Source organism: Peromyscus leucopus, chromosome 19 (assembly GCF_004664715.2).
Source record: "Peromyscus leucopus breed LL Stock chromosome 19, UCI_PerLeu_2.1, whole genome shotgun sequence".
Lineage (NCBI taxonomy): Eukaryota > Metazoa > Chordata > Mammalia > Rodentia > Cricetidae > Peromyscus > Peromyscus leucopus.
Window position 1 is genome coordinate 47,998,752 of NC_051079.1, and position 137,540 is coordinate 48,136,291.

General features: G+C 50.9%; 2 protein-coding genes across 8 annotated transcripts; one reads left to right on the forward strand and one right to left on the reverse strand.

Annotated features, from left to right (window-relative positions):
- Positions 1 to 21,858: 21,858 nt before the first annotated feature.
- On the reverse strand, positions 21,859 to 82,473 carry Ndst1 (N-deacetylase and N-sulfotransferase 1). Of its 7 annotated transcripts, none has more exons than XM_028890138.2 (15): positions 82,321 to 82,473; positions 49,241 to 50,142; positions 43,685 to 44,179; positions 40,743 to 40,830; positions 39,220 to 39,374; positions 38,281 to 38,466; positions 36,200 to 36,328; positions 35,345 to 35,527; positions 34,024 to 34,120; positions 32,630 to 32,753; positions 30,513 to 30,687; positions 27,510 to 27,680; positions 26,922 to 27,031; positions 25,703 to 25,805; positions 21,859 to 25,049 (listed from the first exon to the last, which is right to left on the reverse strand). In XM_028890138.2, exons 2-15 carry the CDS (start codon positions 49,751 to 49,753, stop codon positions 24,930 to 24,932), a joined length of 2,649 nt encoding a protein of 882 aa, XP_028745971.1. In that variant the 5' UTR covers positions 49,754 to 50,142; positions 82,321 to 82,473; the 3' UTR covers positions 21,859 to 24,929. The 7 variants fall into 7 exon arrangements, with proteins under 7 accessions (XP_028745971.1, XP_028745972.1, XP_028745973.1 ...); XM_028890139.2 differs by lacking the exon at positions 82,321 to 82,473 and adding an exon at positions 82,118 to 82,192; XM_028890140.2 differs by lacking the exon at positions 82,321 to 82,473 and adding an exon at positions 81,522 to 81,724.
- A 27,419-nt stretch (positions 82,474 to 109,892) lies between these two features.
- Rps14 (ribosomal protein S14) lies at positions 109,893 to 114,766 on the forward strand. The gene is made up of 5 exons (XM_028890107.2): positions 109,893 to 109,997; positions 111,951 to 112,101; positions 112,609 to 112,770; positions 114,001 to 114,077; positions 114,649 to 114,766. Exons 2-5 carry the CDS (start codon positions 111,953 to 111,955, stop codon positions 114,714 to 114,716), a joined length of 456 nt encoding a protein of 151 aa, XP_028745940.1. The 5' UTR covers positions 109,893 to 109,997; positions 111,951 to 111,952; the 3' UTR covers positions 114,717 to 114,766.
- The last annotated feature ends 22,774 nt before the right edge of the window (positions 114,767 to 137,540 follow it).

The following is a 137,540-nucleotide window of genomic DNA, read 5'->3' on the forward strand; positions in this document are numbered from 1 at the left end:
TTGAACCTAAGCCCTCAAAAATGCTAGGCACATTACTACTGAGCTACATCCTCAGCCATATGTGATAAGTCCAGGTGATGCTTAGTTCTTTTGCTCGCTCTCTCTCTCTCTCTCTCTCTCTCTCTGTGTGTGTGTGTGTGTCTCTCTCTGTCTGTCTCTCTGTCTCTCTCTCTCTGTGTCTCTCTGTCTCTCTCCATGTCTGTCTGTCTCTGTCTCTATGTCTATCTGTCTCTCTGTCTCTATGTCTATCCGTCAGTCTGTCTCTCTCTGTGTGTCTGTGTATTTGTGTATATACACATATGCTTTTTTCTAGTTATTGTTTGTTCAATACTAAAACCACAGAAAAGACCAGAGACGGATCTTGGTGCTTAAGACGAGGTTATGGAGCCATACACTCTGGTCTCCCATGGTACCGCTGAACATTCTGGAATCTGCCTTTAGATTTATAACAAACTAACAAATCCAGGGGTCTCAGCTGGGTCAGCCCATTCCCAAAAGTCTCAGGCCCTGATCATAGCTTCCCCCTGTGGCTCCGGCCAGAACAACTCAAGAATTTGGGGCCGTCAGATTCTCTCTGGTGCGGAGAGCTCTTTCCTGGGCAGCTATGTGCCTTGACCAGGACAGGGTGAGTAAGGACTACCCTCCCCAGGGTGACGTGGCCACTGACCAAAACCAGCCACAGAACCAAAGCTTTCCCTCAGCCCAAAAAAGACAGAGAAGCCCAACATCTGGGCAGCTGCCCTTCGGCTCACTGTTGGCCTGCCCTGCCCCCACCTTAGTTCCCCAAAGGCTGGGAACATCTGGCTGCTGGCCTTGCTCCAGGAGGGGTGAGCAAGGGGCTTCCTCCCACCAGGTCCGGAGGCTGCCGTGGTGTAAGACACATCAATCAAAGGCTGCAGCGCTAGCCGGTGCTGGAAGAGAAGCGGACTCCTTTCCCACCCCCTCCCTAGACATTCCTGTGTAATGGACTCTCCTTTCCTGTTCATTTATTATCAGCCCACAGAGCTCTGCCAAGCCCAGTCTACAGACTCAAGCTCTATCAGGCCTGCCTTCCCCCTGGGGAGCTGGAAGAGCATCGGACCCTAATGCTCCCTGTGTGTCCTGACCAGGCTTCCCTACCGTACCCACAGGTCTTCCCCAGGGGCCAGCTCTGTTAAACAGTTTACATAGGCATCTTGCAGGTCGCTGCTCATGAACGGAGTGTCCTCTCGCTGCCTGTGTGTTAACAGATGAGAAACTCAGCTTAGAGGCACTAGGTCACTGGTTTGGGAAGTATTGTCATTTTAACTGGGGTGATGTGTCTTCCAGCCCATGCACAGATGGCATTTTCCACCTACATATAGGTATTTCTTTCCAAAGCTTTATGGCTTTATAAGTTTTGAGCTTCTTCTGTTACGTTATGTCTATGTATTTTGTTCTTCTTTAATTTCACTGTGACTAATTGTTTTCTTAATCTTGGATTGTTCTTTGGGACCATGCAGAAAATACAACTCATTTTCTATGTTCATCTTGTACCATATTAAACTTACTCTTTTTTGTTTGTTTTTGGTTTTTCAAGACAGAGTTACTCTGAGTAGCCCTGGCTGTTCTGGACCTCGCTTTGGAGACCAGGCTGGCCTTGAACTCAGAGATCCACCTGCCTCTGCCTCCCAAATGCTGGGAATAAAGGTGTGCGCCACCACTGTTCAGCTTAAAACTTATTCTTTATAAGATTTATTTGTTTATGAGAGGGACAGACAGACAGACAGACTGTGGGTACATGGGTGCCATGACGTGTGTACAGGGATCAGAGGACAACTTTTGAGGCGTGAGTTCTCTCTTCCCACCTTGTTTTTGACGTGGGGTCTTTGGCTTCCACCACGGCACTGTGCATTTGCACTTTGGCCCACTTTCCTGTATCTGTCGCCCACTCACCATGGGAGGGCTGTGATTTCCGACTCAAGCCTCAGCATCCAGCCTTTTCACGTGGGTTCCAGGGATCCACCTCAGGTCATCGGGTTGGCTGCTCATCTCTCACCTGCTGATCCCCCTTAGTGCTCTCGTGGAACTCAACAGTTCCAGTCATTGTTTAGCGGCTGCCTTGGGACTTTCTGCAGATAAGATCAGGTCAGGCCAGGGATGCAGCTCAGTGGTTGAGCACTTGCTTAGCATGTACAAAATCTTGAGTTCAATCCTCAGCACTTCATAGAAAGTCTAAAGCACACACTTTTTAGATAAAGGTAGAGAGCCTTGAGCCAGGCGGTGGTGGCTGTGAGTTCGAGACCAGCCTGGTCTATAGATCGAGATCCAGGACCAAAAAAAAAAAAAAAAATGTAGAGCCTTTCCATCTGAATGCTTTTTTTTTTCTTCTCCTTGCTTAGTTGCCCTGAGTAGAATCACCTCTGGGATGTGATGGATAGAAGGGTTAAGAGTGGACATCTTTGTCTCCGCCCTTTGCTTCCTGCCCTACATCTTTCCCCTCGCTTTCTTATGCTTCCGATCTTTTTCCCCTGACCCTGCCCACCCAGGACAGGGGAAGGTGTTAGAATAGAGGAGTGCATTTTCACAGTGGGCGACAAAGAAAAGAAGAAACGCTGAATGCTGATGCATGCCTGTAATCCAAACACTTAGGAGGCAGAGGCAGGAGGATTCCCACAAGTTTTAAACCAGCCAGATCTCCACAGGGAATTCCAAGCCAACTGGGGCTACATAGGAAGACTTTTTCAAACAAACAAACAAACCATCAGGACTAGCGAGATGGTCCAGCCAGGAAGTGCTGGCCTTATAACCACAAAGACGTGAGTTGGATCCCCAGAGCCCATGGAGAAGCCAGGTGTGGTGGTATCTGGATACCCAGAGTCCATGGAAGAGACAGGTGTGTGTGGTGGTACCCACTTGTTATTCCAGCAATGGTGAGATGGGAGATGGAGACAGGCAGCTCCTCGGAGTCCACGGGTCAGATCCTTTCACTGGCTGCTCTTGGAGAGGACCTGCTTCTGTTCCCAGCACCCACAAGGTGGCACACAACCACCTGTAATTCCATTTCCAGGGGCCCTCTTCTGGCCCCTGGGAGCACCAGGCACGCATACACTACATATTTACACATGCAGGCAAACACTCACACATACAGAATAAAAACAATTTTTTGAAACATTAAAAATTAGTTTTAAGACACTCATAACATAGAAAGTGGAGGCCAAGGAAGAAAAACACAATGATTGATATCTGTCACATACCTACTCCCATGTACTGAGAATACAAAGATGAACCAGATATGCAAGAGTCAAAGCTGTGGGCTGGAGAGATGGCTCAGCAGTTAAAAGTGCAGAGGACCCAAGTTCAATTCAGTTCAGTTCCCAGAGCCTACATCAGGTGGCTCACGACTGTCTGTGACTCCTCCATCTCAGTTGTCTCTGGCCTGCTTGGCTGCTCGAACTAATGGGCAGGTACCCAAACACAGACAGATTCACATACATACATGTAATTAAAAATAAAAATCAAGGGCTGGAAAGATGGCTCAGGTTAAGAGCACTGACTGCTCTTCCAAAGGACCTGGGTTCAATTCCCAGCAACCACATGGTAGCTCACAACTATCTGTAATTCCAGTGCCAGGGGACCCAACACCCATGGCAAAACACCAATGTGCATAAAATAAAAATAAATAGATTTTTAAAAAATAGAAAAAATAAAAATAAAAAAATAAAAACCAAATCTTTCTAAAAGAGTCAAAGCTGGAATTCACACTGAGATCAAAGCTCAAGCAGACCCACATTCAATCTTTCCTTTTTTTATTACCACTACCAGGGCTTAAACCTAGGATCCTGTACACACTGGTCAAGCGCTCTACCACTGAGTTACACCCCTCAGTGAGTCAAACTTCATCTTGGGAAGAGGGAAAATCTAGACTGCATCCATCATGCCTCTCAAAACCCTGCCCCATTGTCTACAAGCAGCCGGCCCACAGTGGTGCAACCTGGTTCAGATGGAGTTCGCAGCATTCCACTTCCTAGTTGTGGGCTTCTGAGTTTCCCTGCTAACTTTGTCCTCCTTGGAAATAAGGGGAAAAAACGGTGGCAACCTCAGAGGGCTGTTGTGGGGACCAAGTTAGTTCATTGGTAGAAGGCTTGCATGCGATGGAGCTAGGTGAGTGGTTCCTCTTCTGCACACGTGGTACCCAGAGAAAGAAGCCTACCTGCCAGTAGTACATCTGGTTGTAGCATCTCAGAGGGGGCTAGCTGCCTGGACCCTTTTGGAGTTGTGGAAAACTTGCCATGACTTACGTTCCTTATAAGACAGGTCTCTTTGGTGTTTGCCAGTGGTGTGCTGTGTGCAGACTCATGGCTGGAAATTCACAACAATAATAATCTAAGCGATGGTCATTCTTACTTCACAGCTCACTATGTGCCAGTCAGAGCTCAGCCAGAGAAACCCGACCAGGAAGAGACATCTTCTTAATGCTAGGACGTGGCCTTCACAGTTGTAGGGGCTGGCTGGGTATCTTAGGGTCTCTATTGCTGAGATAAAACATCACGACCAAAAGCAACTCAGGGAGGAAAGGGTTTATTTTGCTTACACTTCCAAAGCACAGCCCATCATCAGAGGAAGTCAGGATAGGATCCTGGAGGCCATGGAGGAATGCTGCTTACTGGCTCGCTCACCCTACTTTCTGATACCATCCCTGACCACCTGCCCAGGGATGGCACAGCCCACAGCGGGTAGAGCTCATTCACATCAATCATTAATCAAAAAAATGACTTACAAGCTTGCCTATGGCCAATCTTATGGAGGCATTTTCTCAGTTATGAATTTCCTCTTTCCAGGTATATCTAAGTTCACAACAAGTTGACAAAACCAGCCATCACATAGGCAAGTCCGAAATCCACAAGTGTGATGGTTAATGTCGCCACACGTCAAAAGAATGATGCATGGTGAACAGTGCCTTGGGGAACTGTGAGCGCGCGGCTCCAGGAAAAAAAAAGGCAGAGGGCCTTTTACCTCAGGTGCATTTAGTTCCCTAGGTTGCTCTTGAATGTGATTTTGTGACAAACATTTACATTCAATTTATAAGACGTTTATTCTTGTTGGATGTCAGAACACAGCTATAGAACCTAATCAGATCAGTATACCCTGAACCTGGGTATGACCTTCTGCCTTGATTTCATGCTTTCCCAGATATAATCTATATATGTGCCAGGCAATGGTGTTTGTAAATTGGTCTGACCTGAGAAAGTTCTGGGAAAGGGCTGCTCTGTTAATATTTATTATGGGCTTACTGACCTTTATTTACATGTTTTTCTGATCATATTTTTCTGACCATGTTCTTGTGAACTCAAACAGCCTTCCTTGGATCATTGTTTTCTTTGTTACATTGATGTCTAAAAGTACACCAAAAAGAAAGTAAGGCTGTCTACAGCATTAGACTGTAGTCTGCCCTGTTCTTTCAGGTCCTCAGATCCCAGGTCCAGCAGGCAAGATCTATACAGGTCAGCTAAAAAATCCAGAGTTAATCTATAGGCCAACTTGACCAGGCTAAGGAGCACCTGGATGTTTTGTTAAATAATAGTCTTCTACAGGAGGCTGTTGTTGGATGGGATTGAATTTGAATCGATGAGATGACTAAAGCCTCACCACTGCAGGTGAGCGGGCTTCACTCATCCAGTCCGATACAAAAAGAGGAAAAAGACTCCCTCCCAGTAAGAGAGTAAGGGAACATTCTTCCTGCGCAGCTGCCTTGGAATTGTGTTATCTGCTTTTTCAGATTTGAGTCAAAATATTGTCTGTCTAGGTTTCCAGCTTGCTGATCTGGGGGCATGGTCAGCCTCCATAAGCATAAGAGCTGATTTCTTGTAAGAAATCCTTTCCTATGTATACAAATACACAAACGCACACACACAGACACTCACATGTGCACACACGGACACACTCACGTGTGTGCGGAAATGCTCATAGATTGTCTGCTGGTTCTGTCTCTGGGAAAGTCCACTGAACAGAGGAGCAGGCCCTGAGGACGGGCAGACTGTGACTGCTGGGAACAACATAGGCTGAAGCTGGCACACACAAGTCAACTGTCTTCTTGAAGGAAACCTCAGCTTTGCGGACAGATGAAGACAGCCCTGTGCCTATCATCTGGAATCACCTCTCTTACCTAACGCAAATACAACATTCTGGATTTTAACCCCATCCATGAAGTACCCTCACAGATCATCCGTATCCCTGTCTGACCCAACACCTGGGTCTACAACCTGGCCAGAAACATACCATCATAACACATAACATATGTGTGAGCACGGCGCCAAGCCTATGGCAACCGCTCTGCCTTTCCCAACAATCCCACAAGGAAGGTTTATCCGGCTCTTTGTTCTAGAAGACTCTGACTCATCCAGGGTCACGCTGCTATTGTGGAGAAGAGCTAGATAAGAACCCAGGTCCTCCAGGGCACCCACTTAAACCATAGCTGGCTCTCTGCCACTGACTCATTTTCCCATCACGCCACCCTCCGAGGCAGGATGCCCTTGATGGCTTTAGAGGATATGGAGTCTTGGGGAGGGTAGGTGGTCACCCCGGTTATTCAGCAGGGAGGAGTCCAGTCCACCCCTGTTCCTGCCTCCCCAGAGCCCTCTGCCTCCTACCTCACCTCATCAGTTCACCACACCGGCAAACACCACACAAGCTCTCTTCCCCTGCATGGCACGGCCCTGCCTTTCCTCCAGACTCAGCTTTGCCCTGTGTAAGGAAGGGCACCTCTCGGCTGGGTTTAACATTGAAGGGCCTGTCTGGCTTGGGAGCACAGTGTAGCATGCGGGATCCCTTGTCCCAGAGAGCTCCTGTTGTGGACCTAGTCCCCACCCACGGAAGGTGCTGATCCTGCTTGGTCAGGATCCAAAATCACTGTGTGCGCCTAGGCTCAGGCTGCGAGATCACTGAGAATAGGATCTGCATGCCTGAGAAACCAGGGCAATTTCTGGGGCTAAGCACTCAACTGGAAGGGTCTAGGTGCAGCCAGGCCTGTGGTCAGGGCAGGCTGTGGTCTGGCTTAACCACCCACCCCTTCCGGTGGGGGCCTCAGCACCAGGGAGGCAGCCCCGTGAACAAATGTCTCACTGTGTTCTTGGCTAATTCAGCTACACCTTACACCACTCCCTACCCACCCCCACAAATCACGTGGGCTCCCAAGCAACCTCTGAGCTCCCTGCCACAACGCAGAGGTCAGGACAGAGGGTCCTGAGCCTGGAGATGAGGGCTGGCGCGTCAGCAGAGCTGGCTGCAAGCATCCAGCTAACCTCCTTCTCAGCCAGTAGCGTTCCTTCCACCTTGGTTCAGCCACTTCGAACAGGCCCCGATCATGGTGTGGGGAATGATGAGAGAGGGCTCGGAGAAGATGAGCGGCTTGCCTTTTGTCAAACAGCCTGGGAGCAACCCAAGCAGAAACAAGGCCAGATCCGTGTGTACCCAAAGCCCACAGTATTACCCACGGCATCCGAATGCCCTTTAAAGTCCTGAAGAAATCATCAAGTCAAGGGCTCCTGAGGTGCTGTGTGGAGATCTCAACATACACATACACACCCATTCCTGGGAACCAGAGCCTGCCCACAGTCTGCCTTTTCCAGACAGCTTTGGAGAGGCCCCTGCACGGTCCCGAGGTATTCTAAGCCCAGGGCTCCACCTTCACCTGGAGAGGGCCCCTGTCTCCCACAACCCAGCCTGACCCCAAGCGCCCAGCTCAGGGTCCCATGGGTATGCGTCAGGGGGTAGGAGTTCCAGTCCTGTCCCAGTGCCTTCTCAGCCTGATAGGCCCCGTGCGTGGGTCACCAGCCCCTTCCCCCAGCCCCCAGAGCCCCAGGCCCCAGGCCAGGCCTGGTTTCCGGAGCTGCCGCCAGCCGGGCCAGCCACACCACACATGGTTTCAATCAGTAGCCTGCCTGAATGAATAGTGCCTTGTGCAAACGCCACAGGGCAGGGCAGGCCAGGTAGGCAGCCTCGGGGAGGAGGGTGGAGTGTGAGGAGACCTCAGCCGAGCAAGGGAGGGTGGCCTTGGAGGCAATGTTACGGTGGTGAGGCACAAGAGTTCCGAGCCCGAGCCTGGGTTCAGACAGAGGGGTGAAGTTCCGGCCCTGCCACCCACAGTCTGGGTCTAGGCAGCTCAGGAAACCTCTGAGCCTCGGCCCCACCCTGGCACCCAGGACTGAAGAGAGCGCCTGGCGGGGCTGTGAGACCTGTGAGAGGTGACACCTGGCACCGAGCAAGCACTTCACACCTGGAGTCCAGGCCAACATGTGGGGGGACAGGGGCCGGGGACTCACAGGCTTGCTTTACTACGGGAAGTGGTGCCTAGAGCAAGGTCAAGGAGGAAGAGCGGCATTTGTGAGCAGAGGGGCTCCAGCTACCTCTGGGGTTCCACTGCCCCCCACCCCCACCCCACCCCGCCCCTGAAGCTCCCTGCTCACTTCCACTAAGCCTGGTGAAAAGTGACCTCAGTCAGTGACAGGCCAGCTACCCTCCTCTGCTGCAGCCAGAGCTTAAGTGACAAGAGCTAAAGTCTGTGACTAAAGTCTGTGACTACTTCCTGGGTGCAGTATTTTCACTCATGCTATCCCGCTGGTTAGCCTTTGGTCAGCTTGACGCGGCTGCAGTTACCTAAGAAGAGAAACTTCAATTAAGAAAACACTTCCACCAGACTGGCCTATAAGCAAGCCTGTGCAGCATTTTCTTGATTAACGATTGATGTGCAAGGGCCTGGCCCACTGTGGGCGGTGCCACCCCTAGGCAGGTGGTCCTAGGTTACATAAAAAAAAGCAAACTGAGCAAACCACGGGGACCAAGCCAGCAATATTCCTTTGATCCTCCTATGTGGCATCTGTTTCGGTTCCTGCCTCCAGGTCCCTGCCTTGAGTTCCTGCCTTGGCGTCCCTCAGTGGACTGCGTGCAACCTGGGATATCTAAGTGAAATAAACCCTTTCTTCCCGGTGTCACGTTTGGTCATGACATTTTATCACACTAGAAAGCGAACTAAGACCCACGTTAGGCCCTTGTCTCGGGTCACCTTACATCTTTGACCATCGGCTCTTCTTGCATATGATAAAGCCGAAAAAGGTAAGCGACTTGGTCACAGCCTGCATGATAGCTCCAGAGCACCACCCACCCGTCAGGGAGCATCAAATCTGTACCCCACCCTCACACACACAGGGGAGTATAGAATGCCTTTTCTGTGGACCTCCAATGGCAGACTGTTTACTCACTGAGACCCCTGCCCAACCCCCTTTCTGTGCACAGGGCTTCCCATGGAAAGGCCAAGGGCCATGGATTTGTACCTTTCTTCCCATCTCACCCTAGCACCCCACAGCCTGGTAGAGAAGGGAGGCCTGGGCATTTAAAAAGGGAGTAGGGGAGTTGGGAGGGAAAGGCTCTGGAAGATTCAAACCTCACGGCATCACTCCTTACTGGGTCAGAGTTGGAAGAGGACGTACACAGGCTCTGTGCCCCCCACACCCCACAGGCTCAGCAAGTCCCCAGCTCCTCATGTCCCTCTCTGCCTTCCCATAGTTACCGCTGTGTGGCTAAGCCGTGATGCCGAGCTCACACCTCCAGCTTGGCTCAGTGGGTCCCACTAGCTCCCCCCCTTCCTAACTGTCCTTCAAGGCCCAGCCAAGCACCTCATGCAATGTGATTCCTGATGGTCAAGGCTGTGGAATACTGTTGTAGGATGTGCTACATTTGTTTATGTGGTGGAACATGTGCTTTAGTGATGCAAAGATGTGTTGAGTTCTTTTATGTTGCAATTGTTTAACTCTGCGAAGCTGTGTTACTTTGCCTGTCTAAAACACCTGATTGGTCTAATAAAGAGCTGAATGGCCAATAGCTAGGCGGGAGAAAGGACAGGCGGGGCTGGCAGGCGAAGAGAATAAATAGGAGAAAAAGGAGGCTCGAGGACCAACAGCCAGAGAAGGAAAGAGGACATCAGGGGTCAGCCACCCAGCTACACAGCAAGCCATGGAGTAAGAAGTAAAGAAAAGATTTACAGAAATAGAGAAAGTTAAAAGCCCAGAGGTAAAAGGTAGATGGGATAATTTAAGAAAAGCCGGCTAGAAATAAGGCAAGCTAAGGCCGGGCATTCGTAAGAATAAGCCTCTGTGTGTTTATTTGAGAGCTGGGTGGCAGGCCCCCAAAGAGTAAAGAGCAAAGAGTAAAATAAACAACCAACTACAATGTTCTGACTGGGTGAAGCCCCTCTGTGCTCCATAGGTTTCTCTTTCTGGGAGCAGAGCCTGAGGCTCCTAGGAGCTCCCCGAATTCAGAATCCATTTCTGCAGAAGCAGGAACTGTTCTTCCATCCAGCAGTGAAGAGATGCCACCTTTACAGACTGGCCTCTCTTGTACCTGTTCTGACCCAGCAGCAACCAAGCTGGGGGTGACATGCCCATGTCCCTTCCTTGAGTGTCAGCTAGGTCTTAGGCTCTCAGGGGTCTCCAAGCTCAGTGAGAAACTATTGAAAGAATAACGTGTGTCACTCTCTACTACATGACTTGGACATCCCTCTGGTCGTGGTGGCCCTGTAAGTATGGGGCACATACAGCTCTTCCGGGGCCCCAGAGTCACCCCCAAGTTGCCGGGCTCTTGATGCGATGGGTCGGTGAAAGCCAGGAAAGAAAGCATCTCTGGAAATAGCTGCAGACACACTCAAGGGCTTGACCACAAGAATGTTCAGCATGCCTTTGTTTACAATCCAGAAAAATCTAAATTCACCCACACAGTCAATGGTTAAAGTCTGGTGCCTTCACAAAACCTAATCCCACAAAGAGGGTGTTACATGACACCAAGAGATGGTCGCAATGTGTCCCCAAGTGTGTGTGGGGGGGCGGGGTTTAAGAATATAAAGTTCCTGGGAAAAGCTGACTCCAGGCGATTCTGTAAAGGAAGCAAAGGGTGAAGAGAGGGGTGAGAGGGGGTTGTGGGGGGGGGCAGGATGGAGGCCACAGGCAGATCCACCACCTCACAGCCAGGGACTCTGGGAGATCTACCAGATGCAGAAGTCCAGGGACCACCTGCAATATGGGGAGAGCGCAAATGCCTGGTTGGTGCGTGCACACCAGCCATAATGAGCAGCGTGGGCGGCGTGAACTAACCCAATTCGCACACCAACGTGAGCAGCTCTGATCCCACACGGTGGGTCATTTCTATCTCCTTATGTTTGTGTCCTTGGACTTCCAGGATTATCTGCAGTGAAGGTGTAGCACTTTTATATAAACTGTGTTTATGTATGTGCACATTTTGTGACTACGTGTGAACATGTGTGTACAGACTACAGGTTGGCAACAGGTGTCCTCCTCAATCACTCTCCACCTTTTGTTTTTGTTTGTTTGTTTTTTGAAACACTGTCTCTAACTGATACTGGGATTCACCAGTTCCAGCAAGCCCCGGGAATCCATCTGCTTTCTCTGGGATTCCGGGTGCACACGGCCATGCCTAGCTTTTACATTGGTGGTCATGGGTGGTGGGGATCCAAGCCGGTCTTCATGCTCTGTCATGCCGCAAGCGCTTTTCCCACCGAGACATCCCTCCAACCCTCTCATACTTGAGATCTAGAACTGACTTAGTTCTTTCACAAGCTTGTATTACAATGAAATGGGAATAACATCATTTGATGAGGTAGGAAAAAAAATATTTAATGTCACGTAAAGACTTAGACGAGTATTCTGATTAAAGGGAAGCTTGCAAAACACCGTGGATGGGCCAGTGAGAAGGCGGCTCAGCAGGTAAGTAAAGGCACCTGAGTTCCGTCCCTGGAACCTACATGATGGAAGGTAGAACCAGCTCCTGCAAGCTGCCCTATGACCTCCACTTGCACACGACAGCACACTCATTCACACACAAAAAATAAAAGTGAATAAACGTGTTATCTTAAAAACTTCATTTAGGGGCTAGAGAGATGGCTCAGTGGTTAAGGACCTGAGTTTAAGTTCCCAGTGCCCATGTCAGATGGCTTACAACCACCCACCTGTAACTCCAGTCCAGCTCCAGCTCCAATCCCTTTTTCTGGCCTCCTCGGGCCCCAGCACACATGTGGGCATAGGCACACACAGAGAAATGAATAATGATAAACAATGTTTTTAAAAAGCTTTATTTAAAAAAAAAAAAAAAAACACACAGTGTATGTTCTCTTCCAGAAACAAATCTCTCTGCCTACGAGCAAAAGGCAGAGAACAGCGGTCATCCCAGGGCAGTAGGATCTGGACATTAACGTGGTCTTATTTGTCTGAATGTTTTATGTTTTCTACGATGGATATTTATAACTTTGGGGATTAACATGTACATGTGTGAGCATGTATATTCTTGAAAGGAAGGAGTTGGCTCAAGTTTTTGCCTGGGCTAAAAGCGCCTCAGTTATGGCAGACTGCATTTCCAGGTTCCTCCTTGCCTCCACGCTCTCGCTCACATATGCTCACACCTGCTTTCAATTTACGCCATCTTGCTGTCCTTCCCAAGTCCTTATAAAAGATCTGAGGTCCGGGTTGGAACCAGACTAACAGGGCTTGGGCCCAATCCACCCGTTCCTATCCAGTGGGCGCCCACCACCCCACATGGCCTCCTGGGATTCTGTTCCAATTACTGGAGACTCAAAGCAGATCCAACGACAGAACTATAAACACACAGGCAGAGGCCCATAAACATCTGGGTAAGTGACTCCAGCTGTGCAGATGGGCCCTGGCCCTCATTCACACTGGGACCAGAGGGAACTGGCTGGTCATGACAAATGCCCTTTGCCTCCTGCTTAGACCATGAACTACCAAGAGTCACGGACTTGGAGGCTAAACTAGGTGAAATCACATCCAAAGGAGCAGAAGTATGGAGACCATAATCTGAGCTGCATTACCTAGGTACTGGGGTCACAATTTACCTGTCAATAAAATGGGGAAGCAAGGACGTAACAGACTAGACAGTCATGAGCTCTAGTAACATTATGAATAATTCCTAAGTCAATGACCTAGGCATAAATGCTCACAATCTCTTTGTCCATACTATATTAAGTGTATATGAGAATTTGGCAAAATAAACATATGCTATCTGTTTAAAATAAATTATTTTAAAAAATTTTTGAGACAGCATCTTTGCCTCCCAAGTGCTGCAATTATGGGCATGCAGCATCACAGCCTGGCTTACTCTTATTATTATTTTTCTATGTTGATATAATAAGCATCTCCAGGTATGTGATGGGAGGGTATATACAGACAAGCCAGGAGGACTTCCTGTAGGAAGGGAGATATAAGACCTATAAGTGACAGGCAGATAAAACCTCCAAAAGCTCCTAGTGTCAGGTAACAGAGATCTGAGGGTTAGAGTGTTCCTACTACTGTTTGGGAGAGATTCACCAAGCACCCTGGACTAAAATGACTATGACTCACCAGCCCTGGGAGCTCCTAATCCTGCCTACACAACAGAACCCTTGGGGAGTGAGGTAAAAACCCAACTCACTGCAGGCAACCTGGAACATCTGAGCCCAGCCAGCAGGACCTGAATTTCTGACTGTGTAGCAGTCACCTGCTGGGTTCGGAGGAGAGATGTCTGGCATGGTGGGCATTTGGGAACCTCTGATCTCTGGATGGCTTGTGGAGTAGAGGGCTACCCACGATTCCTGCCCAAGTCAGATCCTCTGACCTCAGGGAACCGCGAATGCCAGGCAGCTGGAAACTGTCCCATGTTCAGGGCCTGATGGAGCAGGGAGCCTCTGGGAAGCTCACTGGGTAACCAGGGTTCCAGGACAGCCTTCTGAGTTCAGTGCTAGAGGCTGGAAGTTTCTCAGCCGTGCAGCCCAAGAGTGGGTACAAGGGACCTCAGAGCAATGGAATAGCAGCTGCGGGCCCAGGCAGAGCTCACAGATTCAGTGTTCGCCTAGAAGCACGAGGCCCTGCATTCCATCCTCAAATAGCATCAGCCAGGCAGTGGCGGTGCACACCTTAAATCCCAGCACTCGGGAGGCAGAAGCAAAAGGATCTCTGTGAGTTTGAGGCCAGCCTCGTCTACAGAGTGTGTTCCAGGACTGGCTCCAAAGCTACACAGAGAAATTCTGTTTCAAAAAGATCAAAAACAAACAAAACCAAAACAAACAAACAAACAAAAAAGTTGGGGGGTTTCTACTGTCTCTGGCTTCCAAGTGCTGGGATTAAAGATATGCATGACCATGTCTGGCAAAAAAAAAACAAAACTTTATTTTAAAAACTATATTAAAATGAGATTTTGGTAGATGCTACAGAATAAATGAACTTTAAAAACACCATGGGTGTTTGCCATGCAAGCCTGATGACTTCAGTTCGATCCGTGGAACCTAAAGGAGAGGAACAACTTCACAAAGTTGTACCGTGATCACCACATACATGTGGTGGCATGCCTGTGCCTGCACTTAAGCATACATCATGCACACACAAAGTAAGTTTAAAAACTAAAAACTTAAAAAAAAAAACCTTAAAAAAATATGCTAAGTGAAAGAAACTAGGCACAAAAGCCACATCAGAGAGAATTCCACTCATGTGAAATGTCCAGTGTCAACAACCCCACACACAGCAAGTGCTGGCTGGCCATGGCGGTACACTCCTGCCTCAGTTCTCTGGAGGCAGAAGAATCCCAAGTTCAAAGTCCACCTGGGCTCCATGGACAGACCCTGTCTCCAGAAGGAAGAAAAAGAGGAAGGAAAGAGGGGGGAGGGTGTGTGTGGGGGGGAGTTGTGGAAGGCAGGGCAGAGGGAAGGAATAGTTTCATGTTGGGAGGAGAGAACAGACATGGAATTAGAGATGATGGGACGCGGCTCTTAGCACATGCTGGACAAGCACACTAATAACTGTGCTCCATTCCCAGCCCCACGAGTTTCTGTCTGGCCTTACTATTAAATGATGCTGACCTCAGGGCATGAGTCTGTTCGTGTTCCTACCGCTTCCATCTTTTTCTAAGTGTCTGTCAGGGATCGGTACTGCTGCTTCCTCGGATGCTGGGGAGAATCCAAGGTGATGCGTTACCTTATCACTCAGCGTCTCTCTGCTGGGAGGTTTTAGGATGTTTTGATTTGCTGGGTTGGAGTGTGACCTGGGGATGGAACTCCGCTGGTAGAGCCCTCTGGAGCATGAAGCCCTGGGTTCAATTCCTTAGCACAGCAAAATCCAAGTGAGATGGGACACACCGGCAATCCCAGAGGTGGAGGTAGGTAGATCAGAGGGACGAGGTCCTCCTAGGATAGACGTCTCAAGGACAGCGAGAATCGTTGAGACTCTATCTAAAAGAAAAATGAAACAATCTCTTCTCCGCCTTCTGGCTAAGACCAAGTGTTTGGTTGGTTGGTCAGCTGGTCAGCCAGATGGATGGCAGATTTAGGGGGAGAGGGAGAAGGTTTTGCCATCTAGCCCAAGTGGGCCTCAAACTCACGGGAATTTTCCTGCCTCTGTTTCCGGGGTATATGCCAGCGTGCCTGGCTCCGGCTGGGAGTATTTTGATCTCTGGTTCTCTTTACTGGCTCTGTCTACTGGCTGATCCACTGCTTTTGGGCATCTCTAGGAATCTGTCCCCTTCACCTGAGTCCTCCAGTGCATTGGTGAGCAGCTGCCGCGTTCCTGCAGACTCCCAAGCTCCTTTTCGGTGTGTGTGCTGGTCAGCAGCTGCATCTGTATCTTAAGGATTATTCTCAGAGGCCCAGATCACCAAACCCTTCCATTCCAAGGGCCCTGGGGAAAAGCAGTCAAATGTGGTGTTCCTGTGCAGGGTGGGCTCTCGGGACAAAAGTGGCCATCTGCTTCAGGCTCGGAAGCCTCCATGGGGCTGTGTGAACTGGACACCAAGAACTAGACAAGGCTGGCTGGCACACTTCCTACACAGCAGGCTTCTACGAGTCCTTCAGGTTCAGAAGCCTCACCCCTCCCAGAAGGCTATTTCAGCTTCTCTTACCCAAGACACATTTTACAAATGGGGGGCCAAGTCACCTGCCCTAAGCCACATCTGCCAACATCTGCCCAGATTTGAGATCAGATCTACCCTCCTGGAATGTTTGGATGGTTACGCTAGAAGCTTACCCTCCACAGGATTGAGTAGCATCCCCTAAACGGGGCAAAGGCTCGGGAGGGCAGGTTCCAGCTTCCCCATGCTCCTAAAGGTGGAGAGAGCAGGGCCTTCCTGGGTACCTACAGCACAGGAGCCCCTCCACCTGCCTCCATGCCCGGCAGCAGACTGCCCTGCACTCCTGCCCAGGGGCTCTGTGAAAAAGAACGGAAAATAGCACGAAGAACACAAACCAGTGGGGGATGTCTGTTTACTTAGCTCTTCCCACATGCCAAAGAATTCTGGAAAGATCTACAAAAGCCAGGAGTGGTGGGCCTGCACTGAAGCAGGAGTCTGGGGATGAGGGTTAGTACATCCTGCTAAGCTTTTGGTGGTTTTATTTTAGGCTCCAGAATGTATATACTTTTAAAGGGCCCAAGGTGGCTGGCCCATCCTAGGACTGCCTGGCCAGCCCTGGGAGGAACAGAGAGAGCCAAGCACAGGGAATTGTTCCACTCTGTCCCAAGGACACTGCACAGCACTGTTTACCAGCCTCAGCCCCAGGAGGCAGGGCCAGAGGGGACTTGGGGCTTGGGGACCAGGGACTCCGTCCTGTTAGCCATCCTTGCAGTTACCAAACCTTAAATTTTGGATCTACCATAGAAAGATGAGAACACCCTCCTCAAGGCCTCGTTACTGAGAGGATAGCTCCAAGGAGCAGAGTGCCTGGCCAGCAATCGGGAAGCACCTTTTATTATTTTCCTACTTGCTTAATGTCATGTCGGCCTTAGGGTCAGGCTGCTTCGCCTCATCTTAACCACAAGCCCCATCTGGTGAGGAGCGCACAACAGTCTCCAAGAAACTGAGCTGAGACTGCCCCCTGGTGGGTATATTGTAGACTGCACCCTACGTGTATCAAAATTCAGCCTGCTTTCTTCCTGTTACTCCTAAATGCGAAATATTTCAGTGTGTATTTACTATGTAGCCCAGGCTGGCTCAAACTCACGACAATCCTCCTGCCTCATCTCCCAGGTGCAGGTGTGACAGATATGAGTCACCACGCCCTGCTTCGGTGTGTACTCTTAACAATGACCAACTCCCGAATACCACCAGTAAAATAGCCAAACTCAAGAGAGCTTAACTTTGAGAGAACACTATTCCCTTGAGTGCCCAGTCCAGACTCACAAATTCTCCTTCATAGCTAAGTATCTAATGGTCCAGGTTCATCTCTGGGGTCGTCTGCGGCACCTGAATGCCAGGTAAGTATCCCTGAGTCCCCGAGCCTTGCCATGATTAGAGTTTCAGATAGTTACTTGGCAAATGTCTTGATAAGGACCTCTCTCTGGTTTCCTCTTGGAATCCACCATGCTGACTTCACAGGTGGAAAGTCAGGTCCCCAGGGCAGCTCACCAGGAGCCACACAATGTCAGCCTTGTCAGTGTTGGTGACTCTAACGCCCCTGTGTGAGCAGGGCCAACACTAAGGGGAGCTGGCTTGCCTGCACTCAGTCAGGCTGTTAGCCTAGGGGTCTCGGCAGGTGTTCGAGACAAATGATTTAAATCCTCCACCAGCACCCTGGGCCTGCTCAGAACCTTCCTAGAAGGGCCTGAGGGTCCGGGGAGAGCAGACACACCATCCCCAGTCAAGCTGTCTCGAGCCCCCTTTCCTGCTTCGGCGGGAGTTTTGATTCTGCAAGTGACATCTCGACAGAAGCTAAAGTTGCCTTAGAAAATGCTCCTCTCCCAGGTTTAGTCTCCCTCCTCCAGAAGCAGCCACTGTGGTTGTCTTGGTCGGGGGCACATTTAATATTCCCAGGAAAAACACTCTTAACACAAACGGTCGCAAAGAAATTGCCCAAGACTTGGAGGCTGGGATTAGGGTGCACACGGCTAGAAAACACTTAACAAATGTCGCAAAGAATTGCCAAGACTTGAGGCAGTTAGTGTGCACGTGCCAGTGTGTATGCAGATGCGTGTGTATGGTGACCAGACACAATACGGGTGTTCTTCAGCTGCTAGCCACCCTGTCTTTGGGGCGGGGGGGGGGGGGGGGGGGGGTGGTCTCTCATTAGTCTCATGGCCAAAGAGGCGAGAACGGCTGGTCGGCAAGCCCCTGGGACCCGCCCGCCTGTGTCCCACCACTGGGGCCGCAAGCATATGCCACCACGAGCAGGTCTTCTTGTTGTTTTGTTCGCTCTAAATCATGGGTTCTGAGGATCAACCTCGGGTCCCAGCGCTTGCCTGTCACATCATACGGATCCTCTATCAAAGACTGTTCCTGATAAGCTCTTATAAAACACACTACCTGTGCTGTTGGTTTTTTGAGTTATCTAAGGACAGGGAAGGGAACCTTTTTTTTTTTTTTTTTTTTTTTTTTTTTTTTTTTTTTGAGAGACTTTGGGTCTTTTAAAGACTGAACTTTTAAAGACTCTGGGACTTTTAAACGTTGAAACGTTTTTTATACCGTGGTATTAATATTAACATGACATCTTCGGGACAAGAAAGGAAAGGCTATGACTGAACAGGGATGTGTCTGTGTGTCAAGTTGTCAAGGGGTCAGCTGTGTTGGTTGCCTAGTTCTTTTGCCAACTGGACACAAACTGGAATCATCTGAGAAAAGGGAACCGAACTGAGAAAGAGCCCCTCTCAGCCTGGCCTGTGGGCCAGCCTGTGAGACGTTTTCTTCACTGATGTTCGATGTGGAAGGGCCTAGCCTGCTGTAGGTACTGCCCTTGGCCAGTGGTCCTGGGGCATGTGCGTAGACCGAGCAAGCCTGGAAGACCACTCCTCTATCATCTCCACTGTTACTTCTTGCTCTGCTTCCCTCAGTGATGGACTATAAGGTGTGCTGACATGAACCCTTCCCTTCAAAGTTGCTTTTGGTCATGGTGTTTATCGAAGCAAAAGAAACCAAACTAGAAGGCTTTTTTATTTTCTTTTTTTTTTTTTTTTTTTTTTTTTTTTTTTTTTTTTTTTTTTTTGGTTTTCTGTTCTTTGTGCTTTTTGCTTTGAAGTGCTGTCAGAGATCCATGCTCTGCTAATTGATTGCTCGCACCGCTCCAATTTTCTAATGTGTCTGTGTTCCTGTTTTTGATGATGTCCAGTCAGTAGATCTGTTTCTCTTGTTTTTTCTCTTGTTATTTGGGTTTTTTTTTTTTGTTCGTCAGGGAAGAGAGCGAGTCTCAGTCCCTCCCCCCCCCCTTCACCCCCCCCCATTTCTGGTGTGTTGTGGTGCTGTTCCGAGAGGGTATGGGGTGTGTGCGGCAAAGAGTAGGCTGGAGTTCTGTTCTGGAACTGGGCAGTGTGAGCATGTTCAAGGTGTGGGGAGAGGGGGGGGGGGCGCGCTCTGGCATACACTTGAGAGCTTGACTTAATGTTCCCAAAGCTTTCTGAGCATCAGAGAGTTTCTTGAATACACACTGCTTGATCTTACTCCTGGAAGTTCTGGGTGAGTGGTTTGGACAAGGCACCTGGAATGCCCACTTCCCACAAGGATTCTGGGATTGGGCCTAGACTTCTGCCTTGCAGACATCAAGACAAAATCTCTGTGCTAGTTAGACTCCGGTCCTCACTAGGATGTTCTCAAGGCATGTCCTTAGTAAGCTGGTAGGGGTTACATGGTGGTGGGGGTGGGGGTGGGGTGCTTGACAGTTTGACAATCAGTCACTCATCTTACCTAGGGTTTTCTTGGATAGTGAGAAACTTATGAAACCTGTCTGAGCCTGAATCCCTAGAAGAGTTTGCTCAAAATGCCCTGTCCATACCTGTTGGAGGTCAATCTCTAAAGCCAGAGCCTGGGAATCTGCATTCCAAGCATGTTCTCTAGGTAAGGCCATTGAGTCCAACTCATTTCACATCCTAAAAGACAAGGGAACTGCCAATCAAAACGTCAAAGTGGCGCATCCCCAGTCAGGAAGGCAATGAATGGCAGAATCATCTCTAGCCTCTGAGGGTCCTCTGTGGACAGTAGCCACACCTAGCACTGACAACCCTGTGCCTACAGGCTCGGGATCATCTGAGACAGCCCAGGGCTGCCCTGGGGCAGGCCTCCACAGCACTGAAAAGGCTTCAATCTAGAATGCCAGGGAAATGGTGTGTCTTGACCAAACCAGGATGCAAACTGAGCAAATTTGGGCCATGATGAAGACCTATCTCCACGTTCCCTAGCAGGCAGAAGTCAGACAGACACAGGACCAATAAGTACAAACAGAATCCCATTTTATTAGCAGTTAGTTCAAGATTGTACATTAATGGAGGAAAGTTCCCACATTTAACACAACCCAAAACGGCTGGTTCAAGAGCCCTCTTCAGGTGAGCTGGGTAGCATGCCCTCTGCACCCCCTTCCCACCCCCGCCGGGAAGGAAACCTCTGCCTGCTTCCCAAATGTGCCCCCCACCCCACTCAGTTGGCCCTCTTCTCTCCCCGGGAAATAACATGAATTTCATGCACAAATTACAAAAGAGCCCTCTCGCCCGTAAGAAAAGCTAGCTCAGTCATAGAAAACCCCTTCCTCCGGCGGCCTCCTCCGGGCCAGGGAGAGAAGAGGGAGGAGAGGTGAACTTCTTCCGCAGAAACACTGTGGGGAGTCTCCCCTGGCCTTCACACTGGCCCTCAGCAGAGTCGACACACACAGTCAGTAGCCAGCCTGCTCAGCGCTGGCAAAGGCCAAGCCCAGAGCCAGACAACCTTGACCCCAGCACTGCATGGAAGGCCTGGGGGTGAGGGGTGAGGCACAAACTCCTCACCTCATTTCACACAGGGTACGGCTGACGCTTGCGTGGACATGAGGAAGCCCCTGCTGTGGCCTCCATCTCCCCATGTTATGGAAGGGGAAGCCGAGGCCTCGGGAGGAAGACTGTCACATGACCACCCACTGTACCCCGTGCTCCTCACACCGCGGCCTAGAGGAGGCACTTCTCCGTCTTCCCGTCACAGCCTGAGGTCTTATTTCTGCACCAGTGCACACGGACCATCTAAAAAGTGAAGAGCCCAGAACCACAGAACAGAAGCATCCGGGAAGCCAGAACGAAGACAGAGAAGGAAAGAGATGGAGAAACATGGATGCTGTGTTTGGCATGGGGCAGCCTAGCTCCTCGAAGCTGTATACACTCATTCTGACAACTCCATGCCCAGCTGGCCTCCCTGGGGCAGTTCAACGGTCCACTCCACCCCGTAGTGCCCTCAGCCCCTCCCAGTGTGATGCTGCCTCTCCAGGGAGCCCTCTCCCTCCTCCAGGCTGGTCTGGCCCTTGCTGCAGGTGGCAGTGGAAGGAGCCACACCTTAGGCAGAGGGAAATGCCACATTAGCACAAAAAGCAAAATCACCCTTGAGGAAACAATTGGATCTGGAATGTGGGACTTCTATATGACAACAGACCCTCTGGCCTTAAAAATAATACCTTTTGGGGGCTGGGAGTGGTGGCGCACACCTCTAATCCCAGCACTTGGGAGGCAGAGCCAGGTGGATCTCTGAGTTCAAAGCCAGGCTGGTTCATACAGCAATTTCCAGAACAGCCAGAGTTACATGGTGAGACTCTGTCTCAATAAAACAAACAAAATACTATTTTGGACTGGACCTGGTAAGTGCACACATTTAATCTCAGCTCTTGAGAGTCAAGTGGATCTCTATGAGTTCCAGGGCTAGCCTGGGCTACACAGAAAATTCCAGGCTAGCCGAGACTACATAATGAGACCTTGTCTCAAACAAACAAAAACCAAACATTAAAAAAAAAAAAAAAAAAAAAAAAAAAATGGGCAAAGGGAAACCTTTTTAGCATTCAAAGGAACTTTGTAATAAAATACAATGTTCTTGCCCTGACTGGGTCCAATACTAAAAGCGGGTATAATTGCCAGGAGGTGGGGTGGGGGGTGGGGACCTTTGGGTACAGACCAGACAGCAGCTGTTAGTGGCTGCGTCGCCTGTGCGCTGGCTGGTCTGGCAGAGGGCCGCTACCTTTCAGGGCAACAGCAGGGATCCACGGTCTCGTGATACCTGCAACTTACAGGTTTACAACACGTCCACGCACAGAGAACGAAGACAAGCTGGCAGATGCTGACCTCCTTCAGTCCAGATGGAGGGCGGCTGGCGCTCACAGGCCAGCGCTGGGTGAGACGGTTCTGAACCCGCCCTTCCCACTGACATACCCCTGGGGCTCCAGGGTGGGACATCAGCAGACTCAGAAGCATTCACTGCTCATCCATTAGGCTGTGAAAAGGTCCGTTTTAACCTCATGCTCTCAGAGGTGCCTGCCCCATAGAAAGCTCTAGAACCAGGAATGACTGAGACAGTTGTAGATGATCTGCACCCATAAGGCAAAGGCTTCTGGTAGAGACTGCAGAAGGGACAGGGGAGCGGCCTAAACAATTGAAGTGAATTTCCTCAACCTTCTTTTGATTTTCCAAATGCTTCCAGTCATTCTGGTTGAGAGATCCTAGGACAAACTTAGCTACATTCCAAGACCCAGTATCTGCAAGCTGGGCCAGAGTCTGGGTCCAGTAGCAAGAAGGGACAGAGTAGCAGCAATAACCTACAGGCTTAGAACAGATGGCAGCCCCCGGGGTCTTAGAAGGAAACAGACCCCAGAGTATCTCCTGTCTGCTAGGGTCTCTAACCTGCCTACTTCCACCCGAGGCCAGAGGCAGAGGCTAACGGAGCTGCATGCTATACAGGGGCCACTCCAACCCCCCTAACTCAGCTCTCACAGGGTCTCATAGAGGAAGCAACTTTCAGAATACAAGAGCCACCCTCATGACAGGTGGGAAGTGAGGCGAAGGACACACTCTGACCAACTCTGAGTCTGGCTCCAGCTTGCTGGCAAGACGTTTGAGCATACCCAACCCACCCTGTCCTCAGGTACTCCACAGGCTCCAAGACCCCAATGAGAAACATGACACGACATGGCTCTGCACACCGAAACCACGCATGCAGGGCCCCTGAGCACCCAACACTCTCCGCCACAGTGGACAACTCGAGGAGAGGCCAGCTCAGCATGAAGACAGCCCTGGCCACCAGGATGAAGCAAGAGGACACAGCAGGGAAAGCGGCGTGCGGGTCTCGGGAGGGGAAGGCTCAAAGGCACCTGGCTGGGAAAGAGTGGTTTGTCCCCGTGTCCTGGAATGACCACAGCTGTGACTGAGGGAAAGACAGGAACCTGAAACACTGGGGGGTCCCGAGGACGGGCTCCGAGGCAGTGTGGTACTGGAAGAGCACAGGGTTCAGGATCAGGGGCCTGAACTTAGCTCTCGGTACTGTTTCCAATTGGCTCGGTGACACTGACCAAGGCCACCTCCCATTCCTGGACCCACTTGGTGCCCATCTTGGGACCCTTCCAAGCCCAGAATGCCAGAATGTCCTGGACGCCTGGTGGACACTGAATTGGCAGTTGGGGGGCGAGGCAGAGAAGGGCAACCCAACCTCGGTCACTTCACATTGTGGAAAGAATGGGGGGCAGGAACAGAAACCAAGCAGAAAACAGCCAGAGACCCTGTGTCTGCAGGGACTGGAGACAGTTCTGTGGGTCCCTGTGGGCGCCCCACTCCAAGGCAGCTCCCAACCTAGCACCATGTGACGGGGGAGGGCAGCCCAGGCGTCTCCCACCCCAGCCCAGCTTTTCCCTGTGGCCCAAACACCCCAGGGCCACTAGGCTTGTAAACCCAGACTTCCTGGAGAGAGTTGGTCTTCCTTCCCATCTTACCGTCTCTGTTCCCTCTGTGGGACAAGCCAGCTCCCTGAGGCCTAGACTCTTACCGGAAACACTTGCCTTTCCTCCCAACTCATTCTCTAGCATTAAGATATGACACCCTTTGAGGTTAGGGCTTGCCACCATTGTGTATGACTGAATTAAAAACAAACCCAACCAAAAAAAATATAATATATATATACACATTATATATATATATATATAAAACACAGTGCGACCCCAGCACCCAGGGTATAAACTCTGGCACCAAGAAAAAAAACACAAAATATTAAAATACTTTAGCTTCTTAGTATTTGGGAGGTTAAGGGGTCTCTGGGGACCCTCGGCCACAGGTTGCTGGGCAAAGCAGTGGACAGCAGTCTTGCTAACTCTGCCATGTCTGCTGGGCCGAGGCGGTGGCTGCAAAACGATGTATGTACACGGAGCATGGACCCCGGCCGACTCCTGACTCGCCTCAGCCGTTACCACAGGAAACACCACAGTCACATCCAGGTGAATAGGACAGGCCTGAGGCCCATATCTCTAGGCCCAGTGGCATGGCAGTGGCCCAGGGCCTACAAGAGACCATGAGCACTAGGTGGTTACTATAGGGACCAGAGAGTCTCTCCCCCAAAGGAGAGATGAGATGTGATAATATTAACCCAAATACAGAGGTCCTAAGTTCTCTCCAGATGGCCTCCCTCACATCCAATCCAATGAGTGCATCCGGGTGCCCAGCTAAACCCTGGCAGAGCCCAGCTCAAAACCCTCACGGACATGCCCAGTCTTTCTCCCTAGTTGGGCGAAAAGGCCCAGCTGCACTCTTCTCCCTTACTGTCTGGAGGACAGGGAAATATGGCAGCTAATACTGAGGGGACGCCCTGCTGGAGCAGGGGGCAGCGGTGTGACAGAGGGAAGGGCAGGAGTGGGCAGAACACAGTGAGGGACAGAGAGTCTCCAGGACTCCTCCCACCGGGGAATGACCCTCCACCAACAGGAAGTGGTCTCCCCAGGCAGGGAAGCTGCGAACGGAACGGACCTCCGGTATCAGAGAGGCCCCATAGGCCACACATCCAGCGGCGGATGCTCTGAGGCGCTTGCAGACCTGCCTGGGCTTCCGGCCCCACGGGCCTTCGCAGAGTATTGCTCGTTGCTTTTGGCTGGCCGGGCCCAGCACCCTTCTCGGCAGGTCAGTCTGGCTCAGTGTGAGGCAGGACACCCCTGCTAACACAAGCGTTCTGTCTGGCTGTGGTGGCCGAGGCTACCTGGTGTTCTGGAGGTCCTCCCGCAGCCAGGTGGGCAGTGTCTGGCCCATCTTATACAGCAGCTTCGAGAGCTCGATGTTGTGGTCCCGGTAGTAATCCTTTAGGAAGGCTCGGGACTGCAATGGCAAGAAAGCTCAGGTCAGGGGTGACGTGCCAGCATGAGCGTGACCCCCTCCATAACACCGGACTCTTTCTTATCCCAATGATCTTCTAACAAGAAGCCTCCAGAGAAAATGCTCCCGGAGGAGGAGCACCAAAGCACAGTACCCAGGGTCAAAACCCATGAGAGAGAAGAGAGCATTCATCAAAACTAAAGGTCAAAAGGAAGCGGAAGACAAGGACATGCCAGCTGCGGCCGTCCCGAACTTGCTCTCGTACAGTGTTCTCCCTGCAGGGTGGCCTACTTCTCCCTTTCACAGGTTCGGATCCTGGGGCATGGCCCCCAACTCCACGCCCTCTGTCCCACAACCACACCCTTGGGTCAGCACCCCTGCCTTGGACTCTGCTTCCCGTGTGTGGAGGCCATGCACAGCGCCGGCTTTCCCCACGGAACCCATACTGCGACCCTTGCTAAAAGGTGATAAACACTTACTTGACTAAAGCGATGCTGACCTCCAGGCCCAACCTCCATTTTCCTCTCTAGAGAACAACTACTGTGCAAGAGGGTCCCAAGACCAGTGCCATCGTCAAGGGGAAAGGTTTGAGGGCCTCCCCCGAGAGGGACCCCTCCCACTCAGCCCACTCTCATGGGGACAGATCCCCCACTTACATCCAAGTCCATCTCTGGGTATTTCCGTCCCTTGCTTTTGCCCAGACACTTGGTTTTTCCGCCTTCAAGCAGTTGGCACCAAAATCCTTTCTTTGGGTCAAACCTGAAGAGGTTGGAAGGCCGTGGGTGAGTGGTCTGGCCTCCTTCCTCAAGGTCATGTCCTTGTCCTAGTGTGCAGGGAGTCTCCTCCACTCACACAGTGAGTGTGAGTGCATGCTGACACTTGCCACCTTTAGCTCAAGTGTTGCCTTGGGTACACTGCCTCTCTCCCAGAAGAGGCACCTCCATGTTCTTAGTCTCTGGTCTAGCCTGAGTAGCTCCAGTTCCTCCCAAAATCCCTGTGGACTCTTTCCAGTCCCACATAATCCTGCAAGACATTTTCTGAGCAATCCCTAATGATGTAGAATAGGGTTTTCTGTTTTGTTTTGTGTTGAACCCAAGATTTCTTTAACCCCCAAATTTCAAGATGGTAGCAGCCACACAGAAAACACAGGCTCCATTCCAAGAATGGAGCCCAGAGCACCACACGTAGTTTCTCATTCAATCCGTCAATCTTAGGAGGCAGGAGTAATCCTCCTTATCTCCACCCCTAGAATTACAAGTGGAGGTTCCAAGACCCAGAGGACTTATCGAGTCACAGAACTCAGAGATGGAGAAAACAAAACAAGATGGTCCTACTTGGTCCTAAGCCAACACCAGTGATAGGAGCAGCCTACGCTCAGGGGTGTTGTGGTTTCCTGCTCCACAAGAGGCACCGCCTTCTGCTCCATCTCCAATATCCTTGACAGTGAGGAGGGAATACTCCCCAGAAAACAGCCAGTGAGGATACGTTTATTCCTCCTACTCTCAGGACTCTGGGGCTGAACCTGCCACCTGTGTGTGTCACAGCGCTGGAAGGCAGCCTCTCCAGTCCCAAGTCCCCGCAACCCAGGCTGGCGCCTACTGTGGGCGCTCCCTCAGTAGACAAGAGCCAAGACTGCACTGAGGAGAATCCTCCAAGGCGGGCTGCGCAGAGGAGATCCATCACTCCCTTCTCCTAAGGCCAAAGCGTTCTGATAGGACTGGAACCCTTTTAACCTTTGCTTTCTGCCCAAGAGTCACCGTCAGGGAAGAGCTGCATGCTTTCTTACTAACTTCAATCAACCCTAGGTCTGTCCTAGCTATTCAAGCCTTTGTTGCCCCGGCCCAGAATCTGGCCAAAGACCAAGACAATACTTACGCCAAGGTTTTGTGGTAGTCAACAGTGCTGGTCACCCCGAGGAATTTCTGCACCGTGTCCATCACTTTGGCAGGTTCTGTTCGCAGCAGTTTGCCATCCAAGACCAGGATCTGGAGACAGGAAAGGAAAAAAAAAAGCTGTCTGGACTTGCTTTCATCCCAGTGGCCAACTGTCCATGCCCACTGCAGCAGGAATGGCCTGGCTGTAAACACAGGGCCCTGAGCACCCAGAGTTAACCCCCTACTCCTCTACCAAAGGTATCTATCCCTGCTCAATCCCTGTTCACGGCCAGCTCCCCATCTTACTCTCTCCCAGAGTTTAAGCTACCAGAAAGCTGACATCCCTGCTCCTCACATCCCCACAGTGCACCTACTGCAGCCTCCCGCAAAGCCTCCAGCCCACACTGTTCTGCTCCAGTCAAGGCTTCTCTAAAAGATGTCCTGTGATCTAACCCTGCTGACCCTCCATGCAGGCTTCCTCTCCACGACCACACCCTGGCTCCCCCTCCTTCCTCATCCCTCCCATGACTTCCCAGGTCCCCTTAAACTACAGCCACTCCTTTCTCCAAGAAGCAGGGCGGATAGCTACCTGGTTGGCATGGAAGGCGCTGAGCCAGCGTTCAATATGAGTGGCGTACCAGCCAGGGACCAGGCAACGGTTCTGCAGGGCACGCAGCTTCGAGGACGCATCAGGGCCAGCTGTGATCACCTCATGGAAGGTGTACTTTAGGGCCACTGGGTCATCGTGGGCTCGCTGGTGCTGTGGCGAGGAAGAGGATGGGTACATCACAGGGGAAGAGAAGCGAGTGGGGGGCCTAGGCTGATGTCCTGCTTCTGCCTCATCGCTTTAGCCCCAAAGAGGCATCAACTCCAGAGCCCCGGCTTCCACATCTCTGCAAGGTAGGGTACACTACACCAGCTTTCAAATGCTCTTCACTGGCACGGTCTCTGAGACTCCTGACACTCCAGGGACCTGCTAGCCAGCAAGTGCCAACACCCATGTGGCTTTCTTCACACTGACTCCCATTTCTTGAGACATAGTCTCATATAATCCAGGCTGGCCTCAAATTCACTATGTACAGTGGAGGATGGCCTCGTGACCTTGAACTTCTGATTCTCCTATCTCTACATTCTAAGCACTATGATTACAGGCATGTGTCACCACATCTAGATTTGTGCAGTGCAGAGATCAAACCCAGAGCCTTGTGCATGCTAGGCAAGCATTCTACAACTGAGCTCGACCCCAGCCCTCATTTTTTTTCCTTTTTACAACAATTTCCAAAAACCCAAACAACAAGAACACCAATTATATCACCTTTATAAAATGGAAAACCAGAATCAGCTACTACATAGAGAAAATGGCTATTGATAAATAAAAATGCAACCATATTCTCAAATGCCAGCTGGATGGAAACACCTGCTCCAAGCCCTGCAATTCAAAGCCCCTGTCCTTGCTGAAAGAGTGTTACCTACTAGAAAGGACATGAGCATCTCTTCTACCAAAAGCAACACTGTCCTCGATAGACACTAGATAGACTGACAGAAGTCACAGAAGGAGGAAATGTCAGGTTGACCAACCTATAATGCCATAAGCCACCAGCAGATCTCAGAGGTCAGAGGCCAGGGACTTGCCCATGCTAACTGACCCTGCTCATCGCTGAGGATCATGCATCACCCAGTCCAGGGCAGGCAGGACAGTAATGTATATAAATGTATAGGACAATCTCTGCTCCTCCTGACTTTCTGAAGACAGCCCAGCTCCCTTCTTCTCTTCCCAGTACCTTCTTAAATCCTCCTGGAATAAAGCAGCCTTTCTCCTTATGGCACCGACTCCCCTGATCATGGACAGGACAAAGAATAAGGCCTTAGGTTTGTAAGACCTGCATTCAAATGTCACGTGTGTTGGTGAGCCTTGGCTGTCAACTTGACTGTAATCTGTAATCAACTAACACGCAAGGCACAAGGAATACCCAAGAGGGATCTTCTTGATCAGGTTATCTGAAGCGGGGAGACCCACCCTAAAAGTGGACAGCACCCCCCAGTGGTAGCTTTGATAAAAAGAGGTGGAAGAACCAAGCTTGGCTTTTGCCTATCTGTTTTTTACTCTTATTTCCAAGTTCATCTACGCTGCTGCTGCTGCTGCTGCTGCTGCTGCTGCTGCTGCATTCCTTCCCTTAGATCAGAATTAACTTCTTCTGGCTTCCAAATGTGAACTGAACCCTAGCAGCTCTCCAGGAACCTGCAGGCCTTCAGGGAGAGACTGGGACTGCAAGAGCTCTCAGCCTCTCCAGTGTGCAACAGTCATTATTAGACTGCTCAGACTCTACCGTGTAGCCAATCCAATAAACCCTGTATATGCATATTCATTCTATAGGTTCTGTCCCTTTAGAGAACTCCATTACACCACATGAAACCTGTGTAAAGGAGACACACATGCACACACACACACACACACACACACACACACACACCCTTGTCTACTAGAAAACTGCTGTGCAGTTCAAGAGATGACTACCAGACAGGACTGACTGGACTCCCAAGAGCATCCTCAGCCCCTGCATGTCTCCACATGAGAGCAGCCCTCTGGCCATCCATGCTTTGCTGGAGCCAGTGTACCCAGAGGAGAGAGACGCTGCCTGCTGCACTCTAGGCTTCCCATAAAGATGGAGCCCCTGGGACGGCAAGACAAGGTATAAACCAGCATCCTACAGAACAAGAGAAAGGGCTCCTTCCACTGCAGGCAGGTGAGAGTCCTAAGGGACCAGAGAAAGGAGGAACCCTGCACACTACACAAGACTCAGCGAGGCCCCAGGAAGCAGCCACCACAGCATTAAGTGAGGAGGTTCAGAAGGTGGCAAAGAGCCACTCAAAGTGGCTAGGCCTCCCAGGCTGGGACAGTGTATACTTCTCAGGTAACCTAAGGCTGAGGCCTAGCTGTCCCACGGCATGAAGGTCAGATCCAGTCTGATGGCTTGATGCAAGCAGCCAGAAAAGTAGCCTCATGCACCAAGGCCACGCAGACACAGTGCTTGCAGCATGGCATACTCCCAAGGAAGACCAGAAGACAGGAGAGGAAACCCCTCCTAGCCCAGGCCAGGGTGAGCAGCATTCCCATGAGCACAGACACACAGAAGTCAAGTCAGGCACAGAAACCCAGGAAGCCCTGGAGCACTGTACAGCTGCAACCGCAACACGGAGGTCTCTAGTTGCAGCTCTTGCTGCAGTCGGGTGGGGGCTGCCTTCTTAGATCCTTGCAGGAGGATCTCCTCCTGCCCAAGTCCCTGCTGCCAGCTACCCCTCACAGGGAGGAAACCATAGCAAGATAACCCAGATGGCTGCTTTGGGAATCGAGGCTCTCTCTAAGTCCACTCCGAGTCTGCCTCTTACGGCTATCGGAGTCCAAGGCAGGCCCCATGTGAAGCCTGGAGTGGGCAGGTACACAGACAATGACAGTCTGCCTGTCACCACCACCATGCCAGAAGTGCCACAGGGCCAAGACTACTCTCAGCCATCACACACCAGGCGACGGGCCCAGGGCCAAACACAGTGGTGCTTGGTCAGTAAATGTCGTACAGATCCACACCCTACTCACCTGGTACCAGGAGTACGCTCGGTCGGCTGGATTGATGAGGATGGTGAGGATCTTGGCCTTGGGCAACAGGGTAGCTGCCCGCCGCGGTGCCACTTCTGAATCAAAGTAGTTGGCACTTTTCTCAAAGTAGAAGTCAGAGGTGGTGTTGGAGGGAATAGGGAAGAACTCCATGTACCTGTAGGAAGCCCAAAGGCAGGGCTCAAGGCCAAATCTCCTAAGCCAGAGGCCCCAGGAATGCAGTGTGACAGGCTGGGGGGTCCCTGGAGGTGGAATTTCCTAAAAAAACGAAGCAAGGTGTACTGCCCCAACCAGCAAGGACTCGCCTCCGACGGGGATTCGGGGAGGAACTGCCACCTGGCAGGCTCCTATTCCAAATTCCTCTTTCCTGGTGGGCACCATAGAATCAAAAACCTGGAGAGTCCTAGGAGTGTGCTGTAGGTTGTGGGGCCTGGGGAGGGGACTGCGTGGCTCCACAGATAACCTGCTGGCCCTGACCTCTGTCTCTGGGGACAAGCCAGGCTCAGAGTGACTCCCAGCCAAAAAAAGACAAGTGCAAGGAGATGGATGTCCACTGCCACCTCTGGACCTGGGGTAAGTGTTCTCCAGTCACCTTCTGCCACTCAGACCCTCTCCCTAGACAGCTGTGGATGGCCCTGCCCCACCTCCCACCCAGCAGAACAGATCCCCTTAGAGACAGTGAAAGGAAACAAAGTACACCCTAACTCAAAGTTTCTTCAGTGGTCCCAATGACCTTTAAACAGAATCCCCTAGGACCTATCAAACCTTCACACCCCACCTCAGACCTACCTATAAAACCAAAGCCACGCCAGGAGGTGGTGGCGCAGGAGGTGGTGGTGCACGCCTTTAATCCCAGCACTCGGGAGGCAGAGGCAGACGGATCTCTGTGAGTTCAAGGCCAGCCTGGTCTACAGAGTGAGTTCCAGGAAAGGCGCAAAGCTACACAGAGAAACCCTGTCTCGAAAAAAACAAAAAAGGGCTGAAGAGATGGCTCAGAGGTTAAGAGCACCGGCTGTTCTTCCAGAGGTCCTGAGTTCAATTCCCAACAACCACATGGCAGCCCTCAACCACCTAGTGAGATCTGGCTCCCTCTTCTGGTGTGTAGGCAGAACAATGGATATATAATAAATGAATAAAATAAAAGAGTGTTTGTTACTTAAAAAAAAAAAAAAGTCTTGGGAATGGGGCCAAGAAATCAGCCTCTCTCATTTGAGACAGACATCTGCAATACCTGAGCTGAGGAAGCTCAGAAAACCTGTTTCCTAAGCTTGTAGTGTCCAGCAACCAATTCCTTAACCTTCCTGGCAAAAGCATCCCCACAGCTGCCCGCTATCCACATGTGCGGCGGGGCACCCTGAAATCCAGGCAGAGGGGGGTGTATTGCTACAGGAACAGCTCGTCCACATTTCCTTTCTAGAATCCCAAACACCCTGGCTTGACTAAGACATCCGGCCACAAGGGGCTTTGGGTAAGAGGGTACAGACGGCACGATGGAGAGGCGTGGACAGATGATATACGGCAAGTGAAAGAAAACAATGTGAAGACGGCCATCGGCAAACACAGAGGCCCATAATCTCTGCACCCGGGGAACCCACTAGTGAACAGTGCAGAATGGTAGAACATGCTCACACAGGCTTATAAAGGTAGGAAAGATACAAATGGAAAAACTGGCGGCAACAGCAGCCCAGGCTAGCCCCCTATACGGTGCCCTCCTGGGAAAGTATGATTCTACCGCCCCCCAGAGAGCTCTCAGAGACCCACAGGAACCCCTCTCCCTGCAGTTGGCCGTGGGCGGAGGAAAAGCCACTCAGAGCATGCTGCTGCCACTGGCGACTTGTCACAGGGTGCAACCCTCGCTCCTTGAGGACTCTATGATTCTGTGGAGTGAGGGAGGGGCTGGGCAAAGGGCTTCCTCATCCAGTGTCCTGTTTGTCACAGCACTGTTGCGACATGACTCAACAGTCACTGCGCCTTGTCCCTGGTTGCAGGAATTTCAGCTGCGTGTGAGCAACCAGCTGCTTCCTGCTGTGGCCACAATGGCCACCCCAGCTGGCTCCACACTGGCCTTCCTGCCCTGCTGGAGACAGAAGGCCACTTACCAGTCGATGCCTTTGTGATAGTTGTGACCATTAAAAAACTGGATCTCCTCAAAGGTCTCGGAGCTGGGGTAGTTGCTGCTGAGGTCCGGGTGCATGCCCAGGAACAGGTAGAGGGCCGTGGTGCCTATGAGAGTGGGAGCAGCTGAGATCTCAGCCCAGCCCCCAACAACAAGACAAAGAATACATCCTGGGCCTGTCTTCCCTAGTCATTGGGAGGGGCTGGGAAAATCCCTTCCCTTCTGGAGTCTTAGTTCCCTCGTGAGTATAATAAAAGATGCACTAAATGCAGACCGTAAGGTCCACACACGACCATTGGTTCCTGTAACCCTTCCAGATACCGTGTATCTTATCACAGCCTTCTTCATGACTAGACAAGGACTCGACCTCAGGATTCCTTGCCACCACACTGCCAGTCCAGTTACCTGCTGTCTCCTCAGAGTCTCTGAACTAGGCGCTTCCTGCCCCCTTTTCTAGCTCTGGGCCTCTGTCCAAATGGGAACCTGGGAACGGCCCAGGGATACGGAAGTGCGGACCCTCCAGGTCCGTTCATGGGAAAGGGAAATTCTCGTTCTCTTCGCGTCTTTTTACTGCTGTTCTGTGCTGGATCGCTTTGCTTTTTGACAGTGTCCTGACATGGACCGCAGGCTACTTCAAACTCTTCCTGAGTGCTGGGATTTATAGGCATGTAGCATGGGCAGCCCGCATGAAACTCTCCAGGAACCAGGAAGCCCAGGCCCACCCGCTCTCCTTGCTGGTGCCTCCCTGTCTTGGTCCTTCCTCCTCTTTGAGAGGATCTTTTGTTCATTCTCGAGTGCTCTCTGTATAACAGCACACCCAGGGAGACTGTAACATCTGGTGACTGTGAGGCTCCAGGGTCGCAGATCAGGTCTCCAGACCTGGAACTATCGCTTCCCAACTGTGTTACAGAAAGTCACAACTCCCCTGACCCTCTGTTCTTGGCTATAAAAAGGAACACCTACCTATCCTTATAGAACTGAGTGGATGGCAAATGTTCAGCAATCCTGCCAGTGCATCTTCCTGACAGACATGACTAATTGATCACAGTCCTCTTTGTGCTGATCCACTCACTTTTGCCTGGCTCTGTTCAAATTTTCCAAGTAAGTGATCTAGACATCCTTCCTGCCTTGTCTCGGAGACTCCTAGGAGGGTGTCGGGGTGTTCTCTGAGGCTATGGTTCAAAATAAATGCCACATCTCCCTCTGCTTTCCACCCCCACAATGACAGGCAATTCCTATTGGTCCCTAGGTTGCTCCCATTTCTGGTAAAAGGAGATAGAATATTTAAGACTGAGACCTGATCAAGATGGTCCCCAGAATTCTGTGGCTGAGATAACAGGCAGTGGGGGAAGCTGGGTCAAGGGTCAAGAGACCTGCCTGTTTTCTGGGGGCCAATGATGAGAAGCTTTGGAAAGCGGTCACATGTCTTCTCCTTAGACCAGATGTCTTTGTGGCGTTTGTCCTCACAAGGATCCTAAAACAGCAATGGAAAGGATGTGAAGGAGGTCTAAGATGCATGAGTGAACTCCCTCCATATGGGTTTGCTAGTTAGTTAGTTTGTTTGTTTGAAACCGGGGTCTCACTGGCTGGCCTGAAAGTCACTATGTAAACTGGGCTGGCGTCAAACTCACAGAGATCTACCTGACTCTGCTCCCAGGTATTGAGCTAAAGGCATGCGCCACCACGCCCCATAGTTACATGGCTCTTAACCACTCTGTGCTCTTGCTGCATCCTCACCTCCCAACACCACTCTGTGACAGCTCGGGACCATTTCCGGTTAGTGTTAAGATCCCATCGAGCCTGGCAAATGGCCAGCTCTGTGCTCATCACTGACAGGAACTCACAAGGACTTGCTGACTTTAACTGCACAAGCTAAGGCCTGAATCCAGAGTTCAGCAAACTTCCCCTGGGGAGCAAGAGAAACCGCCTGGGAAATGTTAGTAAACATTGTAGGCTTACAGTACTCTTTGCTCGCTGCTGCAGTCACTCCAAAGTGGCCCAGACAGGCGCACAAGAAGCGTGGCTGGGTGCCCACAAAACTTTCTTTACAAAGACAGACCACATGCCAGACTTGGCCCAGGAGCAAGTGTGTGGATCTCTGGCCTGAGTCTAGCTTCTACCTCCTGTTTTTAGTAGTCCTGGTATAGATTTTCCCAAAGACTGCCCTAGACCTCCCCTCAGCCCCTTTGCCAGTAGCTCAGAGCCTGCTGCAGGTGAAGGAAAAGGCATGAGCGGCCACTAGGCAGGGCAGACACTCTCTATACTTTGCCTACACTAGTTTTACCCCAAGTTTTTTGTTTAGTTTTTTTTTTTTTAATTTGTATTGGTGTTCTGCCAGTATATATATAATCTATATGAGGGTGCCAGGTTCTCTGGAACTGGAGTCACAGACAGTTGTGAGCTGCCATGTGGATACTGAGAATTGAACCCGGGTCCTCTGGAAGAGTAGCCAGTGCTCTTAACCACTGAGCCATCTCTCCAGCCTTACCCACAGATTCCAAAGGCTCTTTTCCAAGGCTGTGTATGAGTGTGCATGCACACAAGTTTATGGGGAGGGGTAGGGGCATATACAGCGTACACATATACTGCACCTATGCATGCCCAGGAGTGTGCCCATACTGGTGAGGGAATGCGACATGTAACGGCTGAGCCTGGAGCCCATGCCTGAGAAGAGAAAGCACCGTGGCACTCTGCCCACCTGCCAAAGTGGGTCCTTCTCCTCAGAGAAGATCTGGAAGTACTTCTGGGCCAACTGCACAGGAGGCAGTGTCTGCAGCCTCAGGTTGGTCCAAGAGTGCAGAAAGCGCACCAGGTGCTTGAAGGTGTACAGCCCCAGGCGGTCATTTCCATAGTTGGACAAGTGCGTCATGAAGATGCTGATCTGTTCCAGGGAAGGGAGAGGGAGGTGAGGCTGGGTCAGCTTCTGAGTCACCGGATCCCCACCTGATACTGGCCGCTGACACCCAGGGCAAGGTACACTGGGACTATCAACAAACTGGGTGACCTTGGCTGTGTTCAGCCAAGGGAAACCCAGGTCTCACTGACTGCTAATATTACAGGCCTAGCGTAGGAAGCTGGCCTGAGCAGAAGCTGTTTGCATTGTTTTATAAATCAGGACAGGGAGTGTACACAGAATATGAGGAGTATGCAGTTCACAAGGTTGAGAATAACAATCACCTTGCTCATTTTATAATGTTAGAATAGCTAGTTCCACCTTACAAACAAGAAAAGAGAGACCCAGAAAGGTTCAAGTGAAATGTGTGTGGTGCACACGTGAATGTGCACGTATATACACATGAAGACTAGAAAGAGAACATAAACAAGAAGTGCTAACATGTCTATATAAAAGTGCACAATTACAAAGAGAAAATACCACTGCTTTTGTCTGGGTCCCACAGCCCAGGAGGCCAGTGCCACAAGTGGACAGTGGGCCTCCCAGGTTCCAGGTCCCCACGCCAACCTGTCCACTCCTCCCCAGCTCAGGAAGCCCCTCGGTTACGGACAGGCTGTCAGCACCCCTCCTCACACCAGCCCTGGGATGCAGAGCACTCACAGGATTGAGGAGCACGGTGAGGAAGAGCTCTCCCCCATTGATGATCTTGTCCAGCTCACTGGAGCCTCCAGGGTATTCGTTGTAGAAGATGGTGTGTGTGAAGAGGCCACAGGTCTGCCGAGGGAGGACCTGGGAGGGAGCAGGAGAGGGGCCATGGCATCTCCAGCCGTGGTCCAGAAAGGAAGGCTGCTTCCTCAGGAGAAGGGCTGGGACCTCCTCGGAAAGACGCTCCCCTAGGAGGTCACACAGCCCCCACTCCTGGGAGGCCTTCCCAAGGGCTCTGCAGCCACAGTGCTCCCCAGGGGGACCACCGCCCTTGTCTTACACTTCACTGCTGTTCCCTACACAAACTAAACAGGTCCAAAAGTAGCATGGGAGTTTCTAGACACGTGCGCCATTTGCAGTGAGGGTGTCTGGCCCTCTAACACAGCACTGCAGTGTCAGCCTCAGCTCGTCGTACTGGTAGTCATGAACCCCTGGACTGCATATTGTCTGTCTTCCTTCTGGAAACCAGGCTCTAAGAACAGGGAATGAGCATGTCTCATGACTACCTCATGCCCAGAGTTAACATGAATCCCAGGGCCAGCCTGGGCTATGAGACCCTGAATAAATAAATAAATAAATGGAGGGAGGGGAAGAGAGGAAGGGGAGAGGGGGAGGGAGGGAGGGAGAGAAAGGGGGGAGAGGGGGAAGGGGGAGAGGGAGAGAGAGAGAGAGAGAGAGAGAGAGGAGAGAGAGGGAGAGAGAGGGAGAGAGGGAGGAGGCAGCAAGAAGCCTCAGCAGGTAAGGTACTGGTCACCAACCTGATGACTTCAGTTCAGTCCTCCTGGTGGAGGGAGAGAAGTAACTCTTACAAGTTGTCCTCTGATCTACACACACACACACCACACACACACACACACAACACACCACACACACCACACACACACACACACACACCACACACCACACACACACACACACACACACACACACACACCACACACACCACACACACCACACACACACCACACACACCACACACACACACACACACACACACACACACACACACACACGAATAAAAATAAATAAATAAATAAATGTAAACAAACATAATGAAAAAGAGTCCCCGGTACTAAAGAGGCAGGTAGGGAAGTGAAGTGTGTGGGTAGGCAAATGGCTGGGCAGAAGGACGGACAGTAAAGTGCAACCTTGCCTGTACCAATCACAGCTGGTGATAACACATCCTTCTAGGGCCTCAAGCCATGAAGCCGCATCACCCCCGACCTCTCTCCTTTCTCCTAGACGCTGTATCTAATTCAGCTCGACCTTCTGAGTCCAGCATGTGACCATGTGCTAGCCTTGTGCTGTGACGAAGGTACCCCCTCTCTCATGTGGAGACCTGCCATCCGTCCCTTGCTGGTCTGCCTGCTTCCACTTTTGGACCCTACACTCTGCCCACACCACAGGCAGAATGAACGGACTAGATCGTGCCCACCCAAAGCCTTTCCATCTCTGCTTAAAGCTCCAGGCCGTCACGGCCAGTCTCCCACCTGGCCATTACCTCTTTGACACCCACTGCCATCTGCCCCTGCTGGGTCCTCAATCACACCCCACCTTCGGGCCTTCGCACCCACTGCTTTCTCAGCCTCGGAAGACTATTACTGACCGCACCCCTTTCCTGCTGGGTTCTCTCCAGGGTGCTCTCACCATCTTTCCACTGTAAGCTTCACATACTTGTGACCACCTTGTCCGTCTCTCCCTACAGAATGTCAGGTCCCCAAGGTCAGGGACTTGTCTGGGTTTTTCACTTCTGAGTCTCCTGCACCCTTGGGGGCGCACGCACACGCACACACACACACACACACACATGCATACACAAAGCAAAAGTCCATTTTAAAAAAGAAAGAAAGCAAGCTTTCCTGATCCTGTCACCAAAGCTAAGAAGGACGGCCAATCTGCCCTCCCTATGATGCAGTCTCTGAGGCAGAACAGCGGCAGAAACTGGCCAACCCCTCAGTCGGCCACCTGCAGCCAGGCCTCCGAGCAGAGTGTGCAGCTCCATGACAACGCCCACCATGCCCCTCGAAGCCACTTGCCATAATGCCGTTGTGGATGAAGCCACGGCGGTAGCGGGCAGGCTTCAGATGGGGGTACTCCTCTGTGCTGGTCACACGGATGTTCCACACCTGCTTCCAGGCCTCGTACAGCTGCACATGCACAGGGTACACACCAGAGTGGTGGGGCGCCACTGCGTACCCCATGTCTGTGGGAATGCCGTGCTCCTGGGGAGAAGATGACCCAGGCAGGATAAGAATGGAGTCTTTCCTTTTGGACCCTGTTTCTCTTTTTTAGAACACAAGACAAAAAACAAAGACTAGAATGGTAGGGCATGTGGTCTAAGCCCATAGGTGCAGATGGGGAAACTGAGGCCTGGAACAGAAAAGGAGGGGCTCAGAATCTCAAAGCAAGTGACTAGCAGAAACAAGCCTAGAACTAGTCTCCCAACTCTCCTTCGGTCCACATGCCTGGCACCGAGCTCAGAGGACTCACCTCCCTGCTCTCTTTGCTTGGCCAGTGTGTCCACACTGGGCTTCTGCGTATCTCTCTCTTTGCTTAAGTACCTCTGCCAGCTCTCCAGAGGTTCTACCCTGCCTGAAGGTAAGAGTTTGGGTCCAGGAAATGAACAGACCTCAGCGTGAGTCCTTAGGTGACCTCCTGAGCCTCAGTTTCTTTAATTTGGGGGTTTTGGTTTTTGTTGTTTTGAGACAGGGTCTCATGTAGCCCAGGCTGGCTGCAACTGATCCTCCCAAAGGCTGGAATTCCAGGCATGTACCACCAGGTCCAGTGAGCTTTAGTTCTTGTCTATACAGAGGGACCGCCCTCTTGAGGAGACAGCGGCTATCAGGGCAGCTCACCCCAGGCCCTAGCCCAGAAACGGATCTATCAGATGAAGCCCATCTATCAGATGAAGCCCAGCCCAGCCCCTGACCCCTCCCCCCGCCCCCCAGTTCTGTCCCATGGGGAATCTTACTCACGACAGCGAACTTCTTGTTCAGGGCCATCTGCTCAGCCAGCACAGACTGGTTGTGGAAGAGGTGGGGCTGCATGTGGCTCCACATGTGGGGGAACCACCAGAACTCCTTCACGTAGGACAGCAGCAGGTCATCCCCAGCATCCTCAGCGTCGGTACCTACGGCAGCGGCAGAGAGAGTTCGGCCCAGCTGGCTGGCCACACAGCCCTCCTTCCAACCTGGCCCGACTACAGACGGAATATTCAGGCACGGGCCACATAGCTGCGTGGAAGAGTCAACCGAGCTTTGGCCCAGAGAGACCCAAGTCTAGTCTGGACTGCCCCTGCCTCAATAAGTGGCTTGGCCACACCATTTCCTCTGTGGGCTCTCGGTGTTTGAAGTCAACAACCCCAAGTGTTTCTGCCACCTCTCACATGCTTGCTCTTGTCCTATTCCACTGATCCAAACTGGGTCATATGCCTTTTGCCCACTAGCCTGCAGAGGAAGTTCTGGGTGGGTTCAGGGCACTCAAACCTGTCTCGGAGGTACAACGAGAGCCACCTCCGAGCTGCTAAGGGCGAAGGACACACAATGCAGACACCATCACTAGCACTCTCGGGTACCTTTGGGCCATCTGGCACATTCTCAACCTATTGCTGACACGGTGGCCCTGCCTAGAACTCCAGAAGCCATCCTCACCGAGGACTGTGACCCCCAGCTCAGGGCTGGTTCCCTTTCACTTGCCCAGCATGTGAGGAACGTGGAAGAACGCTCAAGCTCACGCCTGCTACTACAGACAAAACACAGGACAGTGGTGGCCGTGGCGGGGAGGGACAGTCATTTGTGCTGTCACTTTCTACGCTGTGTACTTCTGTAACAGTCTTAAAACTCAGCCCATTTCTGAAACAGCTCAGTAACAAAATGGCCAAGCCTGAGAACCTGAGTTCAATCCCCGGGACCCACACAGGGGAAGCAGAAAACCACCCCCAAGTTGTCCTCTGACCTCCACACACACATTATGGCATAGGAACACAAACATGTATACACACAGTAATAAAAATGTAATAAAAGCCCTCTTTGTTGTTGTTGTTTTTCGAGACAGGATTTCTCTGTGTAGCTCTGGCTGTCCTGGAACTCACTCTGTAGACCAGGCTGGCCTGGAACTCACAGAGATCTGCCTGCCTCTGTCTCCTGAGTGCTGGGATTAAGGCATGAGCCACCACCATCTGGCTAAGCATTTTTTTAATTCAACTAACAGCTTTTGTAAGTGGAACTCACTTTGAAAGTGATTTTGAAAAGTAAGAGTGAGGAGGAGATAGGAGAAGAACATAACCTAGGACCACATAGGCTGCCAGGCACATGGAAACCTTGTTGCTGTTGTCCCCAAATGCCCTCTGCTGGGATGTCCCTTGTGGACCATGAACTCTGGAGTCACTCCCCACCCCCACCCAGCATATACATCTGGTGCCCTCATAACAGCAATCTGGGGGGCAGGCTGGGAGAAGCCCAAGAGATTGTGCAGAGGGCAAGGGCAAACCACCACCTACCTGTGTGGAAGAATTTCCCTGAGTAGCCCAGGTTGAAGGTGAAGTTTGGGATGTGTGTGCGAAGTTCATTCTGTGTATCAAACAGGGCCTAGGACAGGCAGAGGAGAGGCAGCGTGAGGGGAGGTCAGGTCAGACTCCTCCCACTGAGCATCTGAGCGGGTGTCCTGCTATAACAGGACCAGCTACAAAACGCTCAGGACCCGATACAAGGCTGGCAGCGTGGCTCTGGGATGAAGCGTCTGCCGCACACCTGAGGCCCGGTTCCATCTCCAGCACAGCGCCCCAAGATGCAGATGTTGGGCCCTTGCTCCAATGCCAGCAACATCCAGCAGGTGCCAGCAGGGCTCGGCCACATAGGGACTACCTCAGCATAAGGTCTGGGAGGCTGCCCAGGCCGCACACCCAAGAAGCCAGCCCCCTGCCACCTCCTACACCAGATTCCCTCTGGCTTGAAAAGCCCTGAGCTCCAGCTCAGCTCAGCAGTGCATGCCTGAGAAGCTTCCGAATTTCTCTAGGCCTTAACTGCAAAAGGGGACCAGAAGATCTCTGTCCTCGTGGAGCTCTTCAGACAAGTGAGACTCGCTGTAAAACGACCTGACTGTGATAGAAGAGTGACGAAGAATGGGATCTATAGTCACGTCGCAGTCACTGACACCACAAGCATCAATGTCTTCCCGTGGAGGATTTTTCCTCCTGGGGAATGCAAGACTAGATCAAAGGATCCTGGCCCGGCCAAGGACGTCCTCTGTGCTCTTCGTGCCAGTGTTGCTGTGTGAACACATCTAGCACCCATGGAAGTCCAGGGAAGGGGCTGACCCCTGGGTTAGGACTGCACTGCTCACAAGGCTTTGAGGAAAGATCCAGGAGCCCCCCTTCCAGGCAGTCTGTTACCTCGGCACCTAAGCAAATCTAATCACTGCCTGACAGACACATGATCCAGCCATGTGGCCTCAGGCAAGCTGTTCCGTCTCTCTGGGCCACAGCGGCCTCCTCTGTACAAGAGGACTCCTACCTCTTCACGAGCTGCTGTGAAGACCAGGGAGATAACACACAGAGATGGCTGAGCACAGAGCCTAGCACTCACCCACCCCAGATGTGCAGACTCTGTTGGACGACAGGAAGTATACTGCATGACCAGAATGACACATGCCAACGAGGTGACAGTCACGGCTCTGAAGGCCGGTCAGTTGACACCAGCCTCGTACTAAAGCGGAAACTGCTTCCCCTTTCCCCCGGCTCAGGAAGGAGGACGGCCAGAGAAGCACCTGCACTCTGGCCTGAGCTGGTGCATGGAAGACAGGGGTCTTGATTTGTCTCCCACAGGCAGGGCTCTTTGCGGCTGCACTGCCTCCTCTTCAGAAATAGGGAAGAGGAGTCAGGCCTGGTAACACATGTCTATAACCCCAGTATTCAGGAAGAAAGGGATGGAGGATCAAGAGTTCAAGGCCAACCTGGGCTACATGAGACTGTATCCAAAAGAAAACAACAAGGGTGGGATGGTAAAAGCTAGGCAGAGTATTCAGGAAGCTGAGGATAATGAAGTTCAGACTAGCCTGGGCTACAGTATGCAACCCTGGATCAATGGCTCACAAAGGACATGGTGAGCCTGGGTAGCTAGAGGCCTCGCCCTGGACCAGTCTCTCGGGTATTCCCTTGCTCATGCAGTGAGGACCTAGACTGCAAAGGACAGAAGCTTGAGCCACCGGAAGAGTGACCAAGCAAGCAGCAGGGTCATCTGTTCTGCTGGGGTGGGTCACAGCACTGCAGGAAGATGTTGGCGGGAAGGCTCAACTTGGAGTGGGCTTAAAATCTCCAACAGAGGAACGTTTGAAAACTCAAGTGTCAGGAGTAGCACTGTGCATAAAAGCGGATCAACACTGCCTAGGTCTGCTGTGGCAAGCAGGGGAGGGAGGAGCCTGACCATGTGGACATGCGCTTCCCACCCCAGGCAGGCACCACTGTGTATGCCTAGCAAACAGCCTGAGCCCCTCCCTGGCACTCCCCCTCCCTTCAGTGATGGGATGAGACTTCCCAAGTCACCTAGTCAGAGCCACCAATCCCCATGCTCCTCTCTGCAGAGTTCACTTCTGAGCAGGACAAGGCCACAACCCCGTGGAACCTTCCTTCTAGACCGTGGGCCAGCCCTGTCAGAGGTTTCAAGTTCAGGAAGACAACGCCAATGTGTCTGCACCGCTCAGGGAAGAGCGCCTGCCACAGCCCAAAGCCTCTTGCGGCATCAAAGAGGTCTGTGTCTGGTGCTAATACATCTCTAGCCCTGTTAATCTCCGGAGAGGGGACACCCCGTCAGCAGGCAGCAGCTCTGGGGACTTAATCCCCTGTTTTGTCTCCATCTGCTTTATTGTTGTGCTGGCCCTCTGTGGTGGCAACCCACACTGATGCCCTCGTTCCAGCACGCTGGCTCCTCCGCAGAGGCTCCAGTGACCGATGACTAACGGACGGACAACTGCATCGTAAGCCTGTCCTCGGGCAGGCTTCTTTCTTGACAGCTCACGTGTGGATGCAACCCCGTGTTTGCAAGAAGCTTCCACAAACAATTCGGTAAATGGTTCCAGAATTCAACGTGAGCATCCCATTATCCATCCACAGCTGTTAAAACATGCTGTGCATGTGACTTGGGATCTTATTCCGAAGAATCTTTGGGAGCTCTGATAATGACATTTTCAAAGAGTTAAAATCACATCTAGGTTAAGAGACAGATTACAACCCTGGCCAGATCCTTTTTATTTCTGCCTGGGTCTCTTCCTCCTGAGCTCCAGAACACACATGCAAAATCTCTCCGTATTTAACACTTCATAGATGCCTCTTGCACAGAGCAAGACAGCAAATGGCTGAAGGGGGGGGGGGGCAATGGGTCTGCAGATACCATCTAAGGAGACACAGATGGGGTGTGGCCCGATGAGGTATCCCGAGACTCTCCTTACCTTCACATCCTCCACCTTCATGCGTGTGCCCTCCTTGCCCACAAAGATGTCATCGATATCCACCAGGATGTATCGGTCCAAAGGCAGTGAGAGGCGCTTCCCTGTGAGGAAGGACACAGCATCCACGAAGACCAGCTTATGCAGCCAAAAGTTGAGGTTGTTGCCAAACAGCACACGCTGGATGCCGTCGTGGAGGCCCAGGTCCTGCACCACGGTAGCATGCAGGGCGGCATGCAGGCCCGCATCTGCACCCAGGTGCGGGATGGACTCGGAGGAGCGCGTCTTGGCCAGCAGCACTGGCTCATAGGTAGAGTGGTTGGACTGGAAGACCGTCCAGTCCTCTCCGGGCAGCACGCCTTTCTCCACCTCACTGGGCCGCGTCACATAGAGCAGTGGGGACTTGGGGTTGATGCTGCAGTCCTTCAGGCCCAGGTTCGAATGCAGGAAAAGAGGGAAGCCTTTGAGCTGTGCACTCAGCAGGCTGTTCTCATTGGCCTACAGCAGTTGGGGTAGGAGAACAGCTGTCAGGCACAGTGGAGATCAGTAACGCCAACAACATTTACCGCTTCACCAGAGCTACTGTATCCCTCACTGAATACACACACACACACAGCACATGTGTGTACACACGCAACTATACACAGGCACAGATCCACATAGACACAGACAAACACATGCTCACAAACATGCACATACAGACATATACAGATAGTCGCACACATGCATACAGACAGATACACAGAGACACAGACAGACACACGTACATACACACAGAGAGACAGACAGACAGACACACGTACATACACACAGAGAGACAGACAGACAACACACACACACACACACCACCCTCCTACACAGAAAGGCAGCCCTCTTGCCCACTAGCCACCACTGACAGGGATACAATCTTTACCTCCCCCCCACTTGCTGCTGCCCCCATTCCCTGCACTCATCTCCTCCTCCCTGGTCTCCCCACTCTGCCATGTCCCCTCCTCCCTGGTCTCCCCACTCTGCCATGTCCCCTCACACTTCCAGACATCTGGCTCTAGATAGAGTACATTGGTCCTTGTTCCTACACTGGCTCTATCATCTCTTCCGGGACTGGGAAACTCCTGTTCATCCTTCAAAACCAAACACATACACCTGCTTCTTGCAATGGCCTCCCTGGGGTCCTGGCAAAGCCTCGGCCACTGCACTGGGTTCAGAGCCTCCCTCCTACCAGCCTGGGCCTACTTGAAAGCAAGGCTCTATTTCTTACTTTGGATCCCGGACACCCAGCAGGGACACACAGTCATTTGATGAGTAACTATTTTTAAGAATGAAAGAGGGACAGATGGCTGTTGGTACCTAGCACCTGATAGCTGTGGGTCCCAGGGCTAATTTATCAGTCTGCAGCGACTCACTGTACCAGACATTGTAGTAAGTATTTAATGAGATAGAGTGAGAAAAAGACAGACAGGAAACTGTGTAAAGTGAGAAAAGCAGATGTGACCCTCCCCTTGAGTCAAGCAGGAAGGAGAGACAGCCATCAAAACCACATAAGAACAAAACATGGTATACCTACATGGGAAAGGTCACAGCTGCAGACCAGCACATGCTGGGCAGTCAGCTGCCTCGGGAGGCTCCTGGAGAAAGGGCCTTTGGAGCTTGTTACAGAATGAGTGATCAACTAGGAGGAGGCAGAGGTCAAGTCCTAAGAATAGCCAGTGAAAAGGCCCTGAGGCAGGAGAGAGCACAGCATGACCAAGAAACAGCAAGGAGCCAGAGAATGATCAAGAAAGGACAAGAGCAGAAAGGCCACTGGGGGCCAGCCCCACAGGTCCCTGGAGCTGTCAAAGACTCTACCCAAGGATTCGGAATGAGGGCACAGGTTCCCGTTTGCATCTGGAGAAGCAAGGCGGGTCACCCACAGGATACCTGTGGGGCTGCCCTGGGGAGCACCATGCCTGGGCCCGTGCTGAACAGAAAGCAGATGGTAGGTTTTAGTCCAAGCCCTGCCGGGTGCAGAGCTGAGCCGGCCCGGAGGAAGCTGTTTACTAATCTTAACAGCCGGGCCTTTTCTCCTTCCCACAAGCCTCTGCAGGGGCCTGGCTTTGTAAACTGGGATAAGGAGCCACTCTGGATCTCCAAATGCAGGGAGCGCCTGCCAAGTCCCCATCCTGAGCCAGCCTCGATGCTGAGGTGCAAGAGACTGAGAACCATCTTCAGAGACACCCTCCTCCGGCTCCCTGCTCCCCACCACCCTAAGCCAGCACTGACACAGAGTGTGACCTATGAAGGGGCCCACGACACATCAGGCCCTGTCTACCACTGCTGAGGCCTGGGAACCCGCTAGGCACTGGAGCTCAGGGATCCCATTTCAAAGTCCTGGCCCTGAGCTTGCTGTGAGGAAGACGTCAGGCCAGGATAGCTGCTATCATAGGCAGCCATGACAGGATTTAGCCAGGGAAGAGAACAGAGGGCCCAGGCACTGGAGAGGCTAGCCCTGCCACAGGGTCCTTCTTACTCCTCAGCACCAAGGAGACAGGGGTCACCCTGACTTAAGGAAGAGCCTGAGCAGGGACTGGGATATGGAGGCCTAGCACAGACTTCCTTATGAACGGTCAAGCCGCCCGGAGGAGCCCCACATCCCTTCTGTGGGGCTCTGGTCAGTTTGTTCCTGTGCGGTCTTCAGAGGTCACCCAGTTAGAAGCAATACGCCGGGTTGTCAAATCTTGGCTGGGTGGCATACGATGTCACTCTGGTAAAGCCACTTGATTTTTGAGTCACGTTATCTGAAAACAAAGTGCCTCCTCTATGTGTCAGAGCATGCAGGGCAGCATGCTGGGCACTGGAAAGTCGGGTGGCCTTCGCCGGCCCTCCGAGTGCATTCAGACGCGGACTCTGCGAGGCTGAGGTGGGACGGTGTTAGGAACGGCACAGGTGAGGACCCGACCCCACCTCAAGGACTTCTCAGGGCCACAGCGTCAGAGCCACGGACCAAGTACAACTGCTGTGTTTGCTGAACTTGGAGTGGACCCGGCACCCCAGCTGCCACTGATGGAGTGACTCCAGGTGCGGGCCCGGTCCTCGGACATCCCTCAACTCTCACACTTCTAGCATGGTCTAGAGGCAGGAACTGTAACTAGTCTCACTGGTTGAACATCCTGGCCCAGGTCACATTGCTTCTAAGTTTCATAAAGATTTGACCCAGGGTCTGGACTTTTCAGCTCGTGACCTCACCCTGCCTTGACAGTCTGAAAGGGGCGGAACTTGAGCCCTGGCACGGCACTTGAGTCGACCAAGTCCAAGGCACGGCACGGAAGGCAGCCTTTGCAGAAGAGCAGTGGCGTGCCTCGACCACCAGGGGGCGGCATTCTAACCGAACAGTCACAAGCCTCAGCTCAGATCCAGGAGTCCTGACTTAGCGTAGGGAGGGCTGTGTTCGCCACTGACCGCCGTGAGGCCACTGACCCCAGTGAGACCGTAAGCATGTCCCTGCTCTTAATGGGCCTCATGGTCACTGTACGCAAGGAGTTGAGGTTACACAGGATCCGAGCTCTGATGTTTTAACTAAGCTTAATGTCCACGCCCCCCCAGGCCTAGAGGAGTCGGACACTGACGTCCATTAAGTAAAGAACAGTCAGCTCCGAGACTCCTCAAACCTTAGAAAGACCAGGCCTATGGCTCAGGGCTTCTGGACTTGAATCCCAGATGATGCTTGGTAGGGGTGTGAGCTTGGAAACATTTCTTTTTGTTGTTGTTGCTGTCTTGGTTTTTGTTTGTTTGTTTGTTTGTTTGTTTGTTTTTCAAGAAGGAGTTTCTCTGTATAGCCCAGGCTGTCCTTGAACTCAGAGATCCACCTGGTTTTGACTTCCGAGTGCCGAGATTAAAGGCGTGCGCCACTACCACCAAGCACTGGATAGACTTCTTAACCTCTCTCGGCCTCAGTTTCCCCTCTCTTAAATCGCCATACCCTCTGCCTGCCTTGGAAAATGACTTATTAGTGTGAAGTAAGTTAATTTGTGAAGCAGGCGAGCAGCACCCGCACTGAAGGAGCTCTCAATAAACGTCCACCGTTCCGATGATTCTCAGGCCTGAGGCTCTGAATCTACCTCCTTAATGAAGTGCATGCCAGGAAAGGGTAGAGAGTAGAGGAGAAAAGAAAAAAGCACAGAGACAATGGAGCCAGCCTAACTTTCTGCTGCTGTGAAGCCATAAACCAGGCCAGTGTTCCCCAGAGGGTGCTCTGTGAAAGAGATCAAGCTGGCTGAGAGACAAATCACACCGGCCGCCCCACCGCAGGATTTCTAAGGGCCTTTGGTTTTTTGACTCGCTCTCCCTTTCCAGTGGCAGAGCCTCCCTCCTGCTGTATTAGCGCCGTGAAAGAGCAGCCTGTGGGAAGCCGGGGCTAAAGAGCCCCTCCCAGCACGGAACAAAGGAACAATGTGCGCGGAGGAGGCTTGGGACCCGGCACCTTCTTGCTCTATGCAGTAGCCCTGTGCCCTCCTCAGCCCCCTCACAGGCGAAAACTTTCCCGGCTGACCACAGAGTCCAGGACTGGCCCCCCACCCACTCTCGAACAGCTGTCTCTGCTCCCCTTCATTTTACATCTCTCACAGCGGCCACTGGCCCTGTTTCCAGTGGCCCACTCCATCCCCACTCTGCTAAAACGTCAGCTCTGTGAGAGCAGGGGATTGTGCGCTGGTACTTAGCAAGGGCCCAGCACACTGGAAGCATCCAGGAAACAAATAGCCCCAGGCCCCCAAGTCAAGTCCCCAGCTGGGGCCTGCATTCACCTTTCATGACCACATATCCACTGTCCCTGCCCCCTCAAGGGCAGACCTTCCATAACAAGCTTTAAGCAATGACGACTCCCCACCCCCATCCCAGGGGTGGTTCTGGGAACGCCACAAAGCCCAGAGCAGCTCCCCACCTGCAAACTGGGATTTCTTTCTCCTTTCTTCTATCGCAAAATGGCTCTGGTTTGGGAAGCCAAACTTCACCCCACCCCCACTATCGATCTCCAGGAGGAAGACAATGGAAAGCCAACCTGCTTCAGATGAGTAACAACCCTCTTGGTTTGGTTTGGTTTTGCTTTTTTGGTTTTTTGAGACAGGGTTTCTCTGTGTAGCTTTGGTGCCTGTCCTGGATCTCACTCTGTAGACCAGGCTGGCCTCGAACTCACAGAGATCCGCCTGGCTCTGCCTCCCCAGTGCTGGGATTAAAAGCGTGCGCCACCACCGCCCGGCCTAACCCTCTTGCGCCTGCACTTGCTCATCTGAGATGACTGCCGGGGCAGGGTTCAGAGTCCCTAGCTCTTTTCCTACCTTGCACCCAACCCCAAGGCTCCTTCAGGCAAGTGCCTGCTGTGCCCTGAGCCCATGTGGAGTAGACAACACCTCCAAATACTTATTAAGCATTCGCCAGCAAGAAGCAGGGGACCCACTTGACCTTCATTGGAAGCCTGGGAGCCTAGCGCTACCACTGCCCTCATTTTACAATGCCAGCTGGAAGGTGCTTGGCTAACAAGTATAGAGACAGTGCCGGGAACCGCTCAGAAACCTGCTCCCTGAATACCTTGAAGAAGCCAATGATGCCCACGCCGTAGGCCACACAGTACTTGTCCAGCAGCTCCCGGTTCCAGGCATCCAGGTTGACATACTTGAGGATGTTCTCATAGATGATGAGGGCAAAGCGGCCACGGCCCTTGTCAGTGAGTGTGGGCATGTCCCCCTTTCCGGGGGCAATCTCTGTTCGGTACTTGAAGCGGCTAGATTCCAGGATTGCCACTACCTCCTGGCCCAGCTGCGAATAGAGGCTCTCCACAAAGACCAGCACCAGGGGGTCTGTTCGGGAAGGGGCAACCGCCTGCACAGGCTTGATGGGCAGGAGACGGCTGGGGGCCACGGGTGGAGGGTCCCCACAGTCAGACTCCGAGGCATCTGCCGAGGGCTCAAGGCTCCGCTTCCAACCGTATAGGTAGTAGGCAGAGACAAAGACGCTGAACAGGCAGAAGGCAAACAGCAGGAAAAGGACAGCCTGTGGGGACATGTGCCGACACAGCCTTCGGAGGCACGCCAGGGCAGGCATCCTGGCCCCCAAGACCTCAACCCGCAGAGGCCCAGCCTGGCCTGGCCCCCGCAAGGCCTCACACAGGAGGCCCAAGAGCTGTCCACTGACCGAGAAATTCAGACACTTAGAAGTAAGACGTTCAAAGGGCAGCGGAGAGAAGGATGGGGGCCCCTGGCCCTGTCTCCCAGCCAGGGGCACAGTCTACAGGCTGGTCTTGCTCCTTCCTTCCTCTATACCCCTTTATGTCACCATGGCAAACCCCAGCGTGGTCCTGTGCAGAGCGGAAGTGCCCCAGGGCGTCAGGGCCTCCTGGGGGTGGTCAACAGCAGGTCAGAAGACGGTGGGCCAGCCAGGGGGTGCCGCATGCCGCTCTCTTGAGTTGTACCCGCAGGGTGAAGGCTGGGGAGCTGGGGAGAAAAGCAGAGAGTCAGAGGAGGGCTTTGAGAGCCAGCTGCCACAGCGACACGGGTCCTGACAAGGTGGGTTCATGTTCAAGAGCTGCCTCCCAACCTGACACTCTTTCATCTCTGTGAGCCTCAGTCTCCCCGTGTGTGAAAAGACGCAAACAGCAAAGGTAACCATACCGTCAGGAGCTGGAAAATGAGGGCCAACAACGTACAGAAATCACTAGGAGTGTACTTAAAGAAGCCTCCACCAATGGCAGCTGCTGGTTTTCATTATTATTAGGCCAAGCTAGGCCAAGAAAAATCCAGAAGCAGAGCTGGAGAGATGGCTCAGAATAACTTCAGTACTCAGGTTAAAAGTACTGGCTGTTCTTGCAGAGGACCCGGATTCAGTCCCCACCACCTACATGGAGGCTCACCATTACCTGCAGCTGCTCCAGTTCCAGGGAATTCAATGACTTCCACAGGCACCGGGCATGTTCACAGTACACATACATACATGCAGGCAAAACACACACACACACACACACACACACACACACACACACACACACACACACAGTATCTTTAAAAAAAAAAAAATCCAGAAACAAAATGTGACAGAGAACAGTGGCAAGGCCTGGGAGGAGAGAGAGTATCTGCATCAGGACCAAACAGCACATCCTCCTGTCCACTCGCCTCCTGCTTCCTACCTTCTGTTTTTCCTTCCCTCTGCCGACCTTTCCTCTAAGTGACCCCAGCAATCTCAGTCACCAACAGAAGCAGCCAGAGCAGGACTCCAACCCAGAGCTGTGTACAGAAGCCTGTGGGTAGTCACCACCGCTGAAGCATCAGGGAACTCACCCTGTGAGGTTCCTTCCACGCTGGGCTGCGGTGAGGATTGACGGAACAAATGTGTCGGAGGGGTATGATGCAGGGACACTCAGAAACAGGGGTGGTGAGCATCTCCCCAGATGCAACCACGAATCTCACTTCCTCGGGTACATGCTTGGCGACCTCGGGTACCAGGTGACCAAATGGGGCAGGTAAGGACTTCCTCTACACTGAGCCTTATCCACCCAGACAGACAGAACTCTAGATTCTAGCTCTTTCCCGCCTGAGCCCCACCAAGGGGCCCAAGCCAGAATACCCATCTCTGTCTGGAAAGAGTAAGCAGAGACCACACATACAGTATAAAGGCTCCAATTCCCATGTAACCAACAGCGGCCTACACACCACCCTCCAGCCCCCAGTACATGAAAACCACCAAACCAAGAAGCACCTTCCCACAGGGCACCCTGCAGACTAGAAAGCTCTCCATGTGGGTCAGCCGTCTCGGAAGTGAGACAGACTGGGCTGAGGCACCAGATGGAGAACTGGGAATCTGGGGGTTGGCCTTATGGGTAAAGATCGCTAATCTCCTCCTAGGCCCAAGACTCTCTGATGTGCTCAGCATGGGGACCATATGACAGACAGCAAGATGTGATCACTGCAGAAGCATTACAGATGTCCCCATGGAAGAAGCAAGATGGAGTGGGGGATGGGGGAAGGAAAAAGAGGACAAATAAAATAAGTACCAGGGCTGGAGAGACGGCTCGGTGCACTGGCCGCTCTCCCAGAGGACCAGTGTTCGAGTCCCAGCACCCACACGGCGGCTCACAACCATCTGTAACTTCAGTTCCAGGGGTCCAATGCCCTTTTCTGGCCTCTCTGTGGGCACCAGGTAGGCATGTGGTACAAAGGCATACATACAGGCAAAATGCCCACATGCATAATAAATTTAAAAATTAAATAAATCATGTACAATTTTTTTCAAGAACAGAATCGAATATACAGGTATATGAAGCCCGTATTTTGTATACACACTTAAAAGTCCATGAGGGGGCTGGGGAAATGGCTCAGCAGGTCAAAGTGCTTGGTAATCGAGCCTCATCCCAGCACTCGTGCGGTGAGGGAGGGGGTGCGGCAGCAGGGGCCCCAAGAAGCCGGGTGCCAGCTAGCCAAGAGCATGCTGCGAAGCCACAGCAACAACCAGACACCTGCCTCAAGGAAGGAAAGCAAGATGGAAGATGAGAACCAGCTCCAGAAAGTTCTCTGACCTCCACAACCATGCTCTGGCATGCACAAGCCTGCTTTCCCACACACTAGCATACACACACACCATTATACAAACACAGAACGGCTTTTTTTAATTTTGTTTTGTTTTGTTTTTGGAGACAGGGTTCCTCTATGTATCCTTGGCTGTCCTCATACTCACAGAAATCCGCCTGCCTCTGCCTCCCAAGTGCTAGGATTAAAGGTGTGAGCCACCACTGATGAGCTAAATAAATATTTTTTTTTAAAAAAGATTTCTCTATAAGAATCCAAATCCCAGTGCAGCTTAAAAAGGCAAGTGTCCTACATGGGGATATTCTTTTTTTTTTATTTATTTAATTAATTTTTTTTTTAATTTTCCAGAGCTGAGGACCGAACCCAGGGCCTTGTACTTGCTAGGCAAGCACTCTACCACTGAGCTAAATCCCCAACCCCGGGGGGTATTCTCTAGAAATCGTGATGCAAGCCAGGCATGGTGGCACATGCTGTCTTAGCACCCAAGAGAATGGGGCAGGATGACCACAAGTTTGAGACCAACTTTCTGGGTGTAGTGAGGTCAGGGCAGGCAGAGCTACACAGCTTGGCCCTGTCTCCAAACAAACCAGAACGCCTAACGTGATGAAGGATATTGACAACATCTGCCAGTGTGTGTGTGTGTAAGTGTGTAAAAGCCAGCGGACCTCAGGTGTCATTCCCAGATACTGTCTACCTTTTTCTGAGATAAAGATCTCATACTGGGCTGGAACTCACCAAGCAGTCTATGCTGTCTGGCCAGTGAACCCAAGGACGTACCTGTTTCCACCTCCCCAGTGCTGGGATTTCAAACACACACACACACACACACACACACACACACACACGCACGCACACACGCACACACACACGTGTGTGTGCACACGCGTGCACACACCGCCCCTCCCCATGTATCGTTCGTTAGGAGGGAACTCAGATACTCACGCTCACAAGGCTTACTTCACTGGCTGAGCTATCTCCCCAGCCCCTGACCACATATACTACTGAGACAATCTGAATGAATGTCTTTATTTTTGCTAAATATTTTTATGTACAGAACAGAAACTGATACTAAACACACACACACACACACACACACACACACACACACACACTGGTATCGCTGGTGATTTTCATGTTCTGCTCTTCTGTCATGAATAGAGGAGTTGGTCCCCTCTGTGCTATGATGCACCGTGATCCTGAGCGTACACCTTGTCCCTCTCTGGGTTTCCTGCCTGTTAGAGGAGGCTTGGGGGCTCTTCTATCTCTGGCATTCTGCACTACCTGCAGCTGGGAAAGAGGCTGCCTATCCAAAGCAGACCTCTGAATGCCAGGGAGTAAGCAAGCGTGGGTGGTGGAAAAGGAACATGGTATCTGGAAGAGGTTAGAGGCATTTAACCTCTGTAGACAGACTGGGAGGATGGAGGAAGGCTTCCTGGGGCTAGTGGTACTTGAGCAGGCTAGAGCAAGGACTAACCAAGAATGGGAGAAAGAACGGCATGTGCAGCCACCTGGAGATAAGAAGTGTGTGATGCTTTCCAAGACTCCCTGAGTCCTAGAGAGCAGAACGAGAAAGGGCAGGTGTCCTGGCAGAGGCAGGAAGGCTAGAGTGCCCAGCATCTCACTTACCAGTGATAGGCGCTATCTACAGCCACAGCCATGGCCAGGCCTGACCCCACACCAAGCCAACAGGAGCACAAAGCTGGGGAGTGGAGTTTGCCCTGATGGTCCCTGCCCATACCATCCATCTGGCCCCACAGAAGGGGAAGTGGTGAGATCAGGTGTGTGGCACTGGCCTCTATCTATCCCAGTAACAGCCTTTCTGCTTGTTAATAATGCAGTTCATGGTCTCAAGCATCTCAGGGCCAAGGGACCTGGTGAGACTCTGACAACATTTTTCAGATATAAAAACCACACACTTTAAATCAGGGCTCTGCACGGGCTCCTCAGCTGTAACACCGCACTACTCTAGCAGGGGTCATCGGTAATGGGGGAGACTGTGTGTACAGTAGGGAACACTATTTTCCTATCAGTTTTACTGTGAAAGCAAAAAATGTCCTTTAAATAAAGGAGAGCCAGTTCGGCAGTTAAAAGCTCTTCCAGAGGACCTGATTCCAGTCCCTTCCCATGTTAGGTAGCTCACAACATCCTGTAACTCCAGCTCCTGGGAATCCAACACTCTCTTCTAGACCCCAGTGGCACTCCCACACACTCAAATACAAAATAAAAATAATTTTAACTTTGAAAAATACATACATGTACATCTATCGTAAATGTAATAGTTCCAGAGAACTCAGACCAGGTGCCCAAGTCCAAGCAAGGACCCAGAGTCCTACATCAAGGAACTTCCTGATTATACACACCACTGTAGCCAGGTGGCATCATATACAATCGAGCCCCACCATCTAGGAGCTGGGGGTCTTGGACAATTAACTACTCGGGCCTCAGTTACCTCATCTGTAAGCCAAGCGAGCGCTTCCATACCATGTCTCGGGTTGTGGAAATGGTGGAGCTCTGACGCACGCTTGGCATGCCGCGCTGAGCTGTCCGCTGCTGTTAGTGCTTGCTCTTGCTGCCTCTTAACATGCTCACAACGATCCCTCACAGCATGGACAACAGCTTAGTTCACACAGCACTGCAGACCTCATCTCTCTGGCAGCCCTGGAATCTAGCCGGGGCGAGCCCTGATTTCACAGAGGGAGAGCAAGTGCAGAAGTGGGGTGCCTGTTCCATGCAGTAGGGGGCCTGGCCTAGTCCAGTGGCGGCCCCCCCCCTCCTCCTCCTCCTCCTCCTCCTCCTCCTCCTCCTCCTCCTCCTCCTCCTCTGAGAATTCCCATCTGTGGAGTCTGTGGCTTTTCCCAGGCCAGAGAGAGCAAAATACCCGGCTCCCTTGTAAACAAAGCACTGACTTCCCGGCACCCTGGAAGGGAGCGTCTGCACAGACTACCCAGTCACCCACCAGTACCTATTGAAAGTCCTTCTCACCTTCTGCATGAGAGGGCACCAGGGGCCCAAGGGACAAAGAACTGGGGAACATGCACTCTCTCTGGACTCACCAAGGCTTCAGGACAGCTGAGGCAATCCGGGCTCTCTTTCCCATAAACCACAGCCTTGCCCAGCCAGTCACTCTATTAGTCAGGTAGCTCATGATGTTCCCATCCACAGAAATGCCTCCCCCAACCTCTTGAGACACTTACTCATCCTTCACATCCCAATTCCAATGTCATGGCCTCTCTGAAGTCATTTCCAACCACCCCATTCTCACCCCAGGCCTATCCCTTAAACATTCCCACCCCTTGCTGGAGGGTGGGAAATACAGCTCTGGAACCAGAGAGTAGATGTGTGTTCTCTGGTTTTTCTTTCATTAGGAGATTTCCTTGAATGGTCGGAACCTTCATAACTTCTCTTTTAAAAGGGTACACCCAGAATAGGAATATGGATCAGGGGTAAGGCACTTGTTACGTGAGCATGACATAAGCGCCTGCACAAATGTCAGGTGGCCGTGGCAGCCCACCTGTAATCCCAGTGCCCGGGAGGCAAAGATGGTAGATCCCCCAGAAGTCTTTCTAGTTTGACTAGCCAACTAGGGAGTTCTGGGTTCAGGGGAGAGACCTTGCTTCAGTATGGAAGGTAGAAAGTTACCTAGGAAAGAAACCAGACTTCAGCCTCTGGCCTGCACACCCAACATGTGCACTCACCCGTATGTGCCCACCCACATGCCTACATATCTATACCCACACCACAACATGGGGGCGGGGAGAAGAGGAGAGAGAGCATATTCTAGTAACAATTAGGTGCATATCCCTACATCTGCCATTCATCTGCCGAAACCCGGTCCACCTGGCTGGCTTCTAAGAACCCTAGAAAATAAATTTTGCTTCCTTTCGTCTCCCCAAGCCATGGGTGTCACATAAAGGTGAGGACCAGGTACTAGCCATCATGAAAGCTCCCAGTTCTCAGATCCTGATGTTTCCAGATACAATAAATAGCTCCCAGGCAAGGTTCTTTAACAGTCACATGAAAATCACCAAATCTTGATTCAAAACTGCTTCTTCCTGACTTTGAGTTTGTCTTTCATTCCTTCAGAAGCCCAGAGGTTCCCCTCATAAAATCATAACAGTTACAATTATAATCATCACCCCAACTGGTACTGACACTACTCGTGAAGTGTTTACTATGAGCATCACACAGTGCTTAGCACCTTTTATACCTTATCTCATGTAATCCTTACATTCTATGTCAATATCCTCATTTACAGTTGAGAAAAATGAGGCTTTCATTTTCCAAAAATCACACGGCTAGTCCATTGCACAGCTGAGATTTGAACCCAGACCCCATGAAAAGGAGTGTTCCAGAGCCACAGGAGATACTTAGCTGTGGAGCTGAGAAGGACCACAGCCACAGAAGCCTCTAGTCCTTAGCCTGACTTCCACTGCACTCTCCCAGTCCCAGCCTTAGCTTTCCCTGCCAAGGTGCTGGAGATAATGAATGAGATGCTCTGGTCGTCATAGAGACACCATGGCAACCCAGCACTTTCGGGAAATACCACGGTAACTGTGGCCACTGCTCTAGAGTTGAAAGTCACTCTCTACCCTACATCCCTACCTCAAAGTGCTTCTCCTCCACAACCCTGGGACCCATAGGAAGTGGAAGATTTCTTACAGAGCAAGCTGTTCAGAGCATGGAAGCAGGAGACGGGGCTAGCAACTTGGCTTGGATGAAAGGGTGGGCTCTAGGACGGAGACCGAGAGCTTCCAGAACAAACGAGGACCGGGTGAGCTATACATGGCGGGTGAGGTGTGTCACTGTGTGCCAGCAGGTCCTGAAAAGCACGATGTGCTCATCTTCCTCTACCCAAACACCATCCGAAACAGAAGCGAACCAAGTGGCTGCTCGCCGCAGTCAAGGCTCAGGCTGAAGGCAGTTTGCCAAGCTGGAGTCTTGGCTTCATTGTCTACCAGCCTGTGACCTTTATACAAATCTCTCAACTTCTCTGAACCTCAGTTTCCCTTCCTCTGCCGAGGGGGGGGGGAAGTAGTTGTGTTATATTCTTCTCTATGATATGGATGCCTGGGTGGAGTGACTTTGATTTATAGCTGTGATTTCAGCACACAAGAGACTGAAGCAGGAGGATTGCTGAGAGTTTGAGGCTAGCTTGAGCTACAGAGAGACTTGTTTTGTTCTGTTTTGTTTTTTTTTCAAGACAAGGTTTCTCTGTGTAATGGTGCGTGGCTGTCCTGGAACTCACTCTGTAGACCAGACTGGCCTTGAACTTCGAGACCCACCTGCCTCTGCCTCTCAAGTGCTGGGATTAAACTCTTGAGTGCTGTTATTAAAGGGGTGCACCACCACCACCTGGCTCAAGACTTTTTTTTTAAGTTGCACTAGCACGCACGTGTGTGTGTGTGTGTGTGTGTGTGTGTGTGTGTGTGTACAGGTGTGTGTTTTGTATAGTTTATGGGTATGTGCACATGTCAATGCTCACAATCAAGATGTGAAAAGAACAGAAGATGCTGGCTATCCTCCTCTGTAACGCTCCACCTTATTCCCTTGAGACAGTCCCCCACTGAACCGGAAATCTGCCATTTTTCAACTAGGCTGACAGGCAGCAAGCCCCAGCTCGCCTCCTGTTTCTACCCTCACTCACTCTCCAACACACGCAGCTACGCCTGGCTACTGGCCATGCCCACCTTTCGACATGGGTGCCGGGGCTCCAAATTCTCTCACCCTGCTGAGCCATCTCTCCAGCCCCAGACCTTATCTTAAAAATAAAGAGCAAAATAAATAAATAAATAAATAAACAAACAAACAAATGGGGGGAAAAAAACCTCTCACAAGCAAGATTATGAACCATATCACAGTCATCAAAACATACGTCTTAACTTTCCTGTGAACTTTGCAAAGGATTCTTTTGATTGATCTTTTTAACCTATGTTTTTTAATATTAGCCTATAAACCAACACATTTCAAAAAAAGGGGGGGGGCTGGAAAGATGGCTCAACAATTAAGAGCACTGGCTGCTCTTCCAGAAGATTCGGGTTCAGGTCCCAGCAACCACCTGGCAGCTCACAGCTGTCTGTTACTTAGTTCCAGAGCCTCTGATGCCCTCTCTGGACTCCACAGACACCAGGCATGTACTTGGTGCACAGACATTCATGCAGCAGAACACTCATCCACATAAATTTAAAAATTAATAATAGAATTATCAAAAATTAATTGATTAATTAAATTTTAAAATAACTCCAAATGAGCTTTAAAAAAAAAAAAGAAGAAGAAGCCAGGCACAGTGGCACACACCTTTAATCCTAACATTCAGGAGGCAGAGGCAGAGGCAGGTGGATCTCTGTAAATTCCAGGCCAGACTGATCTATAATAAACTTCAAGCTAGCAAGGGCAACACACTGACACTTTGTCTCAAAATAAAACAAATCAGGATCTGTGGTCTGGAAGATGGGGACAAGAGAATGAAGCCAGAAAGGAAAAGCAGGGACAGAGCTTTCAGGAAAGAGTAGCAGTGTGACATCACCCTCGGAGCTGGAAGCGTGCAGATGACCTGTCTTCTCCCTCCGTCTGTCTGTCACATACCATGAGGTGCCAGGCACAGCACCAGGCACGGATGAGGCAGTGGTGACCCAGAGCTTCAATGAAGGTTTCTGGGAGCTTCAGAAATCATGGTTTTTAGTCTCCAGTGTAATGTCACTTCAGGGTGAGAAAGGGAAGGTCCACACAGCCCAGCACATATTTTATTTCCCATCTGAGACATTCCTGCTAACGCTGGGACACCCACCTTCCGATACACACACCTGAGCTCCCGTGTACCTGGATGCATCGGCACACTCACACACACAGGCATGCTAACAGGAGCACTGTGGGCATCCAGGCCACACAGACACTGAGAGCTGAGGAGGAGGCCTGCATGGTATCACTTAGCCAAGGACTGCGGAGGGCAGGGTGGTGGCAGCTGTAGGCCTAGACACTAGTCCCACATGCATCCAGGGCCATGCCCCACAGCTGGCCCAGCTCCTCCTCCCAGCCCTACACCCTCAACCCAGTCACTCTACCACCCACCACCCAGACACACCCTGCAGCTGAGACACACCCCACCGCCGCCACCCAGCCTGGCCTGCCCCACCCTCCAGAGCCAGAGCAGAAGGAAAGTCCTCACATTTGCTTTCCAGCTGTGGGGAGCCTTGGTCCACATTCTAAGTCCTCCCCAAGACAGGAGCAATCCCTTCCTGGTGGAATCTGCAGCACTCCCATCCCCCAGAATCCCACAGTGCTGACTGGCCTGTGGCCAAGCTGCTGCCGATCAGTCACCTCACCATTATCACAGTCACTGCTAACCAGAGACTGCGTGGTTGGACTCACAGGGCCAGGAGGGCAGAGTCCACCTGCAGTGAGTACACCAGGCACCGAGGACCAGAGGGGGGGGGGGAGAGGCATTCTTTGAACTGTACCAACCAGGAGTGCCCTGCCCCCACCTACTCTGACCCCTTTTCTCATCCTGCCCACCCTCCTGCAAAGCCAGGTCCTGCTAGGGGTCCGACTCAGCTGCTGCGGGGTTTGCAAGCACTCGATGGGTGCTGCTCTCCTCCTCCACAGCCTCCCCAGGCACAGAGGTCTCCCGTCTCCAGCGGGCACTCACAGCAAGGAAGCCTTGGCTTCCTCTTCAGTCGGTGGCAGGCGTCTCAAGCCAGCTACATCCATTATAGCCACTTCCCTTTCCTGGACACCACATGGTGAGATTACCCCACGGCAACTGTACTGGTGGCCTCTCTCCCCGAGACGCCCAGATGAGGAGCTGAAGCCCCAGAGGCTCTCAGTCCGTGGAGGCGGCTGGGAATGTCAGCACCGAGCCTAGGCAGCTTAATTCACCGGGGGACGCTGGTGTCTGCCCAGTGCCCATCTCAGCGTGCATCTCCACTCTTTCTGCTGCGCTAACCACTGTGTCTCACATGCAGGGACCCCCCTCTCTAGAAGGAGCCCCACAAACCCTCCCTCCATCAGCAAGCACACCACACAGCCCTGCTCACCCTGCTTCTTAAGTCTGGGAACTTGTTCTAGGTCCCCTCCTGGCAGGCAAAGGCAGGCCCAAGACTGTGGGTGGCTAAGGCCTTACTTCCAGCCGGGCCTGAGTTGAAAATTTATCTCTGTACCAGCTCTGAAAAAAAGGTTTACCAAGCAAACAAACAGCAGGTGGGGGATGGGCACTGGATAACAAGCCAAGGCAGGACCAGCTATGCAGGACTAGGGCTCCCTTCCCCAAAACAGGGCTCTCTGCTCACCCCAACATTCCTAAGGCCATCAAAGCCATCGCAGTTATTTTCCTTAGGCTCTGATCACAGACACTCGAAGGACAAGGACATTTCCGCACAAGAACAGCCTCCCCTGCAGACATCCACTAACCCAGAGGGGGCTCCTGGAAGCTCACTGGAGCTGTGCTGAACACCCCTGCTGTGTCCCCACACTGGGTAGGGTCACCGGGGTGCACTTCCCAGAAAGGAAGTGCAGATTCGGAGAAGGCAAGTGACCGAGTGGACATGGAGCTAGAATGACCCTTCCCAGCCCGCTATGGCGTCCACTCATAAGCTCCTTAGAGGGCCCTGCTCAGCATTCCATACCATTCCTCAGTCAGGTCCACAGCCAGAGGAACCTTCTTCCCCCATCCCCAGAGGAGCCCTACTAAGAAACAGGAAATTCGCAGGGCAGGCGTGGTGGCCCATGCCTTTAATCCCAGCACTTGGGAGGCAGAGGCTGGAGAATCTCTGAGTTTGAGGCCAGCCTGGGCTACAGAGTGAGTTCCAGGACAGCCAGGGCTACGCAGAGAAACCCTGTCTCGGGAAAAAAAAAAAAAAAAAGGAGGAGGAGGAGAAAAAGAAGAGGAAGAAAGGAAGAAGCAAGGAATCCATGCACACCCTAGTCCGAGGCCTCCTGATAAAGAACAAAGAGGGAAGAAGGGTTCAGGTCAAAGCAGGCCATCCTGTCACTTGTTCCCAGTGGAAGTCAGCCTGTGCCTTGAACTCCTCGGGTCTGCCTTCCTTTTGGGAAAGAAGGAAGTGCCAGCCCCTTCTACATTTCCACTCCAGGCTGCTAAACATTGCCCTATGGTTTTGAGACAGAGGCTCACACACTGGTGTGTGAGCCACATCAGCACCCAGCCCTCCCCAGGTGTTAAACTTGGGGGATAAGAGGGCAGGGTCCCCTCCACCAACTAGAAGGTCAGAGACAACGACAGCAAAGCAGGAAGAGATCTGGACAGTCCCCCTGCTGAGCCCGCTGCCCCAGCTGCACACATGACGTGGTGTGTGCACCAGAGCAGAAGCAGTCTGCTAATGACAGGCGCTGGCAGACTCTCACCAGATCCTCAAGTCCACGGGGGTCACGACCAGTGCCCACCAAAAGCCACGTTAAGAGCTTGGAGCTCCAGAGGCCTTGTCTTTGTCATGCCCCAGTGTGGTGGACTAGATAAGAATGTCCCCCATAGGCTCACATACTCGTTAGTTACCAGGCTGTGGACCTGTTTGAGAGGATTAGAAGGATGAGGAGGTGTGGCCTTGCTGGAGGAGGTGTGGCCTTGCTGGAGGAAGTGTCACTAGGCATAGGCTTTGAGGTTTCAAAAGCCCACACCAGGACCTGTGTGTGTCTGTCTGTCTGTCTGTCTGCCTGCTATCCATGGATCAGGATCTAAAGTTCTCACCTACTTCTCCGGAGTCATGCATGCCACCACGCTCCCCACCATAATAATAATGGACTAAGCTCCGAACTGAAAGCCAACCAATTAAATGTTTTCCTTTACTGATCACAGTGTTTCTTCCCAGCAACAGAACAGTGACTAAGTCACCTAGCTCTTACGGTTTGACAGAATCAAAGCCACATATCCAACAACTGAGTGACCTTAGAGATCACCATTCCAGGGTCCCCGCTCCCCTGAAGGAAACCTTCAGCTCCTCAGTCTCCCTGCCTCAGGTGTTGCCTCCCCCAGCTATTCCAGGAAGCTGAAGGAGAACTAAACCCTTCCCCCTCATACCACCATCTCCTCCCACTCCTCTCTCTCCTCCACCTCAACAATCCACCGGGACAGTCCTGACCATGTTGCCAGGACACCCATGGAACCTGCTTCTCTCCTGACTGTTGACAGACAGAACCCCATCTCAGGAGCCTGCTGCACACCCAGGCCCCAGCTGTGTGGCTCTACACACAGACAGACAGACAGACAGACACACACACACACACACACACACTGCACATTAACACACATTCAGACTGGACAGGGCAGGGGACTGAGGACAATAGCCAAGAGGACCATGAAGGCCAGCACAGACAGGGGAACCAGGGCAGGAATGACAGGACCCACCACAGCTTCAGGAGTCCAGTCAGCGGCTGCTCTGAAGCCCGGCATCTGGCTGCACCTCTCGAGGGTGCCACACTCACTTCACACGGCTGCACCTAACCCCAGAGCCAGGACAAATGGCATTCCTGTCTGCCTAGTTCCCTTCTGGAGAGGAGGGAAGGAACGAGGGAGGGAGATGGCCCTGGGGCACCCAGGGCCAACAACCCTGTTCCAGGAAGCCTCCTGCTCTCACTACCTCCCTCACAAGGCAGCCAGCCTGGACTCCCGGACCTCCCAGGTCCAGCAAGGCTCATGGGCACGCACAGCAAGCAGAAGCTACCTGGAAGTACCCTCCATACGAGAAGAAAAGCACGTCCCCAACTCTAGGAGAGTCTGGCTTCTCTGGTCCCTCTCAGAGGGTGGCAGTGAGCAGTGGAAAGAACCCTTACAAGCAACAAGTGTAAAACGGGTCCCAGCTGTCCTTGACTTCCCGTGTGACCTCCCCAACCAGCCTCAGTTTTCTTACCTGTCCTGAGAAAAGGAGGAAAGACTGATATTTCCTCTTGGTACCATCTGGAAGTCAAAGTATCCATGACGTTGGCTTTTGGCTCCGGACCCCGCCCTAGCTGAGCTGACAGGCCCTTCCCATTGTCCCGCCCACAGAGGAGGAAGAAAGGTGACTGGGGGAAGTATGGAGGGTGAGGGACTCCCTGTGAGTGTCCCCATGCCGGAGCAGCAAAGCTTGCACACAGCCACGGCCCAGAGAGAAGCAGCAACTTGGCTCTGGTCACACAGGAAGCTGGGAAAGGTCAGGCCAGCTGGGGATGGCTTCGTGGCAGGCAACACTCAGAAGTGTCCACCAGAAAAGGGACTTGGATTTGGCTTCTGAAAGGACACCAAAAAAGTACAAAGCACTTCACTAATGGCAGAAGCTCAGGCCCAAGAGCATCAGTGGAACCAAAAAGATGGTGTGCTCATACTTGTGGGATGGACACTGGGCTAACCTTCCCGCCTCTCGGGTCACAGCACAGGACAACAGGGGTCCTGCCAGCTACAGGTAAATCCTAGAAACCCTACAAGGGATGAACAGCCTTAGCCACCTCTTAAGAAGGGAGGACGAGGGAAGAGGATGGAGAGCTGGATTTCAGCGTGAGTTACAGACACACACCTGGGCAGCAATGACAGAATTGCCAGAGGAATCTCCTAAAACCAGCCAGCCCAAAGGACGTCAACGCCCTGGCTGGGGATGCTAAAAGCCTGCGGGCCCTAAAACCAGCACAGAGGAGAACCAGTGGCTAGGAGACGGGAGCCACAGAAGCCCCTAATCTCCCAAAGGCCTGGTGGGCACACCCCAGGCCTGCTGAGACAAAGGATGCTTCCTGAAGGCCCACATGAAAGCAGTCTGTCCCTTCAGACTTGCTGGAGCTTGTCACCATGACAAGAGCCTGCTGCCAAGACACCTGGGGCCTGAGGGGGCTCAGTGCAGGCCCCAGGAGACAAAGCTGGCCAGAGGGTGGGGAGGGGCTGGCGAAAGAGGACATGGCTTCTCTGGAGAGCAGAGACCAGAGCAAAGGGTACACCCAACCTACTTCAGACAGGATCCATTTGAAGGGGTTTGAGGGCACTCTAGATGGGGTCACCAGGTACCCCAAAAGGCTCCTGATAAATACACCACACACTACTCCCAGGGCTCTGCTCAGGGCAGCAGGCAAGGTGTGAGGACAGCTGAGAGACAGCATGGGCGTGGGTGAGGGCGCTCCTCAGTGCCTCACTGGAGGCCCAGCTTCAGAATAACCAGCCTGGGACCCCAGGCAAGCACCTCCTCTTCCTACGCTTTCTCTTCCATCTGTAAAGGAAATGTTACTAGATGGTCTCAGGGACTCTCTTGACCCTTGACTGTGAGGTTCAAGAGGCACCACTGACATCCACCTCATCTCCCTAAAGGCACAATGACCCAGCTCACCACAGCCCAGAATCCCCCTGCCTCCCCTACGCCAACGGCTGAGCCTCTGCATCTTCAGGGCCTGACTTGGCAAACGAGGAAACTTTGGTTCATGAAGGTTAAGCTAACTGCTCAAACTCCCCGTGGGGAAATACTTAGCTGACATTCAAACCAGTTCCTGTCTTGGCTCTTAATTCCTGACGCTGAGGCACTGGCCCCAGGTAACCCCAACCCCACACAGTCCTGGGAAACGCTGTGGGATCTTCGCGCCTCCCGTTTCCTGGTACACAACGCTGAAACCAAAGTGCAAGGTGGCTGGGAACAGGCAGGTGGAGAGGGGGGATCCATGTGGGCACTGGAAACTCAGCAGACTGGCCAGCCTGCCACTCAGCCAGCTGCCCACCACTATAGCTGACGTCCTCCTTGCCACCAGCCAACACCGGCCAGTTTTTGAACCATACACACACAGGCAACCCTTCCTCACACCATTGCTTTAGTATCACATGACAGCTTTGGGAAAATACAATAGAGGGTTTTTCCTCCATCCCCAGAAGAAGGAAACTGGACTCCCAAGGACAATCAACTTCCCCTAAAGGCACACAGGAGATGGCCAACTCAAAGCCCGAGCCTCGTGCAGAGTTGAATCCACCACACACCCAACTTGCCAAGCCAACCAGCCAACCGGCCTGGCCTTCGTGATAGCCATGAACACATGTGAGAGCTGAAGCCTTGCCGGCACGCCACCTGTTGTCTCGGCTGCCCATCCCCCAACAGCCCTGCACACTAAGGCCTCTGCTGATCTTACTGTGTAGACAGAATGCCGAGGCTTCCGGGGGGCCATTATGCCCGCTATCCTGATGCTACATACAGAGAAAAGAGCTGAATGGCTCAATCCCAGGCTGCACGGCTCGAGAGCCTGAGGCCTGGAGCTCACAGCTCTGCACAGCTCTGCACAGCTCTGCACAGCTCTGTCTAGGAGGCTCCATCACAAGCAGACATGAGAAGGGAACAAGGAAGGGGTCAGACGTATCAAGCAGGGTGAGTGCCTGGCAGGGCATGGCAAAATTATGATAACAGGACAAACAAAGCTCGTGGGGAGCTACACGAGGGAGGCAGAAATAAACGTCGGTCTGGGCACGAGGCCAGGAGTCTGAGCAAGGGACACAGGACAGAAGGAGGTGACAGACATGAGGGGAGGCCATGTGAGGTCTTGGTCAAGTGTCTTGCTTTCTCTGGACTCCAATCTACCCAGATGCTAAGGAAAGTTGCTGGAGTATCTCCAGACCCTTTTCCACAGACCTAAAGACCCTTGGACCCTGAGAAAACAAGCACTGCCCAGTGTCGCCCCAGGGACTTTGAAATGTCCTTGGCTGTCCTGGCACAACCCAACTGCTGGAAAAGGCCTACAGAGCAAAGGGCTTGACTAGCATGCCTGGGCCAGTGAAGTGTGTGTGGGTCCTTGGGGGGCCGCATTCCATTCATTATCAACCTCTCCACGGCTCCACTGAAGCAGGCACCACCCTGCCTGGACCCAGACCAGGAGCTAAGGCCACATCCAAGTGCACAGAGGAATGCCACTCCAGCCCAGCCTGCCCCACAGCCAGGCCTGTTTACAGCCCTAACTGGTTGGTTTGTTTGAGTCAAGGTCTTATTATGTAGCCCAGGTGGGCCTCAAATGCTGTGGTGCCCACACTTGGACTCCTGGGATCAAGTGATCCTCCTGCCTCAACCTCTAGACTACTTAGCACGGCAGGTATGCACCGCCACGCCTAACTCAATGTCTGGAATGTCCCTTAAGGCCCCGCAATGTCACCTGCTCTTCAAGCCTCTCACTCACACTTCCCTAAGGCTGACCACTCGGTAGAGACAAGGAGCTCCCAGGAAAAGGAAAAAGTACCACCCTCCTCCCTGAGACCTGCGCTGCCGTGACCAGCAACAAAGACCCTCAGCTAGGGAAGGAACAGAGCTAAGGACCTTAGCCTGGGCCAGGCCTCTTCTCACTCTGCAGCAGACGTTAGCTAAGATTCTGAGCGAGACACTTGGGAACAAAAGGAGGTGGCACATACCCTTCCAAGACTCTGCTCGAGCATCTTGCCTCCCCATACCACCATTCACTCGGCTACAAAGGGAGTCCCTGGAACCATCCAGAGCCCCGCTCTCCCAAACCTCAACAACTACAGCTGCCCCCCACCAAACCACACGTACATGTGTCCTTGCTCGAAAACCCAACACGGCTCTCATAACCTCCTAGGCAAAATCTCTTTCTTATCCTGATGGATCACGCAGGTCACTGCTACCAACAGCTTCTTCTAAATAGTGTACGTCAGATCCTGGCTTAGTGTTTTCTGCATCTCTCTCGTTAACTTTCAAAGAAACGCTGTGAGGCAGGTGTTAGGATTGGCCTGTTTTACGTGGACGACAAAATAGAGGATCAGAGATGTTCTTTCATTTGCCCGAATCTCACAGCCAGGCAGCAGAGGGAGGACTCACTGTCCACCTGCCTGAGTCTAAGCCCAGATTCTTAATCACCGTACTGGGCTCTCTCCTCCAGTGCTCCTGCTGATACCCTGGGAACTCAAACCAAAACAGAGCTGTCGAGCAGAGTCAGAGCCTGAGCCTCCTCCTAGCTCCCCTAGGCTCCCCAAAACCCAAACTCCTTCCCGGGAGGCATGCCACACAAAGGGTCTGGGACCTCCCCGGGACCTACTGTCCTCTCGGTCAGGAGGAAGGGGAAGGCAGGTTGGCAGACAGAACTGAGGGAGGAGCTAAGGCATTTGTCTCAGGGCAGACTCTTGGAGCAGGGGAGGACAAGGCACCCCTCACATCCCGACAGCACTCAGGCCCCCAGGTACTTTCCATCAGTGTGTGCCACACCCCAACACAACTGACCAGAAATCACCATTTCTCTCTCCCAGCCGGCTTGTCCTCAGCCTTCCCCGTCTGTGAGTGTCAACAATGTCCTTCCTGGTTCCTCCAGCCAGCAACCCTCTCCTCTCACACCCACATCTAATCCCTCAGCAAATCTGTCAGCTCATCTACAAGATAAATCCCAGAGGCCACTCCTGGTCCCCTACCCTCCTTGCCACTGGGCCACCTTGCTACGGTCACCTCCTGACATCATCTTGCACACCCCTGGCCTCCGTTTCCTCTCCAGGAGGCAGCCACGTGATCCCTCTGCAGGAAGGGTCAAACAGGCCAGTCCTCTGCCCCAAGCCTTCCAGCAGCTTCCCTTTACTCAGACCTAAACAGCCAAGTCCTCCCTCCTAAGGGACAAGAAGCCCTTCCCCACCCATCCTCCCCCCTTCTGCCTGCCCAGGCACCTGGCTGCTCCTCGTATGTGCCCAAGCCTAACCCCCAGACTTGGCTTGGTGCTCCCTCTGCCAGGCATGCTCCTCTCCAAACTTGTACCAGCATCCTGCCTCCCTCCTGAGACACCCTCCTGCCATGGCAGAGCCAGGTCCTTCAGTCACACCTGCTATCCCCAGGCCAGCTTGACTCCTCTCCTAGGGACCTCTTACCACTTGGCACAAACGACGTTTGTATCGATTTGCTGGCTCTGCCCACTGGTGGCGTGATAGGAAAACAGAGTCCTGGCCTATTCTGGGCCCTGTTGTATCAGTTCCTAGAAAAGGGCCCACATGAAGCAGGTGCTTTGTAAAAATGTGTTGACTGTGACTACTACCTCCCTCAGAGACCTGAGGGGTGGTACCACACCTGGGCCTTAACGAAACCTCGAGGGTTTCATGTGACCGGTTCTGGCCAAATTACCAATGGCGACCACTGGATACGACATTCCGTTTCTCTCTGCCTACTGCCTTTTGGCCCCTGGGGAGAAGCTCTAGGTCCTGACACTTGGGGTACCAGAAGCAGCCTTGACATGGGCTACCGCTGCCCTTCCCAACAGCCCACAAATGCTCTCAGCAGGTGGAGGGGGAAGCCAGGGCCTCGCCTGCCTGTCTCTGTCAGCAGGAAGACGGTCAGAAATTAGCTTTGTTCTCAGAAGAAAGAGCACCAAGCCAGCCCAGCCAGGCAGAAGTGGGCACAGAGACAGCTGGCCCATCGAAGACAGTGCGACGGAAAACCGAGCAACAGGATGCAGGATGTGTAAGGGGGCACTCACACACCCAGCCTATCTCAGGCCTCCAGGGTGCTGCTCAGGCTGCAGGCCGCAACCTCCTTCCCCGCAGACAGTCCGTTGATTGTCCCCATGGATGATCTGCCACTGGCTGTACAGAGGGGGCTGAGGACAGAGAAGCAAAGCCCAGCCTGGAGTGCGAAGATCTGAGGCTGCAGCCCCACGCCTGAATACTCACGGCTAACACCAGAGAGCCTCCTCCCTTCAGAACCTCAGTTCACTCGGCCGGAAATGGCTTGTTCAGTCCTGTCCTTAATGCCTCAGCCTATGTGCCACAGGCCCTCAGCAGACCAGTCATTTCTTCTAAGGCCTGAGAGCAGGGGCCTAGCACCTACCTGCTAAGGGCCAGGCTTCCAGCTTCTTTCGCTTCTGGATCAGACAGAACACACCTCTCTCAGCGAGCTTCCTTCTCCTGAGCTGCCAGCCCGTGTGAAGTGAAAGCCTCTGGACCTGGCCAAGGCAGGAACGGGACTCTACCCCACCCCACAAAGCTGCCTAATGTGCTATCCTCGAAGACTTGCTCAAGAAGCATGAAAAGCCATGACAAGAGGGAGGAGCCCTGAGTGCTGGCCCGGAGGGTGAAAGAGAAGCCAGGGTGAGGCAGGGAGGTGTTCCTGTTAAAGTCACTCTGGGGTCCTCTGCTAGCCCTGGACCCTAAGGCATAGCATAGTGCTCAAAGTGTGGCCTGAAGCTCTCGTGTCCGGATATTTTAGAGAGGAAAAGCCTAGAACAGAGGCACGGGACAGAAATCTACAGGTAATTTTTCTAAGTTTCCCAGAGTTTTCTTGCCTACAGGATAATTGTGATCTATCAGGTGCCATATTCATTGGCATGGAAGTCCACGTCTTTAATCCCACTTCTCAGGAGCAGAGACAAGTGGATTTCTGTGAGTTTGAGGCCAGCTTGATCTACATAACAAGTCCCAGGCCATCCAGGGCTAACCAATAAGAACTTTTCTCCAAAAAAAAAAAAAAATCAAGGGGCTGGAGAGATGGCTCAATGGTTAAGAGCACTGACTGCTCTTCTAGAGGACCTGGGTTCAGTTCCCAGCACCCACATGGCAGCTCACAACTGTCTGTAATTCCAAGATTTGACACCCTCACACAGACACACACGCAGGCAAAACACCAATGCACATCAAATAAAAAGTATTAAAAAAAAATCATAAAACAAGTCCAATAAACCTTGAATGGACAGACAGCTGGACAAGGGGCTGCAGGCTCAATAAAACAGCATACTCAGCCAGAGCCCGGGGCGACCAGGAGAGCCTAGCATAATAGATACCAGAACTGTGCACACTGGCTTCCACCCTCCCCTTTGCCCCAGGATGCATAGGGACAGACCTATACCTGGAACTGCTGAGAACTGCTGAGCCCCACAGGCTTCCGTGGGCATGTGATGGACCACTGTTAGGAAAAGGCACCCACTGTGGGCTGTGACAGGTGAAGTAGCACTCTCAGAGGCTGCTCCCTGCGTCAGAAAGCCAGACACGGTGGTTCATGCTTATAACCGGCACTGAGAAGGCCTGTCAAGAAGCCTGAGTTCCAGGACAGCCTGGTTATCGAAAACAAGCATCAGCTGCAGCCTGTCTGGAGGGAGGACCCCAGGGCCCAGGGCAGGCTGACTCACAGCTGGCAAAAGGATAGCGTCTACCACTCCTTCAGTCCCACTGGGTATGTTTATTATGCTCCTGCTGTATGCACAGTCCTGAGCCTAAGCTCATTTCCAGGACACAGATATGAACAGATAATACACCCTCACTGCCCATAAAGAGCCACAGGGGACAGGCCGGCAGCACTCTGGCAAGCAGGAGAGAAAGCAGCCCCCGCCTTAAGGACAGGGTGGCAAGATTAGGAGGCATACGAAATGACAGGCAGGGTCAGTGAAGAGCACAGGCCTCCTCCCCAGCCTGAGCCACTGGAGAATGCAGGCCTGAGGTTTTCAATCTTCTAATGGGGACCAGGGGAAGCTGTGAGACAGAGTCTCATATAACCAAGGCGGGCTCAACTCCTGATCCTCCTACCTCTACCTCCCAAATCCCGGGACTAATAGCATATATCACCATGCCCAGCCTGCTGTTCCAGTTTTTGCAGTAAAGCAAGAAGTATGATTTTTTTTTTTAAATGTAAAATGTCCTATTGACTACCGGCTCAATATTTGGCATGGACCAAACAAAATCTGCCCATAGGGCATATGTGGCCTGCCAGCTTATAACCTCTGTTCTCTTAAAAAGGACAGAAAACACAATGTTGAGTTCACTGTAGAGTTCAGCAAAGGAGTTGTGACTAGCACTGTGGAGGCCAGTCAGAAAGGCCAATTCTCTGTACCAGGAAGGCTGCCTGGGAGAGGTGTTGGGCTGAAAAGTGAGGTGGGGGATGTTTGGAGAGGGAATGCACACAGAACTGGGACCACAGGAAACATGAGCCTTTGGCCTTAGGGACTGGCAAGTCACACCTGGGGCCCATGCCACCTAGGAGCCAACGTTTCCTCCAAAATCCAAGATGCCTGCCAGTCTCCAAAGCAAGCACAGGCTCTGGACAGTGAGAGGAGAGGCTGGCAGCCTCACAAACCTGCAGACGAAATCAATCAGACGAAATCAATTGGTAAAAGAATAGCAGGGGTCGGATTTCAGACCTGCAGCTTGAGGAAGCCGGCTAACAACAGCTCCGTGGGGGAAGGGAGAGGAAGAGACAATGGAGGGACAAAATGAGGTTGAGAATCATGTCCTGCCAGGCCAGGCCAGGTTGTTACATAAGCCTGCCTCAGGACAAAGTGTGGGAGCGCCTGGGCTGGGAGTCCCAGAATGCAGAGGCAGCGGCTACCCTCACTGACTACCCCTGGAACTCTACAGCCCTGCCCTGTGGCCCAGGTGCCAGGTGAGCCCAGGATAGGAAGGAGACCCAGACCTGGGGCAGGCATTTAGAAGGCCAAACCACAGACCTGCAGCAAGGACAGCCAGGTACCAAAGTCTTCTCAAATGACAGCTCTGTACCAGGCACTGGGGGAGTCGCCCCCAATGCACATTCTGATTAAACAGATAAGCATCCTTGTATTGTCATTTTATATATGTGGAAACTGAAACACCAAGTCACCAAGGTCATACAGATCCTGACTGGAGATGCTGGCTTCAGACCTGACAGTGACCTCTGTGACCACACTTGAAACATCAGGGTGACATGTCTGTCCCCTTCACTCCAGCCTATAGTGCATGTGGCCCTTGCTCATCACAGGAATACCTTATCCCTCTGCCAATCTGCCAAAACTGACAGGACTCTTTCTTAAACACAGTACAGAGGGCTGGAGAGATGGCTCAGCACTTAAGAGCACTTGGCCAGACTTTCAGAAGTCTTGAGTTCAATTCCCAGCACTCACATGGTGGCTCAAAACCACTTGTAACTGTAGTATCATGGGATGAGATGACCTCTTCTGATGTACAGATAGATGTACATGCAGACAAAACATCCATATAAAGTAAATAAATCTTTTTTTTTTTTTTTAAAAAAAAAAAAAAACAGTACATGGGCTAGAGAGAAGCTTAGAGGTTAAAAGCACTTGCTTAAGAGGACCCAAATTCAGTTCCTAGCACCCACATGGTGGCTCACAACTATCCCTAACTTCAGTTCCAGGGAACCTGACACCCTCTTCTGCATTCCACAAATACCAGGCATGCATGTGGTGCTTAGACATACGTTCAAGCAAAACACCCATACACATAAAATAGGTTTAAAAAATTTATGTTAAAAAAAAAGATAAAAACAGTATACAGAAATGCTTCAAAATGCCACATCAGATTTCAGGGACTCACAAACCCCTGTACTGGGGAGAACAGGTGGGTCATGCCCACAGAGTGCCCTGCAGACAGGAGACCAGTAGCAGAAGGAAAGGATGCTCACAGCAATTTGAGGTCTCTCATATCTGTAGGCACTGAGATAATAATAATCCCCTTCACCCACAGTTATTGGCACAATCAGGGCCAGGGAGGGCCTAGTCATTCCTGAAGAACTGGGAGATGAGAATAAATCAGGGTACACAATGGCCTGTGACTCTGTACCCCACTGTGACTCGGAGTCCCTAGCTGCTGGGTAGGCAGTGTACAGCTAGGCCCAGCATCTGGACAGGGTGGTCTCAGCCAGTCCTCCATCCAGCCTTCTGCCCACCACCTCGCTGCAGACCAACCTGGCCTTATCCAACCCCAGTAGCGATGAGTTCCCAAAGCCCACCCCCCATGTCCTTTGCCATGGCCAACAAATCAGAGATCTGAGGGTGGCAAGGCCAAGACCCCATTCTGGCCCAAGTTCTTTGCTGCCTCCCGCTGGGCGACTTCCGGAAGCCCCTCCCACCTCTCAATCTGCTAGTCAGATGGGAAGGCTCTCTAATGGAAGTCTTGCCCAGCTCCAAAAGCCCTGAATCTATAAACAACAGGCCTGACAACTTCACAGAGCTCTGGATCTTGCCTTCGGGAAATTACATAAACATCCTTCAGAGAAACAAAAGTCAAACCTACAGACTCAACTTTTTTTTTTAAGGATATTAAGAAACCTTTTTCCAGTCCAGCCTCCCCCATCCTACCGCCATTGTTCCAAATATCCTCTCAGGACCTAGAAAATACATTTGGTTTCCGCCTGGGGTTTGGGCTTCTTGGTGATCTTCCTCATGGAAACTGCCCCACCCCTTCTTGGCAGCTGTCTTCCAGGGCACCCCCATCTCTCTTCCCAGAATTGCCCTAGGCCACCCTGAGGATATGGCCACATAGCCTGCCAAAGACTAGACGGTGGGACTGTGTAAAGGAGAAACCCTTCCTTCCCTGGTGAGGAAGGACAGCGACAGTTCTGAGCTCTGGTCCTCACAGTGACTCTGACATCTTACGCAGCCCCAGCGAGCCCCCTGCCCTGGTTGAGCCTTACTTAGCCTTAGTCCTTCAACTGAGAGACCAAAGGTTCCTGCGCCTTCAGGGAGATCCTGGGGCTCCTAGAAAGTGCATTGGGGACACAGGCAGGGAAAAACAGGGTAGATGGTAGTCAGAGTTTTAAATTTTATTGTGTGTGTGTGTGTGTGTGTGTGTGTGTGTGTGTGTGTGTGTGTGTGTGTATGCGCGCACATGTCTGTTCCCTTGCAGAGACCAGAGGCAGACTTCAGACCCTTTGGAGCTCAAGTTACAGGTGTTTGCAAGGGTGCTGAGATCTGGTCCTCTAATAGAACAGTCTCTCCAGCCCCTAGCAGACTGCTCTGATCCCTTCCACTTCTCCAATCAAAACCGAAGGAAACCCACTAAAGCCCTCAAATTTCACCTCCCGCCCTACTCTGGGGCCTTGAGTTCAGGCAGCTAGCTCATGGACAGATCACAGCAACAGTGTCTGTAGTAGAGGGCCCTGCTTGGGGGCAGAGGCAGGAGGATCTCTGTGAGTTCCAGGCAGGCCAGGGCTACACAGTGAGACTCTGTTTCAATGAATAAACAAACAAACATTTCTAAATATAATCCTCCTGGCTAGGCACGGCCTAGGTACTTCCATCTGTAAAACACAAGTGACTATAGCACCTAATTTAGAGGGATATTCTGAAGATTCCTTCTGAGATGACATGGAAATGTCTAGCAAGCATTGATAAACTGTCAATAGATGTGAGCAGCGATTATGATCATCATCAGAATTATTGAAATGCTGAAAACCACGGACTGGTGACAGCTAAGGCTTCTCAGATCCGTATCTGGCCACTGAATCACACATAGGACATGCCCACACATCCCTAACACACACCCTTCTCTAAAGCAGAACCCACACTTTCTGACCCCGGGCACAGAACACAGCTGGCTTCTTCCTGACACCCATTTGTTTGTTTGTTTGCTGAGACAGGGTCTCTCTGTGTCATTCTAGTGGTCCTGGAACTCGCTCTGTAGACCAGGCTGGCCTCAAACTCACAGAGATCCTCCTGCCTCTGCCTCCCGAGTGCTGGGATTAAAGGCATGCCACGCTCGCTGCCCAGCCTCCTGACACCCACTCCAGTCAACACAGTCTCCCTCACTCTTCCTACTCCCACCTCTGTCTTCCTCAAACTCTCCCAATATTCCTTCTTATACTCACAGGGTTCCGCTGTACCCCAATGGTCTTACGAGATTGTTTCTTGGGGTAAGAGGCACTCGTCCAAAATGGTAGCTCCTTCAAAACATGGTAGACAGTGGGCACAGTAGTGCACGCCTTTAATCACAGCACTCAGGAGGCAAGAAGGGTGGATCTCTGTACATTCAAGGTCAGCCTGGTCTACAGTTATCAGACTAGCCAGGGTTACACAGTGAAGTGAGACATCCTCCCCCAAAGAAGAAAAGAAAGAGAAAGAGAGAAAGTGAGTAAGTGAAGAGAGACTAGGCCCCCCACAGTTGTTCCATGTCCAAGGAAAGAAGCATTTGTTGTTTTAAATGGCCTAGCCCAGTGGTCACTGAAAACACAGAAAGGAACTGAGCTTTCCTGGGTTCCTCCGGGTGTTGGGAAGCTGAGTAAGCTGAAAACAGAAAAGAGGCACTGATCTCTGTGTGACCTAATCAGTGGTTCTTGAACATCAGAACCTGGAGAGCAACTGAACACAGACTGCCGGGCCCCAACCACCCCAGCATCTGACTCAGTAGGTCTGGACAGGGAGCCATCACCGGCACATTTCACGAGTCCCCACGGGACACAGATGCCAATGGCCCAACTTGGAGAACCGCTGGCTGAAACCTGCAGGGAAGGCAGGGAGAGCACCTACGGCTTCCACTCCTGTAACAGCACGAGCAGGACGCCACAAGGGTCAGGAGGAAGGGCATGCAGGCAGAGGGACACAACCCGAGTACAGGGCCTGCTACGACAACATTCACTTCTCACGGGCATCTGCCCGGGCAGGTAGCTATGTGCAAGCAAAGAAGAGGGTACGAACCAGAGGTGTCTGCCACCGAGCAGGGACTACGACAGAGCTCCACCCTCCGCCACCTGGAGACCTGTCCAGACAAGCCAGTCCTTGGCCAGCCTGAGGGTGCTGAGAACCCAGGCTTTTCCTCACGGAGCCAAACCTCAGGCCTGAAAGACCAGAATCCCCACCATATTTTAATCACATGAGCTCTGGGTTGTTTTTGTTTTGTTTTGTTTTAAGATTTTACCTATTTTTATTTTATGTGCATGAGTAGGTCTGTATACTACTTATGCACAATGCCCATGAAGGCTAGGAGATGGCATCAGATCCCCTGGGACTGCAATTATAGTTGTGAGCCATCATGTGGATGCTGGAGATTGAACCTGGGTCCTCTGGAAGAGCAGCCAGTGCTCTTAGCTGCTGAGCCAGCTCTCCAGCCCTGAGCCGCACTCCCAGAAATATGGAGCTTTCTCCCTCCAGAAACAAATACCGCCATCTCGGCCTGCTGTGGTGTGTTGCTTTCTTATTAGATAGTTGAGATCAGTCCCCTCTGGTATATCTACCCGCCAACCTATCAGTGCTTCACAAGGAGCTAGCCAGAGGAGCCCTTCAGAAATCGGCAAGCACTGCCTGTGGTCCTGAGTCTAAGCTCCAGGTGGAGCCACTGGTCCCTCTAAACCTTGGCTGCCCTATCTGCTTAAAGAAGGCGATACTAGCCAGGTGGCGGTGGCACACACCTTTAATCCCAGCACTCGGGCGGCAGAGGCAGGCGGATCTCTGTGAGTTCAAGGCCAGCCTGGTCTACAGAGGGAGTTCCAGGAAAGGCACAAAGCTACACAGAGAAACCATGTCTCGAAAAACCAAAGAAGAGGAGGAGGAGGAGGAGGAGAGGAGAAGTGATACTAGCCAGGTGGCGGTGGCACACAGCACTCGGAAGGCAGAGCCAGGTTGGGGTCCAGCAGTTCGAGGCCAGCCTGGTCTACAGAGCAAGATCCAGGACAGGCACCAAAACTATACGAAGAAACCCTGTCTTGAAAACCCCCCCCAAAAAAAGGGTGATACTAACTCCACTCCCCACTGCTGTCATAAGAATGAAGGGAGCACTCAGTCAAGAATAAGCATCGAGCTAGGCTTGGCGGTGCACATCTTTAATCCAGCACGTGGGAGGCAGAGCGGGAAGCCAGCATGGCCTATATAATGAGTTATAAGCCAGCCAGGCAACACAGTAAGACCCTGTCTCACCAATAACAATAACTACCACCAGGCAGTGGTGGCGCACACCTTTAATCCCAGCACTCGAGGCAGAGGCAGGCAGATCTCTGAGTTTGAAGCCAGCCTGGTCTACAGAGTGAGTTCCAGGACAGCCAGGGCTACACAGAGAAACACTGTCTCAAAAAGGTAAAAAATCAGTGGTGGTGGTGGTGGTGGCGGCGGCGGCGGCGGCGGCGGCGGCGTAAGTCTTTAATTCCATCACATAGAAGGCAGAAGCAGATGGATCTATGTGAGCTGGAGGCCAGCCTGGTCTACAGAGTGAGTTCCAGAACAGCCAGGACTATTACACAGAGAAACAGTCTCAAAAAATCCAAAAAATAAATAAATGGATGAATGAATAAATAAATAGATAAATAACAACGCCAGTCTCAATAATCATAAGTAACCAAAACTGACCCCGCACTGTCTGAATTAAAATGCTTCAAGGTAAGGACAATTGCAGTCCCTTTGCATAGATGAAGAACTAAACCCCTTGCCCAGGTTCCATAAACAGAAGTGACAGCAGGGACCTCCTGTCTGCCACCCAGTCTTGCTTTTAGCCTTGACTTGATCTGGACCTCATGACTCCCTTAAGGTTAAGTCCCCTTAAGGTGTTCCCATCACCTCTCCCTGGCACCATCCATTCCTCCGTCCCTCCTGGAAGCTCCAAGCCCACAGCCCGGGTCATAAGAGATGGGTCATGAAAGTAGCCGTCGGGCCACCTGCCCAAGCCACCCAGAGCAAGCTTTAGACACTACTCAGTATGGTCACCAGGGACTGGGCCTGTGGGACTTGAGTCCCTTAACCTGGATGACAGGAAGGAAGGCAGAAAGCAGAGGTATAAACAACGGGAGGAAATCCTGTCCAGTTTTCAAGATACAGCCACAGATACCCCAGGCCATGAACTGTCCCACCGCCCTAGGACTCTGTCTCCTCCTCAGCCTGCTACTTTGAACGGGCTCCTGCCTGCTGGGTTCTAGAAGCCTGCTGGGTGCTGTGTACCAACCATCTTTTCCAAAATAGAAGTCTGGGGTTTGTTTGTTTGTTTTTACATGTAGAATGTGTGAGATCTCAGTGTGAGAGTGAGTGTGTTTGTGGGCATGCGTGCAGGTCAGGGACAACTTGAAGGACTTAGTTCTGGAACTCACCATAAAAACCAGGTTGACCTTGAACTCACAGAGACACCCAGCTTTACCTACTGTGTGCTAGAAGAAGAAGAGAACCAACTCCTGCAGGCCAGGCTCTGGTTTGCTCCAGAGGTAACGGTCTGCAACTCTCATCCCAGAAGATCCAACACACACATGATGTACAGTCATACATGCAGGCAGAACACTCAGACACATAAAATAAAAACAAAGATCAGAAAACATTTTTTAAAAGAAAGAAAGAAAAGAAAATCAGTATTACTGGCAGGAGGCTGTGCTGGGAGGAGGTGTCCTCAGAGCTCAGGGACTCGAGGAGGAGCCGGGCAGGCCACTGGGTATTAGGACTTCCTGAGGCCCACAGGAAACACCACTTCAAGAGCTATGAGAACATTGGGGCTGGAAGTGGACTGAGCGCTACCCCACTTCTGAGTTCTCAGGCAAAAAGGGAACTGAGAGCAGTCACCCAAACCTGACCCTGTGGTTACATTCTCCCGCAACCTCACCAGACTCTTCCTGCACTTAGCAAGGAGGTCCTCCCCTTGTCCTCAGGCAGTTTCTTCCCTGGTTAAATGCCCAGGGTCTACTGCTGTCTTTGACCTCAAAAAAACCCTACGGGACCAGCCTATGGCATCTGCCCCTGGGGAGCTTTCCCAGGATTCAAAAGCAGCGATTTTGCTGAGGTCCTTCCCCAAACCTGGGCCAATCCCCAAGGCAGCTACAAGATCCTGCAGCTCCTCTCCGGCCATCAGCCTCAGCCTGAGTCTGCCTGAGCTGACCAGGTCGGCTCCGCTGGGTCATGATCAATGAGTTTTCTAGTCTCAACCCCGTCACTCCAGCCCACCATCTTTGGCCAAAACGACCCTGAGCACAACAACTTGGTGGTGGCACACACACAGATCAAACCCTGGCACTGTTAAGTGACTCTACCCCTCTGGGCCTCCATTTCCCCCACCCAGAAATAGGGCAGGGTGGGGTGGCCAGCAGCGGCGTCTCTGCGGGGTATTGTGAGAAGTCAATGGGTGTCTGTGAGGAGGCTGGCACAAAGCACAGTCACAGGCACCGTCTCAACAAGCTGCTTACAGCCTTCTGTCTTCCTGGCTACCGCATAAAACCCTAACTCCTCAGGAGCAGGGTGCTGGGAGCCCCCACAATGCCGTCTGCTGCCCACCGTCCCATCTGATGGCCTGAACCCTCACTTACTTCTCGCGCTAGGAACCCTCGCTGACCTTACCAACCAGGGAGCTCTTCCTTCCGCTGTCCTTAGGGCATCCTCTACCGCTGGTCACCCTATCACACCCTGCTTCACCGCCATCCCTGCTCTGGTCCCGGTCTGCCCTCTCTAGTCAAAGCCCAGCAGGCGCTTCGGCCCACTTCGTGTCCCCTGCCACCCCCTTGGCCACAGAAATTTTCCATATGAATTTGAAAAATTACCCAACTTCACATCTCAAGCAAGGAATGTCCTCCAAATAGGCCTGTTATTTCAAGCCGTACTCAAAACAAATTCCAACCTCGTAGAAGTCTGCGCAAGCCCTAGAGAGTTCTAAGTCTGGCGCTGGTTCTGAAGTACAGACACACGGGCCCAGGATACAGGCAAAGCGGGTCCCGAAGGCCAGGGAAGAGAGCTTTGGGCTGCTGAGACCATCCCTCACATTCTCTGTTGGCTCCTGTCCCTCTTCCCCCTGACCACATCTCTCAAGCTGAAGATTCTCCCTTGCACACCCCCTGTGACAGGAGGCTCTCCCTCTCCATCTCTCTCGCTGACTTTCTTCCTCTACCTGTTGACTTTCCCAGAGGCCTCTCTGTTCTGATCACAAGGGCAAACAAGAGAGTGTGACCACACAACAAGAGACATTCCCCCAGCCCCCAGGACCCTTTCCAGGCCTTCCAACCCTCCACTTAATCCCTCGCTTTTCAGGGCTAAGTGCTGGAATTTCCACTCTTGTTCCTACAAGCTGACAGTGATGTCAGCCCGGGAGAGCTCTCTATTCCCAGGGCCCAAGGAAAGCCTACAAATCCTTGGGAATCCCACAGTCTGTGCTAGAGGGCCTTGGAGCAGTTGGAGCTGTATGCACAAAGCTCCCTCCCCCGAGAGCCCACCACACCCTCCACACCAGCCTTCAGTCCAAGGTTTTAAGATGTCATTAATTAGCAATTTGTATTCCATCTTTTAAGTAATTGCTCAAAACCCCCAATCAGAGCTTGATTGGTAATCATATCTCTCCCCACCCTACCCCCACACACAACCCAAAAGATCGGGCCCACCTAGCACATGAAAACACCAGTGGGTGCCGGGCGGTGGTGGCGCACGCCTTTAATCCCAGCACTCAGGAGGCAGAGCTAGGTGGATCTCTGCGAGTTCGAGGCCAGCCTGGGCTACCAAGTGAGTTCCAGGAAAGGCACAAAACTACACAGAGAAACCCTGTCTCGAAAAACAAAAACAAACAAAAAAAAAAAAAAAAAAAAAAAAAACAGTGGGACTCTGAGCCACTCTTCATTGTCACTGGTGGGGTCTTTCCTGGGGGACGACAAGGTGCCCTGTAGGGGGCTTGCTGCTGGACTCCAGAACACACCAAGACAGGCATCTCCATGAGGATTCTGCAATCTTGCTGGCTCAAAGTTCATCCTTCATACTAGCTCCAAGGACCTTTCGGGCTAGGGTGTCAAGGCCTGACCCTTAGTTTGGCAATGCCGACCCTGTGGCTGAGACACTTGGGACATACATAAATCCTTGGCCTTAGGTCCCTGATCTGCCCAAGGGGTCTACTCTTGAACCCAACCTCCGACGCCCTGTTGACCTGAAAGTGACAGGTCTAAAGGTAGACAGAAAGCTCTGCAGGTCTCCTGGGTGCTGGGGAAAGAAGAGTCTGTTGACAAAGCCACCAGCTGTCCCCAGTTGGAGCCAGGGAGACAGACTCCTCCCTGAACCACCACCCACACTGGGAGAGCGTTCCTAGCCGGACCCAGCCAGCAACGGACGGAACTTGGACCATCACGAAGCTCCTCCGATCACAGGCTCCAACTGACCTCCCCCCTCCAGCACCAGCTGCCACACTCACGAGGGCAAGGGCACAAGACCTCACCCAGGCAAGTGCCAGGTGGAAGGGTGTCTCACCTGGGGAAGGGTGACGGGGCAGGGAGGCAGTCCGCACGATTCAACTGAAAATGAAACTACAAACCCAGTCGCATCAAAAGGCCTAGCAGGGATATGTAGTTGATAATACAGGGCTGAGAGAGGGGGCAAATCCCAGCTCCCACTTCCTACCTTCATGTCCTTTTCCATTCTGTGCCTCAGTTTCCCCTCTGTAAAAATGTGCCTAACAGTCATGCGGGAGTATTTTTGTCAACGAATCCGTGGAAGGCAGGGAGTGAGCCCAGTGCCTGGCACACAGCAACACGCACTGAACACTTGTTGAATATAAGCATGCCAACATTGTCCGAGGTCCCACACCCTGGCTCCAGACACCCATTTCACAGGTGAGGAAACAGAGGCTAGGGAAGGTAAAGAACCCGCTCAAGGTCACACAGCTGGGAAGTGACAAACACCCGGGTCTGCCTAACCCTCAGTCCAGAGGGTACTACTGCCCCATATTGTCCCCCAAGCAAGGAGGGAGGACCAACCGTGGGATGCAGGGTCCGTAGGGATCCTGGCACATACAAGCCAGGTGATGGATGAGTCCTCGGATTCCCGGCAGCTCCCAGACCCCCGCGTCCTACAGGCGTCCCCTCCTCAGGCTGGTCAAATGCTAAGGAGTCCCAGCTCCCGAGAACCTGAGGGAGGAGGGGAGTTAGGGACCAGGCCTCTCAGGGCCCCGGAGAAAACCGGTCCGGCCGCCTTTCCCCCCACCACCACCACCCGTTCCCGAAGCTGGGACCCAGCCTCTAGCCCCTCCCAGGCTAGACAAAAGTTTCCCCTGTTCGGGAGCCGGGGAGGGGGGAGGGGGCATTCCTCGGGGGTGACATTATCCGTGACCTACAGCTGCCGCGCTGCCCGGCCCGCACCCCGGCCCGCCCGGCCCCGCGAGGCCCCCCAACCCTTTGTCCTCCCACCGCCCGCCCGGCGCCCGCGCGCACCAAACTTGCGCCGGGGCCGCTCCGGGAGGGGGGGCCCCGGTGCGGCCTGCACGCCGTGCCGGGGCTTCCGTACGCTCGGCCCGGGACGCCGGCCGAGCCGCCCAGGCCGCCCGGGCCACCCAGCCCTCCGGCCGGCCTCTTACCTGCCTCGGCCGGGGCGCCGGAGCGCGGGGGGAAGGAAAGCGGCGCGGGTGGCCGCGCGGCCGCCGGTCCCGGGCGTGCGCGAGGCGGGCTGCGGGCCCGGCTTAACCCTTGCTGGCCGCGCTGCGCCCGCGCCCGCGCCCCGCCCGTGGGGAGCGCGCACAGGGCCGCCGGGCCGCCCTCCTCCTCCTCGGCCCGCGCCTACCTCTCCAAGCCGCGGCCGTGCGCGGGCTCGATCCGGCGGCGCGGGGCGCGCACGCTGCGGGGGCCCGGCCAGGCGCCGGGGCGGGGACCGGGCGCCGCGAGCCGGGCTGGATTTCTCGCTTCCACCCCGATTCTCCCTCGGCTCTCCCGGCCGATTCGGTGCTGCTCGGCGACCACGTGACGCGGGCTGCCTTTGACCCCGGTCTCGGAGCGGGTAGGGGGCGGGGGCCCGGGCCCGAGGCGGGGGGTGTCAGACGCCGGACCCGCGGAGGGGCGATGCGTCCCCGGCCAGGGTCCCGGAGCCGATGACCCCCGAGCAGACAAAGCCCTGGGGAAAACCAACAAGTGATTTGGGGTCAGAGAGGGACCTGGCGCTGGGGGTCGGTAGAGGCGGCCGAGGGAAGGAGGGGGGACAAAGAGGCGCCCTCGCCGACTTCGGAGGCCTGGAATCGCTGGCTGGGCCCCGGGGCTGCGGGTTCTGCTCCCCCCACCCCACCCCCGCTGGCCTGTGACAACCCTCCAGGGCCTCCTCAGACAGGTTCTCGACAACAGGTACCTGTCAGTGTGACCCCTCCAGGGCAGGACTTCACACCTAAACCCACCCGCCCTCTCTCTGACCGAAACACACTTGTAATTCCCCTTACTGGGAGGATCTGATTCATGGACTGATTTCATTGTTTACTAGAGTGTCATCAACCTCAACAAGTTGTTCCCAGCTTCATCAGTCAGGCAGTCCTCTCTCTGTGGCTTACTTATAGCAGGCCGACTAAGAGGTACGGGGCCACGCGCGCCAAAGTTTCTCCCTCCTGGCCTGTCCTCTACCCTCAGCGGTTCCCACCCATCTCAAAGACCCTGCAGGTTGGACCAGGTTCCTCCCGTTAAGCAGATGGAAACACTGAGTCTCCTGTCCTCTACTGAGAGCCCTGAACAGCTGGTGGTAACATTTATTCTCAGCCCAAAGAGATCAGCCATCCCTCAGCCAGCCAGTAAACCTGCAAGGGAGAGGAAAGTGGGGTCAGGTGGAAGGGTAGGTATTAACAACCCTTAAAGGGTCCTTGCAGATTACCAGGCAGACAGACTGAGGCCACTGCAAACACACGGGGCAACAGCCTGGAGTCTCAAGCATGATCAGAGGTTCGGGACTGTTAACTGCAGGAACAGAACTGAACTGAAAATAAATAAATAAATAACAAAAAACGTGAGAACAATTGGAGCAGAGTGGAAAGTTCAGAGAAGGCAGCTGGCACTGGGAGGCAGGACAGGCCCACAGGATTTCCCCAATGGGATCAGGTGTCCTGGATGGTCAGCAGCCTACCTGTGTCTCCCCACGTAGGGGGTGGGGATATTGAGGCCTAAACACAGAGAGATGCTGGTCTGGAGCCGAGAAACTACCAGGCTTCTGCTTCCTGTAGGTGCCCAGGTTAACACCTTTGGAAGGAGCGTAGTCAAACAGGACCCGACCCGAAGATAGGGCCACAGCCCACAACTGCTGGCCACGTGTGGACAGGATGTGACTTCCGAGTACATACTGCAGCGGCCACCAGTTGGATGGGGGAAAACAGCATAGACCAGCAAATTCTTGGCAATCTGAGTTTCCACACTGGGCAGTGTAAAGTCCTTGAAAAAAAAATGGGCGGCTGAGGCTTGAGCAGGTCAAGACCCCGGACGGCAGTTTAGAAGGTCCATTCCGTCAGCCTTGTGGACAGAATCTGTATTCTAGACACTGTGGGAGGGGCGGAGTTGAAAAGGACAGGAGTCCATGCTCAAGCTATGAGCCGAGGATGTCGCCCAATTGGTGGAGGGCTTGCCTAGCATGCAGGATGCCCTGGGTTTAATCCCCACAGCACTGCATAGATGGTGCATGCCTATAATTCCACAGCACAGCGCTCAGGAGGCGGAGGCCGTAGGAACAAGGTGTTTAAAGAGTTCAAGTGGGCATGAGTCCCCCTCCCATCCCTTTATTCTGGCCAAAGTGAGCCAGGGAGAGGTAAGGGGGCAAGGCGGCTCTCGAGATTGAAGGAGCAAAGGGAGGGAGGGGTTCCAGGGAGTCAGCTGGTAAGCTGGATCGAATGAACAGCTAGGGTGGGTTTGGGAAAGGAAGATGGACTTTTCTGGTACAAGGAACAATCCACCAGGACCATGTGGAAGTGGTTCTGGAAAAGCTGCGTGGAGCATGGCAGAGGAAGCAGGAAGGAAAGGCTGAGTCAGAAAAGACTGAAGGGTGTCAGGCGCTGAGGCTAGCCTCCGGAGCAGCTGAATCCAGCCTGGACCGAACCTAATCCTGAGGGGCCTCCTGGAGAGAGACGTCTTCTCCTGGGTAGCGAGATGGCAGGTCAAGGGCATGTCCAACGCAGACTCAGAGGGTCAGCCTGGGAGTTAGGTAACCAACCCCATGTCTATGACAGCATTTTCTACCTCGGAGTCTTCAAAACCGGCTTCAGAAGCCAGGCCTTGCAGCTTGTGAGGGTCTGTGTGGCTGGCGGGCGGGGAGCCCCAGCCTATGTTCTGTCCCTCCTCCCTCCCCTCATGACCACTCCCCAGGCCCCTTCCTGGGGCCCAGTGACCTCTTGAGACCATCGTGAGACTTCCTTGCTATCCCACCATCTCATCTGCTGCGTCTTAGCGAGGCAGAGGCTGAGCTCATCACTCCTCATCTTCCTGTGAGCTCAAGCCCACATGGTCCAGTCTCTGTGTCCCATATGTCATCCATGAGCCCTCCCATCACTCCTGCCTCAAGCTGTTTTCTTTCTCTCCCAACTCCGTTTCTCCTTCATCAGTGCTGATGCATAGCCTCTCGGCTTGCCTTTTTTTGGGGGGTGGGAGGTGTTTTGAGACAGGGTCTCTCTGTGTAACAGCACTTAGCTGCCCTGGAACTCACCAGGCTGGCCTTGAACTCAGAGATCCACCTGCCTCACTCACAGAGATCCACCTGACTCTGCCTCCCAGGTACTGAGATTACCACCATTACCACCATTACCACCACCACCACTACCACCACCACCACCCAGCCCCTCTCAGCTTTTAATGAAATTTCATCATGCCCATTTCCTGTTGAAAGTTACCAGCAGCTTGGCTTCCCACCCTCCTAGGAGAAGTGTCTTGCCTGGGTGTCTGTCTGTTACCCACGTTTCCTCAGTGGACAGATCTTCACCTCCCTCTTTGCCTGTCCGTTTATTTATTTTCAGATGGAGTCTCATGATGGAGCCCTGGCTGGCCTGGAATGTGCTCTGTAGACCAGGCTGGCCTATGTCTCCAGAATGCTGGGATCAAAGGCCTGAGCCGTAAAGCCTAGCCCCGGGCTGCTGATTTTTGTTAAAGGAATGTACCGAAGCCTGTCTTTCTGGGGCTCTGCCGTATCTAAACTATGTGGCCATGGTCATCATCTTCTCAACCTGTCTGTGCTCTTATCTCTGCACTGTGGGCAATAATTGTGTGTGCTTCTGAGGGCTCCGTGGGAATTAAATATGTAAACCCTTCCATCACGTGGGAGCTCCATGATGGCAATCTTTGTTTTGTGTTTGTTTGTGTTTTGTGTTTTGTTTTGTTTTTTTTCTCTGTATATCCCTGGCTGTCCTGGAATTTGATCTGTAGACCAGGCTGGCCTTGAACTCACAGAGCTCCACCTGCCTCTGCCTCCTGAGTGTTGGGATTAAAGGCCTGTGCCACCACTGCCCACCTATGAGAGTGATCCCTTAGGCCTCAAGGTTAAACTTTATTTTCTCTTGGGCTTTTCCTAAATTCCTGACGCAGCCCAGGCCTTCTGCTGTTCTCTCCCCATCTCCTTCCCTACGACCCTCCCGGTGCCGGCCAGCTACCCAGCTCTGCTCCCTAGTCCAAGGTCATTGGAGGTCTTTGTCCGGAACCCTGCTGGGCCCCAGTGCCCTGCATAGTACTTAGCACATGGCTGGTACTGTCTACTGACAAAGTGCACACCCATTGGCACTCTTTTTTTTTTTTTTGAGATAGGGTTTCTCTGTGTAGTTTTGGTGCCTGTCCTGGATCTCGCTCTGCAGACCAGGCTGGCCTCGAACCTCGAACTCACAGAGATCCGCCTGCTCTGCCTCCTGAGTGCTAGGATTCAAGGCGTGCACCACCACCGCCCGGCATTGGCACTCCATTCTTTCGTTCATTTAGACATCGACTAGTGCTTCCTTTAGAGTCTTCCTCACACAGTCCTGGCAGGGAAGGAGGGGTGAGCAAGAAAGGTAAGGGCCTCCCTCGGTGCAGTACACCGTATTAGCGACTGCAGAGCGAGGCGAGGCATGTAAGCACATATAGGAAGACACACTGCAATGCCTGCCTGTTTTAGTAGTCTGTGGGCTGGGCTAGGTCCTTGAAATGAGATGTCAATAAAACAAGCTCACATAAGCAAGCGAACACCCGAGCCTTTTCACTGGCTTCACCAGTTCCTAAGCTGGGTATCTTTAAAGCAGAAGAGTGGGTCCTGTCCAGGGCAGACTCTGACCACCCTTCTCTCTGTCTGCAAACCTCCTATTCAGCCTTCAAAACCTACCGTCCACAGCACCTCATCCAGGAGACCTCGCTCTGCCTAGAGGTCTGTGCAGACCCTGATCACAGTTTTAATGATTTTCTATGAAGACAGTGGGATAATCCAAATTTCGTGTCATCTGCTTTTCAAAAGGAAATTTAAGGTGATTTGATGAATGTATAACGACATATGATTTCATGTTTGGACTGCGGTGAAGGTAGAAAATAGCCTGTGTCCGACCATGTGACCTGATCTGTGGTTTGGGGAACATGGTCATCATAATTACAGCATTGACCACATGGTGTAACAGTTCCCTCCCCCACCTCCACCCGAGAGAGGGAAGGAGGGAGAGAGGGAGACAGGCAGGTTGTTCAGTAACAAGGACTAGAAAACTTGGTACCTGCTAAGCACATGGAGACAACCTGTGAAATGGGCAGCTTATCCCATGGAAAGTAGATATGAAACGGGATGTTTTGGAAACTAAAGTTTGTGTTGAGATGGAAGATGAGTGGGTGGGAGGGAGGGAGGGAGGGAGGGAGGGAAAACCGGGGCAGCATCAAGCCAGCAAGAAAACGTGGCTTCCGAAAATCCGCTAATTCCCCGGTTAACAGTGCCATTGTTATGCTCCAATTACACTCCGACAAAGACAAAGAAAAACATTCTCAGGGGCCAGAGGTTTCTAAGTGAGTGTTATCAGCAAGTGGCTGGAGGTTCCCTGAGGACAGGGCCAGGTGAAGGAGCCCAGCCAATAGGCTGCAGACCCTGGAGCAACCAGAGCAGACGACTTTTTTTTTTTTTTTTTTTAAGGCAGGGCCTCAAGTAGTCAAGGCTGGTCTCAAACCAGCTTTGTGGTCTAGAATAACTTTGGATTCTCCTTCTTCTACCTCTTAAGTGCCAACATATAGGCCTGTGCCACCACATCTGTTTTTATGGAGTGGTGGGGAATCAAATCCCCGGGAACCCAGGACTTTATGCTTCCAACTGAGCTAGCCTCTAGCCAGCCAGCCCTCGGAGCTCATTTTCTCATTTTGTTGTACAGTGGGTGCTAGCCATGGAACACCAGGCCTCCTCACACATACCAGACAGGCTCGCTGTCGCTAAGCCACACCCCCATCCCAGCACGTATCATTGATCTGCATTATTCCCCTTGACGCCATTGGCATCTGAGTTTCTGACTTCCGAACTACTCCAAGTCTCCTGAAAGAAATGGAGAGGGCTGGAGAGACAGCGCTGCTGTTAAGAGCCCTTGCTGCTCTTACAGAACCCTGGAGTTCAGCTCTGCACCCATGGGTCGTCCACCCACCCTCTTCTGGTTGCCATGGGCACTAGGCATGCACATGGTGCACATAGATGCATGCAGGCAAAACATGCATAATGTAAAGTAAACTTTTTGTTTGCTTGGTTTTTTTTTTTGTTTTTTTGTTTTTTGAGACAGCAGTGTCACTGTGTAGTCCTGGAACTCACTCTGTAGACCAGGCTGGCCCGGAACTCAGAGATCCGCCTGCCTCTGCCTCCTGAGTGCTGGGATTAAAGGCGTGGGCCACCACTGCCTAACAACTTTTAAGAAAAAGAAATAGAGGCCGGGCGATGGGGCACGCTTAAACACGAGCAACAGTGATCTTTGAGAGCAGCTGACTACAAGTGAGTAGAAAGCACAAACTACAAGAGAAACCTGTTCGAAAAAAAAAAAAAAAAGAAAAAGAAATAGAGAAACTAAGACGCAGGGAGGGTAGGAATCTGTCAGAGCACCATTACATGGCAGAGCCCAGACCAGAGGAGGACCTCAGCTGGCAGATTTTCTGATTACCTGTTCTATGTGAATGGGACACTGGCACGCAGGGGCCGGGGCTGGGTGGGGGTTACCTACTGAACATAGATCCCCCAGGAACAAGCCTAGACACTATTCCTGGGTCCTTGAAGAGGTACCATATAGGAAGAGAAGCACTCTGGACCCCGATGGGAAGTTGGCTCTGGAACCAGCAATATGGCTAGCCCTTTGTTTTAGCCTACCTGCTTCAAGGTGAACAGTCTTATCATTCCAAGACCCTCTACATGACCATGAAAGCATTCGGGCATCTGTACTGGCCTGCCCTTAGGGTCCTGACAGGACATATCCTCAGCTGCAGCCACTAAGAGCACCTCTTGTGCGCAGGCACTACGTTTCCTTATAAAAGGTGGGCCTTGCCCACCTCTGTCTGTTTCTCTTTCTCTTCCTTTGCTCTTGTCCCCAGGGACCGGTCTCTTCCCCCTTCTCTCCCCTCCCCTAAATAAACCCCCCACGTGGGTCCTGTTGTATGGTGTGACTCCTTCCGCCATTTTTAAAATACAACGGTCCACCTGTCTGGCTTGGATATGAGATGGAGTAAGAGTTGGGGACCAGATAGGGAAAAGTGAGGGACAAGACAGGGGTGTCCACAGAGCCCTCAAGCACATGCAGTCACGTTCAAGGTACATAGGACCAGCAGCTCTCAACCCTTTCCCTGCAAACTGCCCTCCAGCTAGTGCTTAGCTTTGAGGACCAAATGGTCCTCTTGGAATCTAGAGTCAGCCCTCACCTACACGTCATTTGCCTTGGTTCCTACTGTTTATCGGTAGAGGGAGCAAAGATGGTTTCCTTCTTCGCATCACTGTGACGATTAAGTGAGCTACTGGGAAACTGCTTAGCCTCTTGTCCAGCACAGCTATCCTCATTACTATTATTTTTACCCAATAATACCTGTCTTCGCATGCCTTCCTGGAGCTGGCGGCCAGTAAGCTCTAGAGATTCCAAAAGGCCAACTGGCTGCCCAGGTGAAAAAAAAAAATGAGACCATCAGTGAAGAGGTCTGAAGGACCCCAACCCCTCCTGGCATCCAGGACCAGTTCAGCTGAGGAAAGAAAGGCAGAGAGGGTCATGAGAAGCAGAAGGTCCCAATGGGAGGGCTGAAGTCCACCATTGGGGACATGTGTTGAGAGATGCCCTGCAGCCTGGCTTCCGTAGGGAGGAACAGGCAGGAGTCTGTCCTCCCTAGACAGGAGGCCATCTGGACTGATGAGTGGCAGGCGTGACGTGTCTAAGCCTCAGTCTGATGTAAAGATTTGGAAACCTACCTCTAAAAGTCTGTCCTCTTAAGTTCCAGAGTACACTGCTTCTCGGCCCGTGGCCCCATGGAAAGTTCTGAAATGCCGTGTCTTTATGAGTCTTGGGTTCTACCATGGGATTCTCAGGTTCTAAAACTGCCCTGTCAACCTGCATAATGCAACCTGGAATACAGCTCTGAGGGAGAGTGCTAACCTAGCACTTGTAAGGCCTTAGATTCAATTCTCAGCCCTGGGTGGTCGGGGGAGGAGGCAGGGGAGAAATAGAAGAGAAAAGGAGCTGGGGAGATGGCCCAGTGGGTAAAGTCCTTGCTTTGCAAGCATGAGAACCTGAGTTCAGATCCCAGCACCCACGTGAAAAGCCTGTAATCCCAGTGCAGGTTGGGGTGGGGTTGAAGGGTCAGAGACACAGGAGGCTCCCAGGAGTTTGCCTGACCAGCCACTCTAACCAACAGATAAACTACAGGTTTAATGAAAGACCTTATCTCAAACAAAAAAAAAAAAAGTTTGACATATGTGTCACCCACACACAGATATACACACCTGCACACTTACAAACGAATAAATATAATGCAGGCGGACCACATAGAAACTCTTTAATGATTTGCTTATTTTTAGTTCATGTGCTTTGATGTTTTGCCTGCATCTATGTCTGTGTGGGGGTGTTAGATTCCTGGAGGTGGAATTATGGACAGTTGTGAGCTGCCATGTGGATGCTGGGAATTGAACCCAGGTCCTCTGGAAGAACAGCCAGTGCTCTTAACTGCTGAACCATCTCTCCAGCCCCCACATACAAATTTTCACGTTCTCTAAGTTGTCTAGTAACCACTTTGTTTGTTTGTTTGTTTGTTTGTTTCTGAAACAAGGTCTCTCTTTTTGGGCTGTCCTGGAACTTGCTATATAGACCAGGCTGACCTTGAATTCAGAGAGATCCACCTGCTCTACCTCCTGAGCCTTGCGATTAAAGACGTGGGCCACCACTGCCCGGTAACCACATTTTTAAGCATAAAGAGAAATGTGTAAAATTAATGTTGTAAACACGTATGTTACCCAACATACTCAAAATAGCATCAGCTTGAAATGTAATTAATATAAAGAAATTATAAACTGACTGTGATGGCCCAGACCTGTGATGTGTACTCCAGAGGTGGAAGCCTCGGGAGGATCATAAATTCAAAGTCATCATTGGCTGATAGTTTAAGGCCTTCAGGAGATACTTCTTCTTTTTGTTGTTGATGTTTGTTTGTTTGTTTTGTTTTCAAGACAGGGTTTCTCTGTGTGGCCCTGGCCACCCTGGAAACTCTCTGTAGACCAGGCTGGCTTCCAACTCAGAGATCTGCCTGCCTCTGCCTCCTGAGTGCCAGGAATAAAGGAGAGACAGACACTACCACCAGACAAGATCCTTTTTCAAAATCAGAGAGAAGGAGAAAGGGAGGAAGGGGGCAGGGAGGGAGAGAGAGAGAACCGATGAGCTGTTTTAAAATCTTTCCTTTGTATAAAGCCTTCAAAATCCTGTGTGTTCTACACTTTATAACACATGGGCTAGTCACATTCCAAATGCTCTGGAGCCACATGTGCCTAGTGGCTACAGCGTTGGAGAGCATCCTTTCAAAACCTAAAATCCTGTGACTCACTTTTCTAACATTCCAAGATGCTGGCTGGGCCTCTGAGATTCTAGACTCTTGCAGCCTGCTAAAGGCTTCTTAATGCTACCACTGTGGTTCTATTGGATTAAAACGTTTCCTGAGCCCCAGGACTGCTTGTGAAGAAGGCTTTCCTCCACATATCTCTCCTGTGGAAATAAATCCTGTTCCCTACAGAGCCAATAGGGAAGGTGGGAGCAAAGAGCCTCCCCTCAGCTGCCTGCACCATCTGGCCCAGCCTGCAGGAGAGGGGGTGAGTGTGCCTCTCCACGTGGGGGACCCTGCTCCCCTGCCAACCTTGGAGTTCTTCATCTCTCCATCCTTATGCAGAAGTCTGCAAGTGAGACCCTGGCCCCGAGTCTTTGTGGCAAACAGGCATCCCCTGCCTCCCTCCTTTGGTTTCTCCCGAGTCAGGACAGCATCTGGGGTCTGTTAAGCCCAAATAGAATTCCCAACAGAGAGATAGGCTTCCATTTGCTCAATGCTGGAGTCTGGGGACCTGAGAGGACAGAAGTCAGGGGCCAGTGCCTTGGCGCTTGGAGAGTCAGAAGTCTCTGAGGGTCACAGGATCTGTGTCTTTGACTCTGCAGATGGGCAACATACACCTCACTTTCTAAGTTAGGCACGAGGTGAGTGTCACACTGTGCCCAAAGGAACATCTGCTCAGCTGCTCTTCTGCTCCCCGGCTCCCAGTCCCAGTCACCACCTTCCTGTGGGGGAGGACAAGGAGTGATCTGGGCAAGGCTGGATGTCAAGGATGCTGGCGGAGGCCACACACATTGCTGTCTGGTAGCGCCTCCTTGGCTTGGGGAGGTTTCTTTCTGGGCTGTTCTGGGCTGCCAGAACAAATCTCATGGATGGAGGGGCTTGTGAACGACAGAAGTCTGTCTACCCATTTTAGAGGCTGGGAAAGCTAAGAGCAAAGCTGTAGCAGATTCTGAGTCTCAGGCAAACCATCTCCAGTTCATAGATGACTCTCTGCCCTTCCACGAATGGCAGAAAAGACAAATGAACTCCTTGGGCCTATTTTATAAGGGCCTTGACTCCTGTTGTGAGGACTCAGTCTTCAAGACCTACCCATCTACCGCAAGTGTTCCCACTTCCTATAACCATTGGCTTGGAGGTAGGATTCCAACATATGAATTGGGGACCACACAGACATTCAATCCCAGCAGGATACTCAGGTCAGGCTCAGAAATGTCCTGATGAAAACTGGTTCCACAGGAAGAGAGGAAGTTCAAGGCCGACCTGAGCTGCAGAACCACATCGAGGCCAAGCTGGGCAAGTTAGGGAAGTTCTGCCTCAAAATAAAGTTGTTTTTTTTTTCTTTTAAATTTGTTTTAAGTGAGGGCGGTGGTGACAAATAGCTTGAATCCCAGCAGTTGGGAAGCAGAGGCAGGTGGATCTCTGAGTTTGAGGCCAGTCTGCTCTACAGAGTGAGTTTTAGGACAGGGAGGGCTACACAAAGAAACCATCTCACAAAAAAAAAAAAAAAATAATTAATTAATTTAAAAAAAACCCTAAGAACCAAAAGGATTGTTTTGCTTTCCTGTGTATGAGTGTTTTGTTTTAAGTGTATGTCTGTGCATGACTTGTGTGCTGGTGCCCATGGAGGCCAGAAGAGGGCCTTGAATCACCCTGGAATTAGAGTTGCAGATGGTTGTAAGCAGCCATGTAGGTGCTGGAAATCGAGCCTGCTCTCTCTGGAAGAGTAGCCAGTGCCCTTAGCCACTCAGTCATCTCTCCAGCTCCTCAAAGTTTATAAAGGGTTGGGAATGTAGCTCGGTTGGCAGAGTGTTGGCCAAGCATGTGTGATGACCTGGATTCAGTTCCCAACATGGCATACATTGGGTATGGTGGCACATACCTGTAAACCTGGCTCTGGGGAGGTAGAGACAAGGAGATCATGAATTCAAGGTCATCTGTGCCTACACACCAAGTTTAAGGCCAGCCTGGGATACATGAGACTGTTAAAAAGAAGGGGAAGGAGGAAAGAAAGTCCTTACCTAATGTTTTGAGGCCCTGTGTCAAAAAAAAGGGGGGGGGGGTGAGGTATGATAGTTTAGTACATAAAGGTACTTGCCTCCAAGCCCAGTGACCTGAGTTCTATTCCCAGCACCCATGTAGTAAGAGATTACTGACTCCAAGAGTTGTCTGTCCTCTGATCTACATGTACATGCATACACACCCACACACACTAAATGAATACATGTTTGTTTTTAAAGTCTTGATCAGGCTCTTTTTGAGCTCAGAGCCCAGTTTCAACAGGCCTAGGGCACCAGCCTGGAGGAGGCACAGAGCTAGAGCTGACTACTAACACAGGAGAGTCTCTGCCAGCAGTGGCCAGCTTCTCCATCTGCCCCCTTCTCCAGCTCTGTGGCCCAAGGCCTATCCTAGCCACAGTCCCATTACATCCATATATGAGCCCAAGGGGAGAGGCAGGCAGATAAACTCCCAGCCTGAGGGCCAGCTCTAGAGGCAGGGAAACTGAGCCCCACAAAGGGCATGTTTCAGCTCACCGAACCAGAGGGAGACTGCGTCTAGGACCCTAGAAGACCTTGGCTTGGCACCCATCCCAAGAGATTCACCACTCTACCCCCAGGCACCCTGTGCTCTGCTGCTAAGGAGATAAATGTCCAGAGTGGCCCAAAGCTGCATTCTCCATGGGCTGCCTCCAGGCTGGGCTTCCCCGGGCAAGGAAAACCCCAGGATGGTTCTTTGTGGTCATGAGAATCAGGGAGGAAATGACCGAGATCCTGTCAGGGGCACCGGAAAACAGCTCAGCTTGGGGCTTCAGAGGATCTGGTTCTGACCAAGGGGAGGGGGTGAGAGAGAGCTGGGGGTCCAGCAGGAAGGCAGTCTCGACATCTAGATTTGGAGTCCAAACCTGCAGGAGGGGAGCCTGGCATGAAGGACTCAGAACTTCTGTGCAGAGCGGTGTGGCCTGGGGTGCCCGCTCCCCTGGCTCCCCACCCACCCAACTCCAGTGTGTTTGTGCCCAGGGTAGCAAGATTCTGGGCACTCAGAGCTAGGCCCACAGATAGTAAGCGTGAGTGACTCGCTCATGATTATATATCCACAATTAGAGGCAGGAGCTAATGTTTGCCCAGGGCTGCAGAAACTGGAGGCTAACAATAGCTATTGTTCTGTTTTGTTTTGAGACAAGGTCTTACATGGCCCAAGCTGGCTTTAAACCCAGTTTGCAGTGAAGAATGACCCTGAGCTTCTGATGCCCTTCCAGGAACCTTTCAGGGACCATCTGCCACACTATGCTGCTATATACTGCCTACATGCATATTAAATTTAAAAAATGCATACATGCATGCATGAGTGCTGCAAGACAGAACTGAAGGAAAAAAAAATAGGGAAGTCTTTGACCTAGTACATAAGATGTGGCAGACTCCATCCTAACTTGCTAGACAGCATCTTTTGCAAGAACATGATACTAAGTCACCTTCCTAGAGCACTTATTCTACACCAGGCCTTGCTGAGCCCTGAGAACACCCAGTTCTTCCTACAGCACTGTGAGAAGGCATGGCTATCATCCCCATGCTTCAGATGGTGAAACTGAGGCACAGAGAGTAACCCTGAGTCTTACTGCAGCCTATATCACACTTGAGTCAGCCTGATCCCAAAGCTAATGTTTCCCACTCTGGGCTGGCTCTGAAGACCTGTGAGCCCTGCCCAACAAGGCTCATGGTGGGCACTACTCAGCATTCAAGAGTTTTCGGGGCTGCTGCAGATCCACCTCTGGGGAGCAGATGTGGGAGACAAAGTAGGCCCTTTGTCAGACTAATTCTCTGCAGCTTTCCAGCTTCCTGCCCCAAAGCGAGGCGGGAAGAGAGCCATGGGGATTTTTGGCTCTAGCTCTTTGTCTTCCCTTTTCATCCTCCCACTCGCCCGACTTCGGGACCTTCCTCTCTCTTGCCCAGCTATGAACTTGGAGCTTGAGGCTCCCTCCCAGGCACATTTTTCAGAGTGAGGGAGTGAGTTCTAGATGCTGACAGGAAATGCAATTTTCTTTCTGAGTGGGAAGACCTGGAAACAGCCGGTCCCAAAAAGGAGAGGTGGAGGTTGATCATATGTGAAACTTATGTATGTTCCCCATTTGTAGACGTTTCATAGTGAGGGTGTTAGATCATCCAGCCACACAGATTAGACATGGGTTAGATTGTGATAACCCTGATTTAACGGAAGAGGAAAGCAAGGTTTGAGGACTAAGGGATTTGTTCATAATTACATAGACATTTAACAGTAAACATCAATGATTGCCCAGGTCTCCAGAAACAATAACTGGATTCTTTGTTTTTCTTTGGGGGGGTATTTTGTTTGTGTTGTTTTATTTTGACCCTGAACTCCTGCAGATCCCCCTGCTTCCTCTTTCTAAGCACTGGGATTACAGACCTGTGCCACCACACTAGGGTTTGTTTGTTTGGGGGGGGGGTCTTCTAATTCAGGGCTATTACATGCTAGGGAAGCTGTCTGTCAACTGAGCCACAGTCAGGCAAGAATCTCATTACTGTCAAATCTTTGCCAGGCTCTCAATGCAAGCACTTTCCTTTCGTTACTTCCCCATTTCACAGATGAGACATCAAGGCTTAGAGAAGTAATTCACCTAAACCATGTCTACCTAGGCATCTAATCATCCACTCAGAGTGTCAAAGTCAGATTTTAAACTCCTGATTGCTTAGCTCCAAAGTCTCAGACCTCTTAGGCAAGATACGGCCGCCACCATCATGGTGAGGGGTTACCCTGCTTCTCAGACAAGAGCTAGGCCTAGTGAACCTGACCCCTGCCTAGTTACCACTGCACTGCTTCAGGATGGGGCCACAGTCCTGGGAGCCCACAGCAGGCCCTGAAAGATGTAACAAGTGTTGCAGACCTCGGGAGCCACTGAACAGGGCCAGTGTCTGTGGGGAAGGTCTCAACAGAGTAGCATCCTCTGGTCTACGTGGCCCGATCTGACAGCCTCACAGATAAGCCTCTCATGTAATCAGACACCCACTTATTCACTCATTCATTCATCAAACACCAGCCAACTGGCCCACACACTTCCATGCATGGACACCCACTTCCTTTGCCAGCTTCTCTTACTATGGGCAGCTACATAATTTGCAGAGCCCAGTTCAAGCCAGGAACTATAATCAGGTTTGTAATCCCAAGCATGACAAGGCAGGAGGATCACGTCAAGCTCAAGGCTAGCCTGGGCTACCTGGAGAGACCCTGACTCAAAATCATCAGTCCTTAAAAATAAAGGGAAAGGGCCTTTTCTTAGTTTAAACAAAAAAAAAAAAAAATTAAGTTCAGAACCAACATAACTGTCTATAACTCCAGCTCCAGGGAGATCCAATGTGTGTAGCTTCCACAGACACGTAATTTAAAAAAATCTTTAAAACATAAAAATAAAGTTATTATTATTATTATTGTTTGTTTTCGAGACAGGGTTTCTCTGTGTAGCTTTGTGCCTTTCCTGGAACTCGCTTTGTAGACCAGGCTGGCCTGAACTCACAGAGATCCGCCTGGCTCTGCCTCCCGAGTGCTGGGATTAAAGGTGTGCGCCACCACCTCCTGGCTTCTTCTTCTTACTATTATTATTATTATTATTATGATGATGATGATGATGATGATGTGTGTATGCGCATATGTTCAGGTACCTAATCAGCCAGAAGGGGGCACCACCACATCCCTGGAGCCAAAGTTACAGGTGGTTTCGAAATGCCCAGTGTGGGTTCTTGGGAACCAAACTCTGTCCTCGGCAAGAACAGTGCTTGCTGTTAGCTACTGAGCCATTTCTCCCGCCAGTGGTTCTCACGCTGTGAGGCTCCACCCCTTTGTGGTCGAATGACTTTTCACAGGGGTCACTTAAGACCATCAGGGAACACGGGTGTTTACATTATGATGCACAACAGTAGCAAAAGTTACAGTTACGAAGTAGCAACACACATCATTTCCCGGTGGGGTCAGCACACCACGAGGAACTGCGCTGAAGGCCGCAGCACCAGGAAGGTTGAGAACCCCGTTTGACCCCCTCCTGCTGAGCGCGTGCCTACCTCAGGGCCTTCGCAAGGGCTAGTCTCCCTGCCTGGGATGCTTCTTCCCAATTTTCCCCCATAACTGATCTTTCTTATCATTCAAGTCTCTGTCTAAATGTCACCAACATGGCTCCCTAATTTAAAGTAGCCGCCCACATCGCTCTCCTCAGAATTTCTATTTAGAGTCTGGAGTTTGGCTCGGTATTAGAGCACTTACCTAACATTCACTTAAGACCTTGAGTTCAGGCCGGGCGGTGGTGGCGCATGCCTTTAATCCCAGCACTCGGGAGGAAGAGCCAGGCGGATCTCTGTGAGTTCGAGGCCAGCCTGGTCTACCAAGTGAGTTCCAGGAAAGGCACAAAGCTGCACAGAGAAACCCTGTCTCGAAAACAAACAAACAAACAAACAAACAATAATAATAACTTTCTTTTTATGTTTTAAAGATTTTTTTAAATTACGTGTCTGTGGAAGCTACAGCTTCCACAGACATCATTTGTGTCTGCCACTTCCTGTTTACTGCCCGTCCTCCCGACTAGAATGTTGACTTGTGACAGCAGAGCCTACGTCTGTCCTGTCCCCTGGTGCCCAACCGAGGACTTGGCATACCACGTGTTAAATGACGTCGTCAATGAGCCTGTCGTCACACGCCTGTGATCCCGGCACTGAGGAGGCAGAGGCAGGAGAATTGGGCAAGTTCGAGGCCAACCTCGGTTTGCAGCGTGAGCTCCGGTCAGGATCACACAACAAGGCTGTGACTCACACAGGTTCTGTGTAACGGTGAGTGAAAGAACACAGACACTCAAAACCACGCTCCCTCCCGCTCCACGGCTCCTTCTGCTTTTGTGTCGTCTCGACCAGCCAGACTAAGCAGCATAGTGATGCTCTCCATAGGTCCTAGCACACGCCGGCACTGATGAGACCAAGAGCCAGAGCCCCAGGCCTTGAAACAGAAACAGAACAGAGTGAAGGGTTGAGGAAAATGAGAGGAGGGAGGGAGAGGGGAGGGGCAACAGGAAGGAGAGAAAAGGCAAAGACAGGAGGCACTGAGCTTGGTGATAATCCCACTTCTTCGCTTTATTAGTGAACTAATAATTATTATTAATGCCTGGCCTCTGCTTGGCTCTTTCATCCGGCCTGGTGGGGAGGTTTTGAAGATGAAAGACACCGTGTGGGGACTTTCAGGTGCAGGTTCCAACACCTCACAAACACTAATTAAACTTGGCAGCCCCCTTCTATCACCACCCCCCCTTGTCCCTAGGGATGCCGGGCCACCCGACTCAACGCCTTTCCAGGTGGGAGTCAGCAGGTGGCACCCATTGAGCCTGGCCCTCCTTGGAGAGAGGAAGAGAAGCTTGGGGTGGGGGGCGAGGGACGGGAGGGAGGGGAGTCGAGTCTCACAGCCCAGATAGTCACATGAGAGATGCTGGAGAGAACGTGAAGCAGAAGGCTGAAATGCAGGAGGAGCCTTGCCTCCAGCTGAAATTACAGCCCCATCCCGGAGGCTGCCCCATCTCCACCTCTCCCCAGAATCCGTGAGCAGCTGGGCCCTGCCATATGGCAATGGGGGAGGGTACCACCGAAAAAAGGAGGATCTAAGCAGACAAAGAGCTCGAGTTCAGTATGGCCAGCTCCTCCACTTTGCCCCAGAGTCACGGGGTTCCTGACATTCTTTGGGTGGCTTCCTTCCACTTCTAGCCTGGGAAGCTTCCTCCGCCAGCAGCCTTGACCAACATCAGCCAGCTTCTCCCACTTACAGTAATGGCCCTCACTGCCTCTTACCCCTTGGCTGTCTAGATGATAGGGTGTTTGAAGAGGTCTCCTACACACACACACACACACACACACACACACACACACACACACACCCCGTATGGAGTGTCATCTAGAGGCTGCTGAAGTCATGTCGGCACCCTCAATCTTTCTGGTAACTTCTAACTGCTTGGCCATTGTCTTGGGTGTCACAGAGATGATTCCAAGCATGGCAGGGCCTCGCTTAATGCACCCCTTCACCCAAGGAGCACCTCCCCCAGGCCTCCTCGCCTTGGCACATGGTTTTAGCTTCACCCATCACTCAAAGCTGAATCATTCTCAGCCCTGGGCCCAAGGAATCTTAAAAGGTTAGAGTCTGCTTCCAAAATGAATCTCAAATGTGGATCCTGCCCCGGGGGTGTAGCTCGTTGATAGAAGAACACTTGCCTGTGAGGCTCTGGGTGTGCGCCAAGCACTGCCTCGCCTCTGACTCCCCCAAAAATCTGTGTGTTGTTCCTTTTCATAGCTGTCGTGGTCTGAGGCACTGTGATCTCTCATTACGCAACCATCTTCTTCTGTCTCCTTCAAGTGATACTGATTCTCCGCTATCCATCCATCCACCCATCCACCCACCCACCCACCCACCTATCTATCTATCTATCTATCTATCTATCTATCTATCTATGTATCTATCTATCTGCTTTTGAGATAGGATTTCATATAGCTCATGCTACCCTCAAATTTACTATGTAACTAAGGATGACCATGAACTTTAGACCCTCCTGCCTCTACCTCCCAAGTGCTGAGATACAGCCCTGCACCAACAAGGCTGGATTATGTGTTGCTTGAGATTGATCTCAAGGTTTTGTATGTTCTAGATAGGCACACTATCAACTGAACTACATATCCAGCCTTCAGAGCAGACTTTTTTTTTTTTTTTCTCGAGACAGGGTTTCTCTGTGTAGCTTTGCGCCTTTCCTGGATCTCTCTCTGTAGACCAGGCTGGCCTCGAACTCACAAAGATCCACCTGGCTCTGCCTCCCGAGTGCTGGGATTAAAGGCATGCACCACCACCGCCGGGCCAGAGCGGACTTTATAAAGACACTGATTAGGGCTGGAGAGATGGCTCAGTGGTTAAGAGCACTTGTTTCTCTTGCGGAGGACCTGGGTTTGGTTCCCAGAATTCTCACTACCATCCATCGCAGCTATCCCTCCCCTGACTCACTCTTCCTCCTTGTCACGTTTTTGACAAGGCTTTCCTGGCCTTGACAGTCCTTGCCCACTTCTAGCATAGTGGTCCACTCCTGTCCAGTTGCTTTCCTTCCCATCACTTACCACAATCTGTAAGGACACACACCTTATCATGGCTAGTCCGTGCACAATGCCCTATCATCACTCACATTAGCTAGCTCTTTCCACGGGGAAGGAGACTTGCAACTTCCTTCTTCACTGCCTTGTCACTCATCACATAATGAGGGTTCCCTGAATGTATGGATTGAATACACGGCCTGGACTGTATACTCCAGTACAGACAACCCAATGGGCGTGGTTCTTCCCGTTGAGAGAGCACGGAAGGGTGGGTCCTCTGCGCGTTAGCCTGGGACTCGGCAGAGGACACAAAGGTATGAATGCAGAATGTCTGCACTTGCTCAGCTCTGAAGCAGGTGAATAGCACTGGGTACTGCCCGGACTTTCTCCTGCTTCAGCCTCTCTGTAGCCTCGCTCGCATCACAGCTATGTCGAGAGTGAGACGTCCTGGCTGGAGTGTGTACCTTCGTTCCCTGATGGATGAACTACAGAGCCGAGACCTATATTGGGTCCATCGTGGAGCCAGGCGCCACCTAGTGGGTTCTCGGGCAAGAACAGGCATTTCCTACCCCGGTGTCCAAACCCACACAACAGCAAGAGTCACTGCCAGAGTTTCCGTGCTCAGTGCTCAGAGCTGCTGCTAAGGGCTCTGCAAGAAGCCCTGCGACTGTGTCTTCCAGGCCCAGCCTTCAGTCTTTGGTCTCACATCCTCAGACACTGAAAGATCTGATCCTGGTGCCCAAGTTACAGTTACTTGTATTTTGTTTTCATTTATTTATTTATTTATTTATTTATTTATTTATTTATTTTCTTTGTGTGTGTGTGTGTGTGTGTGTGTGTGTGTGTGTGTGTGTGTGTGCCTCTCATTTATTTAGCACGTGGTTATTAAGTGCTGAGAGCTACAATTTACATTTTAGTAGTGGGATCTTAGTCTCCCAGAAGTGACCTCTCAAAGTATCACAGGGCAAGACGCAGTAGGTGTCTCAGATAGGCCAGGGTGGTGGCTGTCCAAGAATCTAAGAGGAAGGAGAGCAGGATGAGAGGACTTAGAGGTTGTTCTCAACCTGTGGGTCACTACCCCCTCGACAAACCTCTTTCTCCAAAAAGTTTTACATTCCGATTCAGAACAGTAGCAAAATTGCAGTTATGAAGTAGCAACGGAAGTAATTTTATGGCGGGGGGGGGGGGGGGTCACCACACCATGAACTATTAAAGGGTTGCAGCATTAATTAGAAAGGTTGAGAACCACTGACTTAGAGATTTGAGAAAGGGCAAATACTTGACAAACGGAAGGGAGAGGGATCTTGGTTTGCACAGCCAGTCCATAGCTATACTGTATACAGCAAGGGAGGGCAAAGGGAATCTGGACCAAAAGGGACATTAAGAGCAACGGTGTTCTCATTCTCTGTGGGACCCTGGTAAGTGACAACCTGGGCTAGCCTATCGTGGCATGAGTAAGGGTAGCTTGCACTCTTTCCCGTGGGGGTCTTCTGCCTAGCACACAGCAGCTACTCACTCAGTAGGTTATAGTCCCTTGTCCATCGGAGTTGCAGGGCAGGGAGGACGAGTTCACTCGTCTGGATTGGAGGACGCTGATTCTGACGCCGCTCCTGGGCACAAATGCTAGGCGGGCTCCTCGGGGCTGGCAGCCTCACCCTGTTCCCAAAAGCTGAGTTGCTTGCGCCCCCTGGTGTTTCCGATGCGAGCAGCCAACCTCAGCCACCCAGAGCAACGCGCCCTGCGGCCAGGAGGGGGCGCTACATCAGAGCCGCCCGCAGGCAGAGCCGTGCCATTCAGTTGACAGCCTCCTTGGGGACCAGTCCCTCGCTAGGTAGCAGTTCCTTTTCTCAGTTCTGCCTTCACATCTTGCTTCCTCTGTGTCTGGCCGGCGACTCCTGTTTTGCTTTGTTTGCATGGTGGTTAATTTTAATCAGCAACCTGAACCAACCCAGAGTCACCTGGGAGAAGGGCCTCTGAGAGTGTCTGTGGAGGAGCATCCTCATGATACTAAATAACATACGAATACTCATCCACTATGGGCAGCACCATTCCATGGGCTTGGGGATTCTGGGTGTTGTAACCAGAGTCCCCCAAAGACCACCAATGACCGAATCCGATGCAAAAGCAAAGAGTCTTTTTACTACGAGTTAACTTGGGACTCTCCGTCCATTTGACACAGCAGCAGAGCTGGAGAGACCCCGAGGGGGCAGGGTATTTATAGGGAGTAGAGCTTTGGGGGTGAAGCAAGGGTAGTCTGGGATCTATTGGCTACATAGGAGCAGACTCAGGTTTGATATTTTCTCCCATTCAGAGGTGCTGCCCTTAGTCCGTTTGCAGCTGTAAGAAAACTATGATCTCTTCTAGCAGGTGTTGTGGCTACTACATTATTTCCTGTATCCTGACCTTGCTGGCTGTAACTTTTAATTGGCATCGTGACTCTGCTTCCTGTAACTTTTAATTGGCATCTTTTACCGTATGAGGACATCTGGCAGGGTTTTCCTGTGACTTGAGCTAGGCTCAAGGTTGGGGGCTCAAGGGCACATTGTGCTGTGCCAAGGGGCCTACATTCTGTTGGGTATTTTCCACAGCCTGTCATGGCCGCAGAACTGTCAAGGCAGGGGTCCGGGCAGGGGCTTGGGTTCCTCACTGGGTTGTGTAGTGTAGAGAAGGGTCTGAGCACTAGCATGCACATATTCATTGTCCTCTGCTTCCTGCTGTAGATGTGATATGATCAATAACTTCAGACTTTTGCTTTCCTCGTGTCCCTACCACAAGGGACCACGCCTTGAACTGTGAGAAGAAATAAGTCCTTTCTCCCTTAAGGTGCTTTTGCCAGGGTATTTTAATTATGGCAACAGGAAAAGAAACTAAGACAGAAATTGGTACTAGCAGTGGGTGCTGGGATAAAACTGACCATAGGGCTTTGAGGCCTTTGGAGCTGTTTTGGGGAGGAATGAGGAGCAGTTTGGAACACTGGACTAGGAAAGCAATTGATGCTAGAAGCAGAGATTGATTGGCCATTCTGGTGGGAGCCTGGAAGGTAAGAATGCTGACAGAGGCCAGGCGGTGGTAGTGCATGACTTTAATCCCAGCACTCAGGAGGCAGAGGCACACACATATCAATGCAATGTCATTTTTTTAGATAGGGTCTCTCTGTGTAGTACTGGTTGTCCTTGAGCTTGTTATCAAGACCAGGCTGGAGGAGAGAGATGGCTCAGTGGTTAAGGGTACTGACTGGAGGTTGGGGATTTAGCTCAGTGGTAGAGCGCTTGCCTAGCAAGCTCAAGGCCCTGGGTTCGGTCCTCAGCTCCGGAAAAAGAAAGAAAGAAAGAGAGAGAGAGAGAGAGAGAGAGAGAGAGAGAGAGAGAGAGAAGAAAAAAACAAACACAAAAACTGGGCCTGGAGAGATGGCTCAGAGGTTAAGAGCACCGACTGCTCTTCGAGAGGTCCTGAGTTCAATTCCCAGCAACCACATGGTGGCTCACAACTGTAATGAGATCTGGCACCCTCTCCTGTATACATAATGAATAAATAAATCTTTAAAAAACAATGAGCACTGACTGATGTTCCTAGAGGAACCTGGTTCAATTCCCAGGCTGTCCGGTATCCAATCACACCAGGATTTAAAAAAAAGAAAAAGGAGGAAGACCAGGCTGGCCTCGAACTCACAAAGATCCTTCTGCCCCTGCCTCTGCCTTCCGAGAATCGGGATTAAAGGTGTGTGCCACCGTGCCCATCCTCTATGTATTTTTTTTTTTTTCTTAAGGAAAAACCTGGTGCTCTGTACTGGGACAAGAAAGTGTTTCCTTGGGGTCAGCTATGGTCCAAGGGGACTGTGCTAGATCTGATGTCCAGGTGTTCTTGGTTTTGAAGGCAAGATTTGGGGGTGGGTACTGAGGCTCTGGTGAGAGGCCTTAAGAAGCTATTGTGGGGAGCTGCCAAGGTGAAGCCTGAAGCCGCATCGGTAACCCTACAAATCGGAGATGCCAGGACCACTGGACCACACACTGAGAGCTACATGTGATGGCCCTAACCCAGGAGAGAATCTATGTGTAACAGAGATGGGGGTGGGGCAATGCAAGCCCTTTTGGAGCCCAGGTGATTATATTCCGAGCCCCAGATCCAGAAGACAGAGCTTCAGGACGTGGCATCTGCCTCACAGACTCTGGGTTTGCTCTGGTGTGATCGTTCCCTCCTACATCCTGGTTCTTCTGCTGTGGAGCAGGAATTTGTACTCTGTGCCATTCCATGTTGGAAGGGTGAAACTTGTGTCTTTTTATAGGAACTCAAGAGACTTTGGACTTCTAAAGTGTTAATACTTTTTTTTTTTTTTTTTCCGAGACAGGGTTTCTCTGTGTAGCTTGTGCCTTTCCTGGACTCACTTGTAGCCAGCTGCCTCGAACTCACAGAGATCGCTGCTTGCCTCCTGAGTGCTTGGATTAAAGGCGTGCGCCACCAATGCCCGGCTGTTAATACTTTTAATAACTGTGGTATTGAACTTTAAAAGTTTACCTAGTGTACTTTGGATTATAAGGTGACCATGAGCTTATAGGGACAAGGGGCTATAGTTTAAAGTGATATGTGTGTGTCAGGTTGATAAGGGGTGGAGTTAAGGTAGCTAGTTTTAACCATCAATTTGTCACCACCTAGAATCACCTGAGAAGGACCTCTGAGTGTGTCTGCTAAGGATTTATTTCCTCCTAAAGACAGGCTTTCACTATGTAGCTCTAGCTGACCTAAAACTCATCTTGTGGACCAGGCTGGTCTTGAACTGTCAGAGATCTGTCTGCCTCTCCCAAGTGCTGGAATTAAAGGCCTGCATGACCAGACCTGGCTATGAGACATTTCTTTTTGGTTTGTTTGTTTTTGTTTTTTATTTTTCGAGACAGGGTTTCTCTGTGTAGCTTTGCGCCTTTCCTGGAACCCACTCTGTAGACCAGGCTGGCCTTGAACTCACAGAGATCTGCTAGCCTCTGCCTCCCAAGTGCTGGGACTAAAGGTGTGCACCACCGCCCGGCTATGAGAGATTTCTTAATCACATTAATTGGGAAGACCTTCTCACTGGGTGTCACTATTCTCTGGGCTTGGGGACCTTGGGCTGGATCAGTACAGAGGGCTTCTGGGCAGTAACATGCATTCATTTATTGCTCTCTGCTTCCTGATATAGACGTGATGTGGCTGGTGGCTTCAAGTTCCTGTGGCTGTGACTTCCACACCTCTGTGGACTAGACCTTGGACAGTGGACTGACATAAACCCTTCTTCCTCGAGTTGTTTCTGTCAGGGTGTTTAATCACAGCAGCACACAGAGAAGCTAGGACACTTCCTTTTATTGTTCTGACGGGGGTCTTGCTGTGTCGTTCTGGCTAGCCTGGAGCTCACGATGTAGACTAGGCTGGCCTCAGGACTTCTTTCAGCCTCCAAGTACTTGGACCAAAAGCCTGTGCCACAACAGCACTGCAGCGTTTTACATGTTCCTTAGTTTGCAAAACGAGGGGAATAAAAACCCCTGCCTCATCTGGTCACCGGGAAAGCTCAGTTAGATGAGTCACTGGTCATGACGAGGGTTCGACAGCTCCCGCTGCTACCCACTGGACGCACTCACTAGTCTCATGGTACCTTTACCTTCCCACATGTTAGGCCCGGGGAAGGGGTGGCGTGGAGGCCTTGCATGTTCCTCAGACCTCCTCTGCGTAATGTTAGCGCTGTGATTTTTTAGGGGGAGGGGTGCTGGAGGCCCCTCGCCATGTCTCCCCCCTCAGACCTCTCCTCAACTGCGTAGATGTTAGACGCTGTGATTTTTCTCAAGAGACGGCAAGGGAACAGAAGGCGAGTGTAAAGAACGGTGGTAGTGACTGAGCGTGTCCTTGAAGCTGGACAGCTGGAGGAATGTCCACAGCATGAAGGACAACATGGAGATGGTGGGAGCAATGAATTAAGCGTTCAAATGGAATATTCACCAGGGATGGTTAAAGTCCACACGCTGCCTGTTGCTTTTGATCAGGGTCTTAGGGGCTGAGACTGAGACGGTGGCCGGGGAGACTCACAGATCCTGGTAACAACATGTGAGCAGGGCGGCCTCAGCAGGGAAGATGGGAAGATGGTTAGGTAAGAGGTTAAGGGCCAAGGACAGTGGTGCATGCATGCAATCCCAGGTTGGGGGACTGTGTAGGCTGCCTTCAGCCCTGCTCCCTCCACGGAGTCTTCCCTCCCAGAGGTTTACACCATTGTTCATACAGTCTGGACTCGAAGCAGGAACTCACTTCACAGGTCTCATCTCTGCTAATACACTCCCTCTACTGAGCAACACACTACCCGAGAACAAAAGAGTCCTAATCTTTAAAGAATATAAACAGTTCATGGAAAAGATGCAAACAGACAAACCCATCCTTAAAGAGAGGTCTCAGCTACACAAGGTAGCACATACCTGTAATTACAACACTTGGAGCCGGCCGAAGGATGATGGGGAGTTCAGGACCAGCTCCCCCTACTTAAGACCTTGTCTCAAACAAACATACGAACAAGCAAAATGAAGGGCTGACTCCCGAGAAGCCACACACACCCTGGCTTGCTATTTTCCTTGCTCCTTGCTTTCTATTAACTTCATTTACGTCTATGTTAAAATTCTCAGGCTTGGGGACTGGAGAGATGCTCAGTGGTTAAGAACACTTACTGCAATTGCTCTTGCTCTAGCTCTAGCAGAGGACCTGGTTCAGTTCCCAGTGCCCAGATGTTGGCTCACAGCCATTCATAACTCCAGTTCCATGGGCTCTGCCACCCCCTTCTGACTGTCACAGGCACCAGGCACACCACTAAGGCCTTCAGTCCTTCTCATACATACACAGACACTCACATTTTAAAATTCCTCTTTAGGGGCTGGAGAGGTGGCTCAGAGGTTAACAGCACTGGCTGCTCTTTCTGAGGTCCTAAGTTCAATTCCCAGCCATCACAGGGTGGCTCACAACCATCTACAATGAGATCCGGTCCCCTCTTCTGGCCTGCATATTATGCAGGCAGAATATTGTATACATAATAAGTAAATAAAATTATTATTTAGATTTTATTTACTTCTATTTTATGCCAAGTGTACCTGTGCGCCACATACATGCAGTGCCCTAGGAGGGCTAAAGAGGGCGTCAGATCTCCTGGGAGTGTTGTTCCAGATAGTTGTGAGCTGTCATGTGAGTGCTGGGATTCAAATCTGTGTCCTCTGGAAGAGAAGTTGGTACCCTTAACCACTGAGCCATCTCTCCAAGCCCCCTTATTTTTATTTTTTTTTTTAGGCAGGATCTCACGATATAGCCCTGGCTGGCCTGGAACTCTGGAACTCACTGTGTAAACTAGGTTGATCTTGAATTCACAAACCTCCACCTGCCTCAGTCTCCAAATGTTAGGATAGAAGGTGTGCATCACCACTCCCAGCTTCTCTACCTATTTTCTGTTTAGTGTGAAATGTCTACCATAAACACGGCTTTTTTAAAGCACCCTGCTGGGTGTGGCAACATACACCTGTAATACCAGAAGTCTGAAAGTAGAAACAGGGAGATCAGGGGTTAAAGGGCAGTCTGAGCTACACAACAAGTTCCATACCAGCCTAGACTACATGAGATCCTGTCTTAAAAACAAGAAAAAAACAAAAACAAGAAAGAAAGGAGAAAAAAAAAGCCATGCATGGTGGTATGTATCTATAATCCCAGCACTCAGGAGGCAGAAGCAAGAGTCAGGAGTTCAAGGTTATCCTCAGCAATACAGGCAGTTCAAGGCTAGCCTGGGCTACAAGAGATCTTGTCTACTTCCCCTAAAGTCCTTTCCCATATGTATATCCCTAAGTAATACTGGGAAAGACAACATGCTAAATGTAAGAATGTAAGATTAGTGGGAGGTCTCTCTTCTTTCTTTCTTTTCTTTTTTTTTTTTTGTGGGGGGGGTGTTGTTTGTTTTTTGAGACAGGGTTTTTCTGTGTAGCTTTTGGAGCCTATCCTGGAACTGGCTCTGTAGACCAGGCTGGCCTCAAACTCATAGAGATCCACCTGGCTCTGCCTCCCCAGTGCTGGGATTAAAGGGGTGCGCCACCACTGCCCGGCGACACACACACACACACACACACACACACACACACACACACACACTTGATCCTAGTGGTCTGGGGGCAGAGACAGGTGGATCTCTGTGAGTTCCAGGCCAGCCTGATCTACACAGCAAGTTCCAGGCCGGTCATGGTGACACAGTGAGACCCTGTCTCAAAAGAATAAAATTTCCCTAAATGTAGCTGAAGTCTTTCAGAGTGGTATCAATTCCAGTACACAGAGAACTATATGCAATATATAAATTTTATTATTTAGCTATATGTATCTGTGTCTCTGTATATGTAGCGCTACTGTTTGCCATGCTCTGTAATATGACTCTATGGATGTATGTACAGCCAGTGTGTGTGTGTGTGTGTATTGTACCCATGTTTTTCAAGTTTTTTTTTTTTTTTAGATTTATTTATGTTTATATATATGTATACAGTATTCTGCCTGTATGTATGCTTGCATGCCTGAAGAGGGCACCAGATCTCATTACAGGTGGTTGTGAGCCACCACGTGGTTGCTGGGAACTGAACTCAGGACCTCTGGAAGAGCAGCCAGTGCTCTTAACCTCTGAGCCATCTCTCCAGCCCGTTTTTCAAGTTTTACAAGGAACATTTCTCCGCCCTTCTCCTCATTTCCATCGACAAATCTCCCGGTTCGCCAAGGTTCTGCAATACTGTTATTAGAGGGATATATGAAAATGACTATTAAACATGGGGCTTTTATGTCATGACCCCAAATCATACCACATACGTGGTCTCAGTTCATACACCTATCTGCACAATGGAAATCAAAGGTATCTAGTTTGTGTCGAGAGAATTAACCGAAACACCGAATATAAAGATGCTTTAGTGCAGGGTAGCATGTAAGGCTCTCTGCACTGTGCAAAAGGGGCCAAAGCTGCATTACAAGGCTGCTCTATTGTTGCTGTTATTCTCCTCCGCACCACGAGGTGCGCTGTCGCTTCCAGGCTGCCTGGCCTGCGGTCCTGATGGCGGAAGTCCGTCTAGCTGCGGCCACCGCGACCTGGCGCCTAGCCCGCCTCTTCTCCCGAGCGTGTCCCGCTCCGCGCGGTCCCCTAGGCAGCAGGTCGGGTCGCAGCGACGCGTAGCACCCGGCGTCCCTAGCAAGCCGTCTCCCCTCGCTGGCCGCCTTAGCGTCCTTGGAGACAGGGACTAGAGGCTTCTTCCGGGGGAGCCGGCGTCGCTCCGTGACCTCAGCGGCCCACTTCCGGAACGCGGAAGTGACCCGCCTGCCCGCCCCTTCCGTCTCTCTCTTTCCGGTGGAGGAGTCCGGCGACGACGTTCAGGTAGGAGGCCCGGCCGCCGAGAATCGTGCGGCATCCTCCGGCCAGGGGCATCTGCGGGGTCGGGGCCGGGGTTCCGTGCGCGGTCGCCGAGCCAGGGGCGTGGGCGAGACGGGCGGCCGCGACCCACGGGGCCCGCGGGCTGCGCCGTGTCCCGGAGGCGGCCTTCTCTGGCCTGCGATCGGGAAGCCGGCCGTGGGTGCGGGTCCTGCCCTGGGCCTGGCCGTGTCGCGCGGAGCGTCCGGGGGGCGCGTCCCTAGTCGCGGGTGCACCGGCACCCCACGAGATGGCCAGCGGGCAGCCTCAGGCCTGCCCCTAACCCCGTTTCCTACCGTGAAAAATACGAGCAGGAGTCGTGCCGGGCCCCTCTGTAAATCGAAGAGTAAAACCCTGAGTCGGACCCATTGGCTGCCAGGGTGCTCCCTAACCCCCCCTGAGTCGTGCACATTGCCTGTCGGGTGCTTGCTTCCTAACCCCCCTGAGTCGTGCACATTGCCTGTCGGGGTGCTTGCTCCCTAACCCCCCCCTGAGTCGGACACATTGCCTGTCGGGTGCTCCCTAGCAGACTCGGACCGACGCCATATGCTTACATTTTCCCGAATAATCAATCATTCTCTAAATCTCCACTGAGCACGGCCAAGCTACATTGAGTAGACATCAAACTGGAACGATTTGTACCCTACCGGATCGTGTTTGTTAGCCTAGTTTGAGGGTAAGGGCAGGTGACTGTACCTCCTAAACCTGCCCGTGTGCTTTAAGGCCTAGGAGGGCGGTTTGTGGAGTAGGGGCTTCTTGGTTCTAGGAAGAGACTAAAAGACAGGCTTGGACACTGCATCGTCCTGGACAGACCCTCCTATTTGCTGGGATTTGGCCTGATTTTCATGAGTGCTGCCAGTACTAGTTTCTTCTGAAAGTGTTGGTTGGTGGTTCTGATCCTTAGCCTCAGATTGGTCAAAGGCCTGCAAGTCCTGTGACTGCACGTACATTATAGGCTAGAGCAGCGGTTGTGAACCTGCTAGGAACATGACTCTTCACAGGGCTTGCATATATGATGTACTTACAATTCATAAAAGATAGCAAAAGCAAAATTGAGCCTGGTGGTGCTGTGCTGGTGCTGCTGTGCACACCTTTAATCCCAGCACTTGGGGAGGCAGAGCCAGGAGGATCTGTGTAGTTTTGGTACCTGTCCTGGAACTCACTCTGTAGACCAGGCTGGCCTTGAACTCAGGGAGATCCACCTGCCTCTGGAGTGCTGGGATCAAAGGTGTGCACTGGCACACTTTTTTAATGTTTGCTGATGTATGTAAAGGTTGAAAGGTTTGGTTCTACACAGTGAAAGGCTGTCATGAGGTGAATTGCTTGGCAGGATATTGAGTGTAGAAAAGTTAGGATGTGGACAGTGGGCTCCCCTGCTCTTGGATCTTCCTGCCACTCTCCAGTGATCTTGGCTTTGACTTTTTGTCTTGTCTTTTTAGGCTTCTTGGAAGTGGTTTCTGGCACCCAGGAAGCTTAGATTTAAGTATTGTGTATGGCCAGAGAACCCCTAAGCTGTTGTGGTCTCTGCTGTTTGACTGCCTTGCAGTGACTTCAATTGTGTCACCGTGGGCAAATAAACCTCCAGGCTTGAGGAAGGGGAGAGGGGAGTTGGGAGTGGAACTTGGGCCTGAGACCTGAGTTCTGTGTTATCTATTTTAGATCGCTGCTGTGAAAGTTAGAGATGCTTGTGGTCTATTGCTGGAACCATAGACTGATCCTAAAAATGCTTGAGCTTTTGTTGAGAAATTGTCTCTTCTCTTGGCACCTCCTTTTAGTTATGACCCAATAACTCTCCAGGTACAAAGAGGTTGGTTATTAGGGAGCTGAAGGAGCAAAGCTTGGGTTTCCTTTAGTAGGTAAAGAAAAATGTTCTGGAACCCTTCTGTCTGTCATTAACTTTGAGGTTCTCTTTCCACTTAGAAATGGCACCTCGCAAGGGGAAGGAAAAGAAGGAAGAACAGGTCATCAGCCTTGGGCCTCAAGTGGCTGAAGGAGAGAATGTATTTGGTGTCTGCCACATCTTCGCATCCTTCAATGACACCTTTGTCCATGTTACTGATCTTTCTGGCAAGTGAGTATTTGAGCAGGGAGGCATAAAACCAAGCTCAAAGGGGCTGGGTATAGCAGTTGATGGGATTCACGCTAAAGAATTACTGTTGGGCTTAAGTTCCCATGAGTTATAAGAGAAAACAGTTTCGTGTAGCTGAAGATAAACTTGACTTTCTGATCCTCCTGCCTCCACTACCCCTTTGCTGTGGTTTTGGAGGTTGAATCTAGGGCTTTGCTTTGTGGGCATCCAGTACCAACTAATAAGCTACATTTCCAGCTGCGTATGTTAAAGATTATACACACGTGTTACATTGTGGAAGTTATGAAGATAAAAATGCAAAACTAATTATTATCTTAAGAAGTTCACTACATAGGGTCTTTGGAACCCTATAAACACAACTATCAGGATGTATGCTCAAGTTAACCAGCCTGTCCTACCTAATTGTTAAGACTGTGCTCATTGGGGTTCAGTAAGTGTTCCATGTGTCCTTGTTGGAAAATGAAGACATGGCTCTGCTTCTGTCCCCAGGGAAACCATCTGCCGGGTGACTGGGGGGATGAAGGTAAAGGCTGACAGAGATGAGTCCTCTCCGTATGCAGCCATGCTGGCTGCCCAGGATGTGGCCCAGAGGTGCAAGGAGCTGGGCATCACTGCCCTGCATATCAAACTCCGTGCCACAGGAGGAAACAGGTATGGAAGACTCAAGGGCTAGATTGTAGTAAGTCACGGCGTGGATTGGAGATTTGATTCTCCGTTATGTCTGAGAGCAAGCTGTTTTAGGCATGTGTGTGTATGTATGTTCCTGGTTAGGCATGGTGGCTGATACCTGTAATTTTAGCCCTCAGGAACCAATGTAGGAGGATCTAGAGTTTGGGGTTAACCAGAGCTATCCAGTGAGCTTCTGCCTCAAAAAAAAAAAAAAAAAATGAATGTGTTGTTCCTCTATGTTTGTCCTTACTGTAGAGTGCTTTTTTAGCGTACATGAGACCACCCTTCGTTTCCAGCACCAGTTAGACTGAGTGTGGTAGTACACGCTGCTGTCCCAGAAAGTGGAGGCAAGGGGGTCGAGAGTTTGCAGTTGATGATTGGTTGCCTGATGAGTTTGAGGCCTGCTTGAGCTTAAATGATGTGCTGGGGGTGCGTAGTCCAGATAGACAACTACAAGAGAAACTCCTTGAGGTGGGAAAGAAGCTGGGCATTAAAGGAATGATTGGCATGAGGTGTGCTCCAGGAAGCAGGGATGAAGCCTTGTGGGTCTTGTGTCTTATGGAGCAGAGAGCAAGGACTTGGGCGTGAAAACTAGAAGAGGCAGCTGCTGAGTGGAAAGATGCTACATGGGAAGCTGTTGGGGAAGTCCATGAAGACGTGGGAGCTGGAATAGGAATGGCAGGGGAGGGGGGAGTGGAGAGCTCAGCCAGGCTGAGTAGCTGTGTGCGGTGAGGGGCGTTTCTTGTGTACCCCCTTAAGGATTTGCAGGTGACATATACCTTTAATCCCAGCATATCTCTGTCCTGCCACCCACACACACCAAAAAAATGGAAAAAAAATTACATGGGTGTGTTGCCTGTGTGTGTACCACTAGTTCCCTGTGGAGGCCTGAAGAGGACTGTGAATCTCTTGGAACTGGTGTTGCAGGTGGTTGTAAGCTGCCATGTGGGTGATGGGGAACAGAACCAGGTCCTCTGCTAGAACGGTGGTGCTCTTCGCTGAGCCATCTCCAGCCCTCATTTAGCAATTTTGAAAGGTTGAGTTTTGTTGTGAGATGATGTAATATGAAAATCAGAGTGACCCACAAAGTAAAGTTTTGTATGCCTCCCTCACAGAGTGTGCAGATCTGCACCCCCCATTCAGAAGTATATTAGAACCATATGGTTTTAGGAACATTTCCACTGACTTGGCCAACAATCCTTCATTTTCTAGGACCAAGACCCCTGGACCTGGAGCCCAGTCAGCCCTCAGAGCTCTCGCTCGCTCAGGGATGAAGATTGGGCGGATTGGTAAGTGCCCCCTCTAGCTAACATTTGGAAAGCATTGACCCCTTCCAAACCACGTGATGTGCATAATGGTTCAAAGCTTGTCTGGTGACTGGTGGCGGTTACTTTTGTTACAAGAGCCTGTAAAAGACATTGTGAGAGTTCATCTCCATAAATACCCCTGTATCTGTTATATCATGTTTTTTCCCATCTGTGTTGGGAAAGCTTGGAAACACTTGAGAGTCTGATTTTGGCACCCTTTGTCTCCTTACTAAATGTTAGAGCCTGCCCCCTGGGACAGTCCAGATGAGGAAGAGTTGCACACACTGAGTCTAAAGAGCAAACAGCCACAGTTGCTGGTGTAGGGCCACTTGGTATTAGAGTCGGTAGGCTCTGAGTTAGAAAAAGGATGTGTCCTTCTCCTCTGGTGTTTGTGTGCCTTCTCAGAGCCCATGTCCCCTCCCAGCATGAGTTGGGATGAGGAAATGGCAGGTGAGGTGGGCCGTTGTAAAAGGTCTGCTAGTTAGTCTAGGGAGGGGAGACCTGTGTCCTCGTGTAGCTACCTGCAATGACATTTTTTCCTTCCTTCTCACAGAGGATGTCACTCCCATCCCCTCGGACAGCACCCGAAGGAAGGGTGGGCGTCGTGGTCGCCGTCTGTGAACAGGACTTCTCAAATTATTTTCTGTTAATAAATTGCTTTGTATAAGCTATTTTGGTTCTAATGTTTATTTGTTTCTAGGCAGGGTGTCTCTCCATAGTCCTGGCTGTCCTTAAACCCACTGTGTAGATGAGTCTGGCCTCAAACTCAGAGATCCGCCTGCCTCTGCCTCCCGAGTGCTAGGATTAAAGGTGTGGACCATCACACCTCTGTCGCTTAGGGACCTTCCAGGGCCACACCAAGGCCGTGTATTGTTTGGTGTGAAGATTGTATATGGGAACACATGCAGGAGCTTCGAGGTTGTGGGTTGGGCAAGCCTGGGTTTGCAGACTGGTTTTCTGAGAATGGGAAAGGGAGAGGAGAGGAGATGCTGAGGCTGCCCTTCTGGCATTAATTTGTCAGCCAGTGCTGTTTTGAAAGTGGAACTATTTATATGTAGCTCAGGCATTGGAGGGACTACCTCTAACCCCAGCATCCAGTACCTAAGAGTTCCAGGCCAGCCAGGGTTATATAGCAAGATTTACAAGGCAGCAAAAAAGTAGAGCTGTGTGGGTTGTCTGAACATGGACCAATTCTTGAGATGGGTTTCACTGTAGTCCAGGCTGCCCTCAAATTGGTGTCAATTTTCTTGACTTGGCCTCCTTTATTGCTGGGATTACAAGTGTGAATTAACACAGCCAGTTTGGGTCTTTTTAGATTTTCAGCAGTCTCATCCTGGAACTAGCTCTGTAGACCAGGCTGGCCTCTGCCTCCTAGTGCTGGGATTGAAGGCTCACCTTTAATCCACCACCCCCTGGCTTCCAGTTTGGTTCTTAAAGGGCCAGAGCAGGGCGCAACTGTTGATCAATCAAGTGTAGCCCAACCAGAAGTGGAGCCTTCGAGACCTGAGCCATATATAAACGTGTGTGGGTGTGTTTCTCCTCTACCCCCCCACACCGGCTGTGCAAGATGGATAGCTTGCACTTGCCTTGCTTTCCTTAGCACTTCTTGGAGGTTGTTCCACATTGGTACATAAAGTACCTAAGAATCAGTCACCCCACAAATAGACACCAAGTCCTATTTTCATCAGCAATAAAAAAGATAACGGTTTCTGCTCTCCGGAAGCTGGCATCTAGCTCCAAGGACACAGTGGTGTTCAGATGGTACTAAGTGTTCTGGAAGGGCTTGCTTTTTTTATTGCTTTGAGACAGGGTCTCTATGTAAGCTTGGCTGGACGGTATTCATAGCTTCCCAACTGCCTCTGCCTTCAGAGTTCTGGGCTTAAAGGCATGTCCGCTTTTAGTAGTCTTTTAGGTGCTACTATTCCTGTAACAGCTAAGAAAGCCAGTGTGGAAAGTAACCTGGCAGAGCTGCTCTTGGTGGCACATCTGTAATCCTAGCAAAATTAGGGTACTGTGCAATTGGGTCTCTACTGGGTTACAATTTGGAACCCCTCAAAGAAAGCCAGGTCTAGGAGCATCCTTTAACCCCAGCACTCTGGGAGGCAGACAGAGCTCTGTATTCAGGTCCACAAGGTGAGACCTTGTTTGAAATAAAAGCCCCTAGAACATTGGCAAAGGTGTTGTGTTTGGTTGGTTGCTGTTTCGTTTGTTTTATTCGTGTTTTGTTTGTGTGTGTGTGTGTGTGTGTGTGTGTGTGTCTATAAGCATCTGCTGTGTGTTGGGATGGAGAAGGTTGCTAGACTCTTGGAGCTGGAGCTATGGGTGGTTGTGAGCCTCCTGATCTGGATGCTGGGGCTGAACTCTGGTCCCCTGGAAGACAGTAAGCACTCTGAACTGCTGAGGTCTCAAGCACATTGCCACATGTTTGATTCCTGAGTTGTACTGTTTTGATTTGGGGGGACAGGACTCCCTATGTAGCCCAGGCTGGCCTGGATTCTGCTTGGCCTCATGAGTGCTGGCATTACCTCGAGTGCCCTGCCATATCCAGGTACTATAGGGTTTTTTGTTTTTCCAAAAAGATTTTTTTTTTAAATGATTTGTTTTCATTTTATATGCATTGTTGCTTTGCCTGCATGTCTGTGTGAGAATATCAGATCTCCTGAAACTGGAACTACAACAGTAGTGAGCTGCCATGTAGGTGCTGGGAATTGAACACAGGTCCTCAGGAAGAGTAGCCAGTGCTTTTAACTACAGAGCCATCTCTCCAGCCCTGTTTTTTTTTTTTTTTTTTTTTTTTTTTTTTTTTTTTGTGTGTGTGTGTGTGTGTGTGTGTGTTTTGACACAAGGTTTCTCTGTAGCCATGGCTATTCTGAAACTCACTGTAGACTAGGCCAGCCTCGAACTCAGAGATCTGCCTGCCTCTGCCTTCTTCCTGAGTGCTGGGATTAAAGCATACCACCTGGCTGGAAGTATATTCTAAAATTCATTCACATTGTGGCATGTGCTCATGCCACATTCTTTTGTTAGATGATACTGCATTGTCTGATGCATAAACTACCTAAACGGAGGCTGAAGAGATGGCTCAGCAGTTAAGAGCACTGGCTGCTCTTCTAGGGGATACGATGCCTCTTCTGGCCTCAGAGGACACTGCACAGACATGGTGCACAGACATAAACTAAGGCAAAACACCTGAACTTTTACCTACACATAACATTTTTAAAAATAAAGGTTGGGGGGGGGGCGCTCGGGCGTGGTGGTGGCGGCGGCGGCGACCTGCACCTTTAATCCCAACACTTGGGAGGCAGAGCCAGGTGGATCTTAGTGAGTTCGAGGCCAGCCTGGTCTACAGAGCAAGATCCAGGACAGGCACCAAAACAACACAGTGAAACCTTGTCTGCAAAAACCAAAAAATAAAAAGCAAAGGTTAGTTAGGGTGCATGATGTGAAATTCCCAAAGAATCAATAAAGAACTATGTTTTGTTTTGTTTTTTTAAGGAAAAGGTTGAGAAAATAAGTGGTATAGAGAGATGGTTCAGGTTAAGAACACTTGCTGTTTCTGCGGGGAACCAGCGCTCACAGTACCCATAGGGTGTTAGGGACTCGGCTGCCTTTCTGCCTTTAACTCCAGCTCTAGAGTCTGATGCCTTCATATACATGTGCTTACAGACACAAAAAATACAATCTTTGAAATTGGGGGATGTTTTGGGGAGCTGGGTTTTGGGGTGTTCAGCACTTGATCTTGCAAAGGACCCAGCCAGGTACAATTCTCAGCGCCCACATGGCAGCTCACAATGTCTGTAACTCCAGTTTCAGGGAGTCTTGAACCCTCTTCTGGTCACCACGGACGGTGTACTCAGGTGGTATACATACCTATAAGCAGGCGCATACGTGAAAATAAAAATGAGTCATTAAAAGTTTAAAAATGTTAAGTGTGTGTTGGCAAGGCGGCTCAGCAACTAAAGGCATCTGCTTCCAAGCCTGGTGACTTGAATCCAGTCCCTGGGACTCACATGGTGGAAAGAGCGCCCAACCCCCACAAGTTGTCCTCTGACCTCCAAAACAGCGCTGTGGAACATGTGCACTCCCACACACACATGAATAAATGTATTAGCACACTTAAAAATAATTAATGTGTGGCTAAGCCCCGGTCATAAATCCATGCTGAACTTAGTTTTTAAAAGTAGGGGTGGGTGGCCACAGATCTTCCTTAATTAAAGAATTGTAAGTAATTTAAGATCAGTTCGCTGAGCTGACCTCCCTCCCTCTAATAGTAGGCTCTGCTGGGTGACTCACTTCCCAGTGAATAGAACATGGCCGAGGGAAAAGGGAAGTAACCAAGAAAGCCCATAGCGCCTCTGAAATCACGTCATGCACAGGCCCTCTGGTCATGGCAAGAGCACCTCACCACAGAATTCTTCCAGAAGATTCATAGCCTCAACCTAAACAAGAGAAACCTGTGACTGAATTAGATCTACAAAAACAAACAACTCCTTAAATCATCATATTCATGAACGTCAAAGACAAGACCGGAGGAGACTGAGGATATGTACCAGTGGCATTTCTTTTGACAAATATATCACAGCAGCGGCGGATAGCAAGGAACACCGTGTATGTAGTAGATGAGAACATGTACATTATCTTTAACTTACTACCAGATGAGATTACTGCAGGGGTGTGATTTCCTCCCGTGGGTCTGGTTTCTAGGTGTGTGCAGCACAGTCAGGAGGAGGCCGTTCCACAGCTTCCCTCTGCCATGTTGGGACTGCAGCGCAGCCTTTTAGTGCGGACGGCTGTGGTGCTGTGCCTGGGAGGGGATCACGGGATGAAGTGCTTAGCCAGACAAGCTGCTGCTACTCTTAAACCCGTTCAGCTCCTGTGCCAAGCGTATAAAGGACAGCTGGCTGGAAACATGCTGGCGGGGGCTTGGAGCATTCCCCTCGTTTCCTGTGATGGAACATTGCAACTTGTCCTGTTCCCTGGTAACCGGGGATGCAGTCAGCTGGGTCACTCGAAGTCCTTTCAGGGTTGATTGGTTTTTTGGATTGGTGGGTTTTTCTTTTCTTTTTTTCTTTTTTTTTGGTGTGGTTTTTTTGTTTGTTTGTTTGTTTTTTGTTTTTTGTTGTTGTTTTTTGAGACATGGTTTCTCTGTGTAGCTTTGGAGCCTGTCCTGGATCTCACTTTGTAGCCCAGGCTGGCCTCGAACTCACAGAGATCCGCCTGGCTCTGCCTCCCGAGTGCTGGGATTAAAGGCGTGCGCCACCACCGCCCGGCTTTTTTTTTTTTTTTTTTTTTTTAAGATTGATTTATTTATTATGTATACAGTGTTCTGCCTACATGCATGCTTGCAGGCCAGAAGAGGGCACCAGATCTCATTATGTCAATACAGATGGTTGTGAGCCACCATGTGGTTTCTGGGAATTGAACTCAGGACCTCTGGAAGAACAACCAGTGCTCTTAACCGCTGAGCCATCTCTCCAGCCCGGCTTTTTTTTTTTTTTTTTTTAAGGACGGCTAAGTTGTGGTCAGCTTGGACTCTAGCAGTCTATGGGCCTCTGAGGCAGACAGTGCGAGACATACACTGTTACCTACCTGACTTCTACAGAGCTTGGGAACCCAGCCTCAGCAGGTGAGCCGGAAGCTGGCAACCCTATCATCCCTCTGGAGATGGCCGCCACCCAACACTGCCCTGCTCCTGGGTAGCCACTCACTGGACTTTGTGGAATGGTTTTTCTCCCACTTAGTCACCCCATTTTTCCTGTAGCCCGTGGAAACTAAATTGAGGGACTGGGGGTGCTCAGTGGAGGTTTTAATATCTCAGGCCCGGGGTCATCTCCCAGTTCTGCACAATAAACTGTTTTGTCCCATTTAGTTATACCTTTCTCCTTTTCTCCAGCACAGAATCTAGTCTCTTCAGGGAATCTCCTCAGCCTTTGGGCTAGCATGCTCACACCCTGGGTGCTCTCCCTCTGCCCAAGCCAAGCCTAACTCCTTTCGTTTCTCATTTTCTACTCCAGCCTTTCCCCCTGGGCCTCAACTACTTTCTACTCATCTGTTAGAGTGTGTTTTTCCTCACAAAGCTAGCTTCTAGAGTATTGGTTCTCAACCTGTGGGTCACAGCCCTTTGGGGAAAGGTTGAATGGTCCTTTCACAGGAGTCGCATATCAGATATGGTGCATATCAGATGTTTGCGTCATGATCCATAACAGCAGCAAAATAACAGTTATGAAATAGCAACAAAAATAATTTTTTGGTTGGGGGTCACTGCAACATTATTAAACTGTATTGAAGGGTCCCAGCGTTAGGAAGGCTGAGAACCACTGATCTAGAGGCTTCTCATGGTATTCCTCCCCTGAACTCCCATAGCACGGTTTTGTTCCTGAGGGGTACCACTGGCCAATATTTATTGCAATATCCCATTCCTCCACCCTGTGTTGTCTCTGACAGGGAATAGGCCCTGCTCTGCGTCTGCTACTGCTGCTCCCAGCCCGGCCTGCAAAAGTAGGGATTCAACAGAGATTGATAAACCACGGAAAGAAGAGATGAAGGGACTCCCTCCCGCCTCTGTACTCATCCAAGTCAGTATTTTGAAGCGCTTACCTAGATCCTGAGTAAATCGAAAAACCAAACAAAACAACAAATAAACAAACAACATGCATTCCGCAACTCCAGAGAAGTAAAGTGAATCTTGGGCAAGCGCTTACAAGAAATCTAAGAAAAAGAGCATCCAAACACACCTTTAATCCCAGCACTCAGGAGGCAGAGGCAGATGGATCATTGAGTTTGAGGCTAGCCTGGTCTACAGAGTGAGTTCCAGGACAGCTAGGGCTGCACAGAGAAACCCTGTCTCGGAAAACCAGAGAGAGAGAGAAGAGAGACAGAGACAGAGACCAAATGGATTAGGGGAGAGAAAGCTGTCAGCCTACAGCTGTCGGACAGCAAATACTGGAGCTAATTCATGGTCAGGGGAGTGAGGTCGGCCATGTCTTCTTGTCTTTCCCCAGCTAAACCTGAGGGAGCTAAACCGGACATTCACATCAAGTCGGAAATAGATTTCTTAGCTAATACGGCCCAGCTCCCAGCAGAAGAAAAAGTGAACTTTCACCGTTGAAGGCTTTCCTCAGCTGGGGCCCCCAGTTTCCCACAAACAACATAAAACCAAATATAAGTTTATATGAAATCAGTATACCTGGAAACCAGTCGCCAGAAGAGCTAGCACAAAGATGAGTCAGATGTAGATACCCCTAAAGACTTCAGATACTAGAATCTGAAATGATTATATAAGAAATGCTGGGGTTGGGGATTTAGCTCAGTGGTAGAGTGCTTGCCTAGCAAGCGCAAGGCCCTGGGTTCGGTCCTCAGCTCTGGAAAAAAAAAAGTGCTTAAGGAAGTACACCATGAAGTCCGGCATGATGACGCATGCCTTTAATCCTAGTGCTTGGGAGGCAGAGGCAGGTGGATCTCTGTGAGTTCCAGGATAGCCAGAGCTACATGGTTAGATTCTGTCTCAAAAAAAAAAGAAAAGAAAAAAAGAAAGAAAGAAAAAAGAAATAGAGAGAGAGGAAAAAAGAAAAAAGAGAGAGAAAGAAAAGGAAAAAGAAATGCACAATGGAAGAATTTTTAAAAAAAGCACGAATCACATTGGAGTATATTTTAAAACCACCAAAGGAAGTTCTCAGAAAAATATAGCATTGAAATGAAATGCACAGTGGATGGGCTGCATGGTGGATTAGAGCTGCCTGAAAGAGGAATGACTTAACAGGAGATGAGAGCAGAAGTTCGCAACAGAATGGGCTAGTCTGCGTCTCCTCACGGCTTGCTTGCCTGTGCTGACTGTGTCTGGCTTTCAGGCAGCCTTCGTTCCCGAGGTGCACGAAGTGGAGGCTCCCTGTAACCCAGAGAAGTACCCTCTCTTTCCACACAAGGATGCGTGTGGGACTTAAATAGATAATGCCTTGAAGAAGGAGGCGGCAGCCTTGCAGCATGTGGTCCTAATGTGGTAGAAGTCTGCCAGTATAGGAGTTGATAGAGAAATAGCCTTGAGCATCGAATGTCTTGGAATTAGAAATGGTGTGGCAGAGACAATTTCTCAATCTCTCAATCTCTCTCTCTCTCTCTCTCTCTCTCTCTCTCTCTCTCTCTCTCTCTCTAGTTTAGTTTTTCAAGATAGGGTTTCTCTGTATAGCCCTAGCTGTCCTGGAACTCACTTTGTAGACCAGGCTGGCCTCAAACTCACAGAGATCTGCCTGTCTCTGCCTCCCAAATGCTGGGATTAAAGGCGTGCGCCACCACTGCCCCGGCTGAGACAATCTCTTTAATCTTCCAATGTAAATAGTTCTCTCTCCCTCCTTCCTTCCTTTCTTCCTCCCTTCCTCCCCCTTTAGTTTTTTGTAGCCCTGTCTGTCCCAGAATTCACTATAGAGACCAGACTGGCTTTGATGCATAGAGATCCACCTACCTCTGTCTCCGTCTCTGGGATTAAAGGAGCAAGCCACCATGCCTGGCAGGATCTCGATTTTAAACCGGTCTATAACTAATCCAAAAAGGCTGCAGGTTGGGGTGGAACTCAGTGATATGGCACAGGGTTTGATTACTCTTTTCTCTCCTCCAAAAGCCAAAGTCTAAAGACCACAGTCCTCAACCTCTCCGAGCAGCTGGGTCAAACAGCTAGGTATTGCTTGTATGACATTAAGTCATTGTTGGACTAGGGAGATGGATACAGTGCTTATTGCACAAGCATGAAGACTTAAGTTCAAATCTGCAGCACCCAGGTAAAAAGGTGGGCGTGGCTGTGAATAGCTACAATCCCAGCATGAGGAAGACAGAGAGAGAAGACTGAGATTTGCACGCCACCAGCCTAGCTCTGGGCTCAGTGAGGGATCCTGTTTCAAGAGAATAAAGCAGAGAGTGACAGCCCAGGACACCTGATGTCCTCCAGACACGTATGCCCACCCGGTGCATGCGTGTGCACACACACTTTGCTTTTCAGATCTCCTCCGGAACTAGTAATTTTATCAGACATCTCCATGACCGTCACATCGGGCCATCATTAACGCTCCCTTCCCTATGACATTATTCCTAAGCCATTTTTACCCATCATCTTGCCTGTGTATAGTGTTTAACTCCATCCGGTGTCTCTCTCACCAAGCCCAGAGTTTCTGAGACGAGCATATCTGCCATCCAGATCTCAGGGCCTCAGCCATAGCTTCTGCTTCCAGGGTGCTGTGTATGTTAAATGTGTTGCTCTGATCGGTTAATAAATACAACACTGATTGCCAGTGGCCAGGCAGGAAGTATAGGCGGGGACAAGCAGAGAGGAGAATGCTGGGAGGTGGAAGGCTGAGGCAGAGAGACGCTGCCAGCCGCCATGAGAAGCAAGATGTAAGGTACCGGTAAGCCACGAGCCATGTGGCAACATAGATTAATAGAAATGGGTAATTTAAGATAGATAACAAGAAGCTGCTGCGGCCATACAGTTTGTAAGCAATATAAGTCTCTGTGTATTTACTTAGTTGGGGACTGGTGGGTGAGAGAGATTTGTCCTGACTGTGGGCCAGGCAGGACTGGAGAAAACTTCACCAGGGCTCTGGGCAAAGGCTTGAAGATTTGCCTTTTTGTTTGTTTGTTTGTTTGTTTGTTTGTTTTTCAAGACAGGGTTTCTCTGTGTAACCCTGGCCATCCTGGAACTTGCTCTATAAACTAGGCTGGCCTCGAACTCACAGAGATCATCCTGCCTCTACCTCCAGAGTGCTGGAATTAAAGGCGTGCATCACCATCACCTGGTTCAAAGATTTGCCTTTCAAGTAAATTCCCCGGCGACGTTGGGTTGATGATCCAGAGACCTCACTTGGAGATCCACTGGCATTGGTGACTCTGGGACTCCTGTGTTTAGGTCACCGTGGTATCCTAGCACCTAGAACATCAATACCTGATGTGCTATAAATGCTTGTCCACTCAGTGTCTCATTCAACTAACTACCTTGAGAAAAGTACTGTTATTACCCAACCACCTATGCCTTACAGGAGGGTAAACAGTGTCAGAGAGGTTAAGCAGCTTGCCTCAGTGTACACAACTGTGGAAAGTAATATGATCAAGCTGGGCGGTGGTGGTACACGTCTTGAATCCCAGCACTCGGGAGGCAGAGGCCAGCCTGGGCTACAGAGTGAGTTCCAGGAAAGGCTCCAAGGCTACACAGAAACCCTGTCTCAAAAAACAAAACAAAATAAAACAAAACAAAAAGAAAGAAACAAAGAAAGAAAGTAATATGATCAATAGAAATGGGCTGAGCCAGGGCTGGAGAAGAGATGGGTCAGCAGTTAAGAGCACTGGCTCTTCTCTCTTCAGAGGTTCTGAGTTCAATTCCCAGCAACCACATGGTGGCTCACAACCATCTGTATGGGGTCTGATGCCCTCTTCTGTAATGCAGGCATATGTGCAGACAGAGCACTCATACATAAAAATAAATAAATGAATAAGTAAGTAAATATTTAAAAAAGAAAGAAAAAAAGTGGGCTGAACCATGGCTCAAACCTCTGTGTCCATAGTCATGAATTACACCCCTCATCACATCACACCAGCTCATCTCTAGCAGGCTGGGGTTCAGTGAAGACGGACTGCCATGGAATTAATGGAAGAGGAAGGCTTTTGTTGACCCCGCATCTGCAGGGGCTGGAGAAGTAGATGGTAGTGAAGGGGTCTGAAGGGACTCCAGTTACTATGAGCGTGTACCCATCTTCTATGGATGACCACCAGGTGGCACCATTGTCATGACAGGAAGCAGCCTGCGTGCGGGCTCTGGAGTTCTGTCTGATTGTGCAGCTCACGGCCATTTTCTGGACACCAGTTTCTCCTCTTTTCAGAGAGGAGATTGGAGTTGTGTAATATCCAAAGAGCCCTTTCAGCTCAGCTGTAGAAGCAGCAAGAAGGGTTTGGAGAGATGCTTCAGGGGTTAGGAGCACTTGCTGCTCTTGAGAGGACTGGTTCTGTGCCTAGCATCCATGTGGCAATTCACAACTGTCCTTAACAGTTCTGACGTCCACAGTCACCAGGGACGCCATGTGGTGCACACACAGACAAAACACTCATACACATAATATAAAAATGAAATGTTGCTTGGTGGTGGTGGCATATGTCTTTTTTTCCCCCCACTCTCTGCTTCATTATCAATATATACACATATATACATATATACATAAAAAATATATGTAATATATAATTATTTATTTTAAGGGGGGCTGGAGAGATGATGGTTCAGTGGTCAAGAGCACTTGTTCTTTCAGAAGACCTGGGTTTGGTTCCCAGCACCCACACGGTGGCTCACAGTCATTTGGAATCCAACCCCATCTCTTGACCTCTGAGGGCATCGGGCACACATGTGGTGCACAGACATACATGCAGGCAAGACATTCATACTCATACAATAAAATAAATAAATCTTTTTAAAAATTTAAGAGAGAGCTACAAGACACAGATGAAGTCAGTGGAATTCAAGTCTTTCTTCTCTCGGACTGAAAAAAAAAAAACAGCAAACCCCACTAGAATTAGTACCAAAAGAAACATAACGCACTTTTGGGTAGAAGATGGCTTAGTGGATAAAAGCTCTTGCCTCACATCTGACAATCTGGGTGTGATCTCCAGAACCCACAGCAGAAGGAAAGAACTGAATCCCAGGAGTTACCATCTGACCTTCTTCCACACACGCACAGGGCACATGCGAGCCTTGCACTCATACACATGCAATAAAACAAAAAGAAAAACACTCAAAACTGCGAATATGAAAGTAAAAAAGAATGTGCCTGTAATCCCGGCTCAGTAAGCAGAGGCTGGAGGACAGAAGTCGAGGCTAATCCCAGCTGCACAGTATACCCAAGGATCGACCCTGTCTTACAAAGGCCAAGGGCTGCAGCGATAGCTCAGTGGCCGAGGGTGTTTCCCACCAGGTCCACAACCCGAGTTCAAACCCTGGGAACCACGTGGTGGAAAGAAAGAACCAACGCCCCCAAGTTGTCCCCTGGCTTCCACAAGTTACTGTGGCATCCACACACCTACATACACAATAAATAAATTAACAAATAAATACGTTATAAAACAATTTTAAATCCTAAACAAAACACAAAAGTGACATTAATTTTAAATATATATTTTATGCCAACATACAAGCAATATAATTTATTGTTTTGTTTAAAATTGTGTGTTTTTGAGATGGGGCTCTCTCTATTATAGTCCCGGCTGTCCTAGAACTTTCTATGTAGAACAGACTGGACTCAAACTCAAAGCTACCTTCCTGCCCCCGCCTCCCAAGTGCTGGGATTAAATGCGTGCGCCACCACCGCCCAGCTGGGTTTTAAATGTTTCACTTCATTTTATTTATTATCTTTCTAGCAGTGTCTTGCCCTGACAGTAGGTGCTTAGGATATGCAGTCAGCCGGGCCGGCTGGCAGGGATTCCAAGCTGGGCTGCAGGAGCCGGGAACAGACAGGCGGGCTTGTGGGGGCAGGAAGGAGGCCTTGAAGCTAACCTTCTCCTCCTCATCTAGCTGGCAAAGTTGAGCTTGCCTGGCAGAGAACCAGAGGCTCTGTAAGGAAGGAATCATGATCTTAGGGAAATCATGTTTGTGTAATAAATACCAGCTTAAGGGCTGGGGAGACAGCTCGGTGTGGAAAGCGTTTGCCTTGCAAGCATGAAGACGGTTTTCATGAGAACCCACACAGGGAAGCAGTGCGTTTCGCCTGGGCAGCCACGGTGTTCCTCAGAAGCCGGGCGTCCCCTGCGGTGGGGGCCTCTGTCTCCGTGGAGTGTGCAGTGGCGGAGGAGCTCGGGACATCGAGACCGGGAGGGGAAGGAATGGCCACATGATGAGAGCCATTTCAAAGACTCGGGGGGCCTACTTGCTTCATTCTCCCTCCCAAGTAAGAGAGGCCTGGCTGGAGAGATGGCTCCGTGGCTGGTTGCTGGCTGATCTTCCAGAGGACGCAGGTACATGGCGGCTCACAACCATCTGTAACTTCGAATTCCTACACTTCCTGTCTTCCATGACGGCCCTCCCCCAGACCTCTCCATCTCCACCTGAATCCAGCACTAATCTCTAAACCCTGGCTCCCTCTCTAGCCCTCCTGGGACCTAAATGTCACCATACATCTACTTCCAACAGGAGGTGGACCCAGTCAGTACCTTCCCGACCAGTACCTCCTCTAGCTAGTATTGTTTTTGAAATAATCCGGCAGGGACTCAAGGCTCTCCCTTCCAAAACCTCTCCCTCCTTCCCCTTGGGTGGCTTGCTGCACTCAGACACACAGAACTTCTTTCTGTTCCTCAAATATGACAAGGACATCATACTTTTATAAACAACATCGCCTTCTCCATTACCCAAGCAAGAAAACTCAGTGGGGCGTAGATCCCACTTTCTATCTGCTGTCAGACAAGGTGGCACCCACTTGACCTGGCCCCCTGGCCCCCCACTTCCTTACTCCATCCGAGCCTTTCACCATCAAGGCCCTCCAAGGAGCTTCCTAGCTTCGACGTGCCGCAGACTGACTTCGGATCTCCAGGTCCATTTCCAGCCCCTGGAACCTGGGCCAGAGCCAGTACCTGATCCCTGCACAGCCTCAACAGTCACCCCACCAGGACTCCTATAACTCCAAGGGCCTCTGGGGGCCCCTGGCCCTGCTTCTGCTCCATTTCAGAGCTGGAAGAGAATTGCTGCTTCACCAGTATTGTCGGATGAACGAATCCCAGAGGAGGGATTCAGGAATTTGTCCAGAGGATTATACCCTCTTCCTACCTGCCAGATGGCACCTCCCACGGGAAAAAAAGTTGGGGAGCCCCAGGTTGTCAATTGCTTGTGGAGAATATAGCTCTGAGAAACTCCTAACTGTGGCTGGATGGGAATGAACAGCTTTTGCAGCAGGACCTCAATCGCCATTCAGGAGTCTAAGGGCCCAGACTAGGGAAAGGCAGGCATCTCAGGAAGTCACGCAAGCTATCTCACGAGTGACAGACAGCACAGGACCAGACTCCAGGAAGGTCCAGAGAAGAAGACGATGGTCCCCTCTTTCTCTGTTGAACAGTGCCAAATAGTATGTCAGGTCCCACAGTCAGATTGAACAAATTTCCTGGAAAAAAATTATGCTGGATGGTGGTGGCACACACCTTTAATCCCAGCACTCAGGAGGCAGAACCAGGAGGATCTCTGTGAGTTCGAGGCCAGCCTGATCTACAGAGCGAGATCCAGGACAGGCACCAAAACTACACAGAGAAACCCTGTCTCGAAACCAAAAAAAAAAAATTATATCACTGAGCAGACTAAGACTTAGGGCATGCTTTCTCCAACTCAGTGAGACAGGTCTGACCATGCCCATCTTAGAGGTGGGGAAACCAAGGCACGGAGGGGGTGACTAACCTGTTCCAAATCCCACACCGGTAAGTGGTAGAGTTGAGGCTGTTTCTTGCCAAAACAAAAACTGATAGTCACTGAGAATTTCTGAGAGGATTAAAATGGGAAGAGTCCCCACCTCACATCTCAGTATAACAATGATGTGGGTGTGGTAACGCACCTTAAATTCCAGCACCGAGGAGAGAGAGACAGGCAGGTTTCCAGGAGTCTAAGGCCAGTCTGGTCCACATAGTGCTCCAGGCCAGCCAGAGCTATGTAGGAAGACCTTGCTAATAAATTTAAATTGCTATTTAGCTGAGGATGGTTTTGAACTTCTGATCCTCCGACCTCTACCCCCGGAATGCTGGGATTTCAGGCATGTGCCAGCATGTTGGTCTTATGGAGTGCTGGGGTCAAACGTTGCAGAGCTTCATGCACATTAGATCTGTACTTTGCTAGCTGAGCTCCATTCCCAGGCCCTCATATTCCACCTTTTCCTCTGCTTTCTTGTCTCCAGAGAGAGCCTTTCCCTGGTCAGTTGGAATGGCGCCATAACTGTCTACAGAGGCAGGCAAATTATTCTGCTGGGGTATGGCGTTGTTCTGTATGTGGCTGGTCCTGCGTCCTTTGGATAAGTCCCAGGAGCTTGAGCATTTGGGGGTTTGTGGCGGAAATAGATGCCGTGGAGTCACGTACTTTCTCTCTTTTTCAGCCCATTCTGACTGACCCAGGCACTCTGCCAGGGCTCCTGTGTTCTTTCCACCCGACACACTGTGGGGGGGGGGCAGTTCCTGCTCCATGGATCTCGCTGTGTGAGAGGAGGCAGTTCCCCTTTCCTTGTGCGTCAGACTCTTTCCTACAACGTTGGAGAACTGGATTCTACCTTACCCAAATCTTCCTGCTCCTGGGAACTCCGTGCCGGCAGGAGCCCTGAAGCAGGGACCTCTCCCTGGGCAGTGAGTTTGTATGCCACCCGGTGGGACCGTGACCTCTCATCCGGCTAGGAGTCTTGAGCGGGACTATTGTCCAGTCCACCCTGGGTGTTGGGACCCATCCTCCTGACTGGAGTCAAGGAAAGGATGACCTTGCGGTCAAAGTTTACCTCACAGGGAGAAGGGTTTGTGCTCCATTTTATCAGGATCAGCTCAGAATCAGTCCACTTTGAAATATATTTTCTTTATTTTAAATTTAGTTTTACTTTGTATCAAAGTTACAAATTCAGCTAGTTTAAGAATCAAGTATTTCCACAAGGCTAAGGTTTTCTGTGAAAAATAGAAAACCTTAGGGCTCCCTCACCGTCCTTTTCATAACACAGCCTTCAAACGTTCGGCACCTCCCTTTGGTAATTTACTTCTGTATCTCTGAAAACTTTCCGGTACTGTTCTCTCCTGAATTTTTCAATTTAGACATTTTCTGCATAGCTCCCTTTTGTTGTTGTTTTGTTTTGGGGGGGTTTTTTGTTTTGTTTTGGTTTTGGTTTTGGTTTTGGTTTTGAGACAGGGTTTCTCTGTGTGGCTTTGGAGCCTGTCCTGGAACTCACTCTGTAGCCCAGGCTGGCCTCGAACTCACAGGACTCCACTTGCCTCTGCCTCTCGAGTGCTGAGATTAAAGATGTGCACCACCACTGCCTGGCTTGTTTTTTTTTAAAGATTTATTTATTTATTATGTTATTATTACTATTAATTACTAATTATTATGTTATATATTATTAATTATTAAATTATTATTATATCCCTGCAGGCCAGAAAAGGGCACCAGATCTCATTACAGATGGTTGTGAGCCACCATATGGGTGCTGGGAATTGAACTCAGGACCTCTGGAAGAGCAGCCAGTGCTCTTAACCTCTGAGCCATCTCTCCAGCCTGTTTGTTTGTTTTTGAGACAGGGTTTCTCTGTGTAGCTTTGGAGCCTGTCCTGGAACTCACTCTGTAGCCCAGGCTGGCCTGGAACTCAGAGATCAGCCTGCCTCTGCCTCCGAGTGCTGGGATTAAAGGTGTGCGCCACCACCGCCCAGCCCACTGTGGAAATATTATGGTGGTTTCTCAGAAAATTGGAATCAATCTACCTCAAGACCCAGCCATACCACTCTTGAGCATATACCTAAGGAATGCTCAATCATACCACAAAGATGCATGCTCAGCTATGTTCAGAGCGGCATTATTCATAATAGCCAGAACCTGGAAACAACCTAGATGCCCCTCAACTGAAGAATGGATAAGGAAAATGTGGCACATATACACAATGGAGTACTACTCAGCAGAGAAAACCAATGACATCATGAAATTTGCAGGCAAATGGGTGGAACAAGAAATTATCATCCTGAGTGAGGTAACCCAGACTCAAAAAGACAAACATGGCATGTACTCACTCATAAGTGGACACTAGATATAAAGCAAAGGTTAACCAGACTACAACCCACAGATCCAGGGAGGCTACATAGCAGGGGGGACCCTAGGATGACTGTGGCTTATAATAAGTTTTGGTTTTACACAATCACTGTGCAAGCTTTAGTGAAACATTTCACTATTAGGATAAGAATTTGTACCATATCAAGCTGGTGAAAGAAAATGCTGTCTGTATTTTCAGGAAGGGAGGCTAAAATCTTTAGATTATGGATTAGCCTATAGAAAAATGTCTGCCGTAAATCAAACAGTGAAGGGGAAGATGAATAGGAATCTCACTTACACAACTTAAGTAAAACATAGTTCTCTGAACAGATGATGATAGGTCTCTTCTGTATCCCAGAATCTAATCAATATTTATATGTATAATTCAGCTATTATTTGGCTTAAAAGGGATTATTGGGAAATGTTATCATTTTTACTATTTTCTACAGAGAAAATATTTTATTGTTTAAAATAACCCTGGACTTTTAAATTATAACTTGTTTTTGTGTTCAAAACTTTTTTTTTGAAAAGGGACAGGTTCAAAGTTCAGGGGCAACAAGGTCTATGGGTGGTTTGATTTATGTTGGACTTGTATCCCAATAAAAGCACCAGAAGTTGAAAATATGCAAGCTGCAAATTTACTGGGGAGCAAATAAAATCAAAGATTATGCTACAAAAAAAAAAAAAGAAAGAAAGAAAGCAAAAGAAAAAAATGTCACCAGTGCAGCTGAAACTGACACATCAAAAAATAATTATTTTATTTGATGTATGTGAGTGTTTTGTGGGTGTGTATGAATGTGCGCCATGTGTATGCAGTGCATGTGGAGGCCAGAGAAGAGCATCGGACCTCCTGGAACTAAAGTTACAGCCTGTGGGGCAAGGCCACGTGGCCGCTGAAAATTGAACAGGTCCTCTGGAAGAGCAGCTGGTGCTTTTAACGGCTGAGCCATCTCTCCAGACGCCACTCCTAATTTTCAGTCAACTGTTCTTTCTTATTTTTTGAAGTTAAAACATGGTTACATCACTTTGCCTCTTCCCTTTCCTCCTGCCGACCCTTCTCATGTGTCCTCCCTCTTCCCTTGCTCTCCCTCCGATTCACGGTCTCTATTTCTTCAGCTGTATGCATTATGTGATATGTAAATTATATATATGTATATCTTAAATATATAAACACAATCTGCTCTGTCTATATAATGTTACTGTATGTATATGATGTAGGGCTAACTGCCTGGTATTGGATAAGCGACCGGGGAGCTCTTTTCTGGGGAAGACTCTTCCTTATTTGCCTGTAATTCTTTGTTAACCCTTCCTTTTCTGAGCCAGAGTCTCACTATGTAGCTCTGGCTAGCCTGGAATTCACTTTGAAGACCAGCCTGGCCTTGAACTCACAGAGATACCAGGCCTTCCCTACTGTATGCTGAGTGGTGGGTTGAAAAGTGAGAGACTAAACCAGGCTCTCTTTGCTTCTTTGTTTGTTTGCTTGAGAAAAGGTTTCTCTGTGTAGTCCTGGCTGTCCTGGAGCTACTCTGTAGCCCAGGCTGGCCCTGAACTCGCAGAGACCCACCTGCCTCTGCCTCCTGAGTGCTGGGATTCACCACCACCACTTGGCTATCTCTCCCTGCTTCTTGACAGCAGATGCAAAGTCACCAGCTGCTTCATACTCCTGTAATAATGCCTTCCTGCCGTGATAGACACGAAACTGTGAGCCTAGGTAGGCTCTTCTTTCAGCTGTCAGTTACTCTTCTCATTGATGTGACAGGACACTGGACAGAGTCCAGTGAGGAAGGAGGCACTGATTTTTGGGTCCCAATTTGCTGGTCAGTCATCCTTCATGGTGGCGTCATGGTGCCAGGAGGCTGAGGTACTTGTTGGTCACACTATATCCACAGTAGGGAAGCGAAGAGTCATGCATACCACCACTTAGCTCCCTTCTCCTTTTTATTCTGTCTGGGACCCCAGCCCATGGAAAGGTGTCATCTACATTTAGGGTGAATCACCTCCCTTCGATTAATCTAATCTGGAAATTCCTGCACAGACCTGCCTGGACATTTGTTTCCATGGTGATTCTAAGTGCCATCAAGTTGACAAAATTAATCATTAACATTTTTTCTTTTTTTTTCTTTTTTCTTTCTTTCTTTTTTTTTTGTTTTTTGTTTTTTGTTTTTCGAGACAAGGTTTCTCTGTGTGTAACTTTGGAGCTTTTCCTGGAACTCACTCTGTAGCCCAGGATGGCCTCAAACTCACACCTGCCTCTGCCTCCCAAGTGCTGGGATTAAAGACGTGTACCACCACCACCCGGAAATACTTTCTTTTTTTATACAATATATTTATTTTTATTTTATGTGCATTGATGTTTTGCCTACATCTATGCCTGTGTGAAGATGTCAAATCTCCTGAAACTGGAGTTACAGATGGTTGTGAGCTGCCATGTGGGTGCTGGGAATTGAACTCAGGTCCTCTGGAAGAACAGCCAGTGCTCTTAACCTCTGAGCCATCTCTCCAGCCCTGGCCTTTTCTTAAGTTACTCTCATCAGGAATTTTTGTCACCGTAGTGAAAAGCTACTACACATCCCTGTGATAATATATTCCCCTGTCTCGGGGAAGATTTTAGGATGGAAATGATTTCCCCACAGGATTTTGAAGGCTTTACTCTATCATGTGTGGTTTCCAGAGTCATAATGAAGAAGCATAAAGGCATTTTGAGTCTGGGCAGTGGTGGCACACACCTTTAATCCCAGCACTTGGGAGGCAGAGGCAGGAGGATCTCTGTGAGTTCAAGGACAGTCTGGTCTACAGAGTGAGTTCCAGGACAGCCAGAACTGTTTGTTACACAGAGAGAAACCCTGGGTACTCACTGGGTCCTTTCAGTTTGGAAATTTATGTCCTTGACTTCTGGGAATTGTATTGAATTACTTCACTGGTAATTTATTCCCACTCTTTTTTTTTTTTTTTTTTCTGTTCCTTGTTTCTAGAACTCTGGCATTTGGCTACTGACCTTCCTAGATTGGTCATTTTTTTTTTTTTTTTTTTTTTTTTTTTTGTCTTTCAAGACAGGATTTCTCTGTGTAGCTTTTGCTGTCCTACTCACTCTGTAGACCAGGCCACCACAGCCTGCCTTCTATTTTTAAGCTTTTTTTTTTTTTTTTTTTTTTCCGAGACAGAGTTTCTCTGTGTAGTTAGTTTTGGTCCTGTCCTGAATCTCGCTCTGTAGACCAGGCTGGCCTCAAACTCACAGAGATCCGCCTGACTCTGCCTCCCGAGTACCAGGATTAAAGGTGTGCGCCATCACCACCCAGCTTACTTTTAAGTTTTAAGAGTCTTTTTTTTTTTTGGTTTTTCGAGACAGGGTTTCTCCGTGTAGCTTTGCGCCTTTCCTGGAGCTCACTTGTAGCCAGCTGCCTCGAACTCACAGAGATCCGCCTGCTCTGCCTCCCGAGTCTGATTAAAGCGTCGCCACCCCCCCAAGAGGTCCTTTTAACCTTCTGTAGCACACACACTTGTTAGCATCCTCCTAATTCTAAGTGCAGCTCCATCCTTTGCCGCACTGGAAGGTTAATGAGTTTATTTCTTCCCTGTGCCTTCCCCACCTGACTGTTTTCCTTGCTCCTTTTTACGCTGGTGCATTCCTTTCAATGTCTCATGACCCTTGGGTTTTCTGAAGTGGAGGCTGTGGACCCGTGAGTGGGGCTTGTCTTGTCTGGACAGAGCCGGCTTTGAGTTATCTGGCTGGGTTGTCCTGTTGGGGAACTGTTCCAGCTTCTTCAAATGTTCTACCCTGGGATGGTCATGGCCCCCAAAGAAGCTTCCTTCAGTCTATGGCCTGGAGGAAGAAAGTGTAACTTCCAGCACTCTGGCCACAGGAGAAGATGATGCTCCAAATCAGGGTGGGCTTGTAACCTTCTGTGTCCGGGGACTAGACTTTCCAGTCTGCTTTATGGGATGGCTGAATTAGTCGCTTCTGGGTCACTGAGACTAAATACCCAACAGAAACTATCTGTGGAAGGAAAGATTTATTTTGGTTGATGATCGAAGAATTGTAGTTCACTATAACACAGAAGGTGAGACTCCGTGGCTCAGGCCTGACAGTCGGAGTTGGGGACAGTGGCTATTCACATCAGATTAGGAAGCACAGAGAGCAGGAATAATTAGGGGCCTGTATAACCTTCAAAAGCCACCCCCTAGTGTCCAATTTCTGTCAGCCAGGACCCAATTTCTAAAAGTCCCACGGCCTTCAAAATAGTGTCACAGCCCCGGGGCCAAGCATTCAAACAAGAGCCTATGGGGAACAATTCAGATTCAAACTGTGTCTTAATTACTGTTCTATTGCTGTGAAGGAGCATCTTAAAAGAGACAACTCTTAAAAAAGAAAGCATTTAATTGGAGGCTTGCTTACAGTTTTAGAGGATGATTCTATGATCATCATGGCAGAAAGCAGATGGGCATGGTGCTGAGAGCTTTGTATCCTAATCTGAAGACAGCAGGTAGAGAGACTGGATCTGGTGTGGGCTTTTAAAACCTCAAAGCTCACCCCCAGGGAACACCTACTCCAACAAGGCCACACCTCCTAATCCTTCTCAAACAGTTCCACTCTGCAGTGACTAAGCATTCAAATATATGAGACAATGGGGGGCCATTCTCTCCCATCACTCATTCAAACCATCACAGGCCATAAAAGGGGCACTCAGGGAAACGTTCTGTTTACCAGTTTATCCTAAGAGGGCCAGATGAAGAGGTAAGAGGTACATGGCATGAAGTATGTGAGGTAGGTCCCCGGCACAGGAACGTGTGTTGTAGTGTTGGATGTGCCTCTCTCTTGAAGTATGGAAGCTATTCAGACCCTGTCCATTGGGTTTTTATGGTTTTTCGAGACAGGCTTTCTCTGTGTAGCTTTGTGCTTTCTGGACTCACTGGTAGGCTGCCTCGACTCACAGAGATCGCCTGCTCTGCTCCGATACTGGGATTAAAGGCATGTGCCACCACCGGCTGGCTGGAAGTTCTCTTTCTGAAGGTATGACTAGGTTATCTGCCAATGTGATTATGCTCAGTCTTCATCCCTCTCCCCTCTGAAGAGATTTCACGTTCTCATCCTCTCATCAAATGGTTGGTTTCTTCTGGCAGCAAGCCTCCATCCTAACATATAGAGATATACTCTTGGGCTGGGGATGTAGGTCAGAGTGTTTATCATGCAAGAAGCCCCGGGTTCAACTGTTGTGGGAATCTTTCTGGAACAAGCACTCTGACACTAACGAGAGTGGAGGAGAGGAGGTGTCACAGAGGACCGAGTCAGGAGAGCTCCTGGAAGCCTTTGATACTGGTCCAGTTTGTGTTCTTGTTTCATACTCTAGAACCACAAGTGGGGTGGGCAAGCAAGCGAGATCTTACAGAAGCGTACAAGACAGTCAGCGGGTTGTTAGGGGCAACGGCCCATTGTTTCAGCTGTCTCTCCGGGTCTTTCTGTTTCAGGTAGCAAGGGAAGTCACTCTTGGCACATAGACAGTACAGTCAGTCAGTGCTTTACATACATAAATCAATAAATTCGACAGGGCTGGAGAGATGGCTCAGCGGTTAAGAGCATTGACTGCTCTTCCAGAGGACCCGGGTTCAATTCCCAGCACCCACATGGCAACTCACACAACTGTAACTCCAGGATCCAACACCCTCACACAGATTTTATGCAGGTAAAACACCAATACACACAAAATTAAAAAATAAATAAATTATAAAGAACAATAAGTTCGTATCTAACAATAATAACTGGCCTTTTCTACCTTATTCCACTTCACAGTCTTCAGCATACACCCGGTGTGGTGGTGCACGTGTGTAATCCCAGCACTCAGGAGGTGGGGGCAGGAGGATCAGAAGTTCAAAGTCATCTTTAGCTACACAGCGAGTTTGAGGCCAGCCTGGGCTACGTAAGACTCTATCTAGAACAACAAAATGCCCTTAGCACTCTAGATCCCAAGGTCTTAGTGGTCCATTTGACAGAGACCAAGAGCAGAGGCTAATGACCTCGCTTACTATGTCCTTAGAGTGTAGGCACAAGTGTGGTTGATAAAACCTTGTCTGTACAGGCAAGTCTTCATGACACCTCTCTCTAGCCCCCCTTTCTCTACCTCCCCATCACATGACACATACAATCTGAGCATCGGGAATCAGAAGAGAGTGGCCAACATTCTGGGCTCCATCCATCCCCGCCTGCATGTATGAGCCTTGCCTATGTGCCAAGAGTGACTTGCTACCTGAAACAGAAAGACCTGGAGAAATAGCTGAAACAATGGGCCGTTGCCCCTTAACTGCCAGAGGACAGGTATGAGCCTAGAGGGGCTCCTTTAGGACTTGTAAGTGTTAAGAGAGTCCCGGGTTCACTCTACCCTGCAGTCTCCACCTGAAACATGGGTGACAGAACACTCCTCTAAGACACTGGAAAGATCCTATAAAACATGACCAGTTATGATCTGATCACAGTACCTCACCAAGATGGCTTAGTCAGGGAGGCAAGTGCCAGCTGAGAGCTTTCACACCAGTCCAGCCTTTGGAGATGACATGAAGATCAGAGAGAAGGGGACTTGTCTAAGCCCCTTTCTTCCCTCATTTATCATGATTCCGGTTGGGGGGGGGTAGACAAAGGCACTTTCTGCTTCAAAATGACTTCTTATCTAGGGAGACTGCCTGTTTCTAGAAACATCGAA

Bases quoted from the DNA above. Each gene is read 5' to 3' on its own strand.
- Ndst1 (XM_028890138.2), bottom strand. From the start codon at position 49,753: ATGCCTGCCCTGGCGTGCCTCCGAAGGCTGTGTCGGCACATGTCCCCA. The intron at 38,467-39,219 runs GTGAGTAAGATT...TCTTCTCCCCAG, and splicing joins TGAACAAGAAGTTCGCTGTC to GAGCACGGCATTCCCACAGA. The intron at 32,754-34,023 runs GCAGGTCTCTTG...CCACTCTCATAG, and splicing joins CATTGGCCCCCAGAAAACAG to GCACCACGGCCCTCTACCTG.
- Rps14 (XM_028890107.2), top strand. From the start codon at position 111,953: ATGGCACCTCGCAAGGGGAAGGAAAAGAAGGAAGAACAGGTCATCAGC. The intron at 112,771-114,000 runs GTATGGAAGACT...TTCATTTTCTAG, and splicing joins CGTGCCACAGGAGGAAACAG to GACCAAGACCCCTGGACCTG. The intron at 114,078-114,648 runs GTAAGTGCCCCC...TCCTTCTCACAG, and splicing joins GATGAAGATTGGGCGGATTG to AGGATGTCACTCCCATCCCC.